A 144179-nucleotide genomic window follows, 5' to 3' on the forward strand; every position below is an offset into this window, starting at 1 on the left:
TCCTGCCTCAGCCACATTTCCACCTGGTTGGTTGGATTCAGATAAGCCATTTTAAGCCATTCTGCCTCCATAAGGGAACACTGGATCTCTTTCTTCCTTCCTTCCTTCTTTGATTTTACTCTCTGCCCAATGAAGTGGAAAGACTCTATTGGAGCTTTTATCAATATTTTAACAGTATTTCATATCCTAAGCCTTCTTCCTAATACATGGCCTTTAAATTAATTCCCGGGAGGGAGCCAGAGAGGTAAGAGTAGTTATCTTCATGAAAAAGGCCAGTGTTCCATATGAGGTTGCCTAGCAACTCACCTTCTACTCTGTTTTTGGAGTAGGGAGTGGAGTCAGTTTTCCATTTCCTATTGCTTCACTCAGTTCTCATAGAATATTTAAGTTCTTCATACCTCTAGTGGCAAAAAACAAGGGATACTCCTTTCCATTTTTAATACTTTGGATACTGGCACTGTTTTTTGGAAGGCTTTGGTGCTCTCACTGCTTTGTATTTCTAAGAGAAAAAAAATCCTTAAAGTGTTCCATTTCATCTTCAAAAAAGAAAAACTTAAATCAGATGGTTAGCAGCTAATCAAGTGCCACAATATGGATGCCTACTGAATATTACTTTGTTCAAATTAGAAACTGGATTTCAAAACATTTCACTAATAAGCTGTGATCTGGATGCAAACAAATAGAAATTAAAAGACGGGAGATAACAAAAGGGAAAGGAAACAAGCAAAATAATTCATATCTATTGAATCGGTGGTAAGTATGACGAAAGAGAGCCCAGGCAAATGGCTAGAACACTTTATTACAACAACTGAATATAACAGCAGAGACACCGACTCAAAAACTCCAGGGACTCTTGACAGCTCATATACAGGCTCCCTGAGAGAGCTGCACCAATAGCAGGGCTCCAATCTCCCGCTTTTTCTGGTGGCGCGTCTTATCCAATCAGCAATCGCCTGGCTGTTGTCAGGCGAGAAACGCGTCGTAACTCCGAGGACTTTACAATATCAATAAGGTTCATTGTCTCCACAATTTTCTGTTCTTGCAAACATTCTAACACATTCATAACTTGCTTTATGGTTGGTTATTTTTCTTTAAACTTGTCACTTCCCTCATTTTGAGAGTTTCATCAATTCCATCTAAGGAAATTTTCTTGGTTTTTTTTCCCCTTCATATTTCAACATATTATAGGTAATCCCCAACTTACAATCATTTTTTCAGTGATTGTTCGAAGCTACAATGACACTGAGAAAAAGGGACTTACGATGATATTTCACACTTAACAACCGTTGCCACATCCCCATGGTCACGTGATCAAAATTTGGACAGTGGCTCACATGATGGTTGCAATATCCCTGGGTCATGGGATCACATTTTGCAAGCTTCTGACAAGCCAGATTCACTTTACAACCGTGTCAGTAACTTAACAACTGTGGCAAGAAAGGTTGTAAAATGGGGCAAGCCTCACTTAACTGTCTCACCAGCAAAAATTTTGGGATGAATTGTGGTCGTAAGTCAAGCACTAACTGTCCTCTTTATTGATTGCCCGTTTTTTATTCAATAAACATTTAGTTCTCATTTGTTCTCAAGTCTATCTCTTGCATTATCACATGCATTTAATTACCCCGTTCCACTGCATTCAACATTCAACATTTCACCTAACATGCTTCCATATAACAAAAATTAGGCAGAAACATGCTCTTATACACAGCCATTTGGTTTCTTTCAACAGTATTCCTTGCAACAGGTTATATACTGCCTATTAAGTTTCTATCAGGATTTTCACATATTAAAATTTCATTTTTCTATTTGTATTTTCTATTTGTAACAAAACTTGCATTAAGGTATACAAGTTCAACTACAGTACTTACATAGGTTTTTGTGTAAGTTTTTTTTCAACTGCATACAAATCTAGTTAATAGTCACTGCAAATCATTTGGTTTTTATTCAGCACAACTTCACAATCTATGTTCCGTACAAACATACATACTCACATTCTAAACCAGGGCTGTCAAACTCCCAGCCCAAAGGCCAGATGTGTCACATGCTGGCCACGCCCATGCCCAGTTCAGCGAAGGGGGGAAAAGTCATGTGACGCCACCATGACAACGTAAATTTGACACCTGTTCTAAACCAATTCACCTCTAATGTCATTACAAATTTCTCTTACATAAATACATTTCATCCTTATTTTTAATAGTACCCACTAGTGGAAGGTCCTTGTTCAGCCCTTTTTATCTGCTTCTAAAATAATTTTTTTTTTTTTTTTATTCAAAAAGTTTTTATTAGTCAAAAAAGGTTTATACAAATACATATCAGGTATGGTAAATTTTCAGTTTTCTTATCTAAAATAAGAATTTTACTCAAATTTTTTAACACATACAACAGCCATATGGCAAGCAGGTGACACGAAGTAGCTAAATTTACAAATTTTAAAAACGTAATAAAGAAGAGTCAAGAATAAACAGAATATCGTACAAAAGAGAATAAGGAAAACCAACACAATCCCAAATATCTTTATCACTTCCTAGTTTTGGATCTCAGAACTCTGGGTTCAGCCTGACCCAACTCCAGGGCCGCAACAGCGGCAGCCGCTCCGCCCCATGATCTATAACCTCCCTTCTTCAATTCCTGGGTCATCTGATTCCAGGAGGCTTTGTGTTCCTCCACATAGGCCGTAGCCTCCGCAATTGTACTGATTTTTTCGTAATGCCCTCCCGGAAAATCATCAATCCTCTGGCATCAGCCATCTGAAGCCCACTCCTTCTGGTACAATTTGCTTGACAAAAATAATATTTCTTTCTTTTTCACGTACCTGTCTGGGAATCTGCCTCAGAATGGCTATCTCCTGCCCCTGTAAATCAGTGCCCCACTCCTATGTTTTCTAAGAATTTCATCTCGCCTCTTCTCACAAATTTGACATGAACCTCTCTGGGAACTGCATGCGTGCGTGCATATTGCAATTAACTCTATAAACTCGATCCACATCCCAATTCATGAAATCAACACCTCTCCCAAGAAATTCTCCCAACAATTTAGTCACAACATCTCTCAAGTCTTCTTGGTCCACTTCTTCCAAATTTTGAAACCTAAGGAAATAAGACATTTTATCCATCTGTAGTCCAAGCACAGCATTGCCTGTCGTCTCCTCTCTTTTCTGCACTGCCCGCATCTCACCCTCCAAACCTTCCACTTTCTGCTTGTTTTCTGCTGAAACTTGTTGAGTATCCTTTAAATCCTTTTGGATAGTCACAATTTCTGCTCTTATTTCATCCAATTTCTTGTCCATATTAGATAACTTTTCCAAAATTCTCTCCATCTCTCCAGCAGTTGGTCTCTGAGCTTTGCCATTAAGGAAAAAAAAATACAAAATCCTCAGGCAGGCACAGTATCCTTGTAATTTCCTCCGGATCCACCAGGGGCACTCACAGGAGCAACGAGTCCAGAGTACAGTTAGTCAACCAGGAAGTCAAGGGAAGTGATGTCATCAAAATTCTCATAGTGAAGGCGGAAGCTGGACGCCACCACTGTTCCCCAGAAGGAGGGGCCTCAAACCTTCCCTCCTAAATTTCTCCATCACCTCTTCTCTCCAGAGCTCCACAAAACCGTAATCTTCTTATTTTAAGTTCTCCTCTCTCCAGAATAACTCGTGCTCCTTCCAACCGCAGGGGAGAAAAAAACCCCCGCACCGGAGCACTCCACCACGCCACCGATATTCCCTTCCTTCTCCTCCTCAATTCTTCTCCGTTCCCTGTTCACCACCAGGCTGCTGCAGTTATAAATCCAATGCCCGGTGTCACGGGCACAGCGCCCAGGCGACCAAAATAATGGCGCGGCCTGTGGCCTCCGAACCCCGCCAAGCCTAGGACGCGCCAGCATCGGTCCCCACAGTCCTGTATGTCGGCTGGGAGACCCCTGGCGAGCCGTCCGTGCGGCAGGTGTCCTTTTCGGAACACCTGGCCCCTGAGGGCCTCGGCGGCGGCCGGATTCGGGCGCTGGAGGCAGGAGAAGCCTTCCAGACGTCCGTTGCCGCTGGACACCGGAAGTCGTCTCCGCTTCTAAAATAATTTTTATCAATATCACTCTACAGTTCCCTTGCTGTGTCCAATCTTAAATCCCTTGCTTTCTTTGACATTCTTTGCAATTATCTTTTTCTCTATATCCCCATAACAAAATAGCTTTCTCATTGTTTGCAACAATCATTCTCTACATAACTTTTGCACTTCTGAGTCTTTCACTTCATTATTCCAAGAACTTTTTTCATAATTAGTGTGACTCCATCCATGTCTGTCATTGTTATTTTCATCAAGCAGCTTTCACAGCTTCTGAGAAGTTAATCCAAGCAAGCAGAAACTTAAGAGCTCTGAATAATATTACTAATTTAAAAGAAATTTAAGTTTCCATACTCCAGCGAATATTTTACTTTGAAATGATTAAGCAATACTTTATTTTTTATTATTTATTAGATTTCTATACCGCCCTTCTCCCGAAGGACTCAGGGCGGTGTACAGCCAGAATAAAAACCCAAGCAATACAATATACAATTAAAACAAAATTAAAAAACTTATTATACAATTGGCTGAAAACTTTAAAACATTTAAAATTCTAAAAACCCATTAAAATTCATATAAAATTTAGAAATATAAAATATAGATTTAAAAATACGACAAAATTTAAGCCAGCCCCGCGTGAGTAAATAAATACATTTTCAATTCGCGGCGAAAGGTCCGAAGGTCAGATATTTGGCGTAAACCAGGGGGAAGTTCGTTCCAGAGGGTAGAAGCCCCCACAGAGAAGGACCTTCCCCTGGGGGCCGCCAGCCGACATTGTTTGGCGGACGGCACCCTGAGAAGTCCCTCTCTGTGTGAGCGTACGGGTCGGTGGGAGGCATGAGGTAACAGTAGGCGGTCCCGTAAGTACCCAGGCCCTAAGCCATGGAGCGCTTTAAAGGTAGTAACCAAAACCTTAAAGTGCACCTGAGAGACCACAGGCAGCCAGTGCAGTCTGCGCAGGAGTGGTGTTATATGGGAGCTACGTGGAGCTCCCTCTATTACCCGTGCAGCTGCATTCTGGACTAACTGAAGCCTCCGAGTGCACTTCAAGGAGAGCCCCATGTAGAGAGCATTGCAATAATCCAAGCGAAAGGTGACAAGAGCATGAGTGACTGTGCATAAGGCATCCTGATCAAGGAAGGGGCGCAACTGGCAAACCAAGTGAACCTGGTGAAAAGCCCTCCTGGAGACAGCCGTCAAATGATCTTCAAACGACAGCCGTTCATCCAGGAGAACACCCAAGTTGCGCACCCTTTCCTTTGGAGCCAATAACTCGCCTCCAACAGTCAGCCGCGGCTGCAGCTGACTGAATCGGGGTGCCGGCATCCACAGCCACTCCGTCTTGGAGGGATTGAGCTTGAGCCTGTTCCTCCCCATCCAGACCCGTACGGCTTCCAAACACCGGGACAGCACTTCAACAGCTTCGTTGGGGTGGCCCGGGGTGGAGAAGTACAGCTGAGTGTCCTCAGCGTACAGCTGGTATCTCACCCCAAAGCCACTGATGATCTCACCCAGCGACTTCATATAGATGTTGAACAGGAGGGGCGAGAGAATCGACCCCTTTGGCACCCCACAAGTGAGGCGCCTTGCGGTCGACCTCTGCCCCCCTATCAACACCGTCTTAAGCAATACATAGGCAATCTGAAGTTGTAAAACCTGTACATTTTGGTACCCTTGAGCATACTGCCTTGTGGCCTTTTATTTTGGTGAAAGCTGGACAATCTGCGTCTGTTCATTGTTCTGATAACAGTATTACTTTTATCAGTATGAGAAATAATGCTCACATTTACAACTAATGCCACCCCAATTAAACTGTTGAATTTAATTACTGTATGGAATTCAAGTGAATGGATTTCAGAGTTCTTAAGAAACAAAGATATTTTAGAATGATAAATCTGTATACAGATATTGTACACTAAGGAAAGATTTCCAGTGCCTTATAAGGCAAGGAACTGACACTGCAATAAAGTAATTTATTCGAGAAGCCCGGGAATGGGAGATTAGTACCATGGAAATTTATACTGATAAAGGAGAATATTTGTAGGTCAGGGTTGAAATGAGGATCTTTGGTGCTCTCTGATTTTGGTAGTCTGGCACTGATGATGTTACCTAGTTTGGGTAATGAAATGTCTGAAAGAAAATAACCAAGCTTAGAGATCACCATGGACCCCTCAAATTTATACTGATAGTTATTTTTCATTGTTCCTGGTTTTCAGTATTCATAATACAATAAGGAAATCACAGACATTATAGTTTCAGTCCAGCTAGTAATGGCTAAGGTTTCAAACCTGTTCACATCATTAAGAGTATGCAACATGAAACTAGTAAGAATTTATTCTGGGCAAATATGTTTTACATTTTTTGGAATGTAAATTAAATTAAGATTCCAATGACTCATTCAACTGTCAATTTCAGCAGAAAAATCATAACTAAACAAATTATGAGGTTTATAAAAAGTCCCATAGAATTTGTGCCAAGTGTCAACATGTTTAAAGGTGTTTGATTTTTAATTATGTACCATCATTTTTGGAGACCAAAATTGGATTTGAATTTTGACTCGTTTGTAAACATAAGCATGAGACATATGCCCAAGTTTTTTACCTGATTTACACATATTTATACTGACACAGCCCCTAAAGTTGCTAGGAGTAGGGTGGCATATCAATTTAGTGTTTAGCAACAACTTTTTCCTTTTTTTAAAATTTCCTTTTTAATTAAAGAACCTAATCTCCCATTAAGCATTGATAACACTTCCAGTATTTGATATCTGGACTTTTTCCAAGCCAACAAGCCTTTCTGAAGGCATCTTTAGCAATAGGCTTGACTTTTGAATTGCAGCAAACCTCACCTAGATGGGAATAGAGCAAACTAACCAAAATGGGCCATTGGACTAACTTCCAAGATCAAACCTGCAGGAAGATCCAGGATTCAGATGGCACAAATGACTGCACCAAACTAGCAATACAGTGGCCAAAATACACTTTTGGGAAAAGTGTATTTTCTAAAACGAACTAATAACACCACTTTTTTTTGGAGTAGTACCATAAAATTATATATCAATGGAAAGATAATTTATTCAAGAATGTAATGTAATAACTGGGTTAACAAATTCACAAATGAGGTGATAAGCTGCCTGGGAAAACAAAGGGCAATCATCAAAGCCATTAAAAAGCAAAACTTAGAATATTTTGGACATGCAATGCGACACCCAGAAAAATATGGCATCCTTCACTTAATCCTCCAGGAAAAGACTGAAGGCAAATGAGGTCCAGGCAGAAGAACATCATGGCTTCAAAATCTAAGGGACTGGTTTGGACAAAACTCAGCAGCACTTTTTAATGCGGCTGTTGACAAAAATAGGATTGCCAACATAATCTACAATGTCTGATGACGGATATGGCACAAGAAGAAAAAATGCAATAACTTTTATGAAGGATTTTCTTTTAGAATAGCAGTTACAGTATAAAGAAGAAAAGTGAAACACGTAGAAAAAATGAGATATACAAAAATTATCACCATAGAAAAAAAGCGATATACAAAAATTATCACCATGTCAGTTAATACTTAGTTGGGTAACCTTTAGAATGAATTCTGGCCTTACAACATCTTCCCATGGAGCGAACCAAGTCTTTTAGTTCTGCAGCGCTCATAATGTGAAACCAAGATTGAATGACTGCTTCTATTAACTGGATTTTATTGCTGGGTTGCTTCTGACTAATAATTTCTTTAGTCGGCTCCATAGATTTTCTATTAGGTTAAGGTCTGGGCTATTCCTGGACCATTCCAGCAGTGGAATATGATTATCTTGAAACTCCAAAAAGAAGTGGTGTTATTAGCCCTCAAGCCTCAAAAATACACATTCCTCAAAAGGTTTCCACAATTTTGGCCACTACTTTACCTTCCCCAAGTCCTTTTTTTTTTTTTTTTTTGCCCGGGGAGAGTTTGCAATACTGCGGGACTACAGGCTGGAGAAAAAAAAACTTAAATTGGGGCTAAAGGGTGCGCTTGCGATTGGGGAGTATTAAAAACATGCTACTACAGCCAACCTAGTCTACAGTAGTAATTGAGCAACTTCTATTTATTTATTTTATTTATTTATTTTGTCACAACAATATATGTAACTATCATACAGAAAGGTTATATAGTATATAAAGGTATAAGCATATATATATGTATATAGGAAGAAGAAAAGAAAAACAATAGGACAGGAAGATAGGCACGTTTGTGCGCTTATGCACGCCCCTTATGGTCCTCTTAGGAATGGGGTGAGGTCAATAGTAGAAAGTTTTTGGTTAAAGCTTTTAGGATTATGAGAAGAGACCACAGTGTCAGGTAAAGTATTCCAAGCACTGATGATTCTGTTACAGAAGTCATATTTTCTGCAATCTAGATTAAAGCGGTTGACATTAAATTTACATCTATTGGTTGCTCTTGTATTATTGCAATTGAAGCTGAAGTAGTCTTTAACAGGAAGGACATTACAATTGATGATTCTATGAGTTAAACTTAGGTCTTGTCGAAGGCGACGGAGTTCCAAGTTTTCCAAGCCCAGGATTTCAAGTTTAGTGGGATAAGGTATTTTGTTGTTTACAGAGGAATGGAGAACTCTTCTTGTAAAATATTTCTGGACACGTTCAATTGTATTCAATTGTGTTCAATTGTCCAATTCTATATGGTAATCACAAATGGAGCACCGCACAGGATGCAAATATCGACGAAGCGCGCGCACACACACACACTCGCGCTCCGATTTTTTCTTAAGTTCCTCGCTCTCTTTCCTCCGCCGCCCCCACCCCGCCGCCGCCACTCCCGCGGCACGTGGCCTCCTTTGCCTTCCGTTAAAAGAACGGAAGGAGGAGCTCTCGCGCTCACCTGAGCTCTTCCAAGAGAAGCCTCAGGCAAGCGCTGTCGCGTTCGGGTTGGGCGCTCACCTGGGCGCCGCGGGCGGCGGATTGTCAGCCAATCACCGCTTTCCCTAGACCGCCCATCTCGCGCGGGAGGCGTGGGGGGGGGGGAGGGAAACCAAGGAGCAAAAAAAAAAAAAAACCACCCACCCAGCAGCGAGCGCCCGAGGTTGCTTTCCTCTCCCGCTGGTGGCTGCTCGAGGCTTACAGGTGAGGAGAGGGATCCGAGGCGGGGAAGGAAGGAAGCTAGGTAGGTAGGTAGATAGGACTCTGCGGCGTCTGCCTTCGGAAGAACGGCGTAATTTATTTTATTTTATTATTTTATTTTATTTTATTTTTCTTTTCTCGCCCGCTCTCCGCACTCGCTCTCTCGAAGACTTTTTAAAGGGCTTTGGTTGTTCGCGTCGGGCGGTATCTAGTCATTCATATTCGGTAGTGGTACCGTGGTATATGCAAGGCTTTGGAGTTTGGATGGTGTGTGTGTGGGGGGGGGCATCGCGCATTGACGCTTCTCTAACCGTCGGAATGATTCCTTCATGCCACCCCAAACTACGAAAAAGGACAAAAGTCTTCTGTAATGCGGGTTACCTCGCTTGGTTGTGAGGTAAAATGTTCCAGCGTCTAGCCGTTTCCTAATGGAACAATTCAGGCACTGTCTTGTCAAAACCCATCGTGTTAAGTGTATAGATTTTTAGAATGATAAAAGAAACAGGGTTGCGGGGGAGACACAGAAGGATGGGGATCTTAACATGAAATATTGCACCAAATATTGCACGGTTTGGTCTGCAGCAACTTTGGGTTTTGAGTTAAGGTGCATTAAAAGTTGCAAGAGGGCAGGTCTAAATCTGCATTTTTATTTCCAGGAACTGCTTCCGGGAGTGATGTGGAAAGGTTGTAAGGTTGACTTAAAGAGAGCAGTAGCAGCCTGAAACTGTACTTAGGGATTATTGTGATTTAAGTAAAACACTGAAGTCTGAGGTGCAATTGCTAGATTCAGTTTACAAGAACATTTTGGAATATGTGGGATGTAATCTGAAGCAGGCTTGAGGGATGATGGCCATGAGATGTGGTTAAAAAAAAAAAAGTTTGATGCTGGCACTGAACTACTATAACTATTTCCTTTTGTTGCCTAACTGAAACTGTCTTTTTGACATACATGGCAATGCTTACTCAGAAGAAATGGTTTAATTTCATAAATCATAGAAAAATAAGCCTCTCTTGTAAAATCAGTAAATATATTGAGGACTAAATCTTAAGAATGTTTTTTTCTGGTAGTTAATAATAGATCACAACATAGAAAACAATTTTCTGTTAAAATATGAAGGTTTAGATCAGGGGTCACCAACCTTTCGGACCTCAGGGACCACCAAATTCATAATTTTAAATCCTGCAGACCACTAATATAATTTTTTAAAAAAGATAAATAGTATTTAGTGCAATATAAAAAATGCAAATAATCTTTCTTGCGCACCACCAGTGGTCCATGGACCAACAGTTGGTGACCACTGGTTTAGATAATTATTAGGAATTATCAAATGGAGAGAGGGATATTTCTATGCTTCATCCTATACTTCTGTTGCATAATAAGTCACACAATTTTCTGTACCATGGCATAGTCTTTAAATGCATTTTTGCTATTAAAGAAAAATTCTGATATGAACTTCTACAGATCTAGTAGCATTGGAAAACCATTTCTCGTGTACTTGCCAGTCCATAATTAACTTGAATGGATCCAGATCGAAAACTATATAATTTGAAATATTTTGCCACACATATGGATCCTAATCTGACGATTTTAAATAACATATCAGTAGTTATAAAATGCATTCTAATTGGGTTATTGTTATGTTCATTAAATTAGGCATCAGAGAACTGGACCACTTCCATCCCTGTCTAGTCCACTGTGGGGGGATGTTGGTGGGCCAGCAGCCCTCTATTATCCCAGTTTCTCATATGGGCCCTTGGAGAAATTGTCTACCCCTATGTTGGAGCAATACTCAGTATTCTTTTCATAAGTCAGTCTGGTCACTAAGAGTTACATGATGAGATGTAATAATTATCAGTATTCTATAACCCATATTATACCATGTAGATAGGTTTGATATTCTACTGTGCTTTCTTTTCTTTCTGTTTTCTTTTTGTGCTAACTGGAGAATGACATACCAGGCTTAACAAGATAACTCACTCATTCTCTGGCCATCTGTTGAATTCAAACAATAAATGATGTGTTTGTTTCCCAATGTAAATGAAGGCTTTTCTTGGAAAAGCAGTTATAAGCTACATTTCATGTAATTCTTATAGATGAAAACATTCACTTCTCTTCCCCAAATTTAACCAGAAGTGTAATTGGAGCAAGTTTTCTGTAAATTTTTAGAATAGTGCTACTTATTGCATGATACAAATTATGCCAATATAAAATAATAACAAAAGCTTTGGATTGAGGGAATTATGCACGTTTCATAGTCAAAATACAGGATCTCTGCATATATACTTTTATTGTTTGCCAACACTGCTTGCTCAACCATTCATATGGGCTTGCCACCTGCCTTGACCACTATATTTACTATTTATACAAATGGGATTGACATTAAAATTCATAGTAATTTGTCCTCCATTTTTGGCTTATCTACAAACAATAGGATATCTATATCCTACATTAAAATAAATATAAAACTGCTTTCTTCCAAATCACCCAGAGTTTGAGGCAATTTGGTATTTCTGCTCATTGCCTTAAGAATTTTTGTAAATGTGTATCTTGAGTATTGGTAATGTAATACTATACCTGCAGGCTGTAGCATCTGTCGTGCCACTAGATGGCATCCATTTACATCAAATTCATTTTAAAAAATGTAACATAGCTACTCTTAAAAGATTCCTGTTTTCACCTGTGGTCTCTGACATTTTTAACGTAAAGGTTTTAGCAAATTGTTCTTCTAATTGTAAATAAAATGGTGTTAGTATGGGATATCATAAAAAATCATGCAGGAAACCAGGCATCACTATACAACTGTTCTGTTAGTCTCTCATCAAAAATATGCAAATAATAGACATCTTCATTCATACAGAACAGATCCTTTCGGTTTTCTAAAAGCTAAGATGAGGCTTTCAACAAATTATTTCAGTTTTCTGTCCAGAGCTACAACCAGTCAGTCATACTTATTCCACAATTTTATTACATTCCTCTTCCTTTCTGACTTTCTGTCTATAAATCTTTCAACATTGTGTTTTTATTAAGTTTTGTTTTTAAGAATTTTTATAATTTGGGCTTGCTTTAAGTCTCGGGTCCTCTTCTGTGTGCATAGTAAGGTGCTGTTTGACTAAAAGAAAGCCAACAGTTTAAGAATTGTGGTTATTAATATGGTAACATAAAAGTAGAACCTGCAACAAACATCTAAAATGTAGTGCTATGCTCAGAATTATAGCTAATCCATGCTTTGTCCATACATTTCCCCCCCTTTTTAATATCCAATATTCTGGGATCACCGCATGAGCAGTTAAGTTCTTATATGACAGATCAGGTTACTACTGCATTTATCCCATTTTCTTGGTTCACACAATACATTGAATCACATACTAACCAATTGCACTACTGACTGCATAAAACAGTAGGCTATTAAAAAGCTATAATTGAAATTAACCAAGCTTAGTGTAATGTAATGTAATCACAATGATTTGTTTAACTGAATTGGTTAGCTTTATAAAGTTCATGTCTTAAGATCTTTCAGAGGCGTTGCTCTTTCTACTCAGCTGCTATGAAATATACTACTGGCAGATTTATGAGAATGGCCTTCTTGGTATCTGCTCTAAGTTTTAGAAGTCCCTGTGAGTAAGATCACCCTAGTTTAATATATGTTATCTTTTTGCTAGAAGCTAATTTGTTTAATTAGTCAGGCCTCGAAATTAAAACTGACTTGAAGCAGATTTTAATGATGTTATGTAATTTATTTCAGTCTTAAGCACATATTTTAAGCAGAAAAACAAAGTATTAAGCAATACCACTGCATCATATGTATGTCAGAATAATATCTCTATTAAGTAAAATGGCAGCTGTACATTTTTCCAACTTTAAACGTTGCTTTTTAGAAATTAATGGCTTAAAAAGCAGTGCAAAGTGTTTGTATGCAATTAAAGTGACTACATACATATTTGAAAGACATTTTAATTTTATTAATGAGAGGAATGAATTACAGTATTAAACATCTTTCTTCATATAAATTGTGCTTATGATTTACATGAACAGAGTAAGAGCAACTATATGAAAATCGTTGGCGGCTGGCTTCCCAGCTGTTTATGTACTGGGAAGTGTCATCTTTCTTGAATGGGAGGTGGCAGTCGTCAGGAATTTGTGGCATCCATGGCAACCAAGGGCTTGTCCCAAGTTACCATGAGGCAAACTATTGTAGTACGGCCATGATACTAGTATTCACCTTGGAGGAATTCATGATTGGAGCATCAAGGACATCTATATCAGTCTATTGTCATGGTCCAGCTGCTGGAATTCACAATCAGCACCAATCTCCATAACAGATTGATCTGCTCCAAGCACTTTCTGGATCCACTTAATTTCCAATGGGTACTTAGGGGATTTCTCAGCAATCATGCAGATAACTCTTGGATAGATTGGCTGAACTTTGGAGGATCAAGATAGGCAAGGATTTTGATGGGGTTGCTCTGAAGTGACCTGACTCTCTTGCTGATCCAAGACGGTTTTTGACTTACTGGGGAGAGCACTGGAAGAGAAGATGACTAAAATATGATCAGACATAGGCATGAGCCCACATTTGTGCCTATTCTGTGGCACTAAAAGCAGTGAAGTATGGGTACTTTTCTGAGGTTGGTTACTGCATTCTCAGAGGGCCATCTAGCAGTATTAATTACATGACTGTGGCCTTTAGTGGCTCTAGGAACTTTAGTGGCTCTAGCAGTTCCTAACCATTTTGAGGATACTATCTCTCTTCAAGTAAACTAAGCTGGGACCACCCAATAAATATTAGAATTCTATTGATATTGAATTGTGAAAGCTTGATGGCTTTTCTCTCTCCCTTTTATACTCAGAATCATCTGGATTTCTTCCTTACCCTTTCCTATCTTACTGGGCTAAGCTGGTGATTATATAATATAGTAGGTGTTGCATATTTTCTTCAAGACCTTCTCTACACTCTTATACTGGATCTGAGTTGGATGGTAAATGGGCAGACACTGATGAGATGACAGAAATAATGTTTTGCCAGGTAATTTGGGATTTTTCAAGCCTGTGATACCTGAGGAAGTTGACCGTGTCCTCTGTAGCATGAGCTCAGCCATCTACAAGTTAGATCTTTGTTCTTCTTGGATAATACAAGCAGCCATAGAGGACACAAAAATGCAAAAATCAAGGAAAACAATTTTGACATCCCCCTTTAAACAACTTTAACAACTTATACCATCTCTTAAAATATAACAATCTCTTCATCCTGCATCTCATCACATTCTCTATAAATCTTTAAAGTGTCATCCATCCTAATTAGCAAACGTCTAGTAATGGTTATCAGAAATAACAGTATATCTGTTTTTAACTAGATCTAATAAACTGATTAAATTCCTTCCTTTTATGTTTATATCTCATTTTCTATGTTTAATCAAATTCTGCAAACTTCATCATTCCACTTGAGTCAATATTCAATTTATTGTAGTCCTAGATCAGTATAAATAATAAACAAAATAACATTTAAGACATTCAGCATTTAACATGCTAACTGAGGCCTGTAGATTCTGAGACGTAATCCTTGGATTTTTTACAATCTCTCAGCATTGCATGGTCTGACCCTGGGGTGAATTTGCTGAGACATCCAGTCCTGGGAGGATTGGCAACTGTCTTGAATGTTTTCCACTTGTGAATAAATCTTCCTCACTGTAGAATGATGGACTTTAAATTGTTTGGAAATGTCCTTATAACCCTCCCCAGATTGATAGGCAGCAACAATTGCTTTTTTTAAGATCATTGCTGATATCTTTCCTCTTTGGTATTATATCAACACATACCTCAATGCTGGAAACCAGTAAACTCCTAAAACTTCAGCTTTTATAGAGGTAATCACACTCACTGTTGATCAATTGAGAAAGTTTTCTGATGGCTGGGTAACTATGTAAGCTTTCTGTGAAAGTTTTCTGGTGGTTTCTAACTATGTAAGGTAGCTGGCAGTGGTGATAGTATATCTGTTGTATACTGGTGGCAGGAAGGTTAGAGCCTTCCCTAAATCTGCATGCCTCTCTGTATGCTTTAAACTTTTCTCTAGGGTTTGTTTCACCTGATCATATTCCATTTTAAGAACTGTAGGGAAGGGTAGCCTGGATTTCAAAGATTAAATTCAACAGCCTTGATTCATTTGGGCTGAAAACTGTCCTCAAGAATTAATGGTGCTAAGCCTTGAGGATAGAAGTTGAGTTTCAACCAAAGGTTTATAAAAGCTAGGCACACTATTGACTGAAGTTTATCATATGCGTTACCACTCGTAGATGTGCATTTGAGATACAGCATGGTATCTGGAGAGCTGCTGTGATGAATTTAGATTATACCCTTTCCAGGGTACATCCTACGGGATGAGGTGGAACCAGAGTCTCATAAAGAAACTGAGCTAGCAACTCAGCCTGAAAGAGCTTAAGTGTGGCTGGAACAATGTTCTCCCTTGGATTGGAAAAAATTAAGGGTGGTATTAGCAGATTTTATCCAGGAGCAGTACCATATTCACAGTGAGCTTTCATTGAGCCAGTGGTTAGTGGATAGGGAGTCTAGAAAATCTGGAGCTTTGTTCATTTTACTGAGTCTTTATCTAAATCTAAATCTGAGTAATGAATATAAAATACTTTACTTTGCTGATATGGCTTTATACCACGCTGAACTACTTCTGAACTAGAATTTTGCTACATGTTCATAATTTTTAAAGAGATGTAATATGGAATGTAAAACTGAAAGGTAATACAGATTTTCTTTTAATTGTGCATATGGCTATTGGGCAACTCTTCAAATAATTTGATTATAGTAAATAGTATATACAGTTTGGATGGATTTTTTTGCTGTACAAAAACTAATATGTGAAGCAGATTTAAGACATAGGATTGCCAATCTTGCGTAAGACAATATGACTAAAGGGCTAGTGCACATCTGTTGTAGAGCAACATTCTTTCCAGTGCTACATGAGAGATCATCTGTAATACTTGATTGGGCAAGATGCTTATCAAATAATAAATAGCATATACTATTCTGATTTAGACATAGTTCTTGTTCTCCAAAGCAAAATGCCTAGCAGGTAGCAACACATTAAGAAGTAATGTGAGAGACATACTGGTGAGTATCCATCCATCTGGAAAATTAGAATTGCTACCATGTCAAATAAATGCATAATATTGCAATGCAGTTTAACCTCTCTGTCCTCTCAAGTGACATAGAACTGGATATAAATAATCTGTTGCTTAATACTGGTTTTTCTTTTACTGTCTGGCAATCAAAAATATAACCAGAAAGTTTCATTTGAAAAAGAAAAAATGCAATGTTTTAATTAAAGTATAACTTTTACCATTTGGATGGTACTGTTTTAATACATTTCACTGCTATTTCAATATGGATGTTTATTCAGGTAGAAATGATTCTCTGCCAATAGCGAAATTGTAAAAATGGTTTTGCTAATCTTACTTGCAAAAATCTTCAACCATTCAAAGGTGTAAAAATGGGTTTGAAACATATCTGAAAATGCATACAGAGTACCAAAAGGGAAAATGGAGATTTAACTCCATAAGGCACAAAACATTTTGTCTTTTCAATCCCCAAAATGGGCCAAGAAGTGATCAACTGAGAAACAGGCATTAACGGAAAAGGACCATTTTAAAGTTGGATCATAACCAAAGCACTCAAAACAAGAGTACCTTTACAAGGTTGGAACACTTCCAAAACACAATGACTGACTCATTTTGAAGTTTGAATCACCTGTTTCAGGGACACATAACAGAATATTGTGAACTTTCTTAAGATTCATAGCCCCAAGTGGTTGTTTATGGCTAATAATTAAAATTTTTAGACCATCTGATCTAAAAGATATAGAAGTATGTACCTCAAGGGATAAGAATAACTGCAGTTGTATCTAATAAGGATTCTTATGGGATTCAAATACTCTAATAAGTTTAGAAAATGAACATTATTTCAGTAACTTTGAAGCAACGTGTCTTTGTGAATTTATTACTGTATTAATTTAAATTGTTGCAATTATTTTTATTTAACATTTTTTAAAATCTTGCAGGTTTTCCCATTTTGTGAACTTTTTTGTATAAAAGAACATTTTTTGAAGCACTTCTATATGTCGACTCTCCATGATGACTTATATGAGAATGCTACGGCGCTTCATAATGAAACAGTTTTCCCAGAAGAAACTTTGGAAGTTTACCTTCGTTATTTTTGTCTTCTTAATATTTTTGGTTTTGTTACAACGAGAAGTAGGTGTTCAAGAATTTAATGAGGAACCAGGAATGCCATCTCATGATGAAAAGAAAACTGTATTAGATCTAGTGTTAAATGCTGTGAACAACATTAAAGCTGCAAAACCAAAAATGCAAATTAAAGCACCTCTTAGGCAGACTCATAATGCTGAACAGAAGCATTGTTTACCAGGATATTACACAGCTGCTGAACTGACTCCTTACCTTGAGCGTCCCCCTCAGGATCCTAATACTCCAGGGGCTTCTGGTAAAGCATTCAAAATGATCAGTTTAAGCCCAGATGAACAGAAAGAGAAAGAGCATGGTGAAGAAAAGCATTGTTTTAATTTATTTGCAAGTGATAGGATTTCTTTACATCGAGATCTAGGACCAGACACACGACCACCTGAGTACGTTGAAATGTATTTGGATTTAAGAGTAATATTCTAGTTTTTGGTTAAAAATATGTAAAATATTGGAAAGAGTTCTTGGGCTTCCATTTCTGTATTAAGATGTGAACTGTGACTACTGTTATTATAGCTCCCCCCCCCATGCCATATCATCCAGGTGGAAATAAGATTGGCCCATATACTGACACTCCTTCAGTTTTTCTGAAGATATTATTTTGCCAGTGAGCCTGGAGACCACAGGGTAATATGAGATCCATGATTGGTTTGATCGTTGTCATCCGGGGTATGAGGGTATATTAGCTTTTGTATTGGGATTTTATTTTTGAAAGTTGTCCAGTGTCACAGTGAGTAAGCTGTCTAATTTTTTAAAAATAAATATAAATAAATAAACAAAATAATCACTAATTCTTACATCTGTAGGTATAGCATATAGATAGCATATAGATATATACCTATATCTGAAGTAGTTGATAATAGCAAATCATACATCTAAAAAATACTAAGAAATATTGAAAAATTTATGTGGGATTAGAGTACTTCCAATACATTGATTAAACTCTTTTTAACAATTTTTCAGCAGAAGTCTTCTGTTTATTTTAAACTTGAGTAATTTGCTAATGATGAAGCTTTGTGGGCAATTAAACTAAATATTTATATGCCCTCATAATGTCAGCCTTATAATGTGGACTAGCTAGGAAATTTACCAGATGGGCTTAATTCTACTTCATTGTAGTCCATATTAATAGAATCTTGCAAGTCTGAAAGTATAGATCTCTTTCTCCAAAAAATTAGTGAAGGCTTCTTCTGTACCTCTTACCACACCCAATTTTCAACTATAGACTAAGCTGTCTCTTATTTGAGCATTCCCTAGACAGTATCTCCGGGGCCAGTCTCTCAAGGTCATTTCCACATACCATTACACACAATGTGATACATGGATTATCACTTTATTGTTAGAATGAGATTCTTAGAAAATACCTGTGCCATGCTACTTTCGTTACATGTTTTTTAAAATAATAATGAAATAGTTCTACCATACATGCAAAGCTCATTATCTGTACTATGAATATTAAGATCTAACATTTCTTATTCGTTTTTTCCCATATGGCTTTATCCCCCAGATGTATTGAACAAAAATTTAAGCGCTGTCCTCCACTGCCTACTACAAGTGTTATCATAGTGTTTCACAATGAAGCATGGTCAACTCTTCTGAGAACAGTTTATAGTGTGATGCATACTTCCCCTGCAATATTATTGAAGGAAATAATTTTGGTAGATGATGCCAGTGTAGACGGTAAGACGCTATCTATAAACTATAGATTATTTTCATATTTGGTTTTTTTCTAATTAATATATCCTAGAAATATGCACATTTTTCTTCAACAAAGAAGAGACAGCCCTTTCAAGAGATGAAATATCCACCTCCCATATACTGTGCCTACATTCACAAACAGATAGTCCTTGGTTTAGGACAGTGATGGCTAACCTTTTTGCTGTCATGTGCCAAAAGCGGGGGGAGTGCGGGGGAGTCACGTGTGCACGTGCCCACACCCATAATTCAATGTGCCCCCCCCACGCACACGTGACATCCCCCCGCGCTCCCCCCACTTTTGGCATGCGATGGCACAGTGGGCCTGGTAGGCCCGTTTTTGCCCTCCCCAGGCTTCAGATGGTTTCTTGGAGCCTGGGGAGGGGGAAAACGGCCTTCCCTACCCCCATGGAGGCTCTCCAGAGGCTGGAAACAGCCCATTTCCTGATTTCTGCTGGGACCGGAAGGCCTAAAAATCAGCATGCGCGCTGGAGCTGAGCTAGGGCAACGCTCGCGTGCCCACAGATACGGCTCTGTGTGCCACCTGTGGCACATATGCCATAGGTTCCTCATCATGGGCTTAGGACTATTCATTTAGCAACTGCTTGAAATAACAATAATGACGGAAAAAGTGACTTCACACAACCATTCCCACGGTCATGTGGTCAAAATTGGAGCGCCTGGCAACCCATGGTTTGCAGTATCATAAGTTCATAATGATCCCATTTGTAACCTCAGCCAACTATAAGCAAAATCAACGGGAGAAACTGGATTTGCTTAACAACATTGATGATTTGCTTAATGAATATGGTGATTTGCTTAACAACCTTGGCAAAAAAAGGTTGTAAAATTGGGCACAACTCACTGACCACCTCTATGGTGATTGAAGTTCCAATCCAAACTGTGGTTGTAAGTTGTGGTCTATCTGTACAATGTAGATACATCCACACATGCATTTAAGCTGAATTAGTTTGTGTTCATTTTCTTTTTGGCTCAGTTCAATCCAAGTCAGATTATGGTTAAGGTTATTTTACATCTAGATCTCAACTGAACAAGTTAGAATTGGAAATCATGTGCCAAATTGATTTAACAGTATGGTTGAACTAGTTGGTTTTATGCAATGCGTGATATGATGCCAAATCTGATAAATTACTGCCCAACTATTGCTCTTTCTTAAAGGTCTGTTATGCTATAAAGCAGGAACATTTTTTCTAATGAAGATATTTCTTGGTGATGGAAAATAAAGGAGATGGAATTCTAAATCATATGTACATAGTGTTACATTGAGAAGCTAAAGATGGATGTTTCTGAATTAAGTTACAGACTGCCTTTGCATGCTACACATATTTAGATTCATGTTAGAGAATACAGTGCATCAATTCATCTTGATGGTTCTTCCCCTACAGTGGCCATTGCTGGCTTATTTTAAGGTTTAACATATTGTTGAAATACAGATGCTCATTTTTCTATCCTCACCTAACTAGTAACTGAAGCCATTAAAGCAATTGTGGGGAGGCTCAGTACTGCAAACAAGGGAAGGGCAGGCACATGTGGGCAATAAGTTATTTATCTTGGTTCTGAGCTAATCAACATTTTTTTTTTTTACCAAAGGGAAAAAATAGCTGATATTACATGTTTAATCATATACATAGTAGAATATGGCATAGCGTGTGCCCTGGGGTGAAATGCTCCCAGTTCGGACCGGCTCGCGCGATCCGGTAGCAATGGCGGCTGCTGGTTCAGAGGACCAGTAGCAAAAATCCCTGGTTCCGCCCCCCCCGCCTCTGCTGAGCCGCACCATCAGCAGAGGTTTTTTTTTTTTTTTACTTTTAAAAGCCGTTTTTTCTTCAGCCGAAACATGCCTTTAAAAGTAAAAAAAAGCCTTTGAGGATCCCACCCCTCAGCTGAGGTCAGCAGAGCCTTTAAACTTTTTTTTTAAAAAATTAAAGTCTCCTCTGGCGATCTCGCCTGAGTTCCTCTTCAGCACAACCTTACTTGTATTCTTACTTGTAGAAAACATATTTTCTACAAGTAAGAGTAGAGATTCTAAGGCACTTACCTGATTACTGATGAATGCATGGCTTTTTCCCCAGCCCAAAATCAGTTTCACTTTCGGCCCAGACAGAATCAATTGCTTAGCTAATCTATTTCCTCAGTGATCAACTAATGCTGGCTGGCTTTGCTGGCTGAGGAACTCTGGGAATTGAAGTCCACAATAAAATAAAATAAAATAATAAAATAAAACATTTGTGCAGCTTTCTGAGATTTGGTGTGTTTCTGTAGTGTTTCACTCTAACTACACAAACACACAAAATCTCAGAAAGCTGTATGTGGCATTTTGTGTATGTATGTGAGTTATGTTGTGTGTGTGTAAAGTGTGAAAGTTGGTTTTTGAGCTTTTTGTGATTGTGTGAAATGTGAAGTGCAGCTGCTTTTACATTGTGTGTGAGTCACTTGTGTTGTGTGTGTGTGTAAAGTGTGAAAGTTGGTTTTTGGTACCTCTTATTGTTTTGTATACTTTGTTTATTATTTTTATTATTTATTGTTATTGGCCACGCCCACCCAGTCATCTGACCACCAAGCCACGCCCACCAATTAAGCCACGCCCACAGAACTGGTAGGGAAAATTTTTAGATTTCACCCCTGATGTGCCCCTTTGTCTTGTTAATCAGTAAGTATTTTCCTAGTATATAGTTGTCCATTTCCAACTTTTTCTTCTAAAAGCATTGTTCTGAATGTGTCTGTGTGTAGTCCATTGGGATCTAAGATTATCGTTTTGGATTGTGTATATGTAGGACTTGGTGGAATGTTATTGCCTTCAATTAATGATAAATGTGATACACATTTATCACACAGTAATTCATATTGAGAACATATTTCTTAAACAATATTCTCCATCAACAATTTATTCTCTTTAAAGCATTGGCCATAGTCTTTAAGTCAGTGTTGAAGCATCTGGTGGGCTTCTCATGAAAGAATGAGTCAAACACGCAGTTTTCCTCAAGATGAGAGAGCATCGAACAGAATTCTAGCCTCTCCTTTTATTAGGATTCTTATCAGAAGGCATTTACATCAAAGGCAGGCTTGCATGCATCAATCACATAGCAACATAGGCACATTCCAAAACATCAAGAGACTTGTGTAGCAAAATCACAGTAACAAACAGAAATTCATCTTGTAACATCCTAACCCTGCATGTTAATAAATCTCATATAATTGTGTGTAGGAGAAACTTCTAAGAAGCTTTGTGAAAGGAACCTTATCAGAAAAGGAATGTCCTGTGGCTATCACAAAAGTGTTGATACATTTCACACCATCGTAGAGGCAAACATCTTTGCAGCCTTGGCATAAAACAAATTTCTGCTTACATGATAAAATTAGCCAAAGTTACTTATGCTGATCTTTGCACATAAGCAATCTCTCAAAGGAGTTCATATGGCTTAATATTGCAACAAGTCAGGATGAGCTAATCTTTCATTTTTCTTTTAAAATGTAACACTTGCCTATAATAATATTCAGTTATAAAGTACTTGATTGTAAAGCCAAATTGCTTTAAATGATACAAAATAATGTTCATTTGAGTCCAACTAAATATACCAATACTTTTGTTCCAAAAGCACAAAAATTTGCCAAAGCTTAATTTTATTAGTAGGTGTTAGCAATTACAGTTTTGCTGAATTAAGATAGTGCTTATTTGGTAGTTTGTTCATTTTTTAGTAATCAGATGGTAAGGAAACTTTTACAACTGTAACCATGGTCATTTAAAAATTACATCATTTTTTATTTTCTTCACTGATGAATTGACCCTAACAAGTAAACTTTAACATTGTTTTTTGTTGAAGGTATAGCAAATGACTTGTTCTCTTTTCAGACTACTTGCAGGATAAACTGGATGATTATGTGAAACAATTCCAAATAGTTAAAGTTGTCCGACAAAAGGAAAGAAAGGGACTTATCACTGCTCGGCTGTTAGGTGCTTCAGTAGCTACTGGAGAAACCCTGACTTTTTTGGATGCACACTGTAAGTATGTCTAGATAGCTCATTGAACACTAGAGGAGCACTCAGTAATTTGAGACCATATTATCCTATTTTGTCATTGAATTAGGATGCACTGATTTAGGGAAGTTACTGTAGCTCATTTCTGGTTCACGTTGCTTATGGTAAACACTTTTCCAAATTGGAATGACTATTCTGAGGTCAAGGTGTTTTAACTGCAAAACATGCTGCATTTCTTTAAAGGAATAATAATGTGAAAAATATGCTAAAATACAATAAAATAAATCCATATAGTATGTGTGTGATTTTCTTCTGAATAATTTTTTTAAATTTAATAGGAGGATCGCAGATGATATTTTTCATCTTGTTGGGGTGGGAAATAGCTTTTTGTTTCTTAAAAGTCAAAGATAGATGCTCAAGTCAGTATTTAAATACATGGGGTTGCATCACAAAATCTGGAATGCAAATGGTTGCATAAAATATGCATAAAATGGTTGGGATTTTTATAGTGTTACAGAGGAACTGAGAAAATAGACAAGCTTTAGATTTCCATATCCCCACTGCATCATTTAACCTGCTATTTCTCAAACTTGAGAACATTGAGATGCTGCCATCATAGCTTCTTATTTAGCAATTCAGAACTTAAAAGGTACACTTCTGAACATTAATAAAGAGAGTTGAAGGCAGATCTCAGGAGTCATTATTAATAATTGAGTAATTCCAAATAAGTAAGTGAATTCTTGGCAGAGAATTGCTAAGACAGAAATAGTGATTTGATAAAAATACTTATGAGCACATGTATATTTTTTCCTTCACCCTGTCTTTATCCATTAGAATAAAACTAAAACCAGTGCCCAGTAAATGGTACTGTGTATCTCCATGATTAGAAAACCCGTGTTCTCTGCCCTTTTTCAAAACCATTCATGCTTTCCAATAACACCTAAATATGTCAAGTGCTGCTAGAAGTGATTGTTCTATCAGGTCTTCTAAAACTTCTATGAACTATGACCAGGAGTACGTTTCCAGTCTCAGGATCTTGAAATATGGAAAGAAAAACATCTCTGAACTTGCATGGAATACTTTTATTTCCTTGAATCACAACAGGCTGCCAATTCCTTGCACATTTAAAATTCAAGAACAGTTTGCTTCCAAGCACCCGCAGAGCTTAGTCTTTTCAAAATAAAGGTTAAACCAATATAATTTTATAGTTCAAAAACAAGTAAATATTGCCAGAATTTAACCAAAAACCAAAATATTCACTAGTTGTGAATATTGCCAGAATTTATTAAAGAACAAATTGAAGGCACAATTAGAAGTACACTGAGTATACTGAGATTTAAGTTGCTTTTTTTTAAAAAGTGGAAAAGAATAGGATATCTTCGCTGCCAATTCTGAATTAGCCCAGATAAGAAATAAAGTCCTGTTTTTCTTTATTATTTCTTCTTTTAAACAACATTATGTTTGAAAAGGCATTAATTTAATGTTCCTCTTAGCTAATTCAAAATTCCTTCCAGTAAACAGGAAAAATAAGAAAAAAAACCTAACTCACATTAGAAGTTTTCTTTTGAGTACTTAGACATTTGGCAAGAGAGTTGAGTGTGAGGAAGCAGAATTAGCAATTGAATATTACTACTTTGCTTTCTTACCTTTATGTACAGTAGTAGGCAGAGGTGTTGTGTTTCCATTTCTCAGGACTTAAACTTAGCTACTTGTAAAATGTATATGGCAAGAAAGATGAAAAGAAAATGCAGCTGCTTCTTTAGAATTATTTTGTGAAATTTCCCTGGGACAACTTTTTAAACTCTGAAAACATTTCTGCAGTTGATGGATGCATATGCTGCTGAAAGAACTGCAACTGAATGAGAAATTAGACTTTGCTGATTTCAGAGAAGCATCCAAGTTTATTCACAGATTTAATTCTCCATTTTCTTACATACGGTAAACTAAATTAAAGCAATGTAGAAGAATCTGGAATTCGTCTACTTCTGTCTAAATCTTTGTTCTTGCCTTTCTTTGTGCCTTTGTTAATATGTTTGCTATTATTTACCAAAATAACAGTATTGAATTAAGTTTGAAAACTGAAGAATAAATTTAATATAAAATATAATAAAACAATATTTGGCTTATTCATAGAATTAATTAAAATTTCAAGATTTTTTACAATATTTCACTCTATGGCTTCAGACACATTTAACTTTTTTTCTTTTGAATAATTTTTAGGCTAGGAAAATGATTTAAAATTAATTATATTTTCCCTTGACAATACATATTTAGTATTATTTATTGATAATTGTTTATAAACTGTTGAAGTATTTATGAAATTGATAAAAAAAGTGTCCTGCAGAACAGTTCTTAAAAATAATTTCCAGGAACTAAAATTGTATTTATAGTTGAATAAATATTTCAAATGTTCTTGTGCAGGTGGAAAAACTGTTCGCTCATTTCTGTCTTTTAGGTGAGTGCTTTTATGGATGGCTAGAACCTTTATTAGCCAGAATAGCTGAAAATTATACTTGTGTTGTAAGCCCTGATATTTCATCTATTGACCTCAATACTTTTGAATTTAATAAACCTTCTCCTTACGGTCAAAACCACAACAGAGGAAATTTTGACTGGAGTTTATCCTTTGGCTGGGAATCTCTCCCAGAACATGAAAACAAAAAAAGGAAAGATGAAACCTATCCTATTAAGTAAGTAATGAAACATGAGTTACTTGCTTTTATCGATAGTTTTGTTACGCTTGTTTTGTGAATAAAATACAAAAGAACAAAAAGTTCTATATTTTTATGTTATGTATCTGCCTATCCAGTTTTCATCTCTCGAATATATTTATTTGCACCCAAAGAGAGTCTGGTCCACTTAATGTGTGCAAACGTTAATAAAAAATAAGCTCTATCCACTCAGTGTAAAAACTGAGTTGCTTCGAAATAAGAAATGGGTGACAAATAAATTTAATAAATAAAATAAAGATGTTACATAACTGAATAACTACAACACAATCTTTGAAATAATTCCATGCTGTATGCCCAAGTGTGGAACATTTTTCCTCAGGTTTTGTGAAAGAGATGGGAGAGATGTAATGTTTATTCAGCTCTGAGAAAGTAAAAAATATAAGGAAGGAACTCATAAACAGCCTCATCATGACCTTTTTGTCTTTAAGGGGAGTGGTGAAGGTTTTGGACAAGGCTTTCTGTTAATACATCTTACAACAATAAAGTAGAATGCTGGAATCTCTTGAAAGCTCTTTCCTGACACTGCTTAAAAGGTTGGCCTATCTCAAAAGGCTGATGCCAAGGATCAATAGTTTGATTAACTGTTAATGGATTGTGCATGGGGAAGAGTTGATTTTAGAATGTTTACAATACTACAGAATATAGGCTAGATATAATTCACAAATAAAGGCAAATATACATGTCCCAGGAAAACATTGCAGGATCCAATTTGGGTCAGTCATGGGGACCAGAGGTTTAATTTTCCAAGCTTTTGGACTCATGCGGGAATCCATCCTCAGGAAACTTCTCTCTTGAGACTGCTGACTGACTGCTGTATCGACTTATATCGTTTCAAAAGAGAGAGAGAGAAATTTCATGAGGGTCGGCTCCAGTGCAAGTCTGAAAGCTTGGAAGTCTAAACCTCTGGTCCCTGTGACTGACCTAGTTTGGATCCTAGATATAATTCACTTGAAATTTACATTAGGTTTTATTTTATTTCTTTGTAATGACTGACTTTTGAAAAGTTATAGAAATGTTGACTTTTCAGTGATTTAATTTTACTGTAGCAATATTACTATGTTAGGCTGGAAGAATGTTAAATCAAATAAGATTATTTATCCTCAGATAATATCTCAGATATCAAATGTCTTCATTTTTTAACCGCAGGAAAACTCTTGTCTGTTTCTGATTTTGAAATAGATTACAGTATAAGTTCAGACAGCAGTCAGTCATTTTCATAAATATGTGTTCCACTGCTGTTGATGTGTTGCTTTCGCTTTGATATAGAATTATATTTAGTGATGTCATTTCACTGACATACGGTTCTCTTAGAATAGAATAAATCCCACTGCTCTTTCACAACACTCCAAATTTTCTTCAAGAAGCTAGGATATGACTGCAAAAGAACAGAATTAGTAAGGTATTTCATTGTATGCGGAGTTTTACACTTGTGTAGCATTGGTTGTATTTGCTTGGTGCTGGTAGTTCAATTGATCAGAATTATTTGAAGAAAGATAAGGTTAAGGTCTTATATATAAAATAAAACCAATAATATGTTTCAGTCAGATGGAGAAGTTCCTGGCTTCATAAAGCTTTCTCTCTCTTAATTTCTCTCCCGCCCTCTGGCAGAACACCAACATTTGCAGGAGGTCTTTTTTCAATATCAAAGGACTATTTTTATAAAATTGGAAGCTATGATGAAGAAATGGAAATATGGGGAGGAGAAAATCTAGAAATGTCTTTTCGAGTAAGTTAATAAAGTATTCACATGTCTTTTACTGGCAACGTGACTGTCTACATTAGGCTAAAACTTCTTAAATCTTTTACCTCCGCTCTGCAGACAGCAAATAAATTAACCTAACCATGTGATATTGATGGCCTAGAAAAATAAAATGATGTGTAGATTCTAGAAGTGGTATCCGTGGCTTGGTCAGCATATTATTAATTCATGCTTAGTTCATATTTTAAAAAACTACTTTGTTTTAGTATTATCTGTGTCACAATGCCACACTTTAAATCTTCTTAGTACGTATCTCTTCCGTAGCACATATTACAGGATAGCAGCTACTAAAGGTTTTACTGAGTACAGCTCTGTATTTTTCAGGTGTGGCAGTGTGGGGGGCAGTTGGAAATTATGCCTTGTTCAGTTGTGGGTCATGTGTTTCGCAGCAAGAGCCCCCATACCTTTCCAAAAGGGACTCAAGTGATTACCCGGAATCAAGTTCGCCTTGCAGAAGTATGGATGGATGAATATAAATATATATTTTATCGGAGAAACACAGAAGCAACAAAAATTGTTAAACAAGTAGGTGGCGATGGTGGTGGTATTAGAAATCAGTTGCTTCATTGAAATTCTTGGTGAGCAAAAATTATTATTTATTTAGGCACTATGTATGTGTATGATTTGCTTTGCTTGGCAAAATATTGAATAGAGTAATAGCCAGTTATAGTTTACTTAATATTTTTCAATCTCAGAACTTGCGTGATTGAGTCAGGCCCATCTGTCTATCCATCCGACTAGAATTGGAGGAATCTTTTGGAAGAATTTCATTAATCAAAATGAAAGAGCTGAGAAAACGTGAATATGCTTTAAATAAACTAGAGCCAATCAGTTGAATGAATATTAGAAAGCTAGTTCTAGAACTATGCTTTTTTTTCTTCCTAGCATTCTTCCCATAAGTGCGGGGTCTGCTTTTCTTGGATCAACTGAGGGTTGATCCATTGTCTGTGACAACAATTGAGTCAAGCCTGATGTCATGGGCCAAATTTACTCAGCTAGTTTTCATGCCTAAAGTGAGACTAGAACTCATAGTCTCCTGATTTCTAGCTCGGAGCCTTTAAATTTACAGCATCTGTGTCTATGTGTATGTATGCTTATGTATATTGGATAGGTACAATATTCAATGGTGCAATGTAAGTACAATATGAGTCACCATGTGTGGTGATATAAATTCAATAAATAAATAAATATTCAATATTCAATGAAATTCAGTGGTGAAAAAAGTAAGATTCTACATTTAGGCAAGAAAATTAAGGGGCGTGCATAAGAGCACAAAAGTGCCTACCGTTCCTGTCCTATTGTTCTCTTCATTATAGTATTATATGCATACTTTTACTTATACTTTTACTTATATATACTTTTTCTCTCATGATGAATTATTGTTTATGTTGATGATTGTATATACTGTTGTGACAAAATAATTTTTTAAAAAATGCACAGGTACAGTATACATGGTACCTTGCTCAATAATGGTGGGATCTTGGAATCCTAGTGGACAATCACTTAAATATGAGCCAGCAATGTGCTGCAGCTGCCAAAAAAGCCAACGCAGTTCTAGGCTGCATAAACAGAGAGATAGAATCAAGATCACATGAAGTGTTAATACCACTTTATAATGCCTTGGTAAGACTACACTTGGAATACTGCAATATTACTGCAATATTGTATTCAATATTGTATGCAGTATTGTGCAATACTGCAATACACTTGGAATACTGCATCCAATTTAGATCACCACGATATAAAAAAAATGTTGAGACTCTAGAAAGAGTGCAGAGAAGAGCAACAAAGATGATTAGGGGACTGGAGGCTAAAACATATAAAGAACGGTTGCTGGGTATGTCTAGTTTAATGAATGTGGTCATCATTAGCAACCTTCCCAACTGACTTCAGACCATCAAAAGTCAATGTGAGAGGCCAGATCTACTTAAAGACAGCATTATTCTGCAGTGATTTGCTTTACAATTTGACAGAAAAGGTGGTAAAATCAGTGGTGACTCATTTAACAGCTGCTTTGTTAGCAATGCTAATTCTGGTTGCAATGGTGGTTGCAAACCAAGGACTACCTATAAACTTATTTAGATTTTTTTAAATTGTTGCGTGAGTACTTTTTTATGAAAGCTGTGTCTTAAACAACTTAGGAAATTTTTAGAAGAAAAATTCCAGGCATTAACAACTCTGTTACTGAAGTCATATTTTCTACAATCAAGATTGGAGTGGTTCACATTAACTTTAAATCTATTGTGTGCTCGTGTATTGTTGCGATTGAAGCTGAAGTAGTCTTCGACAGGAAGGACATTGTAGCAGATGATTTTATGAGTTATACTCAGGTCATGTCGAAGGCGGCGGAGTTCTAAATTTTCTAAACCCAGGATTTCAAGTCTGGTGGCATAAGGTATTTTGCTGTGATCAGAGGAGTGGAGAACTCTTCTTGTAAAATATTTCTGGATACACTCAATTGTATTAATGTCCTAAATGAGGTGTGGGTTCCAGACAGGCGAGCTGAATTTGAGAATTGGTCTAGCAAATGTTTTGTATGCTCTGGTTAGTAGTGTAATCTTTCTGGAGAAGAAGCTACGTAAGATTAAGTTTACAACTCTTAAAGCCTTTTTGGCGATGTAGTTGCAATGGACTTTGGCATTTAGATCGTTTGATATGAAAACTCCAAGGTCTTTGACGGGGTGAGGGTCATCTACAAGGTAATGTCCATCAACCTTGTATTTAGTGTTCTGATTCTTTTTTCCAATGTGTAAGACAGAGCATTTGCTGGTTGAGATTTGGAGTTGCCAAATTTTTGACCATTCTGACACAAAGTCAAGATCTTTTTGAAGGGTAGCTGCATTGTTGGTAGTGTTAAATAGTTTAACATCATCGGCGAAGAGAACACAATTACTTATAATATGATCATTAATGTATAATATGAAGAGTGTTGGTCCAAGAACACTGCCTTGGGGAATGCCTCTATTGACAGGAACAGGATTTGATAGGGCACTGCCTATTTTGACCGCTTGTTGTCTGTTTGACAGGAATGCTGTTATCGAATTATGGAGGGGTCTGGAGATGCCGTAAGATTTTAGTTTTAGGAGAAGTTTGTCATGTACCACTGAGTCAAAAGCTTTCCAGAAGTCTATGTAAATTGCATCTATTGCTTTGCCCTGATCAAGATTTGTAGTCCATATGTTTTTGCAGTGAAGAAGTTGTAAATTACAGGATAATTTTTTTCTGAAACCAAATTGTTTATTAGAGAGTAGGTTGTTTGTTTCAAGGTGGAGGGTGATGGATTGATTGATGATTGATTCCATTACTTTGCAGGTGATGCAGCATAAAGAAATTGGTCTGTAATTTTCAACTAGGCTGGGGTCTCCTTTTTTGAAGACAGGGATGACCGTGGCTAGTGATCATAGTTTGAGAAGGGAGCTGGTCCTGAAAGATTTTTCAAAGATTATGCTTAGGGGTTTTGCTATAACAGTGGAAAGCTTTTTTAAGAAGTATGCACATAGACCATCAGGTCCAATAGATAGAGATGGTTTCAGTCTGCGAAGGGCCTTTTCAATATTATCTTCTGTGAAATCTATTTGTGTTATATCGTTGTAATCATTGTTGGTACGACTGGGGAATTTTGGGTATGAGCCATTATTGTTAACAAAGACTGAGCCGAAGAATATGTTAAAGAGGTTTGCTTTAACTGTTTCATCATTAAATTCTTTACCATTAGATACTTTTAGGGTTGGGATGGATCTCGAGTCTTTTAAGTTTGTTGTTTACAAAATTATAGAAAGCGCGATTGGATTTTATGCGCAGAAGGTTGTCTTCTTGTTTGATGTGGTAATTGGTGCATTCAGTCTTTATTTGGTGGCATATATTTTTGTAGCAGTTTTTAAAGTTGGCTACATAGCCAGATTTGTTTTTTCGCCAGAGGGATTTATTTATTTTTTGATTGGAGCTTTTTTATTGAAATGGGTAATTTGTTTTTCCTGATTTTGTTGGTGGTTTGTGGTACGTATAGTTTAATGACTCTATCGACTACTTTCCATTGTATAGTTATTTTTAGATGCTATAGTTTTTTCAGATTCTATTTCCCTACTGTCCCTCCATATTTCTGTTCTGTCCCAGGTTAAAAGTAAGAATTGTCTAAAAAAGACAATGGGCAAATTTGTGATGTAAATCAAGGTGTGATTAGGCAAGGTGTGATTGTTTCAAACAAAAGATAGTTGTAAAAGTTGGAATAGCTATTCTTAGTATATACATTATAAATCCAAAATTTCTCTTCTCCAAAATAATGAAATAAATTATTAGAAAGAAATTGATTACATTAGTTACAGTAGCACTGACTTAGGTAATAGCAATACCACAAACAAAAGATATCAGCAAAACTGGAAACTGTGAGCTTAGTACTGTATTCAGTGTAGATCAAGAATGTCTTCCTGCAAATAAGGAAATGAGTTTCTCTGAAATCTGAATTCTAAGCCGTTAATATTTTGTAATTCCTAGAACTTTTAAATATGTGGATTAGAGAAATTTTATCTTAGTTTATAAACTTATGAAGATATGTATACCATGAAGTTCTGTGTACCAGTTGTGAATGAGCTGTTATTTTTCAAATGGGAAGGGCTGTTTTCCCCCCCTCTAATTCAACTAACCACATTTGTTCATAATTTGGGATTTCCAAATTACAAGTAGTAGCAAGATATAACTTAACATGTAGGAAGTTTCTCTGGGAGAATGCTCAACAAAAAACAAATGAAAAATATTTAACTATATTTGCTATGCATGCAATATCTGAAAGTAAGTTGATAGAAACTTCATGACTCCACTGCTACATGAGCTGTATTGGTTGCAGTTTGCTTCCGAGTCCAATTCACAGTGTTGCTCATTACTTTTAAAGCTCTTTATGGTATAGATCCAGGATATCTGAGGATGGAATGGGACATTTAGGATACTTGCCTCACTCCAGCCTCTCTGCCCCAGCTGACTCACCGTGGCTGTCTCTCCCCAGTCGGTCTTCCCCAGCTGCCCCCACGGGCAGTTCACCATGGCCCAACTTATCTCAGTGGATTCACCATGTGGGACAATTAATTGTTTAAGATAACTTGCTAAATGCCAGGGGTGAGGGAGAATCTCTCTCCTCTCCTCCTTGTCCCTCTCCCTGTCTCTCTCCCTCTCTCCCTCCTTGATCCAGCTTACCATCCCCACCAATACTCCTTGAGCTCTATGCACCTCCCTCAGTGCACAAGTAGTGAAACCCAGGCATTTGAATTAAAGGCCTCTTGGGGAGGCTTCAAAGAGTCGACCTTAAAATGAATGATGCCACATTGCCTGTTACGAAAAAGTTTACCTTTGACCCTTCCTCATTAGCAATGAGGAAAGAGATGGTGTATGTATGTGTATATCTGTGTTGTTTTCCATCATTTGTTGCCCAGATGTGTACAGAAACAGAACCTTCTTCTCTAGGGGAGGGGGGTCTTTGCCCTTTTCCCTCTCCTTTTTCCTCCCTGTATCCACCAGATGTCTTCCCCAATTTTAAATTTGGCCAGCTCTTCCAAAAAGTTTATCACTGGCCCTTTTTTATTTTTAATCTTTGTATATTTGCGACAATTTTTCTTCCAATAGTCTTACAGCTGCTGGCCCTGGTTGCTCAGCCAAAGTCTGAATCCTATAGCTCGTTTGTCACCAGATGTATAAGATCGCCAACCCATAGTGGACTCCTAGTTGACCCACGTATGGATTTCTGCAAGTCACATCTCATTATATTGTTTATGGGGGAGACACGTTTCATCTAGCTCCTCTGACAGCTAGAACTGTCTAGTATGGTTGAATTATTATTGCAAATATGTTAATATCAGTTAAACTATGTGATTTTTAATCTCATTTGTTCTTTGGTTAAAGCGCCAGGCTAGAAATCACGAGACACTGAGTTCTAGTTCTATCTTAGGCATGAAAGTCGACTGGGTAACTTTGCGACAGTCATTTCCTTTCGGGCCAACTCACCTCACAGGGTTGTTGTTGTCAGGAAAATAGGAGGAGGAAGGAGTATTAGGTATGTTCACCAACCTGAATTATTTATAAAAATAATAAAGGTAGGAAATAAATAAATAAATTTCTTCTAAGAAAAACTGTAAGAGTAAGGGCCTGTTTTATGGTCCAACATGGTAAGAAGCCTGTTTTAGAAATGACTGTTTCTAGCCTTGCAACCCCTGGATCTGTGAACTGCAGTTCCCAAGATTCCATAGTTGGCATGGCCAATTGTAAAAATTCAAAGATTTCACATGACTGGCTGTTTTTTAGGGTTATTAAGTGTGATATATATAGAAAGCAGGGCTACCTCAGGCCATCAAGACCATGACTTCTTCCTTCAAATATGGTAATGGACTATTGTATTCTTCATTTATATCATTTTCTCCCTTTTGGTCTTAGAAAGTATTTTTACATTTGTTTAACCAAATTAATTTACAAATCTCTTTAAAAACGGGGAAGTATTTCTAACGAAATTCATTGTCATTTTTTTCTGTATACTAATTATTTAGCATTGTTTCAACAGAAAACATTTGGCAATCTCTCAAAAAGACATGAGTTAAGGCAACAATTACAGTGTAAAAATTTTACCTGGTACCTAAGCAATGTTTTCCCTGAAGCATATGTACCAGATTTGAATCCTACGTTACATGGATTTGTGAGTATTTATTTATTTATGCATATATTTTGTTGTTTTGTATATAGAAGGTACAGAATGATGTCTCTTTCTCTCTCCACCCCCCACCCCCCCGTGTGTGTGAGAGAGAGAACGAACTGTGGAGTTCTTGATATTCTCTGAGCTTGTTTGCTTGCAGACATTTCATTCCCTAACTAAAAAACATCATTGTGAATATAACATATGTTATCAGCATTGATGATAATTAATGAAATATCTGCAAGGAAACAGAGAGCATAAAGAATCTGAGAGTTCAACCCTGAGCTAAAGATACTCTCTTCTATTGGACAGAGAGAGATACACATACCTACCTACCTACCTACATACATACAAACACACACACATTACATATATACACGCACATATACACACACACATACATATATATATGTTTACACATACACATACAAACTGGTGTGTGTGTGTGTGTGTGTGTAATTTTTTAAGTTTAATAAGTTTGCATGAAGTGCTTATATTTGCTTTTCCTTGGCTTGTCACCACAAGTGTCACCGGATAAGCTTAGTCATGTAGCTTCTTCACAGCAGCAGGCCACCTTCAAATGATTCACTCTGGGAATGGAAGAATTCGCCCACAGAGCTCATGCTAATGGATTCTTCACTTCTCACACTAACGTCTAGCAGCATTATCAAGAAGCTTCTCCACCAAGATTGTGAAACTCCTGTATGGCTCAAACTCACTCCAATGGCTGCATGTTGCAAAGCTATGTGTGGGCTATAGGCAGCACTAGTGCCTAGCAGCACAATCAAGAGGCCCCTTCACTGAGTATATAAAAGAGTCACACACAATATATAAGCTGACATGGACCATGTGGTACAAGTGAGAAGACTGTCTTAGTCATCCGTTAAACAAATTGTTCCATAAGTGATAATCATTTGCTGTGCAGAAACCATATAGAGCCTTGTGATTAAGCTGAGACGCTAGGAGAAGAACAGGTATATTATGCAAATATTTTCTATGGGAGGAAGAGGAAAAAGGTTTTCATGGGAAGCAATGTATGATTATAGATTCTGAAATCCAATTTCTATTCATTCAAGATTTTGTTACACCGAAATGCACCACCCACAGATAAAGGAAACCATCTGTGTATTATAGTTAACCCTAGTCATATGATTCCATTTCCACTTTTTATTTAGCTAAAAAATGTTGGAAGAAGAGCATGTTTGGATGTTGGAGAAAATAATTTAGGCAGCAAGCCATTGATAATGTATACTTGTCATGGGCTTGGAGGAAACCAGGTAAAATTACTTTATATTTATATATGTATATGTGCCCACATATGTGATCCTGATAAGTATGTAACTTTATGCTCTCTGTGTGCTTTTCTAACTTGTCACTGTCTGGTTACCACAAGATCTGTAAAAACAAGTATTTTCCAGTACTGTTAATTTTCTTTTGAAACAGAACTTCACTCTAGTATTGGTCTTCAGTGCTCTTTCATGTCAAACCGATGACTATTCTGTCCAGAAGATCTTTCAAGCTATCTATTAACATAACACCCTTAGAATCTTTTGGAACACAGTAGAAAAGTTGGTGTAGAAAGGATTCTTTAGGGATAAGGAAGCATACAAAATTAATGTTTATGCTTATCATACAATTACATTTTACCTACACAATAGCATATTTGCATCCCTTACCAAGTCACCATCTACACCTTAGACCAATGTATTGCATTAACGCCAGGTCACATGGTTAGTTCCTGATTCAGTGTGAACCAGAAAATTGGGTTATTTGAACTACAGTACTTAATCATGGGTAAACTATTGTTTAGATATTGTAATTAAATAACACAATAATGCTTTTAAAATGTTTAAATAACAACAAACATGTCAAGATTCTGTTGTAGATGTTTAATGGCTATTGCTGAAGTTGTAACACTGAAATGTATGGGGAGCCCCCATTTCTTTCTTGACTAGCAAAGAAGTCAAGAGAGTTTATCACCTGGGGAGTTCTGTACACACCTCAGTTCCAGAGCCAGTGCATATCTTCTAATTAACTGACCTAATAGTTTTGATTCTGATTTCTTTAAATTTCTTTTTTGACCATGTTATACTAGTTCCTTTTGTGCTTCTGTCTCTGCTTCAGCTCTCTGGCCTTTGTCTATTCTCTCTGTCCTGTCTTGTAAACTTGATAACCTTGACTCTTCCTTCCCTGCTTTTTTTCCTTTCCTCTAGAAGTTTTTGCTGTCAAGGAGAGAGCCACTGTGTGATTGAGCAACCAGGCCCGAGTCATCTGTCCTGTCATACTTAAAACCTCATGCTGGGAGGTCAGAGAGCTCTTCCTTGTAGTAAAAACCACCTATTTTGCATTTCTAGATAGGTGAATATCTAATGAGCATTCCTGGACACAAAGCCAGCTTTTGTTAAAAGCTGAAGAGCAGTATAAGAAGTTAACATTCATGTGCTGATACGCTGCACTAATGAAAGAAATGTTTCACTACTGGAACATTGATTAGAATGTTCCTTATTATTCTATTAAAGCATTTGCTAAATATCAAAGCAAAAGAAAAACTCTTCTAGCTTTGCTATTGATCGATACTTTCATTATGGTTTGGGCAAAACTAAATCCTCCTTTTTTCGGAATTCAGTAGCAATAAATAAATCTTGGATTTTCTTCTGAAATTGCTGGAGTTTATCATTTTTAAAGGTTATTAATTATAGAATCATTAGATATTCCACTGACTTTCAGGCTAACTCTATTCTCTACAGATTAGTTTCTTGGGAATATGCCATCGATACATACACACTTCTCCATAGTTCTCTGCTTTGAAATTTATTTTTTTGTTTACATTTATATCCCGCCCTTCTCCGAAGACTCAGGGCGGCTTACATAATTACCATATTATATGGAAGAAATTACTATATTTTAGTATTAAGAGAATCTTTTTAATGTAGAGGATGCCAGCCTTTCTCAACTGGGGTTCCACAAGATTGAAAAACATTACATGATATATTTTTAAACACCAAACCACTCAGTTCTAGTGTTTACAGTGGTGAGAATTTTTACAGGCAGCAACTCAGCTGCCAGTTTGCCACTTTTTTATTATAAATGTTGTGAAGCATGGATTATATAGGTTAAAGTGAATTGTATTTTGGAAGTTTTCAGGGTAAAACGGTTGAGAAAGGCTGGATTGTGTTATGGGAAGTTACCTTTTCTATTTATCATTACTCTTTGGTGATATATATACACAACCGGCAAAATGCAATTTTGGAGTTTGATTAACATTTCTTTGGAAATTAGAGCAATGAATTTGTATCATTATTCTTTTGCGTAATGGCTGACATTTGTTTATACAGTATTTTGAATACACTGCACACCATGAAATTAGACACAATATTCAGAAGGAGCTATGCCTACATAGTTCTCAAGGAGTAATACAACTTCATGAGTGCGGTTTCAAGGGAAAGACTAGCAGGACTCCTGAAGAAGAGAAATGGGAGCTTCGAAAGGTATTTTTTTCTACAAAATATGTTTAGTGCAAAACTAGCCTTCTCGAAGTGGCTGTCCCAAAATGATAGAAATGATTTACAGTCATGGCCGAAATTGTTGGCACCCCAGAAATTTTTCCAGAAAATCAAGTATTTCTCACAGAAAAGTATTGCAGTAATACTTGTTTATATGTTTTGCTATACACATGTTTATTCCCTTTGTGTGTATTGGAACAAAACAAAGGCAGGAAAAAAAGCAAATTGGACATAATGTCACACAAAACTCCAAAAATGGGCTGGACAAAATTATTGGCACCCTTTCAAAATTGTGGATAAATAAGATTGTTTCAAGCATGTGATGCTCCTTTAAACTCACCTGGGGCAAGTAACAGGTGTGGGCAATATAAAGATCACACCTGAAAGCAGATAAAAAGGAGAGAAGTTCACTTAGTCTTTGCATTGTGTGTCTGTGTGTGCCACACTAAGTATGGACAACAGAAAGAGGAGAAAAGAACTGTCTGAGGACTTGAGAACCAAAATTGTGGAAAAATATCAACAATCTCAAGGTTACAAATCCATCTCCAGAGATCTAGATTTGCCTTTGTCCACAGTGCGCAACATTATCAAGAAGTTTGCAACCCATGGCACTGTAGCTAATCTCCCTGGGCGTGGACGGAAGAAAAAAATTGATGAAATTGACAGATGGTGGATAAGCAGCCCCAAACAAGTTCCAAAGAAATTCAAGCTGTCCTGCAGGCTCAGGGAGCATCAGTGTCAGTGCGAACTATCCGTCGACATGTAAATGAAATGAAACGCTATGGCAGGAGACCCAGGAGGACCCCACTGCTGACACAGAGACATAAAAAAGGAAGATTACAGTTTGCCAAAATGTACTGGAATAAGCCAAAATCCTTCTGGGAAAATGTCTTGTGGACAGATGAGACCAAGATAGAGCTTTTTGGTAAAGCACATCATTCTACTGTTTACCGAAAGCAGAATGAGGCCTACAAAGAAAAGAACATAGTACCTACAATGAAATATGGTGGAGGTTCAATGATGTTTTGGGGTTGTTTTGCTGCCTCTGGCACTGGGTGCCTTGACTGTGTGCAAGGCATCATGAAATCTGAAGATTACCAAAGGCTTTTGGGTCGCACTATAGAGCCCAGTGTCAAAAAGCTGGGTTTGCGTCTGAGATCTTGGGTCTTCCAGCAGGACAATGACCCCAAACATACGTCAAAAAGCACCCAGAAATGGATGGCAACAAAGCGCTGGAGAGTTCTGAAATGGCCAGCAATGAGTCCAGATCTAAATCCCATTGAACACCTGTGGAGAGATCTTAAAATTGCTGTTGGGAAAAGGCGCCCTTCCAATAAGAGAGACCTGGAGCAGCTTGCAAAGGAAGAGTGGTCCAAAATTCCGGGTGAGAGGTGTAAGAAGCTTATTGATGGTTATAGGAAGTGACTGATTTCAGTTATTTTTTCCAAAGGGTGTGCAAACAAATATTAAGTTAAGGGTGCCAATAATTTTGTCCAGCCCATTTTTGGAGTTTTGTGTGACGTTATTTCCAATTTGCTTTTTTTCCTGCCTTTTTTTGTTTTGTTCCAATACACACAAAGGGAATAAACATGTGTATAGCAAAACATGTGTTACTGCAGTACTTTTCTGTGAGAAATACTTGATTTTCTGGAAAAATTTCTGGGGTGCCAACACTTTCGGCCATGATTGTAAGTAAGGATCAAATAGTGCAGGCTTACTTTAACATGCCCCCTGCCATCAGACACAATAGACTACAGAGGTGGGCATCCTTCTTTCCCTCAAGGTTCACATCCACAACTTTCTCATTCTGGTAAGCAAAAACTGACACAACCATAATGCATTTTTTCTTCTTGCTCATGTACTTATCCTTTCCCCTCCAACCTTGTCCAAACCGAGAGTTCTAATAGTTGGTCACCTCTTCAGCTGTTTCCAAAAAAGTTAGACAATGATCCAGTGAAAGGTTGCTCACAGATCGCACAGAAGCTGCTGGGACTGTATGCAACTATGGTTTGCCCAAATATATCTTGAATATATTCATTATACCATTTCATTTAAATTTCATAATGACAACTGTTTTCATTGTCTTAAACAAAACAGACACAGAGAAATACTATTTTCATTCTGAACTCTGTGAAGTCTTCTAATTCCCATTCCCTTTTTGGCAGGTTGTTACATACAATATTTCAAATATTTCAAATATTTAGATATTTTAGGTATACATTTTTAAGTATTTTTAGGTATTTTAGTAGCTTCCTTAAATTATAAGGCCACATTTTATTTCAAATATATAAGCTGTTACATACACTGAATTTCTAGGACTTTAAATCACATGAATAAGTGTTTTAAGTTGCTTTTAGTATTACAGTATGTGTGTGGGGAGTGCCTTTTAGTGATTATTGACTCTTGACAGCTGCCTGGACTAATATCTGCACTTTTTGTGGCAACATTTTCAGAAGTGCAGTTATGATTATTTTTTTTTGCTAGAGCAGAGAGAGATTGACTGGCCTAAGATCACCCAGATGTCTTTATGCCTAAGACAGAACTAGAATTCACAGTCTCCCTGTTTCTAGCCTGTCACCTTAACCACTACACCAGACTGGCTTTCAGAGTCTGAAAGTCATTATCTTTGTCAATCTTGGTGGTCCTTTGGCACTCAAACAAGCACTAACGCTACAAAATCTTGAGCAGAGAGAATCTAGGAAGCACATTACAGATAGTCCTCAACTTATGATCCCTGTTGGGAATGAATTTCTGTTGCTAAGCAATGCGGTAGTAAGCCTGACATCATGTGACTGCATTGCACTACATAGTGACAATGGTCCCGGTTGCTGTCATAACTCCAGATGCCCAGATCATTAAGTGGAAGTAGAGGGATTCCCAGATGTGGAAGCTTTAGGTGTGTGTGCCCTGGGGAGCCTGCTGTGCAGGTTGCACACGAATTGGGTGTTGCTGCAGTGTAGTGCTTGTTCAAGGAAGCCAGGGAAGGAGAGTGCATGTGTATTAGTCCGTGTAGGTTATGGAAAGAATATGGTGCAGCTCAGGGGCTTTTTGGTCTTCTGCGGGTCTGGGTCTCTGCAAGAAGCCCCTTAGCCACAGCACAAAGCCACAGCTGCTGTCTCAGGAGGCCTCAGCTGCCACAGCCCAGCAGTGCACTGAAAGGAGTTTCTCAGTCTGTCAGAGATCTGGGGCTTCAAGAAGCCCCTGAGCCACAGCACAAAGCCCAGCCGCAGTCTAGATCATCAGCTCAGCACAAAGGGGCTTCTTTTCATCCCAGGAAGCTGCAGTTGCCCCAGTCCAGCCACGGTCTCTCTTACCAACATGCACTCCGAGGCCCCTGTGCAACCCATGCTCTACTACCCCAGCTGATATTCACTGTCTTCTTGCTCCTCCTTCTGACGAGGCATGCCTGGCTGACTCTTCACAAGGCAGCTGCTGGGCATGTGAGGCCATCTTCCCCAGGTCACATCAAAAAATCCACAACCTGGGTAAGTGTGCAGTTAGCAGCGGGAATATGCTTGGTCAGCAGCCAAAGCCAGTCAGCGAATGTCAGCTGGGGCTGGGTGGGGCAGAGACAGTAGAGGGTGCAGATGAGCGACCCAAAGGCCTGAATTTTGATCACATGAGCAGAGGATAGTGCAATGGGTGCAACTTTGGGTACCAGTTATAAATCCCTTACTTCAGTACCACTGTGACTTCAGTCAGTCAGTGAACTAATGGTCATAAGCCAAGGACTATCTGTGCAGGTATGACAATAAGTTCACATTTCTAGTTAACTAATTTCCCAAAATAGTTACTTGATATAAAAGTGAATTGTGGTGATAAACCACACATGCTTCTTTAATCTCTTCAGAGAAAATAGATTCAAATTGATATTTTTTATATTCTAGGATCAGTTGTTGTACAATGCAGCATCCAATATGTGCCTTACGGGAAACAGAGAACATGCAAGTATGGTATCATGTAATCCCTCAGACTTATTTCAGAAATGGATTTTTGGCCATCAAAATTAGGTACTGATAGTGATAATGAAATCAACAAATTAGAATTGCAGTAGTTCTTCCAAGATTTAACTGATTTAATTTATGTTTGCATAAACCTGAAGAACATGTTAGTTTCTTAACTCTTTAATATGTTTACAGAATACTGGAAATTACATTTTCAGTATACATTTGAATGAAATATCTGCCTTTAGGATGTAATTTCTTATGTTTTGATGATCAATCTGTCTGTCATATATTTTATATGGCAAAAGCCACACATACATTCTTTTTGTTAGCAACTAAACAAAATTGTCAATGAAGGTTAAACTATTTTTTTATGTAGTAGTAAAGAATGCCTAATAGAAGTTGTTTATAATTTTAAACTGTGATTATTTCCTTTAACTTTTCCTGTTCGTTGCTTTAACTATTTAGCATGTCTGTAATCTGATATATATTTGTTTAAAACATCACTTCTTCTGAAAAGATTAAGTTATTTTTGGAGCCTGAGAATGAAACAAGCTCTGAACTTCTCTGTTGCCATTTCACTGTGTCTTTGTTCACTATGTTTGTAAGGGTTACGTTCATTCCTTTAAGATTCTAAAACCGATTATAAAAAGCTTGTATTGCTGAAAAAAAAGTTTCTTTTGAAATTTATACATTACCAGTTTGATAATTATATAGAAATGCATTCTTTTTGTATTATGTATATGTACAAATTAGGTTTCTGTATTTGCAGTTTCTATTCCTACCTCTTTAATTCTCTTGTTGTATCAGATATGAACTTTATATGATAAAGGGCTAATATACGAACATTGCAAGTCAATAGTTTCTTTCATCAGAAGGATGGAGCACTTTTTATTTTAATTGAGCCATGCAATATACACTTATTTCAACATGCAAAGAATTATAGCTAAATTTTGCAGGTTGTAACATAAACAGCTGCTCAATTGTTCTGCTATATTGTGAGGAGCAAATTGCTAAGAAAAGGTCATTAAAATGAGTTATTAAAAAAAACCTGTTTGTGACTGATATCAAAAGTGTATAGAAAAAACAAGGATAAACTTAAAAGTTTGTCCCTATCCCACGTATGCTCCTCAAGGAATGCTTTTCCCAAGAACTGCAGCTTTATGTCTTCCACTCTCATTGTCCTAGTTGTCTGGGATGAGTCACAGATGCTCACTATGGAAATGAAATTAGCTGTAACCAGATTCATAGTTGGTCATTGCCAATCTTGTGTTTGTGTGAAAGCAGATAATGTGTTTATACTTCAGCCAAAACACAGTTATATTTGCAGTTTCAAAAGATAAAAATATTTTTAACTATATTTTTTAAATAGATACATGCATAATTCAAGAAAAGGTGTCTATTGCAACTCTGCAAGTACAGTAAAGAAGTTTACTGTTGAGATGTAGTTTGCAGGAATAAATTTTGCAGTTTGCCAGGCGTGTAAATGAGAGGCGTTCTTATGCCAGGCGTTCTTATTTAAAAGTGTGTTTTATGGTTTTCTATTTATATAACTTTCCTTCTTGTTTGTTGCGGGTTTAAGTCAGAAAATTAACTACTATTTTCTCTTCTTCCACATTTGAAGTTCCAGAATTTTTCAACCAAAACCATAAACTGAGGCTATCATTAGCTTTCATAGTATTTCATTGTGGCATTTTTATCACAAGAACCAGAACAAGCTTGTTCTTCCGCTCCTGCCTTCTCAGTGGTTTTGTATCTTTCTAAATGTGAATTTAGCTCCAGGTTAGGGTGTTAATTCTTTTTTTGTACTCCTAACAGTTTTTACTTCTGAGTAATATATTGTGCTGCTTTAATTCTGTTTTATAACAATAATAAAAACAACTTTAATATCAGCTAACTTTGGAATCGTGGTTTCTTGTATTTGTGCCTTTAATCTAAGCATCCCCAAAGATTGAAAACAATGTAGTGCTCAGGGCACTTGAAAAGAGCATAACAAAAACTAATTGCAAAACATTAACAACCTGTGGCATCTAGTGCCGAGACCAACTCTAAGCAAATGTTCTGCAAGGTAAATTCAGATGTAGTTGAATATTTTCACTGCATATTAAGTCAGAGAACAGCAGCAAGGAGTCTCCTGAAAGCTATTGATAGAATAGGAATTAAAACACAATACTAAACATATTAATACAATAAATCCAATAAATCAATTCTATACCAAAGGTAATAAGCTAACTTCTACTGAGTATAGCACCTCTCATTATAATTGCTTCTCAAAGGTTGAGATGTTTAAAAAAACGTTTTTACCTGCTTCCAGAAGACCAATTAGAGTGGAGACCAACCTTGCCTCCAGCAGCAAGCTCTTCCAGAGGAGGAGAATATGCTTTCTGACAGGCTCCCTTTTGTATCTCCTGGGGAACCTTAATAGGAGCAGTTTAGTTGTTTGGGTAGGATAGGGAGAAAATATTGGGCGGTCATTAAAGTAGCCAAGCCTTGAACTATATAGGGCTTCGTAAGTACCATACATCACTTTGAATTACAGGTGAAAGTCCAAAAATTAGAATATCGTGCAAAAGTTCATTTATTTCAGTAATACAACTTAAAAGGTGAAACTAATATATGAGATAGACTCATTACATGGAAAGCCAGATAGTTCACGCCTTGATTTGTCATAATTTTGATGATTATGGCTGACAGCTCACGGAAACCCCAAATTCACAATCTCAGAAAATTAGAATATTGTGAAACGGTTCAATATTCTAGGCTCAAAGTGTTCAACTCTAATCAGCTAATTAAGCCATAACACTTACAAAGTGTTCTTGAGCCTTTAAATGGTCTCCCAGTCTGGGTCAGTAGGAATCACAATCATGGGAAAGACTGCTGACCTGACAGCTGTGCAGAAACACATCACTGACACCCTCCATAAGGAGGAAAAGCCTCAAAAGGTAATTGCAAAAGAAGTTGGATGTTCCCAAAGTGCTGTATCAAAGCATATTAATAGAAAGTCATGTGGAAAGGAAAAGTGTGGAAGAAAAAGGTGCACAAGCAGCAGGGATGACCACAACCTGGAGAGGATTGTCAGAAAAAGGCCATTCAAAAGTGTTGGGGAATTTCACAAGGAGTGGACTGAGGCTGGAGTTAGTGCATCAAGAGCCACCACACAGAGACGGATTCTGGACATGGGCTTCAAATGTCGTATTCCTCTTGTCAAGCCTCTCCTGAACAACAAACAATGTCAGAAGCGTCTTACCTGGGCTAAAGAAAAAAAGAACTGGTCTGTTGCTCAGTGGTCCAAAGTCCTCTTTTCTAATGAGAGCAACTTTTGCATCTCATTTGGAAACCAAGGACCCAGAGTCTGGAGGAAGAATGGAGAGGCACACACTGCAAGATGCTTGAAGTCCAGTGTGAAGTTTCCACGGTCTGTGTTGATTTGGGGAGCCATGTCATCTGCTGGTGTTGGTCCACTGTGCTTCATTAAGTCCAGGGTCTACCAGGAGATTTTGGAGCACTTCATACTTCCTTCCGCAGACGAGCTTTATGGGGATGCTGACTTCATTTTCCAGCAGGATTTGGCACCTGCCCACACTGCCAAAAGTACCAAAACCTGGTTCAATGCCCATGGGATTATTGTGCTTGATTGGCCAGCAAACTTTCCCTGACCTGAACCCCATAGAGAATCTATGGGGCATTGCCAAGAGAAAGATGAGAGACATGAGACTGAAGAATCCAGAAGAGCTGAAGGCCGCTTTTGAAGCATGCTGGTCTTCCATAACACCTCAGCAGTGCCACAGGCTGATAGCATCCATGCCACGCCGCATTGAGGCAGTAATTGATGCAAAAGGGGCCCAAACCAAGTACTGAGTACATATGCATGCTTATACTTTTCAGAGATCCCATATTGTTCTATGTACAATCCTTGTTTTATTGATTTCATGTAATATTCTAATTTTCTGAGATTGTGAATTTGGGGTTTTCATGAGCTGTCAGCCATAATCATCAAAATTATGACAAATCAAGGCGTGAACTATCTCACTTTGCATGTAATGAGTCTATCTCATATATTAGTTTCACCTTTTAAGTTGCGTTACTGAAATAAATGAACTTTTGCATGCTATTCTAATTTTTTTGAGTTTCACCTGTATATTCAGAGCCCTACAGGTAAGTAGTACTGCTTCTGCAGTAGAGGTGTAATTAGGCAGTATCACAATGGATCATTAAGACTGCTGCATTCTATAATACCTGAATGTTCCAGGTGGTCTTCAAGGCAAGTGCCATGTAGACTAAACTACCGTGGTCTAACCTAGTGATGACAAGGTGACAAGTTCCACTTGTCAGTATGCCAAGTTCCAGCCCTCCTGGCTGTTGTCTCCGTCCACGGTTCAAGCAGGAGCTATGAGTCCAAGTGGACTTCAAGGTTCCAAGACTTGTCTTCTTTCTATTCTAGGAAGACAAGTATGGTCCTCCAATCAAATCCTATCACAGGATATTAGCGCAATTTCTGATACCCAGTGGTTAAAGCATCAGGTTAGAAACCAGGAGATTGAGTTCTATCCTTGTCTTAGGTGCAAAGCCAGCTGGCTGGGTAGTCTTGGAGACTTTCTCTCAGGCCTCAAAAGGAGGCAATGGCAAACCACTTCTGAAAAATCTTGCCAAGTAAAACTGCAGGGACATGTCAAGGCAGTCTCCGAAAGCCAGACATGATTGAGAAGAGGAAAATAAATGTAAGTGAATTGTGTAGGAAAGAAGTGAATTGTATTATGAGGTTGTTGTTTTTTTTAATGCAGGGGCTCCTTGAGACCTGAAATTATTTCAAGCATTAGGGTTATATGCGGGATAAAAGATTGAGCGGGATAAAAGATTGAGAAAAGCTAATCTGTATCCTCCAGAATCCTCTCCAACAACCACACTATTTCCTCAATAACCTTCCCCTGGAAGGGATAGTTAGAGATAGGCTGGCACTTGTCAAATGTTATGGATCAAGACTAAGCCTTGAATGAACCAGTGTTTCTGATTACGTAAATTTGCCATGCAGCAATTTATTGCTGCGTGCCTAGTTCTGGAAGAGTTTTCCCTTACCTGTTGAAATTTAGATGGGCTGGGGCTACAGTTCCTTGATTTTCTGAGTATAATGGTTCAATAGTGAATGGGGAAACCCTTCTGAAGCAAAGGCCTCCAACCTTTCTGGCTACACGGATTGACAGCAGTGGCAGCAGTGATGGTGGTGGGGAAGTAGATGGTTTCACACACACAATCCTGATTCTGCACATGTGCAAATGAAGCTTTGCCTACTTGCCCGGTGCTTGTGTGGCACGGTTCCCAAGCCAAAGACCGTTACCAGTCCACAGCCCAGAAGTTGGGGACCCTGGTGTTAAAATTATCCTGAACATGAGACACATTTTTTAGCACCCAGAAATAAATGGGCTGACTTTCTACATGATCTGAACAAATGGAAAGTTATTCTTTATTCAATACAGGTATTTCCTTTAATTCAAATAGACCAGTATGTCTAATTCACTAAAGGGAAACCTAGAACTCTTTCAGCAGTTGTGTGTTCCTTTCCTTTGCATAATTTTGAGAAAAGCATATCAGACATTAGTGCATATTAAATCTTATATAACATTTTGTTCACTATCGTTTCTCATCCACAAACTTTTATTTTAGTACTATTTTGGACTCAATCAACTTGCAAGAAAAACAATGGTTACAGGATAATTTATAAATTAGTTCTTGGAAGACAGCATCGAAGTTTTCAATTTCTTCAGTATTAAGCAGCTGCCTAGCAATATTACTGCTTCCTTTTTAAAAAGAAAAGATATCCTAAATGTTTACTCAATTAATTAGCCAGTAGAGGATGCTGTTGCAGAATTATTTTCAGCAGTGTCTGTTCATGGCTTCTAATCTGTGCATGTTGAATAATAAAATTCTGATTAGGATCTGATGTTTAAGGCAAAGGTTCCCCACGCATATACGTGCTAGTCGTTGCTGACTCTAGGGGGCGGTGCTCATCTCCATTTCAAAGCCGAAGAGCCAGCGCTGTCCAAAGACGTCTCCGTGGTCATGTGGCCGGCATGACTAAATGCCAAAGGCGCACGGAACGCTGTTACCTTCCCACCAAAGGTGGCGCCTATTTTTCTACTTGCATTTTTTACGTGCTTTCGAAACTGCTAGGTTGGCAGAAGCTGGGACAAGTAACAGGAGCTCACCCCGTTACGCGGCAGCACTAGGGATTCGAACCGCTGAACTGCCGACCTTTCGATCGACAAGCTCAACGTCCTAGCCCCTGAGCCACCACCTCCCGTTGATTATATATGTTTATATTGATGCAAAGAAGTTTTCCCCTTTTGTGAAACCAGCCCTAGTTATCTTTCTTGATGGAAATGTGGAACCACAGTTTGAACAAGATAAAGTGGAAAATAACTAGCCAAAGGCATATTGCCAGTGTGGCTTAGCCCAATGGAGTCTAGTAGAAGTACTGCAGTTTCTAGGCATGTTTCTGGGATGCCTGAGTGATAGCACATAGGCTTCCTGTTTCTAACATGGCTTCACAATAAAGTTCCCTCAGAATCCTAAACTTGCAGGTGTAAGAAAGGCGTAAAAAAATTCAGTAAAATATAACTATCTTATCTCTATGCAGAAAGGTCATGCAGGGATAAACCATCAGTCATTTATTCCGTTTCAGTTATCTCCTTCCAGCTTCTCCCCAAACAATTTTGTGAAAGAAGAGAAGCTAGGAGCCTTTTTTAGTTTCTCTCCGACTATGCTGGAATCTGTTAATTTAAGCAATGCCAGTCGCTGGCCAAGTAACATTTTTTTGCATCATCTTCAACTGAGTAATGGGGAGTCTTTGGGAGCATGATGATAGAAAATGAAGACGAGAGTAATGTGGAGTGGGAAGAAACGGGGAGACGACGACTGCTGGTGTGTGAAACTTCAAAGGGATTGAACGGAGTTTTGATTGCGTCACATCCATCAAAGATTAAAAAATCAAAGCAAGAAGCTGCTTGAAAACCATGAAATTGGAGGGTCTGCAACACTAGGGCAATTTTCAAAGCACTTCAGAGGTATAGATAGGTAGAGATAGGCATTTTCTGTCAGTGGAAGAAAATATAGTGCACTAGTTAGTGCCTGCAGACTCGGCAGGTTTAGAAGGAATTTCCTTATTTTGAAGGTAGGGAAAGGGCCCTGATTATTCCAGCAGTTAACAATGAACTAAGTTTTAATATGGCAGAAAAAATTAGCTGTATTTAGTTAATTTAAAAGAAGGCATTCATACCATCCCACATTAAGGAGTCCCAAAATCAGAGATGGAAAGGAGCATTTGGACAACCGAGTCCAAATTCCTGTTCATTAAAAGAATCCAAATCAAAGGATCCTAGACAGATGACTCTCTAGCCTCAGCTTAAACATTTTCAGCAATGGTGAATTGCTTCCACTGTTAAGGAATATGGAGGAATAGGATGGAATAATGTTTAATAGGGAGGAATAGTGTGGAATAGTATGGAAACTGATCATAGTTAGAAAAGTTATTTTCCCGTTTTAGCAATAGCACTTAGACTTATATACCGCTTCATAGTGCTTTTACAGCCCTCTCTAAGTGGTTTACAGAGTCAGTCTATTACCCCAACAATCTGGGTCCTCATTTTACCCACCTTGGAAGGATGGAAGGCTGAGTCAACCTTCAGCCAGTGAGATTCGATCTGCTGAACTGCAGCTAGCAGTCAGCTGAAGTAGCCTGCAGTACTGCATTCTAACCACTGTGGCACTTCAGCTCTAAGCTCTTTTGCTTCCTAGAATTTAAATCTATTATTCCATGTTCTACCCCCTGGAACAAGAGAGACAAAGTGCTTGAGATTGCCATCTAATCTTTCCTTGGTCCAGCAAACCACAAAGATGCGAAAGGGACACGAGTGATGAGGGAATTACATCATGCAAGTGTTGTTGTCATTTGCCCGTCTTCCATTCCCTGCAGACGTCACGCTTCATGTGACTTTTCTGAAGGCAAAATATGCTCGGTTTGTTCCATTTCTTTTCATAGGAGTTCAGCGCTGTTACTAAGAGGGCATGAAATTATAGAATATTAAATTACGAGAAAATTGATTTCAGATGGACTTCAGGAAACATTTCTGAATAGCTAAGAGCTATTCAACAAGGGAACAGAATGGCTGATTGTGAACTCCTTTATTGGATATGGTCATTTTTCAGGGAAGCTGTAGTAGCAGATGTTTGCATTGGGCAGGTTATGACGGAGGCGAGGGTCGCTTCTCATTCTTATCCTCTATGATTCCATGATAGTTGTGACTTTCTTGCTAGAAGTATGGCCTACTTGGCCACTGATTTGTCCAACGACGGACATCTTGTGTAGATTATATTTAAGAGTAGAATACTTACCAGAACCACAATAACTTAGGTTGTATATGTAAGAAATCCTGAATAAGCATGCTTGCTTTACAAATTTAAAACTAATTGGTAGCCTATATGCAGTCTAATGAAACAAAAATACATCACACAATGAGCAACTACCTTTTTCCTTTCATGGTTTCCTTTCATCTTTGCAAAGGAGGTTACTCCAGGCAGGATAAAAACATTTTCTAGATTTCAAGGCACTATTATCTATTTCAAGGCTCTATTATTTTCTATAGAAAACTGATTAGTTTTCTACCCTCAAAAACACATTAATAATTTAAAAACAGATAAAAGTTTATAACGCCCTTCTAGTACAAAAGAGACATAGCTGATGTAACGTAGAAACCTGATTTACTTTGTTGCAAACAAATGGACAATAAATATATATATTGTACAATATATAATAAAAATACAGCATAGTACGAATGCCACTAAGAAAAAAAATAACCTAATTTTAAGACTTATAAATGCTTATTTTTAATATATACATTGCAGAATAAGCCACATTAAATACATCAAATTACAGATCATTCATCATAAATACCGAAAATATAAATACAGAAGGAATACAGCATAAAATAAAGTTTGTAGCATAAGGTATAGTTTAGGGTTTTCGCCACCTACACTAACCCTTTTGTATCAGTGAAGTTGCAAATGATAATGCAAATTAAATCAGCCTGTGGAAGTTGCACTATAATGTCAATTACAGCTTGTATGTATGTTTTGGGTTTGTTCATTTTCTAGTGTCATGCTATAAATGTCTTTAGGAGTGGGAGGAATTTTGGACAGTATAACTGTTAGAACCTTTGGCAGGAAGTGAAGCTCTGAAAAGGTGACCTAGGAATACCACAATCATTCTGATCTGCTATGAAATTTATTAACTGAAAACTACTACTTATTTTTAATTTTCAAGTAAGTTTCACCCGTTTTAAAACTTCAATTCTTTCTCTTTTCTGAAAATAAAACAAAGTTCTACAGATAGTCCTCATTTAACAACTACAATTGAGACCCGCAATTTGGTTATTTAAAAAAGCAGTCACTCAATGGAACCACAACTGGCTTATGATCTCACTTCAGCTTTCCTTTGCTTTACAGACCTTAAATGTGAAGTCTGGTCACAAAATTATCTTTTTTATCACCAACAATTGCTAAACAAGGCACTCGCTAAACGAGGACTACCTCTGTTAGAGCCACAATATTATTGGACCTGCTACTGTCCTCCTTTATACTGAAAGCATTTCAAAAGAGATGAATTTTATATGTGTGCCATGCATCTGAATTAAAAAGGACCTAAAGCAAATAATCCATATCATAGGTTGCCAATAATCGATCAAGTTATTTTTATTACCAATATGATTTAGATGAACATATTCCTTAGCTTATGTATATACGGGTAGTCCTTACTCACAACCATTCATTTAGTGATTGTTTGAAGTTACAATGGCACTGAAACAAGTTATTTATGACCGTTTTTAGATACTTAAGATCATTGCAGCATCTCCATGTCACATTATCAGAATTCGGATGCTTAGCAGTTGGTTCATATTTATGACGGTTACCGTGTCCCAGGGTCATGTGATCATTGCAACCTCTGATAAGCAAAATCAAGGGGGAAGCCAGAGTCACTTAACAACTGTGTTACTAACCTAACAACTGCAGCAATTCACTTAACTCTGGCAAGAAAAGTCATAAAATGGGGTAAGGCCAGAGGTAGGCTACTGCTGGTTCAGACCGGTTCGGGTGAACTAGTAGTTGCGACCTGCAGGTGGGCCCACCGCGCCCACCCCGGCACTATCCCGTCCTATATCGCTGTGTTTTTGAAGCTGCGCACATGTGCAGAAGGCCACACGCGCTCACATTTTCGGTGCTGGCAAAACCGGTTGTTACAACCGGCAACAGTCCACCACTGGGTAACGCTCATTTAATTGTCTCAGCAACAGAAATCTTGGGCTCATTTGTGGTCGCAAGTCGAGAACTACTTGTAGAGTGATTCAGCATCAACTGTTATTTTTGCAAAGTGCCTAGTTAAATATGTGGGTTAGTTAAGAATGCCTTCCTTTTTAACAGCCATCAATGCCAAAAAACAAAAACAAATCGTAGAAGAGGAGCAAGTTGACTTCACAATAGAGAACTCTTGGCTCTTGAACGAAACTTTAATAAAAAAATAATACAGCCATCAATTATTATAAAAATTCTTGCAAAGACAGTAAACACTTCACTTGCATTTTTGTAAGCTGCATGGCATGTATGTGGCTGTAGAGACATGTGTGATTTAAGCAGCTGAATTAAGATGTAGCTGAAATTACTCTGCACAGGTAAATTAATGTGGCAGTCCTGGGAAATAGAGAGTCTGAAATAATAAAAGATTTAAATTGAAGTTCCTATGTTACTGTGACTTGTGGCTTTGAAGAAGCGAAGTTTGTGTTGCCTAGGAACTTGCCTTTAGAGAAAAAGCTGAAAACACTTGATTAAACCTACGTGCGGAGAATGCTGGATTTGCAGGGAGGAAAAATGTTTTTTTCCAGAAAGAACTGCAAAAAACCAAACAAATAGAATGTTCAGTTTTAACCTCTTAAATTAAATCCGTTGACCTTCTTTTCCAATCCTATGGTTTTCTTTGCCTGCTCGGAGCCAGGTAAATAGCTTTCACTGCAGGAGATGAAACATGGGAGGAGGAGGATTCAACTGGACGTGTTTCTTGTTGTTGGTTTTTTGCCATCAGAGCTATGCAGGATCTACCTGCATGTCCCCATTTGAGACCCAACATTTTTTAATGATAATGATAATAGCAGCTTACAAGAAAGGAGGCTGAAATTGTATTCTTCTGGCAAGGCTAACACAGAATTTTAAAAGCTATATAGCGACAAAATAACCTCTAGCAGGTACATGAAGATATATTCTTGTCGAGGAAATTTATGGAGAAGCATGGTGAACTAGCCATCCCTGAGAGGGCAGAGGCAACTGTGGAAAAGACTGAGAAACTGATGAATATACTGGTTCTATAGAACTTCTCCAGATAAGAAGAGGAAGGGAGATTACCCACATATGCTCCGGATGGCTGCTCCTCACGAGGAGACCACAGGACAGTTGTCTTCTATGGGTTTGAATGCCAGGAAATGAAGGGAATAGCCATTATTCTCACAACTGGCAGAGCCTTTTAAAAGATATTGGGTTTACTAAACTTTTGGAAATTGCCTTAAGGCTATTACAGCTTCAGAACAACAAGCTTGAAAAGCCACCTGGTGAGTTTAACTTCATTCCTGAACAAAAAACCAACAAAAAAACCCCCTACAAGTTTAAGAATTTGAAGAGCTAGAAATATTAATGGCAAAAAGCTAAACAGGATTTTGACTCAAGAAAGTTATAAATGACTTAAAGATCCAGATGAATTTAGAATATTAAAACTTTTACTAAAAGTTTTGGAAATAATTATATAAACAAACAGACTTTCATAGGAAGAAAATGTTTTGGCTATCCTAAGTCATATGAAATTTTGAAATTATTTTATGATGTCAAAAATAGGTCATCTGAGGGGACTACAGATCCCAGGCAGAAAAGTAAAAGAGGGGGGAGGGCAACCTTCCGTTTTGCTTTTGGTTAGCAAAAGAATTTACAAAATGACATAAAAAATTGGTTAACCCTCCACGAGACTTTTGAACAATGGGGTCAGAAATTAGCAGCTACAATAATAGCAACAATATTTGATTCTATGACTATACTATGTCCAAAAGATATTAATGAAGAAATGATGGATGGGAACAAATTTTCCATGATGTAGAAATATCAGATAATTTTAGAAGTGTGGATTATAAGACAGAAAAGGTAGCTAAAGCAGAAACACAAAAGGTGAGCCAAGAAAATGATCCAGATAAGAAGCTTTTACTGGATATATGAAAGAACCATAGTAAAGCTTTGAAAATTAAAGTAGAAATACAGTCAAGAAAGCAAGAGAAAAACCTTGATAATGATTTTTATTGGATTTACAAAATATCTGTTTCAAAAAATCTTTTGGATGGAGAAAAATGGAATGAAATCAAATTCTATGTCAACATCTGAATGAATTAAAAATGAAGATTGTTAATTTGTTTGACCAAGGTTACATTGATACGTTTTTATAAAGCTCTGCTAACCCTTTACAGACTTTTTGCTGACACTAAGTGAAAAAATGATAATTTACCTTGTTTATGCTTGTGATGAAGATGGGAATTCATTTCTTTAATTTCCTTTTTCATTATCTTACTTCTCTTTTTTTGCACTTTTTATTCTCTCACTTTGTGAGTTTCGTTTTTATTTGCTTTTACTATTGTAATTAAAAATTTCCATACATTTTATTTTATTCTATTTTATTTTATTCAATTATTATCTGATACCAGCCTTGTGCTATATATAAAGCCTTATGAATATATAAAAAGAAAACAAAAAACAGGCTCTCTGAAGTCATGCTTGACTCTTAGTAAATACATGGGCACCTCCAGCAATTTACTTGACAACAAATTGAAAATTTTGCTGCTTTCTTCTTCATTCTTTTACATCATCCAATTGGGACATCCATGAAACACAAAGATATTTTTGTAAAATAATAATAATAATGAGGTCAGGCCCTGGTGCTTTATTTTGCACTATACAATCTGGGTATTTTTATATTTATTAATTATTTCATTGTAAGGAAAATAAAAGACAGTTCAGTAGTCTCAAAGTTACCAAGGAAAGCACTTGGGGGATTTGTGTATATCAGGTTGCCTGACTCTGGTTTAATTCTTCATATAGGTAACAGACATGTAATTTTGTGAAGCTACATTGTTTAGCTTCATGATATATGGATGTTGGCAGTAATCATGCGAGAAACCGCTAGCAAAGTTTATGTACCATCAGACTTTGCCGTAGCACTGTTCAGATTACAAATAAGATTGTAGTTTCTAGCCACATTATTTATATTCTTTACATCACATTAAGCATCTAATGTTTCCTTCAGAAATTAACAGTGGATAAAGTCACAGTGATAAAATACAGCCAAAATGTGTTTTATCCCCGTACTAAAAACAGTGGGACTTTCCAAACATGCAGAGGTTGCTTGTGTGATTCCAGATGAACTGAGTCGGTCTCAGCCACAAAGAACAATTTGTATACAGTTCCTTTTCATTTTGAGGCCTGCTGGCAGATGGATGAATGGGAGGAAAATCAAATCCATCTCCAGTTTTCACACTTACACTTCACCCATTTATAAATGGGCCTGATGTGGAAGAGTCCTGGGTCCTACTGGATCAGAGTTCAGAAAATATTGATCATTTATTATGGTAGTAAAGTCATTGTATTATATGCCTATGTACTAAAAACAATGCCACAAAAATAGTATTTGCAACTACTGTTACCAACCTCTGATGCTTTATAGATCTTATGCTTGGGGGTAAGCAAAGTTTGTTCCAGACCATTTATCCAAGTCACTATCTTGTACTCCCAATGACTTACAAATGTATGCATTTTCCCATTTAAACAAATATAAACAATTGGCAGATGATATGGGGCATGAGAGCCGTGAACTCAACTTTGACTCTTGTCCTGTTGAATCAACAAGACAAGATAGTATCTAATGAAGCCAAATATACATCTCCCAGGTTAATGTTGCAGGATCCAATCTGGGCCAGTCACCGGGACCAGAGGTTTAATCTTCTGAACTTTTGGACTTGTCCTAGAGTCCCCTTGAAGATGGGCTCCAGCACAAGTCCGAAAGCTCAGAAGACAAAACCACTGATCCTGATGACCGGCCCAGATTGGATGCTGCAACAAGATTGCATCCTTCCTGGTGTTCCAATGTCCCCTTCAGTGAGGCTTCTCAAAATGTGGGTCCTAACCTACTGAATGGCCATCAGCAAATCAAAGGGTTACAGATTTTGCAGACTTAAACATAAAGAGGAGAGAGTCACTACTAAAACATGGGTCCACTCTGACTGGCACTTGCTCAGACAATGTGGAAGCATATCTGGCAGGATTCTGGCACAATTTTGTAGGGATCTTACTCTGGAGATCCATCTGATGCAAAAAAACACAACACAACACAACAACATGAGGCTATATCACTGGTGGGGTAGGAGAAGGCCTGAAGTATGGTCTTAAAGGGCTCCCAAACAGTCTTGCAGTGATCCAGCATTAAGTGCGTGATGAAGGCATGATTTTTACTGGAACATTTCCAGCTTTTGGTGCTGGTAGTGGAGGTAGGCCTGAATCGGGAGAATTGATTAGAAAATAGTACATTCTAGTACCCTTTATTTCTGAATCATAATCATCTGGTTTGGGTCCCATCATGGTATCTAGGTGAGTTTTAACTTGTTAGAACAGGGTTTTCAGTTGTCATCCTTCTGACTTGCAAGCCTGATTCCATGAAGTAATTTACAATGACGTGGAATTAGCTGAGTACAAAGAGTGTTTCCAGCAGCAATGATGTGCTCCAGCTAGCATCAATGACCAGCATCAAACATCTTATGCAAATTCTTCAGAATTATTGTCAGTATCGAGGCAACTTAGAGAGCCACTCCAAAAATTAAAGCACAATGTGCCAAACTAGTAATTTATTCCACCTTCCTCATTTTATATGGCCAAAGAGAAAGAATGCAAAAGTAAGATTCAAATAAGAATGGATTTTATGGATCAGAAGTCAGCAAAACTAGTCCTTTTGGGCATCCAAGCATCATCTGTTTGTTGCTATGCAGCCGGTGCTGACCAAGTGGCTGGTATGTTTAAAAATAATGAGAAAGGATACAATTAAGAAAGTAAAATACAGAAGGTAGGAATCAACATTCAAGCCCAAAGATCACCTGCAGTAAGCACATGCCAGGAATATGGAATAATGCCTAATTTTTGTAGTAAGTGAGGAAATAGAAGAGTTAAGACCCACCAAAGATTAACTTTTGAGTAACTGGAAGGTAGACTTTTGTGATCCAGGTTACATTCATAAATATTGTTTTTGAAATCTAGAAAAGAGTCACAAGTGGATATTTATCATTTAGATCTGTTTAGGACAACCAGTTCAGAGAATATCTAACAAAAGTCAATGTAGAGAAAAGTAAAGTCTTACACTTAGGCAAGAAAAACTAACAGTACATATAGACTGAGTGAAACCATAGAGAGGTGGTCAAGCTATTTTCCAAAGCAGCTGAAGGCCGGATAAGGAATAATGGATGGAAACTGAACAAGGAGAGGTTCAACTTGGAAATAAGGAAAATTTTTCTAATAGAGCAATCTCAATGCTTTTGCTAAAACAAGAGAGAACAATGGCTGAAATATGTCTACTGATTCCACTCAACCCTAAATCCTTTCCTATTTAGAGATTATTGTGAATCACATCACATTCAAATGAGAAACTCCATCTCTACAGATTCTGAGTATCTTCTCTTTTTTTTCAGAGCTCACTGAATTTCTCCACAAAGCTCACAATGCCATTCTTTTCCTAATTATTTTAATTGGCTAAAGAAATTCAGAGTAAAATTCTTTCTGAGAACTGCTGAAAATTCTTGCATGGTTTATCCATGGATTATTTTTTTAAAAAAGAAATAGATGCAACATTTAAGAACCAACAGTCTGTGGTGTCTTTAAGATTTACTCATCGCTGCTACACCAAAGTATGTTCATTTAAGAACAAAAAGATACTTACAAAAAAGCTGCCCTGGGCTGTGAGCACAAAAGCACACAGCCCATTAAAAGTTAATTGCAAGGAAGTGCCACCAAAAGCAGTGGAATGTGACATTCCACTGAAGGAATTCCCTTTTGATATCTCTGGATCGTTTCCATTAGCACTGTGCTTCCATATTCCCATGTGACTCTTCGCATGCTATTATTGTATGCAGGGGAGAGGAAATGGTTACAGGGCTAGCGGAGAGACAGAATGCCATTGAGATCTAGAGCTTGAAGGAGATGAGAAGCTACCCCACGGAAAACCCATATCGAATCCCGTATTGGTCACGAGAGCTCCAAGATAGAGATAACCTTGGTTTAGTCATTCACTCTGGATTATTTCTTAAACTGCTGTGAAGCTCACTCCGAGCACTTTATACGTCGGGATGATAATTTTAATAAATAAAAATATAGCATTCCGACTTTACATGGAGAAATAACCATGAAAGACTGCAGCAATGCTCTTATTTTGGAGCTCTTATTTGGTTGGAGCTCAACCAATCTCATTGTACATAAATTGTGCACTGACAATAAAGATTTGAATTGAATTATTTAATAGAAGGCCCAAGCCATCCTGTAGTAGAGCCACCATTTTCTGACAAGCAAAGTTCTTCACAAGTGTGAGGGGTTGCCGTTAAGGAAAAGTATGTTGGTTGAAGGAAAAATGGCCAGTGATTGTGGGGGGAGAGGGGGGGAAATGACAGCAAGATCTGAAGAAGTCTGGCTGGATATTGTCCCCATTTAATATTCTGCATTCATCTGGAAAAGTTTATAGATTGAAAAGAATGGAGAGAGACAATTGAATAAAAAAAACACAACCCAATTTCCTTATAATGCTAACGCCGCTTCTCTTGACCCCTGAAAAGCTAAGGATTGTCCTACGTTACACATTTTTAGAAATGTAGCTGCCATTAGCTGCAATTTAGAAAAATCTTATACATTGTCCTCTCCTTGAGATGGGCACAGGGCAGCAATCGCAACACAAACTCCACACCAGTGTCACCAAAATGACTAAGTGGTATGTCCTCCCTACATTCCTACATTACAAATACGAATAGTCCCTAGTGCAGATCAGAGAACAGGGTTCGTGATCAAATGCACTACCCTCACAAAGGCAATTTGCCTAACGAAATCTCATTGTGCTGTTCTGCTCCAAAGAGCAAGCGGTTCATTTTTCTCAAGTTATGAGTACTAAGCTACAATAAATAAACAAATACATTACTGAATAATTCAGGTTTGTTTGGTTTTTTTTTGTTTGCAGTCACGTTTACATTTAAAAAGTCATCACCCTCAAATAGGAGCAATATTTTAATACCCTAAATATAAAGAACCCAAAGTAACGTTTTTATTATCTTGCACAAGCCCGACAATAAAATAAGTTGTAAGTTAGAAAGCCCAGCATAAACAACACGTGGGCCATTTTCATACTATATGCACGTGGATGTGGATATATATACACACACATATATATATATACATATATATATATATGTCTGTGTGGATTATTTTAAAATCTGGGTATTTTCTATCAAAGGACCATTCTATTTTTTTTTATAAAAGTTTACTTTTTTACACAAACTGTTTTTGTGCAATGGCCACAACCAAGAGAGCTTTACTGATAAACAACAATGAAAAAGAAAATCAAAACATTAGCCACGGTCTCCCCCCTTACCTCCACTGCTGAGAGAAAAAAAAAATAAGAACGCTTCCAGGGAAATCCAATTAAAATAGAATGCATTTGAAATCTAGAGCAATTCTGTCCTAAAATAAATTTAAACAGGTACTGTTTCCATGACGGGAGATTTGATACACTCTTCGTGTAGTCTGCTCTTTTCTGAAAGGCCAAGTGAATTCTCGGTGGGACGCTCTGGGAGGTGAGCGCCACCATTCAAAGTAGATACAAATCCATCTTGCGAAGGACTTTTCAAGTATGAAGGAAAACCCACTTGGGAATGCCTTGGCCGATGTTCAGTGTATAAACTGCTACATGGAACAACGTTATCGCTTTCGGACGAAGAGCAGCAAACGATGACAGACGGGTTTGAAGAGGGATACAGGGAGCTGCTATAATTTTCCTCTGAGGGCCGTGCATAGTCCACAAACTGTTCCGAAGTTGGGTTATAAGGCACCAGAGAAAGATTCCCGTTCTTAACAGTCTCTCTTTCAGAGTAAGTCTCCCGAATCTGGTTAGGAGTGCCAGGGCCGTGATTCTCTATTTGGTAATACAAGGATGTGGAGCTCGGGTAGTACGAAAGTGCCTTTGGCTGGTTTTCATGCATGGCAGTGCTGTCTGAATAGCAGAGGACAGAAGGGAGGGCTTGACCTGCATCAGTGTGTACACCCAAGCCTTCCAGACATTCATCTAGTTTTTCTTCTTCTTCCTCCTCCTCCTCCTCTTCCTCCTCCTCGTCATCCTCCTCCTCCTCCTCCTCTTCCTCATCATCTTCGTCTGTTTCACTGGGCGCTAAACTCTGTGTGCTGGAATCGGTAACTCCACTACAAAAGCTACTTGCGTCTTCATCCTCTTCCTCCTCCTCCTCCTCCTCTTCTTCCTCCCCAGTGCAATCCAAGTCATCTGCCGACTGCAAATGCATTACCGCAGCCCTGGGTTCGGTCTCTAATTCAAAATTCTCCGGGACTGAAAATTCCAGGGGGTGGGAGGTGGGACCCATTGCACTGCTGTGAGCATTGAGCTCAGCATGGCAGCCGTTCAGTGCGGGAACTTGCTGCTCTCTGTTTTTCTCCAATTCAAGTTTCATTATAGTGTGCAAAAAGTGAGTCCGAACCCTGATGGGATTAAATTCAATTCTGCCGGCTGTATTGCTGCATCCTTCTTTAGTGCAACCACATGGGAAAGACATACGGTCCACCTTAGGGGGGGAAAAAAAGATGGATTAGCTATTTGGTTGGGCACCATCAACCCTGACATGCTGGAAACTCTTAGCCACACAAGAAACTTCATCAAAGAAAATTGCCCCGGAATCCTCATGGAGGATTGATGTATATATGAGATAAATTAATTACCTGCTTTTACAAAATTTCTTTCTGGCAGAAAAAAAAAATCCAGATAAGAGATGTTGGAAAGGGAGACCCGTCCGGCTTTGCAAACTGTACTAAGCCCTGGTTTGTTTGTTTGTTTTTTAAAATGGAGCTATATTTCATACTTCATTAGAAATTATGATTTATAAATGAGAACGGCTTGCACACATCACACTGAGCCAAAAACACACAAACCACATTATGGCTCCCTGCGGACAGTGAATCCAGTTACTGAAGACAAGGTGGCAGTGAGACAAATGACAGCTTGCTCTGGTTAAGCATTGACAAATGTGCCATGGGACCCCCTGTCCCTTTGTTCTGCTCTAGCATCATTGCGCCCCCCCCTTTATTCTGCTGGTCTAATGGCTTCTAACGGTTATACCAACATTTAGGATTAAGCCAGGTGATTGCTAAATTGCAGAAGTAGGTTCTTTTTTCAAATATTCAGGCTGGTGGGGCATTTCAGTTAACTGTCAAAAAATTATACATTCATGAGTGGGATGAAGTTATGCTCCAGAAGTTAAAGAAGTGGGAATCCCACTTGGTAATCTCCACTTTTCTCCCATTTGATTAGTGGGGGTGGAATTTGGATACTTCACTCCAATTAGATCTTGAAGCGGTATAAACAACAGCCTCATATGAAATCTCATTATGAGTGGTTGTCTTTTTTAGCGATCATGCAAAGGCAGGGAGGAAGCTGATTTTATTCCCATTTTGATGTTTTTAAGATGGACAGTCAACGTCTCTTTTAACCGTTTTTTAAACCTGGAAACAAAATGGAACCCTACTCCAGAAAGCTTATATTCCATCAGCACTTCCTGGACTGCCCATGTGATCACAGCACTTTCCAGCCATGCTGATAATAATCCAGGAAGCCGCACTGCTGAAATGTATGTCAGGAGAACCCTAACCCCTAAAGCTAACAGAAAAGGGGCTTTAAACCTTTAAGTCAGGAGCATCAAACTCAAGGTCTGAGGTCCTGATCTGGCCCCCAGGGCACTTAGATCTGGAGTCTGGGGCCATCCCAGAAACAGCAAAGGACTGGCCCACAGTGCCTCTGCCAGCAAAAACGGAGCTCGGGGGGGCTGCACGTGGCCCCCCCGAGCTCCGTTTTTGCTGGCAGAGGGCTGCAGGAGGCCAGCGTTACACGGGTGATGTCAAGGGCCTCTGTTGCTCAGACTGGTAAGACAGTCTGTTATTAAACACAGCTGCTTGCAATTACTGCAGGTTCAAGCCCCACCAGGCCCAAGGTTGACTCAGCCTTCCATCCTTTATAAGGTAGGTAAAATGAGGACCCAGATTGTTGGGGGCAATAAGTTGACTTTGTATATAATATACAAATGGATGAAGACTATTGCTTGACATAGTGTAAGCCGCCCTGAGTCTTCGGAGAAGGGCAGGATATAAATGCAAATTTAAAAAAAGCTGGCCACGTCCACCCTGGCCACGGCCAACCAGCCTCCCGAGGTCAAGCACAACCCTGATGCGGCCCTCAATGATATCGAGTTTGACACCGCTGCTTTAAATTAACCTTCTCTAACCTGCTACCCTTAAGTTGTGATGGAACATTTACTATGCTTATGGGAATTCTGAGAGTTTTAGACCCAATATATCATCCAGTTGAAGAAAACAGCTCTTATTAGGGAGGTTGAGCCAAAACCAAAACCTGGGCTATCTGTTTTATATCTTCTTTATTGTACTTTGCCATGTATAGCTGCACACAGAATCCCATGTTTCTCCAGATTATGCCAAATTACTCTTTGCATCCCTCAGTGGTCCTTCGGGAGATAGGGCGGTATACAAATACGAATAAATAAATAAATAAATAAATAAATAAATAAATAAATAAATAAATAAGTGGTGGCTGTGCTTTCAATTGTTGGGATCTGTGTTTCGGCAATACCTGGAGGGACAACTACAGCTGAAACTTCCTGTAGCTGGGGTAATAGGGCAATGCCTCTCTTCAGAGCACCTAGATGAGTGTGAATGGGCAGGATATCCTTCCTTTTTTGAAAATCAAACACTTGGAACTGCCCTTTGATGAAGAATGCCTTAAGTGAAGCCCTCTCACCTGGCATTTTATGCCTGCAAGGCAGCAAGTGCAAGTTTCCGGGTCACAGAAGATTCGACAATCGCAACCACAGTCCTCTCTTGAAAGACGGATGGCTCGCAGCTCATGTTTTTCTTCCACATCAATCTTCTTGACTCCAGAGGCTCGCAGGAGCGCCCTTCGTTTCTTTGTCGGCAGAGGTTGTAGAAAGAAGTACTCATCTACTTCGGTGTTGTCCAGATCTATATCATCATCAGAAATGTCCTCCAGCGTTAAAGTGTTTGCTTCCTCGGATTCCACCGTGCCATTATTAGTCATCTGTAGTAACATTAAAAGATGCGTCATAGCTCCACTGAACAGAATGTTCAAAGGAAACCATCTATGTAGCATAAGCTTTTGTTATGCAAGCGTGTGGAATTGATTTATGAGGACCACACTGTCTTTAAATATCTCTGCTTTGTTTTCATGGCTCTTATTATTAAGTGAACAACTGAAGATGCTTTGAAGCATTTATAAACAGCTTATACCATAGACCAAGCTTGGATAACCAAAATAAATCCTCAGCGCAACAATTCTGTTTAACAGATCCCAGATGCAATGAATAACATTTCTCTATGGACTGTATGCTCCTGTGCTTGTGCAAAATACTATTTGCCATATTGCACATACATACAATACATAGGTGTAACATCCTGTTTCTATGTTACATATGCATAGAGTATATACAATGCTGTGTGCATGCATAAAATTTCATTTGGATTGAATGAGTTCTCTGTTTTAAAGCATGCACTTTTCTCCCAGTAGTCTTTTGAATCAAGGGTTTAGGACAAAATATCTCAAACTTGGCAACTTTCAAGGTATGTGGACTTCAACTCCCAGAATTCCCCAGTCCAATATGCTGGCCGGGAAATTCTGGGGATTGAGGTTTATTTATCTTAAAGTTGCCAAGTCTGAGGAACAGTGGTTTAGGATAATACATAATCACCTTTATTTTTCTGATGCTCTTTATACTTCTGTGTCCCATCAACCTTATTCTGGGGAATGCCACTATGTTTTCTCCTGCTTCTTTTGAAGGTAGATGTACACATGGTTCAGGGCTTACACTGTGAAGCTCTACCTGCCATCTTGCTGATTTCGACCATCCCTTGCAGGTGCCATTGGAATACCGTCTAGGATTGGGAAAATGTTCAGACAGATACTCTGCAAAACCACTTAGCCTAGGGTTGTCAAACTCACGTTGTCACATCAGTGTCACGTGATCTATCAGGACTTTTTTCCCCTTTGCTAAACCGGGCGTGGCCAGCACGTGACACATCTGGCTCGCAGGCCATGAGTTTGGTAGCCCTGCTTTAGCATAAGCAGACCACATCTTTTTGCAGTTGTCCTTTTTTTGCAAAGCTTGAATAGCTGCTTTGAAGTATGTCCCTCTGCCAGTGGTGAAATGTAAAATTTGTTACTACCGGTTCTGTGGGTGTGGCTTGGTGGAGGGGTAATGTGACTGGGTGGGCGGGTTCAACTTTTTTTTTTTACTTTTAAAAGCATTTTTTCTACAAACTCTTCGACTGGAGAGGTTGTAAAACAATGCTTTTAAAAGGCTCTGACGATCCCAGCTGAGTTGCCTGATCGTCAAGAGGCTTTTGTGCTCTTTTAAAAGCATTTTTTTTTGCCTTTAAAAGAAAAAAAAAGCCTCTTATGATCAGGAAACTCAGGTGGGATCGTCAGAGCCTTTTAAAAACATTTTTTATAAACTCTTCGGTTGAAGAGGTTGTAGAAAAAATGCTTTTAAAAGGCTCTGACGATCCCAGCTGAGCCGCGCGATCATCAGAGCCTTTTTTTTTTACTTTTAAAAGCATTTTTTCCGCCGAAGAAAAAATGCTTTTAAAAGTAAAAAAAAAAAAACCCACCTCTGATGATCACGCAGTTCAGCTGGGCATGCGGGGGGCAGGGATTTTTGCTACCAGTTCTCCGAACCACCCGCTGCCATCGCTACCGGATCAGGCGATCCTGTCCAAACTGGCAGCATTTCATCCCTGTCCTCTTCCCAGCTGTTTCCCTTTGCTGATAGTCCAAGAGTAACTAGTTTTGTGCATCCCGTACTAAGGGCAATTTGGAAGCAGCTGTATCAGCATCTTAAAGGAAACACTACTCTAATACTTCAAAGAGAAATGTTTTGTCTGTGTTAATGAACTTTACAAAACACCTATTTCAAATATTTTACACAGCCCTCGTTGCTATTTGCATAGGATATCCTTTAAAAAAGGAGGAGGGGGGGAATGTATCAAGTAGCTTGCATACAGCAAAACATATCCAGGTGAACAATATCAGGCCTATCCCTGGCAGGTGTGTTCACTATAGAGAATCACTTTTTAGAGAATCAAAACAAGCTCCTGTATCAACCAAAAGATGTGGGTTTCAGTGTTTTGTGCAACTGGATATCACACAGAGTAAGCACAGTTGCTGTTGCAATTTTCCCAGCAGCCCTTCATATGATTCAAAGAGAAAACCTTCCTGAATATCTGTTCAAAATCTCTTTTGTGCAGAACAATCCACACCTAGCAGCTGGCTTAACTATATTTGCATCCCGATCAAAGCTGGAACTTTGATGGGGTGGAACGAATTGTCACCGTATCTGCATAGCAGGAAGAAAACGATCATCTTAAAGAGCCCAGGTGGAAGCCTATTTAAAAAAAAATCTGATGAGTTAATACAGAGAGACAGGGTCAATGCCAGCTTGTTGGAAGCGACTGAACTGCAGCCATTTTAAGAAGTGGAACTGCAACCTTGCCAAGGATATCAAGCGCCAATCCCACCGTTAATGTTTTGGGCCCATATGTCAGAGGCGGCGGTAAAAGGATCCTGCCCCCCCCCCTTCCCTTTTTTTTTTTACCTTGAGTTTTAAGGAGTTCAGCTTTTCCTCCCTGAGATGTTCTCTTAACATCTCTCGGTGGAGCCTTTCTTGCTCCATGGCAAACTCCCCAAGGGTGTATTGGCGTACACTGTTGTGACGAGTGGACATGCCCAAAGTGCTGCCTCCTTGGCTGGGAACGCTCGTGAAGCCTTGCCTCCTGGTGAAGTAGTATACCGTAACACAATTAAAATGAACATTTTTTGTCCTCTTCCTTTTCTCACTCTTCAGAATCGAGGATGCTGGAACGAAAACAAAGGACAAGTTTAAATCAAACCCTGCTTATCCATCTCTTCAATGCTGCCATCCCTTAATGCTGCCATCCACTAACCAGGTTAAAATGGACGGGGCAGGAAGCCTGCAATGGAGAGGTTGATTCTGCAACGCAAATTCTTGCCCCTTTTTGTACCGTGTTTCCCCGAAAATAAGACCCTGTCTTATATTTTTTTTGAACCCCGAAATAAGCCCTTGGCCTTATTTTCAGGGAGGTCTTATTATTTTGAGGAAACCAGAGGAAATGGTGGGGACCAGATGCACATGCATTTAAATATTTTTAGGGAGGCCTTATTTGGGGGGGCTTATTTTAGCGCATGCGCTCAAAAGCCTGATTGGGCTTATTATCAGGGGATGTCTTATTTTCGGGGGGGGGGAAGTGTACTCTTGACACAAAGGTGCGTGTTAAGCACCTAAGAGGTAGAACTTGTGTTGTAAGTAACATCACAACACAGAAACGGTGGCTTGCTCCAGATGCCTCGGGAAGCCTGTCTAAACGGTACAAGGAAAATGCCAGACAAAATGAAGCTCTGTGCTTGGTTACTTTCTTTAACCACTTTGTCCAGCTATCTTACTATGCCTCCTAAAAGCAGCATACTGCTTAATTCGGCATGTCAGGTTCATTTTTTTATGAGTCAAAGTATGTCAGCCTTCCTAGGTGGATCAGACAGGAAACATAACCAGATGGTGTATTTTCTACCTTATTGTAAAGCTACATAAACAGAATCTGGCAAGCTTTCTGAGCCTCTTCTGCAGTCCAACTGGGGGATACACTCTGTGTTATCTGATCTTTCCTGAAAAGTTTCCCGGGGGCCTGTTCTCCAAGATCTTTCCCAACTACCATTACTGATAGTATCAAGTCAATTAGCCAGTTAGGTTATTTATTTATTTATTTATTTATTAATCAAACTTATATACCGCACCATCTCCCGTAGGACTCAGGGCGGTTCACAGGCATATTAAAACAATATAATAAATAAACATTAAGACCCAGTTAAAACTAAATATTATCATGGCCTGATCACTAAAACAATAGAAACCAATAAAAACCCTATTAAAATATGCTAAATAGGTTAGCTGATTAAAACAGTGGTGAAGTAATTGCTCTAATCTTACATCAGACTTAACCAAGGGAATCAAGGGAAACGGAGACGTGGGGGGGGAGCAGTGGGGGGTTTCAATTTTTTTACTACCAGTTCTGTGGATGTGACTTGGTGGGCGTGGCATGGCTTGGTGGGCGTGGCAGGGGGAGGACACTGTAAAATCTCCATTCCCACCCCACTCCAGGGGAAGGTTACTGCAAAATCCCCATTTCCTCCCCACTCCAGGGGAAAGTTACTGCACAATCCCCATTTCCTCCCGATCAGCTGGGACTCAGAAGGCAGAGAATAGATGGGGTGGGGCCAGTCAGAATTTTTATTACCGGTTCTCCGAACTACTAAAAATTTTCGCTACCGGTTCTCCAGAACTGGTCAGAACCTGTTAAAACCAACCTCTGGCAGGGAGGTGTAGTTTTCCTCAGGGTCCACAGTTTCTTTTCTTCTCCCCTCCCCTCAGAGAAGTGGCAGTTAGTTTTGCAGGCCAGCCGAGGAGGAGGAGTAATTTCCAAGCTCTCTGCCAGCTTCCCATAAGTCTTGTCAACGGGGATGCTTGCAGGAAGTTGGAACTCGTCCCTGCTCTCATTGATTCCTTTATCTGCCTGCAGTCATTCCGCTTCTCCGTTTAAGTAAGCAAGTATCTTTGGAAGACTGGCCCAATGAGTCACCGTTGCCTAGTGTCTTCATAAAATTTTCACCTGCTCAATGTTTCATATAAAGTTACTTCTATGAATATGAATTAAACTTTTTGTCCGTCCTCAAATTCAGCTCTTTTATGCTTATTCTTGAAATAAGAAAGTTTCTGATTTGGCCACTTTTTAAAGGTAGGGCTGCATAAATCATCCTTATCATTAGAAAACTCAGAATTTCTTTAATCTTGTAAGATTTTGCCAATTTAATCTCTGGATCTTTTTAGATCTTATACGAGAATGAGTAAACCAGATCTTTTTTTTAGATCTTCTACTGCATCAGATTTTGGCATTTAAACTTTCTTTTTTCCGCTGCCTAGCCATGCCTTTTATAAATCCACATACCGTGTTTCCCTGAAAATAAGACATGTCTGGATAATAAACCCAATCGGGCTTTTCAGCGCATGTGATAATATAAGCCACCCCTGCAAAATAAGCTCCTCCACCAACTATTTACACGCATGTGCAGCTGATCCCCCCATTTCCTCTGGTTGCTTGCTGCGCAATCAAAATAGGTTGAGGCGGTAAGGCGGGGGGGGGGAGGAAGGCAGCGACATGCCCTCCACTCCCTGCTCTTCGTGCTGGTCGAGCGGCCCAACATGTCCCACCCCACCCCACCCCAATGGCAACAGCAGCCTGGCTGCTTCCCTTCCCTGCTGTCTCTTTATCGAGAGGGGTGGCAGGTGGAGCGGGAGAGAAGCGAGACGCATGGAGTGAGACGTGGCTCCCCTTGCTGTCTCTTCTCTCCCGCTCGCTGGGCATGACAGGGCTCCTGCCCCTCGCTTAGCCACCCGCCCCCTTTAGGGATGCAATTTGGGGGTGGCACATAGGGCGGCTGAGAAGCGAGACGCAGGTCTTACCTTTTCAGCTCCGTCGCTTTCCTCGCCGTTATATCCAGGGAAACACGCTGTAAAAGAAGACCTTCTCACGCGTCCCGCTTCTCACCCGCCCTACCTGTCCCCCCCACACTGCATCCCTAAAGGGGGCGGGTGGCTAAGCGAGGGGCAGGAGCCCTGTCATGCCTTGCGAAGGAGGGAAAAGAGACAGCAAGGGGAGCCACGTCTTGCTCCACGCGTCTTGCTTCTCCCCCGCCCCACCGCCCCTCTCAATAAAGAGACGGCAGGGAAGGGAAGCAGCTGTTGCCATTGGGGTGGAATGTATTGGGCCACTCGGCTGGCACAAAGAACATGGAAGGAAGGCGACGGCAGCGACAGGACATCCAGTCCCATGCTCACTACCTCCTGCATCCCCCAAAATAAGACCCCCCCCCATAATAAGGCCAAGCCTTTATTTGGGGGGGTCAAAACAAAATAAGACCCTGTTTTATTTTTGGAGAAACACGGTAGAAACATGAGCAGCATTTAGCTTATAATGAAAAATATGAAGTGCAGTTGCAAAAGCTGCTTAACTCTTCTGCCTCATGCACCCGGGGTGGCAAAACAACACCGGGGGCATGAGACGATAAATCATATTTATGTAATTCAGGTATGACAGTTGCACAGGTATGATGGGAAAAATGTAATAGTGAAGAGGGAGGAACTAAAAGGATCATAAAACATGCCAACAGCCTTTGTAATGTGAAGCTATATATTTTAACAACCATAGCCAGAAGCATGAAGCTAGTTAAAACAGCTTCAGGAAATTAAGTCCTTTGGCTTTGCGGTCTGTTCTTTCATCAATCAGGAACGCTACAGGACTTTTAAACTTAGGTTTCAAATGCATATTAGATCTTTATTTTCAAGGGAGGAAGAGTTTCATAACCAGAATAAAATCAAATTTATTTATTTTTTTAAATGAAAGAGAACAATGCATCAACAGTACTTTTCAAATTGTGCTCCGGTGAAGGTTTCATTCTCCAAGAAGCATTCATAACTTCTGCTATCCAGCTGACTAATCTATTTCTGAGATCCAGTGATATAGCTCTTAAGCACCAAGCTAGAAATCAGGAGACTGTGAGTTTTAGTCCTGCCTTAAGCAGAAAATACAGCTGAATGATCATCGTCCAGTCATTCTTTCTCAAGCTTAGGAAAAAGGCAGTGGCAAACCACTTCTAAAAACTGTGCCAAGGAAATTACAGGGACTACGTCAGGCAACACCAGGGATCAAGATTGAGACAAAATTGTGCACAGAAATCTGTAACACTTTTTACAAATCAGAAAAAAAAATCTAGTTTCTCTTCTTCAATCCATTTGACCCCAGCTTCGTGCTAATCAGGTTAAAATGAAGCTATCAAAACTCTTTGTTTTGATTTCAAGGTGAAGTAGTTTCAAGTGATTTGATCAATAAAATCGATCAGAGAAAGATCCTGACAACATAAGGAAGAATACTACTTCTCTAGAAAATTAATATCAAAAAGGAGAGCTTGTCCTGTTACTTTTAGCCTTTCAATATAGCTAAAGCTCTGACATTTTCTAAAGAAACCCAAAATACTTTCCCGAGACATCCTCCTAATGTAATATAATCTTTTCCTGCTACGGTAAAAGTAGTGAAGAAAACGGAGCTCTCGTATTACTTTTTAATCTTATTGAAGCTAAAGCTCTGGTCTTTTGTGAACTAAAATACTTTCCTAAGCCATACGCTTCTTACAGTACAATCTTTTCCTACTCCAGGAAATAAGATTTTTGTTTTCAATACATAGGTTTCATTTATATCTCCAAATAGCATATCCCATTAGCTTCATAAATAATTCAGTCCAATGTGACAGAGGTTCTATATTATTTTACAATTATCGTTGCAATGCTTCTGCTCTGAATTGTAACCTTGAACACTGTGTTGCATTTTCACCCCAACTCAGCAAGGTCAGTCATGGGTAAAAGGTGGACTTCTGTATATATACAATGTTTTGAAATATATGCATTGCTTTGAAACATGAGAGTATGAAAAAAGGGCTTTTTGGCAAGCCCTGCTTATTCTCTTATAATATAAAAACTTTGTATGTACTGAAACAGCGACCCGCCCAATCTTATGGGTACTTGGGACCGGTTCTACGGAGAGAGGTTTTTCTCTGGGCCAGAGGGGGTGTGGTTTCTTGTGCTGCCTGCATCACCCGAATAGGGCCTCACTTGTTTGTGCGGCCCCGTTTCTGGCATGCCATGGACAGGAGGTTGGGGACCCCTATACTAGAACACGTTCAGCTTGAAATTCTTGCAAATTACAAAACTTGGTGGAAGGGGCAAGATTCACACATTCATGTAGTGACATATAGCATACGACCACAATAATGTTAGGTGGCTAGATGCAAATGTGAATGGAATTCCTAGAGCATTAACATTTGTGCCTCAGCAGGAAATGCAACAAGTATTCCCTGTCATGGAAAGCAACATCAGCTGTAACCTCTTTCACACAGCTGTCAAAATCCCAGAAGTTCTGTCTTGTTTTGCAACACTCTTTGCAAAGTTGATCATAGAAAGAAGCACTCTCTGTCTTAACAAGTTGGATAATGGAACCCAAATCCATCACTGAGCACACTTGCCAATATATATACACACACACATACACACAAAAGATGTGCCAGCTTTCAATTTCCCTGAAACACTTCATTAAGTTAAGGAGCCAGAGGTGGTGTTGTGACCTCACTTAGACATAAAAGACACACTTAGTCTTAAACAAAGCTATTTTATTATAACAGCCGGGAATTACTTCATTCCCAGCTTAGTCCAAATTAATTCCAAAACAAGTCCTTCAGAAAAAGTCCTTCGGCCTTATCACAAACTTTTATCTTCTTTGGCACCCTGCCAAAGGCTTTTCTTGACAAAGCCCCACAAAGTTCAGAAACAAGAGACATGAATAGAAACAGATGTAACAACGTTGCTTTCCTACAAAGAGTCCAAGAGCCATTGCTGCTCTTTTAAGCCTTATGGGAGGGGCCAATCATCTCCTGGCCTTACTCCCGAGTCATCCTTTTTGCTTTAGCTGCTCTTGCCTTCTGGCAGCTCTTCGCATGCATGCACTAGGAACAGGCTCCTCCTGTTCCTCTGCCTCTCTGCTGTCCGCCTCTGGAGGCTCCGGAGTCCGTGCATTGTTCCCAGATGGCCCTGGCCCCATCTCTGCCTCTGATGCAGAACCCTCGTCTGGGCCTTCCCCTGAGTCCAGGACTGGCCCATTGTCCTCCCCAGCCTCCTCACTGTCAGACTCTGCTGCTACTTCTGTGGGCTGCTGGCAGATCACAACAGGTGGCACACATATAATGTAGGAGTCAGTCTGAAAATGGGAGACTGCAAATGGAAGTCTATTAATGTTTATTGTAAAAATATTGAGACAAAATAGAGATGAAGATCTTTACAAAATTTCCTTCCCAAATCATTGCATACTTTACATTTGTCACAGATGAGCCAACAACCTTGCTTTGCAGCAAGAACAATCTGGAACTTTTTTGGGGTGGGGCTGGGTGGGGGGTTGGTTGGCTAGTGAAAAGTCTCCTTTGCAAGTGTGAAACTACCCTTCTATCTCATCCATTGAAAATGAGGTGCCTCTGCATATCATCATCTCTGTAACAAGATGCTCACTGACTTTCAATGTTTTTAAACAAAAAGGAAAAAAACTTTAATTAAGAATGCGCAAAATTACAAAATCTGCAAAATTTGTGAATATTTTTCTGAGATTGATTAAATCAGGGATGTCAAACTCAGGGTCCTGCCCATGGGGTGCTTAGTCCTGGCATGCTGTGCCACCCTGGAAACAGTGAGGGATCAACCCGCTGTGCCTCTACTAGCAAAACTGGAGCTCTGGAGGGCCACACGCGGCCATCGCAAGCTCAGTTTTCACTGGCAGAGGGTTGCAGGAGGATGTTGCAGCAGGAAACAGAGCTCGGGAGCATGTTTTTGCTGGCAGAGCACTCTGGTCACCACAAGCGCCCCCGACATGAGTGACACCGAGCTGGCCACACACCCCCAGCCCCCTGAGGTCAAACACAGCCCTAAAGCAGCCCTCAATGAAATTGAGTTTGACATCCCTGCACTAACTGTTGAAACGGAATGAAAATTTTAATCCTTTCTTACAGATTCAGTTTTAGCACTTTTTATTTATTTATGCGGGAATGGTTATGACTAGGTGAAAAATGGAGTTTGCTCCCTAAAAAAATATGGCTGATTCATGCTGATCTTATGTTTTACGTATGATGTGTTAATTTTGAGCTCACTGAGATCTTCCAGTGATCTCCCATCAAAACACTTCTCTGGGGGTTCATACGTGATTAGTTTCAGCACCTGGCACTTTTAGCACATCCACTGGAACCAACTGTGTTATGTATTTAGTTGTCAAATTTATATGGCTACTCATCTCATACCAAGTGACTCTGGGCAGTATACAATAAAACCGGTGATTAAAACATTGCATAAAAATCAACGAAGCAAAAGCAAGATCACAAGAGGGAAGATAGGTGGTCCTCGACTTACGACCACAACTGAACCCCAAATTTCTGTGGCTAAGTGAGACATTTGTTAAGTGAGTTTTGCTCCATTTTACGACTTTTCTTGCCCGGGGATCACTGCAGTTGTTAAATTAGTGACACACTTGCTAAGTGAATCTGGCTTCCCTATTGACTTTGCTTGTCAGAAAGTCACAAAAGGGGATCACATGATCCCAGGACACTGCAACCCATAAATATGAACCAAGCTCCTGAATTTTGATCATGTGACCATGGCGGATGCTGCAATGGTCATAAGCGTGAAAAATGGTCATAAGTCACTTTATTCAGTGTTGTAACTTTGAACGGTCGCTAAACGAACTGTTGTACGTTACTTGTATAATACAGCCAGCTCCCAGGGCTTCCCATTACCAGGGGATCCCTAGACTTGCTGGAAAAAAATCCCAATTTTAAGGGCTTTTCAGAAGGTCACAAAGGGTATTTCTGGAGAAAAGTATCTCTCTAACATTTCAGGAATCAGACTTTCAGCTGCTCTTATATTAAGAAGTTCTTTATTGCATCTTTGGCAGGTAAATTCTATCAAGAGTTCCAAAAATAGCCCAGGGAATTCCAGAGACAGGAGAGGGTGCTGGAAAGTGGGTGGGGAGGAGGGAGAAATCTGTGTGTGTGTGTGTGTGTGTGTATGCGCGCATGTGTATCTGTGTGTAAGGCTAGTTAAAAATAAACCTGCGGTAGGAAAGGAAAGCCTGTATTGCAGTGATGTCTAACCTTTTTGTCATCACGTGCCAAAAGCGGGGGTTGCACGGGGTGGGTCACACGTGCACGTGCCCACACCCATAATTCAATGCGCCCCCCCCGCGAATGTGCCCCCCTGCTTTTGGCATGCGATGGTATAGTGGGCCCGGAAGGCCCATTTTTTGCCCTCCCCATGCTCCAGGGGCTTTCTAGGAGCCTGGGGAAGGTGAAAATGGCCTTCCCCACCCCCCCAGAGCCTTCGAGGGGTGGGGAAGCCATTTTCACCCTTCCCAGGCACCTAGAAAGCCCCTGGAGCATGGGGAGGGCAAAAATGGGCCTTCCCCACCCCCTGGCGGCCTTCCAGAGAACAGAAACAGCCTGTTTCACGACTTCCAGTGGGCCCAGAAGGCCAAAAAAATCAGCTGGCCGGCGTGCGCATGCACGCTGGAGCTGAGCTAGGGCAATGCTCCCGTGCCCACTGATATGGCTCCGTGTGCACCTGTGACATGCGTGCCATAGGTTCGCCATCACGGCTGTATTGCCTCATTTGTGCAAATCTTAGTGTGAATGACTGTCAAACCTTTTGAACATTTTCAAGTACCTTTTTTTAACTGTAAAAAAAAGCTACTCAGTTACTAAGCATAAATAAATTGAGGTCTGCCTGGCTGAGATCCAAAGTGTGAACACTTCCCTCCCCCAATTCCAGCTATTTTCTTGATGTCAAAAGCAAGTTATAATAAATGTAAACTGTAGGGCTCCTTGACGAAGTATGGCAGGTTTTCAACCTGAGGGTGATGTAACACATTTACCACCCTCACAAAAACAATTTAAGCAGAAATATAATCCTTGCCATACAACCACAATTAAATCCAAAATTTATGTTGCTAAGTGAGACAGTTGTTAAGTGAGTTTTCCCCCATTTTACAATCTTTCTTGCCAGAGCTGTTAACTGAATCACTACAGTTGTTAAATTATTAACACAACTGTTAAGTGAATCTGCCTTCCCCATTGACATTGCTGGTCAGACGGTCAAAAAGTGATTATGTGACCCCGAGGTGCTGCAACCCATCATAAATATGAGCCAGTTGTCAAGCATCCAAATTTTGATCATATGCAACAGTTGTAAGTGTGAAAAAATAGTCATAAGTCATTTTTTTCAGTGCCGTTGTAACTTGGAATAATCACTGAACGAATGGTTGTAAGTCAAATACTATGTGTATAATTTTTTTAAATTTCATTTTGTCACAACAGTATACACAAATATTGTCATAAAAAAACATATCATGAAGAAAATATATATATATATAAGTAAAGAATATGCATCAGCTATATTAATTTGATACTTACGGGACCGTCTACTGCCGGCCTCTATCTCCGAGCGTCCGGTGCGTTCCCACAGAGAGGGACTCCTCAGGGTGCCGTCAGCCAAACAATGTCGACTGGCGGTCCCCAGGGGGAGGACCTTCTCTGTGGGGGCTCCTACCCTGTGGAACGAGCTTCCCCCCGGGCTTCGACAACTACCTGACCTCGGGACCTTTCGCCGCGAACTTAAAACTTATTTATTCCGTTTGGCTGGATTGGCTTGATTTTAAATTCTAAATTTTAAATTTTAATTGTGGGTTTTAAATTCTGTAATTTTATGGGGTGTAAGGTTATTTTAAATTTTCTGGCTAATTTGAATCAGTTTTTTAAGGGTTGTTTTAATTATGGTGTATGTTTCTGTTTATATTTTATTTGCCTGTTCACCGCCCTGAGTCCTTCGGGAGAAGGGTGGTATACAAATTAAAACATTATTATTATTATTTATATAATGAAGGGAACAATAGGACAGGAACGGTAGGCACTTTTGTGCTCTTATGCACACCCCTTATAGTCCTCTTAGGAATGGGGTGAGGTCAATAGAAATGGGGTGAGGTTGAAATGTGAACAGAAAAAACAAAAAAAATTGTGTTTAGTTGGATCATGGATGAAATTCTCAAAATGAGGGAAGCGACAGATTTAAAGAAAAATAACCAACCATAAAGCAAGTTATATGAATGTGGTAGAAGAAAGAACGTTTTCAAGAACAGAAAGATATGAAGATATACAGTGTGAAAAATGGTTGTAAGTCACTTTTTAAAATGCTGTTCTGACTTCGAAGAGTCACTAAATGGGACTGTTATAAGTCGAGGACTACCTGTATTTTGTAATTTATATCTATTTAAAATAGATTGTTTTACAAAGTGCAAACCCGTAGAAGGTAATTCACAGATAGAATAATAAAAACAGTTTCTAAAAAAGCAGAAAAAAAATAATAAAATTAATAAAAGCCAGTAACAAGAACAAAACTGACATTTCATTCAGTTCAAGTCAGAAAAAGGTACAGTCGCATAAAATACAAGTCAAACCACGGTCATGAGAAAAGGAGAGATTTTGAGAGCTTTCCCACATATTCATACTTTCCCCACAATAACAATCACGTGAGATGAGTTGGGCTGGGATGACTTTGGATCAGTCAGTCTCTCTCAGTCCAACCAACCTCATAGGGTTGCTGTTGTGGGAAAAATAGGAAGAGGGAGGAGTATTAGGTATGTTTGTTGCCTTGAGTTACTTATAAAGTGATAAAAGGTGGGATAAAAATCTAATAACAAACTTCGTAACTTCCATGAAGAAAGTGTTCTCAGGCTATTTAAGAGAAGTTCCTCTTTATTCTACTCAGTAACTTGTCTATCCTATAAGTCAAGCAAGGAGGAGGTAAAATCCATTAAAGATCTTAAAGGCCACACGGGTTGAATCTCATTTTTCGCATAACTTAGCTCAAAGAGGCATAAAGTTTTAAAGATTAAAACTAAGGTTTTAAATTTGGTTGCAAATGATCCAGCAAGCAGCACAGCTGGCACAATAAAAGTGTCACAGCCAATTTAATGAGATGAAATTTTCCAGTGAGAATCTCACCTTTTCAAAAGGGCCTTCGTGATAACAATCCCAGGAACATTTCCCTGGATAAAAGATTACCATCATCTTAAACACATATAGTTTTAAAAAATCAAATCTAACAATGGCAAACTTCTACCAAATTCAGACGTGGACTTAAATCTTATTCCAAATATGATTTTTCTCTTTTTTATGTAAGAGATGCTTCAATAGACAGCTATGATTGATTGATGGAAAGTCTGTAAGAGCTCAGGAAAAGGAATTGGGTCCCTCAAGACCCCTAATTCAAAATCACAAGGAGCTGAATGTGTGTTTTTATATCTGCATAACAAGGTCAATATTATTGAACTGAACTGTATGTGGACAGCAGACCTTCTATGCTGATATCTGCAAACTCAAATCCGAATATCCCAAAGGTTTTGCTTCTCATCCAAGAAGCTTCTTCAGCTCTGACAGGATAGCGAGGAATGGAAGGATTTATATTCCTTGCAGACAGTTGGTAATCTGCATTCTTTTAGAGGGTCTTTGAAGGACTTGGAGGTTTATCTGTGTCCTCAGGGTCACCTGAGTAGTTCTCCTGGTTCCTCCAGAATTGAAGAAGCTTCTTGGATAAAAAACAAAAGAAAGAAACAAAAGAAAAAACAAGGAAGTCCAGTTGCCTCCAGAAAACAGCACCTTTGGGACAAACATGACTTGGATGACTGAGAATCTCTACAGACTCAAATCTGAATGGATTTCAAATACTCATTTAACTACAGTGTTATCCTTTTGCAAAGATATGTTCACGTATTCCATGAATAATAACTCTTTTGACTCAATAGTACCTTGTTTCCCTAAAATAAGACATCCCCTGATAATTTATTTATTTATTTTATTTTATTAGATTTTTATACCGCCCTTCTCCCAAGGGACTCAGGGCGGTTTACAGCCAAATAAAAACAAGCGACAATATAAATACAAGATAAAAATACTGTTTAAAAAACTTATTCCATTTGGCTCTAATTAAGATAAAACAATAAAACCCATTAAAAATAAAAATATAAAATATAAAATCCTATGCCAGTCCTGCACGAATGAACAAATATGTTTTCAGCTCGCGGCGAAAGGTTCGAAGGTCAGGAAGTTGGCGAAGTCCTGTGGGAAGTTCGTTCCAGAGGGTAGGAGCCCCCACAGAGAAAGCCCATCCCCTGGGGGCCGCCAGCCGACACTGTTTGGTGGACGGCACCCTGAGGAGTCCCTCCCTGTGAGAGCGCATGGGTCGGTGGGAGGCACTCGGTAACAGTAGGCGGTCCCACAGATAACCCGGCCCTAAGCCATGTAGCGCTTTAAAGGTAGTAACCAGCACCTTGAAGTGCACCCTAAAGACCACAGGTAGCCAGTGCAGTCTGCGCAGGAGTGGTGTCACATGGGAGCAGCGAGCGGCTCCCTCTATCACCCGCGCAGCTGCATTCTGAACCAATGAAGAGCCTCCGGGTGCTCTTCAAGGGGAGCCCCATGTAGAGAGCATTGCAGTAGTCCAGGCGAGAGGTAACAAGAGCATGAGTGACCGTGCATAGGGCATCCCGGTCCAGGAAGGGGCGCAACTGGCGAATCAGGCAAACATGATGAAAAGCTCTCCTGGAGACGGTCATCAAGTGATTTTCAAAAGACAACCGTCCATCCAGGAGAATGCCCAAGTTGCGCACCCTTTCCATCGGGGCCAACGACTCGCCCCCAACAGTCAGCTGCGGCTGCAGCTGACTGTACCGGGGTGCCGGCATCCACAGCCACTCCGTCTTGGAGGGATTGAGCTTGAGCCTGTTTCTCCCCATCCAGACCCGTACGGCTTCCAGACACCGGGACAGGACTTTGACGGCTTCGTTGGGATGGCCTAGGGTGGAAATGTACAGCTGCGTATCATCAGCGTACAGTTGGTACCTCACCCCAAAGCCACTGATGATCTCACCCAGCGGCTTCATATAGATGTTGAACAGGAGAGGCGAGAGAATCGACCCCTGCGGCACCCCACACATGAGGCACCTCGGGGTCGATCTCTGCCCCCCTGCCAACACCGTCTGCGTCTGGCCAGAGAGATAGGAGGAGAACCACCGATAAACGGTGCCTCCCACTCCCAAACCCCCTAGCCAGCGCAGCAAGATACCATGGTCGATGGTATCAAAAGGTAATAAGCCCAATCAGGCTTTTGAGCACATGCACTAAAATAACCTCCCCCCCAAAAATACCATATTTTTTGAAGTATAAGACGCACCTTAGTTTTTGGGGAGAAAAATAAGAAAAAAGCTGATTGGCAGATGGATAAGCCTCCTGGAATACCCCCAATCAGCTGTTCCCAGAGGTGAATTTTAGCATCAGGTTCCTTGGTTGTGAGCTCTGTGCCTTGCTTTTTTTTGCTTTTTTTTTTCTGCCTCTGAAACTCTGTTTCAGAAAAAACATTTTTCTGCCTCTGAAAGCCTCCAAAACAGAACTTCAGAAAAAAAGCCTCTGAAGCTCTGTTTGGGAGCTTCTTTTCTGAAGCTCTATTTGGGGGTTTCTTTTCTGAAGCTCTGTTTTGGGGATTCTTTTCTGAAGCTTCTTTCAACCTTTGAAGCCTCCATTTGAGAAGCTGGGTGGGGCTACATTCAGAGTATAAGACACACCCAGATTTTCACCCACTTTTTTGGGGGGAAAAGGTGTGTCTTATACTCCAAAAAATATGGTAAGCGCTCCCTGAAAATATTTAAACACATGTGCAGCTGGTCCCCACCATTTCCTCTGGTTAGGGAGACAGAGCTGGAAATCAGGTAAGACGGCAAGAGAAGCCCCATCTTGCTCCACGCGCCCCAAAGTAATAAGACATCCCCAAAAATAAGGCCAAGCACTTATTTTGGGGTTAAAAAAAATAAGACAGGGTCTTATTTTCGGGGAAACATGGTAGGTATCAGTCAAGCCTTCCTCAACTTGCTACACTCCAGAAGAAATGAAACATAAAGGGCCTTCCATCAGTATTTTGTGTGTGCCAGTTCTAGAACAGGAAGCTTTGCATTCAGTCACACATGCTCTTATCACCCTTGGATAGACTACTATAACTCTACATGGGCCAGTCCTTGAAGACCTTTTGGATGCTTCATTTGGCTTAGCATTTAATTATTAGAGTGCCTATAACTGCCTATATAATACCACTAATGCAGATGCTGCATTGACTATCAGTCACCTTCCAGTGCAATTCAAGGTGCTGGTTATGTTTAATGCAGGTTATACAGGTAATATAGACTTACAACTACATTTGGGAAAGCAGTTATTAAATGAATTTTTATGACCTTTTTGTCATGGTTCTTAAGCAAACCACTGCGGTTATTAAGTGAATCTTGCAGTCATTAAATGACTCCAGCTTCCTCCATTGACTTTTCTTCTCAGAAGCCAGCTGGGAAGGTTTCAAACGGCGACCCCATGACCCTGGGATTTTGCAACTGCCCATAAATCAGAGGTGGGTTTCAGCAGGTTCTGACCAGTTCTGGAGAACCAGTAGCAGAAATTTTGAGTAGTTCAGAGATCGGCAGTAAAAATTCTGACTGGCCCCACTCTCATCTATTCTCTGCCTCCCGAGTCCCAGCTGATCGGGAGGAAATGGGGATTTTGCAGTAACCTTCCCCTGGAGTGGGGTGGGAATGGAGATTTTATAGTAACCTTCCCCTGCCATGCCCACCAAGCCATATCCACCAAGACATGCCATGCCCACCAAGCCACACCCACAGAACTGGTAGTAAAAAAATTTAAAACACTGCCATAAATATATGCTGGTTGCCAAAGCAACTGAACTTTGATCCCATGATCACAGGGATGCTGGGATGGTCATAAATGTGAGGACTGGTTTTAAATCACTTTTTTCAATGTGTTGTAATTTCAAATGGTCAGTAAACAAATGGTTGTAAGTTGAAGACTATCAGCATGCCTTAGGACTTAGATATCTATAAGGCTCCTTTCGCCCAGCTGGCTGGGGAATTCTGGGAATTGAAGTCCTCCAAGCTTAAAGTTGCCAAGGTTGGAGACCCCTGAAGTACAGGGATCTAGTGATTGAGTGTTCTGAATTATGATACCCCCCCCACTTCAGCAAACATCTAGATATTTGAAACATCTCATGTTGTATTTGCAAAATGTTCTTTAAAAAATGGTTCTCTGGAGAGGCATTTGGGAACAAAATCTATGCCTGAATTGTGACCCATCTGTTGTTGTTTATGTTATTAATTTTTCATACTTTAATTTATACAGCTTTGTAGTTTGCAAGCCACTCAAAGAATGGTTTAGGGCAAAATGTTAAAACATGCACACAAATAAATAATAAATTCCCAGAATTCCCAGTCAACAGAGTAGCAAAGAATTTTTAAAGTCATAATCTCAACGTATCTTGCAGGAGAGCAGGGCAAAACAGATGGTAATAAAAAAAGAAAAAGCAAATATAACAAAAGTATTTGTTGCCACCTAGATCCTCTCAGTTTTTGTAGCCCAGATATGTAGCCTTAATTAAACATTTTTATCATTAGATATCAGTGGTACCTTGATACTCAACTGCTTTGAAACTCATCAAATTTGGTACTCAACATATTTTGATGCGAGAATTTTGTCAGGGTGCTCATTGTCAACGCATAAACTACAAGTTGTCAGTGTCAGCTGCCTTGTGACTTACTACATTATTCCTTATGGAAAACATTTGTTTGGTACTCATCATTTTTGGTACTCATTGCACCTCCCACAATCCATTAATGATAAGTATCGAGGTACCACTATAAATATATTCCTAATATTTACAGTGGTATCTTGGTACTCATCGTTAATTCTAGTTGTTTCACAATTGTAGCCATCTATTTATCTATGCTTCTGAGGAAGCCCAAGCATTTACATTTTATTCAGAAACTATACTGCATCCTAGAGGCTTATTCCCAAAAGTAATCCTAGCTGGATTGATTTTATTTCTATAGATATTATTTCCTCCACAGCGAGCTTTGTAATCTGTATCTCAATCGATTTCATATTCCCTCACCCTAAATGTGTTCATTTCATATGCTAGAGGGGGTCATTTCTTAAGATGAAGTGCATTTTTGGATTTGGTTAACATGCAAGATTCATAAACAACATCGGATTTAAATAAGATTCATAGGTCTTATGTAAACAAACACTGTATGCAATACAAATCAAGGAGAAGCAGAGGAGAAGGCTGTCCAACTGTCTGAATGGCATCTAATATCCCTGATTACAGGATTCTGCTGGTTTGTCTATCCAGACAAGGGATATACAACCATTTTTTACAATAGTGACATTCTTGCTTAGTTGAGAGATTCCAACAGATGACGCAGGGGAATGTATTCAAATAGGAAGGCGTTTGTCCCCTTATCTTATTTATATACCTGCATGGAATTATTAGCTGCCATTCAGAATGCCGATATACAATGGCATCAGAATTCTCATGACAGCCAGCTCTTTTTCTCCGCGACAGCAAATGGGCAGCCTTAAAATCAAATGAAGAAATAAATAAATCCCGAACGGATGCTCGGAATCACCAATAAGCTTGAGGCGGATAAAGTGAAATCTCGTTCAGAGATAGGACAAATTTTAGTAGTTGGCAATTCAGCATTTGGGGATATTTAGAGACGACTTGGTTTCCCCTTGAACAAACATGATAGATTGTGCATAACTTACACTAAAATCTTATTTTAGATTCTCAAATGGTAAATATGGCAGCAAATCAGTCTAGAATGGTAAAGAAGCTATTTGTAGACATAATTTGCTGTAGCAATTCATGCTCATATAAAATCCAGATTAAATTAGAAGACAGTACTTTGTAATTTGTAGCAATGGGGTTATATTTTAATCTGATGGGTCGTAGGGTCACATGAGACATAACTGGGGATGTTATGATATCAAAGAATGGACAGAGGTGCGTTTTTTTTTTGAGGGATCAGATTTGGACGGAAAATTTTAAATTTAAAATCAGTAAAATTCAGAGGTTCAGATACTCTTCCTTCCTTCCTTCCTTCCTTCCTTCCTTCCTTCCTTCCTTCCTTCCTTCCTTCCTTCCTTCCTTCCTAGTCAGAGGTTTTTAAGTAGTGAAATGAGATGTAAGAGAATTTCAGCAAGAGGGAATTTATGCAGGTACACAGACACTACAAGTCCTAGACAGTTCCTTGAAATATCTAGATTGGAACCCAATCTAAACAAATTTTCTTGCCATTTTTTTTAAAAAACAGCATAATCATGACAAATGATTGCCTCCCCACTAAGAAACAACCATAGGAAATTTTGACGATGTCTAAATGCTGACATCTATGCACAAATGACATGTTTATGAAGCAAGCATGTAAGCTTTACCAAACATGTCATGACATTTTGATGCACAAATCATTGCTGGGCCCTCCTTGTCTCCTCTGAATCACCATGTATGTATGCAGAGCTGTGTAAGAACAATGAGAACCAAGATATCACTGTAAATATCAGGAATATAATATTTGCAGTGGTACCTCAGTACTCATCGTTTGATATTTAAAAAGATTTAGAAAAGCAGCCACAGTTAGCTACATATAATAGCAAGCAGAAGTGTCTGAATTTGGCTTTCTTTCTTTTTTGACTTTTCTTTTAGAACTGTAATTATATGTCCACATGACTCAGTGGGGTTTACTTATGAAGGACTTCACTTCTGAAGGGCATCAGTGACCTTATATATTTACTTGTTTGACAGACAAAAACAACAATAATAAAGAAAAAAAATATATAATGAGATGTTAACTATCACTGAGGACATGCATTGACTTGAACTGTGATGGCGAACCTATGGCACATGTGCCAGAGGTGGCACACAGTGTCCTCTCTGATGGTGCGCGAGCCATCGCCCCAGTTCAGCTCTGCTGTGCATGCTAAGACGCCTCCCACTGGCCAGCTGGTCTTTGAGTCTCTGCTGTGCATGTGCGGGGGTTGAGGTGCATGCTGTCGTGTCCCACTCCTCCGCTGACGGCCGGGTCAGGGAAATCCGAATCAGGTGTGCCTCTGCAGCTCTGCCAAAGTCCTAGCAAAGTCCTCAGGGCAGGCAGGAGACCAGAAAGTGACTTCAGCAAGATATGTTTAGACTTTGCCTGACTCAGAGACTGCCAGAAAGCAGATCCTTTATATAGGCCATGGGGTGTGGCTCCATGACTCAGCACTTATCCAGGCCTGCCCCTCTCTTCCTTCTGACGCCGCCGCCTATCAATTCTTCTGAAGCGAGGGTCACTCCAATCGGCAGCTGTTGGTAATAAACCTTCCTCAGGCTCACATGCTGTGGAGGAGGGGGAGGGGTCTAGTTGCTCCGTTTGCCTGGGCATGGAGCCAGAGCTGGGGGCTGGAGATACTTGCTCTTCTTCAGCCTGTCTGGGCATGGAGCCAGGGCTGGGGCCGGGAGATGCCCCCTCCTCAGCCTGTCTGGGCATGGAGCCACGGCTGGGGCCGGGAGGCATGCTAGGACATTCTTTAGCGTTCGGAAGCAGATAAGCAGACCCCGGCTGTGGTGGTGAGATCGGACGAGACACAACACATGCGGGGGCCTGCACACGCATGAGCGGAGTGCATTCTTGGGGAGTGCATTGCATTTTGGGGGTTCGGATGCATGCGCGTGCCTTCGCACACGTGTGTGCGTGCTTTGGGCACTCGGTCAAGAAAAGGTTAGCCATCACTGAACTAGAAGGAACTTTACTGGTTAACTTCTGAAAATGATGCAGAGTCTGAAATAGAGGGATGACTTCCACTTGTAAAATGTCTCTTTTTTCTGGTTAATTAACAGGTAGATCTCATTAGTTAGCAACTAACTTAGTAACATTACCACAGTGGTCTCTTAATGAGATGCCTGTGACATGAGGAAGGGGGAAGAACATTGTATAATATTTGCTTTTAAAATATGTCTGGGTGCATGTGTTGTGTGAGAAAGAAAGGCAGAGAAATGCCCATTTATGTATGAGTCAAAACGATTAGGTTCAATGCATGTAACTGTAAAATGTAAAACAGACTTTTCAGACAATTAAATTAATCACGTTACAGCTGGCCTTCATGCTACTGAAATACTACCTCATACAGCCATAATTTAGCACCATCATGATAACATGTCCCAAGGAGGTTAAGTTGGCAAGATATCAAGCAACTGTCAATGCACACCAGGGACAGCACCATTTATAATATACCATAATTTCAATACAAACCTCAATGGAACCTTATGTGGCAGCTTACCTCCAAATAGTGCTATTTACTGTTAAAGTTGCCAAGTTAAGATTCTTCTGCAACTCAACTCAGCTAAATGCAACTCAACAACTTAACTCAGCTGCAGCCCCAATTCAAATGACATTGTCGTAATCTATAGCTAGACATAGCTAAATATGTTTATAAGTTCTGTTCCTCCTTTTATAACTCATCACATTGTGTTTTTCCTTTTTACTTCACGGTAGTTTGGCCAGCACACTGCACAGCTTCTTACCAAAAATACCCCACTTATCCCTACCTTTACATGGATAGTTATCGTCTTGCCACTCCTTTCTATCCCCAATCAAAAGAACAGAAGAAATAATCATATAACAAATCAGACCATTGGTTCCTCGTCTTCAATACTGCTTAGGCAAGAAGTAGTTACACTGTATCTCAAACATAACCACCTTACTCAACATAGTAGATGGCCATGGACAACAGAATGTAAATTATAACAATATTTGGAAGGCCAGAGAGACTCTAACTTACTTTCAGACAGGGCTCTATTCCTGCCTTGCCAGGAAGTAAGAGGAAGTTCCACACAAAATAACTGCTCTAGCATTGTCTCCCTCTCCTCATTTTCTCCTTTATATTCACACACTAGAATTATTTCGTCATTTTCTTTTCCTGCCAGGAAGCCATCAGAATTGACATTTGGTCTTCAATACTTTCATACTTAAGCGTATCTCCGGTTCGATCAATCTTTAATTATTAGGTTAATCTCATAAGCGGAAACCATAAACATGATTTACGGAGATGAGACCACATGAGTAGGATTCAGATGACAGGACTAAGTTGCCTTCCCTTAGATTTTGCAGAGCCAAATTCATTTGTATGAACTTTGTGCTTCGCATTTGATTACTCACAATTTATAATGCAAAGGCTATAGAACGACAGACCTCTCGCCCTCACTCAATCCATTAAACTGCCATACAATAATAATAACAACTTATTAAAGTTATTATTTAAATTATAAACACTGATGAAAATAGTGAATAAGCAAATTAAATATTTTACCATAAACTAATATAGATACATTATTGCTAGGTTGGTACACTTGGGTCCAAGGTCTTCTACTAACCATACTTAAATTATTTAAAGTTCCATGAATTCTGCCCCTTTTTCTAATCAGAATACAGTATTCACATCAGCCAGTCAGGCAAAAAATCTAAAATACAAATGATTTAAACTAACAATATCCATGAGATTACAGCATACGTAAGACTTTAAGAAGAGCATCCTACAACATTCTTTGCAGATCTGTGGCTTTCTGTGGCTCAGACAATCAAATGACAAATGAAATAGCTGAACAATCATCTGAAAGGCAAGCTTTGACGCAACTTGACAAAAACCATCTTGGAGGCTGTTTTATATTCTAGAGTCTAAACCTTGTTTCACCAGTTTTGACATCTATGGACATCAATATGCCTGCCATCATCTTCCTTCGTGTCTGCTGAACTCCCTGACCAAGTAATTTTTTTTTAATGGAAATAAACATGTTGCAAATGAAAGCAACAATCTCAGTACCTAAACTGTATATCCAACAATGACTGCTGGTGCTACACAGATCTTAGAAGCATTCTTTGTAAATAAAAATAGTAGCTGGATGGAAGCTAGTGTCTTATCTGAAGATGCACCCACTTGCCCAGATAAAAGACAAGGTCAGCTGAAGTTTTGGGAACATGCTAGGATGGATGTTAGATGTATTGTGTGGAACACTTTTACCAATTTGCCTTCTGGAAATGGGTGTTTTGAGACTGGCTATGTCCACCATGGCAAACATTTAAAGAGAGCCCATTACATCACTTCAAAATTCCAAATACAGGCATAAGTCTAAACTTATAAAACAACCTTGCTGCTCATGTCTGCCTGTCACAAATTTGATAGATAGCATACCTCCTTGATGATCTGAGGAGTTCACTTCTTCACATGTATGGCTCTGACTCTTGCAATTTAAAAATCCCAATATAAAACCCAGTTCACACCAACCATCTGCTCCATATGATGGAAAGCACCTCCCAACTGCTCCAGTTGTGTGAGCTGTCAGCTCTGGTGCTCAATCTATTTCCAGCAGAGTAGAAAACCAGGTGACTATGGAGGAAACCGTAGGCACTGACTTTCATTGTCTATAATGAGGAAAGACCCCTTGCAATGTAACTGTAGTACTTACGGGTAAAATGGTTTGAAGTGGAAGGGTTGACACTATCCCCACTCTCAGCGCTTTCGCTGCTAGAGATGTCATCATCTGATTCCCGCACGGAAGAACAGGGTGAGGAGCCATCAACTTCTTCAAACTTCCTCTTTAAAATTCCACTCATAGCTGCACTACTGTCACATGTACCTGCAATAGGAAGAGACACAATGAAAGCCAAGGAACTTTTGGCTGAAGACTAAGCAATTAAGATCTTGAGATTTATCCTCGATGAATTAATTGTCAGTAGCATTAAGGTATGTGGACCAAGGACGCTTACTATGCTTCCCTCCTCTCTCCTTTTATTTTATTTTTTTAAAAACCCTAAGCACTAATATTTGGACCAAGAAAACTTACTGCAATTTTCCCTCCTTTCAATTGAAAAAAATGTAAACTCTGACTACTGAAATAATTGCTGTAAAAGCTATATTTTAAACATATATCTAAATTAAAATACCTCATGCCATTCACATGGCGGTTCACTAAGAGTAGTTTCATCAGTGAATCAATGTTGATGTTTGTGTGTGTTATGTCCCAATAGTTTAAATTTGAAACGCTTTGGTTTGAGTTCCGATCATTTTTTTTTTCATTTACAAAGGAGGCTTTGTTGATTATTTCAAAGAGTTCAAAGGTTCTGAAATGAAATACTTCTGAATTATCAAAACAGCCTATTGCAGTGTAGAAAAGAAAGAGCTGCATTCTTGTTGTTCAGTTAGTCCTTGACTTATAACAGTTCATTTCGTGACCATTATAAGTTACAATGGCACTGAAAAAAGTGACTTATGACAATTTTTCATACTTTTCATACTGGCCGTTGCAGCATCCCCATGGTCATGTGATTTACATTTGGATATTTGACAACTGGTTCAAATTTATGACGGTTGCAATGTCCTGGGGTCATGTTTTTTGCAACCTTCTGACAAGCAGTCAATGGGGAAGCCTGATTCACTTAACAATTGTGTTAGTAATTTAACAATTGCAGTGATTCACTTAACAGCTGTGGCAAGAAACATTGTAAAATGGGGAAAAATTCACTTAATAAATGTTTCACTTAGCAATATAAATTCTGGGCTCAGTTGTGGTTGTAGGTTGAGGAGTACCTACACTCTGGGGTTTTTTTTCATAAAAGAAAAAAAACCACATTCTGTCACAATGGGAGGCAATTAATTTAATTCTGTTTAATAGGGTTGTAAAATATTCCAGATTTTCTCAATATTGGAAAGAGCCAGTTTTGGGAACTGAAACCCAACTGAGTAGTGAACATTCATGTCAGATTTCTCACTAAATTCCAAGCCTTCTTTCAGACTTTAGAGGAGCAAAATATCATCCTCCCGAGACTGATTCAGTTCCATGCAATTGTTTCTCTCGTGTGGTTAAAATACTCTCTCTCTCTGTGTGTGTACATACATACATTTTATATATATTTTATACACACACACAACAAAACTGCAATATGGAAATTATTTTTTAAAATGCTTTAACTTAAAATCTTGACAATGCTTTAGCAAACATTCCTAATATTTTCATTCAGAATATTTTAAATTCTCTTAAGATAGGGGTGTCAAACTTGATTTCATTGAGGGCTGTATTAGGGTTGTGTTTGACTTCAAGGGGATATGGCCATGGGGTGTGGCCAGCTCGACGTCACTCATGTCAGGGGTGCCTGTGGCGGCCCGAGCACTCTGCTGGAGAAAACAGGCTCCTGAGCTCCATTTTTGGCTGCAACGGCCTCCTGCAACCCTCTGCCAGTGAAAACAGAGCTCGGTAGTGCCCTCTTCACTGGCAGAGGATTGCAGGAGGCCGTTGCAGCCAAAAATGGAGCTCAGGAGTCCCTTTTTGCTGGCAAAAATGCCACAGGCTGGTCCTTCACTTTTTCCAGGGCAGCTCCATGGGCCAGATCTAAGCACCCTACGGGCTGGATCCGGCCCCCTGGCCTTGAGTTTGACACCCCTGCTCAAAGAGCAATTAAGCATCTGTTTTGACTTTGCTTTCTTTTGTGTTTCATTTTTGGAAGAGACTTGTATTATCAGAAGGGGCAGGCAATTTTAATGATTGTTCCCTGCCACTCTTTCTGCACTGTATCTCTGGCCTCATCTCTCCCCCACCCCACCCTCTCTCTCTGCAGAAATTTATGGCAGTAAATTTGCTCTCCTGCTCTACATTTCCCAGCCCACATTTCTCTGTGTTTACACATTACTGTGTTCATTGTGGGAAGCTGACCTTCTACTTGTGATGAATTAAACTACAGTTCTTGCTATCTGGGTTGGTACCTCTATGTTTAGAAGTAAAACAGTTATAAATATTCATGAAATTGTCTTTTTTTTTTTCAATCCAGTGAGAAACAATCAAATCAATCTGTTCATGCCATAGGCACCAAACATGTCTCGAAAGGCAACTGCAGGTTTTTTCCCCAAGGTCAAATCAAATCAAATCAGTGACAGAACAGGAATTTGAATTCAATAATTGCTGAGGGAGTAAGGAACAATAAAAAAAATGCTGAAGAGGGCAGAGGCTAGTGCGTATTATCTTTGTTGTTGTTGTTGTTGTTGTTTGATGGAGATGATCAAACAGCCGCTTGGGGGAAAAAAACCTTGTGAGTAACAGCGAATACTACAGTACAAAGGCAAGTCATTTTCAGAAATAAAAAACCCTCATTCATGAATGAATATTTTCGGCAAGGGAATGCCTCTTATTCAGCCTTAACGATTCCGATAGAACCCCGTTTTATAAAAGCCACTTCTGCTTTATTGATTTATTGTCATTGCTATGAACCCCTTTTTATGCCTTCCAGCATGCAGGTTTGGGAATCCCTTGCTCCATTCCCTTACTTTGCTTGTCCCAATTATATAGCCTTACCCATGATGCTCCTGCATGTATGCTCAATATTATACTCCACAGGCAAAGTCTGAGGACAAAAGTGAAAAATGAGCCCCATCAATTGCAGGTAACATTATGATGTCACAAGAAGATGGCTCAGGTCATAACTGGGTGAGCATATTTATTCTCAAGCAGGAGCTTTTCCATTCTTACATCCATTTCAATTAAACCATTTATAAACAATGTGACTATGAAAGCAAAGTAATAATACTTTTTTCTGAGAGAAGAATCCTTGACTACTACCTCATCTGAACTTGGAAACTAAGGTGCCTGTTTCTGGGGTTAGGTTTATTCAGGGTTAGGTTTATTCAGTGGCAATTTGACTACACTTAAAGTGGCTTAAACGTTGCATAAACATGCAGTAATGTGCCAGATGAAAATAGATTGCCACACAAATTTTATTTTACTTGTCTATATAATTTTTCCTGGGGGAAAATCCTCTGCTATATGGTGAAGACTGAAATTTTGAACAAATAATAATGTCCAATAAAACTAAGATCTTTCTTAATTTACTCACATAGAAAGTTGAAATCAGCCTGCCCCCAAGAGCCAAGAAAGACATGAGGAGTTACTTCTGAGTAGTTTCTTTTATTGTTCCTTACCTGTGGACAGAATCTTGCCAAAGTAAAGGAACTATTTGCACAACTATGGATATGCTCTGGGAATTGTTAGAGAGGAGACTCTTACTATGTTTCCTCAAATATATATATATATATATAACAAATATATATATATTTGTTTTCTGAGGTTTTCGCGGGTGTTTGTATGTAGATCTTTGGTTATTCGGGTTTTCTCCCGCGTAAAATTGGAAGTGTCTTGGCGACGTTTCGACGAAGTCTCATTCGTCATCTTCAGGCTTCAGCTTCGTGCTTCTGGGAGCAATGTGTGACTGCAGCTGTTTCTTCTTTTGTTGGATATATATATCCAACAAAAAAGGCACCGGGTCTTATTTTCGGGGGGGGGGGATGTTGTCCACTGAATCACCTCACTTGCTCATGTCACCCCCAGCCTCTTTTTCGCTATCAGAGGCCTTCAGGAACTTCTTCATCCAGCAAGGCCAGCAAGACTTTCCTGAAGGCTTCTGTAGCCAATAACAGAGCTCTGAATTGATCTGGAGTTTTGTTATCAGCTACTGAGGCCTTCAGGAAACAAAAGAAATGGGCTGCAAAAGAAATGGGCTGAGGTGTGCGAGGTCTGGCTGCAACTGTCTGAAGCTAAGTAGTAGGGCAGCTCCAACCCCCACCATCCCCACCCTAGCTTAATTTTTATTTGTGCACCCTGGAGTGGGCGGGGTCTTAATTAGGGCTTATTTTGGGGGTAGGGCTTATATTGGGCACACTGTAAAAATCAAGCTAGGACTTACTTTCTGAGTAGGTTGTATTTTCGGGAAAACACAGTAATTCTCTTTTTTGCAGCTAAACTATCTAAACCTTGCTGCTTGTTTGCCATCTGGAATGCAGCCCCTCCCTCCTGGGAATAAAGACTACATTCCACCACAATCGATCAGTCCTCAAAACCTATATTCCATAGGTATTTGAAAGGCATTAAAACCACAGAAAAGACAGTAACAAAATGGAGCACACTGTTACTAGCGCAGGAGACTTTCTGCACATCGACCATTCATAATCAAAATGTTATGGGCAATGTGCAAAGTAGAAGTAAATTAGGGATGATGTACAGGAAGCGTATAGACAACATGCAGCCTAAGTAACATCTAGATTCTTTAGTTGTTTGAGAATGAAATAAAAATGATAGTGCCTTAAAATAGGCATTCATGGTCATGTATTCAAAAGTAAGAACTGCAAATAGTAGCACCTTCGCTGATGTTCAGAGCTGGATACAGGAATTGCTATATTTTTGTTACAGGTAGACAAGGGAGAAATGGACTTAATGAAAATTCTATGCTATGTCCAAGTGAGTTTTCCCTAGATCCCTCCCCTCTTTATATTTAGAAGAGAAGAGAAACTGTGAACTAGCTAGCCAGCTAGCTCTCAGGAACAGTCTATAGACCAGCTGCTTGCTAGCAGTTTGATTTAATGATACCTACAGAGAGCCTGGCTGTATGTAGAGGATCTTGAAGTTGTAAAAGGACTAGTGAGTTCCCAGCAGAACATCCTTAGAAACCAGCCATCTGTGCCATCATCTTGTCAGGCAGCCTACTGTACAGATATCCTTCACTTTATATTCAGTGAGTTCATCCACAAGCCCAGAAAAAAGGATTAAATTGGCCATGTTAGATTAATGATTATAAGCAAACGCAGTCTCTCCTTCCAAAACAGCCAAAAAACCACCACCCCCAATAATTAATTATAGAGAGCAGGTGAAATATCTTAAAAATTAAAGGATCCCAGCCCTAAAATCTCCATAACAAAGAAACAAACTGGATGATGAACCCATTCAGAGTTCCAAATTTTGGGACTGCACATTATGCTTTTCTTTTCATTGCCTTCAGTTTCAAAATGCTAGTGGATCAAGCCTTCCACTGACCATATGTATAAGCAGGATAGTTTGCTTTTTATAGCTTTTATAGTTAACCTCAAGCATTTTGAATTGTATCTGGAAATGAACTGGTAGCAACTACATTCTTGGCACTGCTTTGCATTCAAAGTTAATCCAGATGGTTCTGTAAGGTAATTTTACCCAGAATGCAATACATAGATCACAATGTCCTTAAATTGCATATTTGACCATGACCAGATCAGCTTCCTCAGAAAAAAATAAGGAAATCAGTATTCACTTCCATAGAGGTAAAATATAACCGGTGGATTGCTGGAAAGATAAAAAACTGTTTGGGCATGATATGATAAGAGCCATATCTTGGCTGGTTAGAATGGTTAGAATGCAATATTGCAGGCTAATTCTGCCGACTGCCAGCAGTTCAATTCTCACTGGTTCAAGGTTGACTCAGCTTTCCATCATTCTGAGGTCGGTAAAATAAGGATTCTGTAAACCACATGGAGAGAGCAATTAAGTAGTATGGGGCAGTATGTAAGTCTACGTGCTATTGCTATTGTTATATCTGCAGATTCTTGTCTTTCTCTTACAAACTCATATGATCTAATAAACTACACAGAAGGCAAAATTCCATGCTGTTGCCAAAAAACTGCATGAATATGTCTGTGCCATCATAGAAATATTATCTTTATCATATATGTCAATAAATATGAATATAATTGTTATACCACAATCCAAATTATTGTCTGGACCACGGTTGGAACGGCCATGTTTCCACATGAAAAATTGTTACTGTACTTGATACGGGATGTCAGGCTTCTAATTTAAAGAAAGCAATGCAATATGGCAAAATTGCAGCTATTTTAATACATTGTGTATAAATCATGAGTGGCCAATTCATTACTAACATGAATGCGCAATTTATGTGGATAACATCTTCCCGCATATCTATTAGGTGGCATTGAACTCTGTTGTGACTGAGTGAAATAAGTGTTCTCTCCTCTACCTCTCTCTCCTCTCTTTCTCCTCTCTTCCTCCTCCTCCTCCTTCTTCCCCCCTCCCTCTACCCCCCCCCTCTCTCTCTCTCTCTCTCTCTCTCGTTCATGACTGAATTTTAAGTCTTCTATATTTGAATTCTAACAATACTGGGTTTTGTCAGGTATGGAAGATCAAATCACACATGAAAATCCAATTAAACTGATTTATTGCTATTCAGCCTATGCACAGGAATATTCTAAACTAACAATTAGCACCTGTTAGGCATTAGATATGGGTCAATGGAATTCAAGGAGGCATGGACTTAATTTCCTTGTGGCTATGTATATATTCTAGGCTGATCCCTCTTTTAATTCCATCCCCAGATTCTGCTACTCCTTCCCCTATAGTTGCCTCATAAATATAATAACTATAACTATAACTGTAGGTAACATTTTCATTTTATTTCTGATGATGAATGTTCTGTAATAACGAATTTGGAATAATCTAATCCTTTCCAGTCAAATATTGAGAGGAAATCTTCATGTAGTAAATTATAAACAGAAGGATGAGAGACGAGAGGACATTTTAAAGTCATTAGCTGCTTTATATCTGGATTTCAGAGAATTAAAAGAATTCTTCATTATCCTATTACAGCATATTCAGTATTACTATTAGCATTATTAGCTGCTAAAATTCTACAGAAAAAAAGTGAAAAGATTATTTTGTTAGTTCATCTTTTGTTCTGGTATTTTGCAGAAGGTATAAAATATATTATAAGCTGAGGATGCTCTACGTTAAACACTAGATGAGCACTGTCATTTAAAAATCCATTTCACATTTAAAAGATAAGAGCTCAAAAATCTATTCATCCATGTAATAGTCAATACCATCCAGGAACATCAAAACCCGGTAGATCCAAATCAAAACATGGCATGGAAGTTTTAAAATATAGGATTCTGTGTCTAGGGCTAAAATTATTTGTAAGAGGAAAAGCAATGTTTTTGACTGCATTTTTCTTCTGACATTACATATTTATTTATTTGTAAAATGTATTTGCTGCCTCTCTTACCACAGGGTAATTCTGGGTGGCTTACAATCTTAAAAAGATAAAAACTATACAAAACCTAAAAGACATAAATAAAATATTGTAAAGATCCAAATACTGAGCCTCAATTAAGCGATGGTGAGGGAAGGAAGAAGACGGAGGGGGATAATGGGATCTGTTAAACAATCAACACATATATACTATTTGGATTATTATATATTGATAATATCTAAAACCATTATTTTTATTATCAGCAATGATTACTTTGAAAAACAGTAACAATCGTAAAGTTTGTTTAAATTAAAATCTCTGCTTGCTTCATCTTTTCTAGCACCTGTTTCCTTTCACAACATTTGCTGTTCCAAATTCTGTACTCAGCAATCCACTGGGAGTCCACAGTGGCCAGGATTTCATCCAAGTGATGAAATGCCTATTGTGAACATCGTGACACAAGCTCCATCTCATATGTGCATGCAATAAAGCACAAAACAGCACAGAATTGCATTGCAATGTGATTGCACATTTTATCACTGGTCTTCCTCACCCTCATCACCATCATCTATAGATCATTATGGCAAGGCAATGCTTCCCTGTAGAGGCGTAACACTCAAGATTCCTTGTGCATAAGTCAAGGTGGCCTTCCAAATCAATATCCACAAACCTCAATCCACAGTCAAGCATTAAACACTACTTTGACCATGAACCCTAGTATTCTTTCTGACTTCCTGCAAATATAAAAACATATCCTCCTGATAGAATGGAGTGGTGCTGAGGGATACAATGGGACAGGTAAACTATGAGGAGAGAGTGACAGAGAGAAGAAACATTTTACTGTGATTTATAAAGGTAAAGGATAATTTTTTTCCCCTGTCTAGTTATTTCCAACTCTAGGGGACAGTGTTCATCTTAGTTTCTTAGCCAAGGGAGCCAGTCTTGTCCAAAGACATTTTCCATGGTGCGTTATACACCAAGGCGCATGGAATGCTGTTATCTTCCTACCAAATAGTACCTATTTATCTACTCGCATTTGCATGCTTTCGAACTGCTAGATGGGTAGGAGCTGGGGCAAGTAACAGGAGCTCAACCCGTCACGCAGCACTCAGGTCTTAAACCCAGGCAACCTGATAAGCTCGGTGTCTTTAACCACTGAGTCATAATGCACCTGTGATTCATAGCACAGTACAGCACAGCACAGACAAAAAAAGACAAAGAAGTGTTCACACGTCAAGGCTGCACCTGAATGAATTAAATTTCCAGACTTCCGTTGGCTTTTCTAAGCTCAGACTTTTTAAAGAATTGCTTTCTCCTTTGTTTTTCCAAGGCCCTGCCAATCAATCAGTATCGCTATTAATATATCCCCTATATTAACATTTATTAGTTTAAAGAAGCATGCAGATATGAGCTTCCCCAGGGATGGTAAAATTATTTATGTAAAATTATTCAACAAAGGATGGCAGTGAGGGATGATGACAGGGTCAGAAATCCTCTGCTCAGACTACTGCAAGGAGACACAGGCTGCTTTTCAGGTTACACTCAGGAGGGAGGAGTGCTTAAATACAGGCTTTTTTCCTATTTTGCACACGTACTATTATGCAACTTCAGGTTGGTCCGCATTAAGCACTTATAATGGCAACCACTGGAGCTGAACACCATTCCAAAATTTTCAGCTTCCTTATTTGCAAGGCTGCCTCTCTAAACACTTCACCGCTTGAAAGGTAGAGCAAAATGCAGTCTCGCGTCAGAACGTGATGAGACTGCCAACTGATTCTACTTCACATTTGCTAGCGGCTTCCATCATTCCTGGGAGCCACCCCGTTCATTTAAGAGATACAAGACAGACACATGTCATTCAACTATTAATGGAAGGAACGCTAGGACGAACAACTGAGAGCTCGGCTTCCGGCCTTCATTCTTTGCTGTCTGAGGTGGCTACCTTAATTCAACTAACTACAGGACTGGTTCTACCCTGTTGCACCCTGGTGCAGGGGTCTCCAACCTTGACAACTTTACGACTTGTGGACTTCAACTCCCAGAATTCCTCAATGGCTGAGGAATTCTGGGAGTTGAAGTCCACAATTCGTAAAGTTGTCAAGGTTGGAGACCCCTGCCCTGGTGGACCAGCAACCATCTGGTATGTTTTCTAAATAGCAGAATGATGCTCATTTACAAAACAGACATTACAAGCACCTTCTATTCAACTCTATATTTTAAGAAATATTGTTTGATTTCTAACACTTATATGTTCATTTACAGTTCAATTATGTCAATAATTTTAGCTTACTTGCAATCATATATGTTAAATATGTTGAAACAAAACCTCTTTAATAACTTAATGAAGTCTTATATTTAGCAGCTTCTCAAATAAAGAGGTATTTAATAGGCATTATTCCTGGGCAACTTATAGCCATCATTGGATGTTATTTGACCAATGGGAAAATTAAAACAAGACCCAGAAATAAAGCAAAACCCTAAGATATTTGTAAACAGGAATGAACTGAATTTGGTGAGCTAAAGGACTGAGAAGTTATCCCGACATGTTCCCACAAAGTTGAACTGAATAGTTTAAATTAATATTGTATCTGGTAAAAGTCTATTAGTACTGGAAAATTTGACCTTCGCTGTCTGTTTCCCTTCCAGTTTATCTGAAGTTTCCCATTATGCTCAACTCTGTTTTACTCTAAATCTTTACCCAGTAGAAAAATTAATTGCAATGAGAAAAACATTTTATATAATAATTATATGTTGCAACTTCCTGGTAGAACACCAACATTTTATGTACAATTCCTCAAGCTCCCACCAACCTTTACTGGACCCTTTATTACAACAGGATAAATCTATAATAGTGCTGGAAGATAGCTTGGCCTTGAGACTGAATTAACTGCATACACTCCAAAATCTTAAGGCAGCATCAAATATGGCAGCAGGAGTCATCTTCAATGTTCCTTCATAATTGAAAATGCCTTTCAGGCTAAGATATGTCAGATTCTCCAGAGGAGTATCTGAAACAGGATGTTTTTTCAATGACCAATTGACATAGGAATTTCTACGGTATGTATTTATACCTGGATCCAACGAAGAACTATCATGGAATACAACTGGTTTATTTAATCATCTCCTCATGACTGACAACTAATTCTTCAATTTGATTACATTACAACTCCATCTTCTCTGAATCTGAGCACCCATGTTCATTTGAAAATTTGATCTCTTTTGATTCCCAGTGGTGCAGATCCTTATCCAGAGTCATGGATTATGATAATTATACTGATAGTTCTGAAAACTTAGGGGCTTTTCCTAATATTAATTACTTGGTAAAGCAGGTGCCTCAGACAGCAGAAACTAAAGAGCACAGATAATAAATAGCCATTCCCCTGCTCCTAAACTGGCTCTTTACTGGATAACAAAGCAGAGACTATTTCATAATATAACCTGAACCACCTAGATTAACTTGCCAATTCAGAATTTTTTTGTGCACATAGGGGACAAGGCAGTAAATTGTATAGTGCCTAATTTTTTTTATTCTATTTTTTTGTTGTTGTTTACATTTATATCCCGCCCTTCTCCGAAGACTCAGGGCGGCTTACAGTGTATAAGGCAATAGTCTCATTCTATTTGTATATTTTTTACAAAGTCAATTTATTGGCCCCCCAACAATCTGGGTCCTCATTTTACCTACCTTATAAAGGGTGGAAGGCCGAGTCAACCTTGGGCCGGGCTTGAACCTGCAGTAATTGCAGGCTTCTGTGTTCTAATAACAGGCTTCTTAACAGCCTGAGCTATCACGGCCCCTATTGAATCATATCTGATTTTCAGAAAATACCCAGACAAGATACAAAATACAAAAAAAAAAAAAAAAAAGACAAAATACAACAAAATACCTTATGCCACCAGACTTGAAATCCTGGGTTTAGAAAATTTAGAACTACGCCGCCTTCGACATGACCTGACTTTAACTCATAGGATCATCTATTACAATGTCCTTCCTGTCGAAGACTACTTCAGCTTCAATCGCAACAATACACGAGCACGCAATAGATTTAATGTTAACCACTCCAATCTTGACTGCAGAAAATATGACTTCAGTAACAGAGTTGTTAATACTTGGAATATACTACCTGACTCTGTGGTCTCTTCCCAAAATCCCCAAAGCTTCAACCAAAAACTGTCTACTATTGACCTCCCCCCATTCCTAAGAGGTCTGTAAGGGGCGTGCATAACAGCACCAGCGTGCCTACCGTTCTGTCCTATTGGTTCTTTTCATTATATCCAATTAATATAGTTATTACCTATTTATGCTTATATATATGCTTATATATTGTATAGTTATTTCATGCTTATGCTTATATATACTGTGTGACAAAATAAATAAATAAAAATAAATAAGTCCATGTAGTTTTCTTGGCAGAGTTTTTCAGGAGTAGTGTACCATTGCTTCTTTCTCAGGGCTGAGAAAAAGGGATTGGCCCAAAGTCAACCAGCTGGCTTTGTGCCCTAGATGGGACTAGAACTCACTGCCTCCCAATTTCCAGCCTAATGCCTTAACCACTACACCAAACTGGCTCTCATGTCTGGTTATATTGAGAAAAGAAGGGTTATATTGAGAAAAGAAGGGAAATTATTACGTTTTTTGTTCTATTTTACTTATTTATAGAGTTCCATTTTTTTTAAAAAAAATGGAGCAAATCAACAAAACAAAAACAAAATGGTTAAGAATATAAAAATATCATGGAACATACATTAAAAGCCAAAATTTTTTAAAAATGATTTAAAAAATTAATATAAAAAATTATCAACATAATTAATAGACTGCAGCTATATTCAGTTAGGGTCAGCAAAACAAATGTCAGAATATTACAATCAGGTTAAATTGCAAGGACAGTATATAGTGGCTAACAAAAAAGGAAATTATTATTTTGTTGATAAATAATGGTTCTATATCTTAGAACCAATCAGGGTTCCCAGATATCTTTAAAAAACTAAGCCACCTATACAAGAAATGCTAAACAACCTTTATGAAATATATGTATTTCCTCACCCCGTTTTAGTATCATCCTTATAATGTAATTTGCCTCTGCTCTATAATTGAGTTTGAGCAAATACAAAGAGTGACAGCCGACAAACAGCAAACAAATCTCTTTTTCCAGAGACCTGTCTTGATCTCCAAAGAGATTACACCTGTCTCATGAACTACATGCAGCCATCTGCTCCCTCCTTGGGAAGAAAAGTCTTCAAAAGATCTGGCTCCTCGAAGTATCTATTGAGAGCAGAGTGTTGTTATTGTCAGCAAATAAATGTGTCCCTGAATCAGAATGAATCTTTTCATTTTACCCGGATAGCCTATTGCATTCATTTGGCAACTAGATGAACATTAAAAGGAAAGGCAGAATTAATATTGCAATCTGTTTTGCATTAGCCATTCTTCCCCATTTCGCCAAATATCTTGCAACTTTTCCCTTATGGATTCTACAAGAAATCTGTGGAAATCTGTGGAAACCTGCATATCTTTTAGTCATTTTTCTACCGCAGCCTATCATCCGCTCCCACAACCCCTACGCTTTTGAGTCTGCTTCTTAATATGATACAGGGATAGCAACAACATCTAGCTTTTGTAGTGTAATGCTCCTCTTCTAACAGTAGGACCACTTTAGTATGCTTTTATTATGAGAATTTAACAAGCTAATATATATTTTAGGCTGAAATCTACAATCTTTCTTTTACATACATACATACATACATACATACATACATACATACATACATACATACATACATACATATATATATATATATATATATATATATATATATATAGCTAATTAAATAAGTACTACCGGTAGCTATGCAGAGGCTTGCCTTTTGTGATTTTAATTCAAGATTTTTTCCCCTTTAAAATTGTTTTCTTATCATCTAGGCCAGAAGATTCAAAACTGGTGGAGTCATAATTTCATGAATCTATGACCTTGTAAATATTTCACACATCTCTTCCTCATTCTATATGCATGTTTACTGAAAACACAGGGCAACTATTTCTGGATACTAAAGTTGATTCTAACAATAGGTCACAAAAAACTTGTTTGAACTGCTAGGACAATGGCCTTTAAAGACTTTCAATCAAGATCTTCTATGATGTTAGAGATTAAATTATTGGATTAGGTCTGGAAATACTCAAATTCAAGTCTATTCTGAGCCTCAAGAAATTACTGGGTGACTTGAGCCAACCTATCACACAGCATTGTTAAGATAAAATGAAAAGGGATTTCATGACAATCACTCTGAGCACCTGGACAAAAGGGAGAATATAATTTTACTCAACAATAGTCAGGAAATTGAGGTATTCTTCCCAGATCAAATATGAAATAAAATTCATAATTTCGCTGGCTTACAAATTACTGCAAAAATCACAGCTACACTTTCTAGGCTGCAAAACTCCATATATCCACTAGATGGCAGCAAACTTGGGCAACCTTTGATATTTGTATTATCGACTGGTGCTCCAGATTTCTCATCACAGATATAGGGTAAGTTTAACAAAAATATAAAATGTAAATGAGAAATCACAGTTTAGCAGCAAAATCCATACACTGAATTATTTAATATATAGGTATTTTTACTTCTGTTTTAAATGCAGCTGATTTAACCAATTATTACCTCCTGTATTCAAACATATCAAACATATGTAAATATGTTTGTGGATTTCTTGGAAAATTACAGAATACATAGTTTTAGAACCAGCTTCTGTACACAATACTAACAGCTGTTCCATATAACAGGTGTAACAGATTTTAAAGGACCCAATGCAGGTTCATGGAGATTGCATTATAGGTGGGATCACTTTACAAGCCCAAATATCCTAGCAGGATATTTCAGAGACAAGGAAAATTCCAGATTGGAAAGAGGAAGAGAAACCAGGTCGTTGGCTTAGAGAAATCTTCTAGCATGAATGGCCCAATCTACTTCACTTTCTTGATTCCAAAAGCATCTTGCAAATCAAACCTACATTTCACAGCTGGTTCTCCTGCGTACAAAAATAGCAGCACTGATGCCTCTCAGAGTTTCACTACAGAGATTAGAGCCAGTTAAACACAAGAAGGTGAAGTACAGAGAAAATGTTTCTGAAGAAAAGACTGGATGAAATATGGGCTTCTACCAGCTCCCCAGACTCACATAAACTAAAGTTTCCCTTGTTGAAAATGTTAAGAACCGCAATCATCATCAGAATGGGTATGGCTATCTTTCTTTTATCCCTCTAGGCATGAGTGCTGTCTGAATTACCAGATAAAACCAGACTATATCTTTTATAGTAGTGTACTCAGAATTCAAACTGAGAAGCAATTTACCACACTAGATAAAACATATTTATTTGTAAGAAATCATATGGAATAGAAAAGGTAACAGGAAAAATAAATTCCTTCATCTAATTAACAAATAACAATTTCTTTTTTGCCCCGTGGTTGTGCAAAGATGGAACTATCTGCTTTATTGATCCATTTGCTGAAACTTCTTGTTCCTATCCTTCCAGTTTCCAAGATGGCTATGGTTTAAGATCAGCACCAATCTGGAGTTAACCCAAACTGGCATTAAAAAAAAAACCAAAAGAGGGAAGATATATTGGAAACATCCTCCAATCCTCCTTCCTTGTTTTCAAAAATTGAACATCAGGAATTGAGTAAACTGTTCAGGTGGTCCTTGACTGAAGACCAGAATTGAGCCCAAAACTTCTGTTGCTAAGTGAGACATTTGTTAAGTGAGGTTTTTCCCCATTTTACAACTTTTCTTGCCAGAGTTGTTAAGTGAATCACTGCAGTTAATAAATTGAGTGGCCTGGTTGTTAAGTGAATCTGGCTTCCCCATTGACTTTGCTTGTCAGAAAGGTTGCAAAAGGTGACCCCATGGTCCTAGGACACAGCAAAGGTCATAATTACAAACCAGTCACCTAGCATCTGAGTTTTGATCACATGATCATGAGGATGCTACAAAGGTCGTAACTGTAAAAACGGTCGTAAGTCACATGTTTCAGTGCCATTGTAACTTTGAACGGTCACTAACTGAACTGTTGTAAGTCGAGGACTACCTGTATCTATTCCCTCCCTCTTGATATAGTCAGATCGTCTTACAGAAACAGGATTCAATGCAGAAATCATGAAAAAGCCAATCATAAAAACGTATTCTGAGATTACTGCTCCTAATTGCAATGAAGCTTTCCTGGGATTAAACATAAATTAATCCTTTTGTTAGGAGAGGCAGGAACTGGGAATACTATTGAAATATGGTGGATCATTTGCAATTCAAAGTCATGGAGTCCCTTGCTGACCTCCTTAATGATTGGCGGATCAATGCGATTTGCTTGCCAGGAAAAAAGACATCAGTTTTTGGCTGCTAATAGGTGCACGAAAATAGCATCTGCAGAGGAGTCCCTGTGAAACAGAAGGAAGCTACCTTGCTTCCCTCTTACCCTCAATGTCTACAAACTCTTGGTTACCCATTCCTAATGGCTCTATGAAACCAGTCATCAGCCCATATCAGGTCTAGAAGGAACGGATGGGTCCACATTATGATCAAGATCCCTGAATTCCCACCACCGTTACCTGTGATACTCAACAATACAGAGCAGAATTGCTAGGGAAGGATAGTGTGCAATATGTTTGAGTCCGAATGTATATGTAGTGTATTCACAAGGGTACCTATATATGTGTAACACATGTGTCATCCTTGGCATGTAACCAAGCAACTAAAGAGCCCTTGACGCCAGAAAACTTGTCCAACCCCTGCTAAAATCTTTTTGAGACTCTAATTATTAGCTAAACATTAACTAGACTAGATGAAAGTGTAGGAAGTCTGCCAGTTTTTGTCACTTGGATGGCAGGCAGGAAAAAGAAAGATCCATTTAGTGAATGGAAAATTAGCTTTATTGACTTTCGAAATGATTTTTTTTCCAGTTTAAAATGGAGGCACTAATGTACAGCTAATCATTATAAGTGGGGTTCATCACATACCCTTTAGAGGCTTTGACTGTTATTTATGTGGGGGTGAATGGATATTCATGAAAAACATGAAAAAGAGGGTAGAAATCTGTACCAAATGGCTACTAAACTTTAAAAATGGATTTGTACGTTCCTAAGTTATCAGTCTTTGTCATACTAATTTCCTTTCCCCTAGACTGGATGTCTTTATTTATGGTCTCAAACCAGTAAACATAAGTACTTGTACAAGGTTTAAAATAAAGAGAATCCAATGAAGAGACAATGAATAATAAGGAAAGGACATTCTCCTACAATATTCTAACAATTTTATCCACCATTCCCGTGCTTTTCAATTCTTCTTTTATAGTCTCCAACAGCATGGTTATCAAAATGGGTAATGGAATGCTAAGCATTCTCTATATAGTACTTTGCAAAATTATTATATAATTCTCATATTTGATTCAAAACATAAATTTTCTAGAGACATAGTCCTTGTTAGCCCCTTTCCCCAGAGAAGTTCCAATGGAAATAATGTGAATAACTTCCTATGTAAATGACTTGGAATATTTCAGGCAATTTGCCTGAACTATTTCTCTGAAGTTATAACTGCATCATACTACTACTTTCAACTGTATGGAAAGGCTCAGGATGCAAATGTAATCACCCAGTAAGACTAGATAGTCTATAATTGAATGTTGTTTATTTATATCTCTATTCTTTATCTCAAAACAATTTGCCACAAGGAATACAATTAATGTATAATCTAATCTACAGCACATCATGGTACCTCTACAGATAACTACACTGTATCCCAGAATTTGCAAATCTGTTCAAAACATTTGGTAGATGACTACTGACAGCTGATCAAATTTTTAGTACAAATATTTGGCTCCTATTATAAAGGGTTGCATAAAGGTATCGTTACTTTAATTATATTCTGGATTTCTAGTTCCAATTTCTGATCTCTGATTTTGAGGGATGAATATAGGAGTTACTCCATGAATCTCAGCAAATTAGTTTTTATGGAAGTAAAAACTTTCAATAGACAAATAACTTATGCACTTCTAAATTATTCTTGTGAACCCATCATAGTATTTTTAAATATTTTCAGATTCAATGGAAGACTTTAATGCTGAAATATTCTCAGTGAGATTTAATTTTTTACTAGAAGATATTGACGATTTTGAATTTCTACATTTTTATCTTTATTTTTACATCACATACTCAGAGTGCTATTAAATATATTGAAGTAATATGAAAAGGTATATCAATGCCAAAAGAACAACCTAAATGCATAATTTCAATAATATGCCAGTTAAAATACTTTTATATTTTTTTAAAAAAAAACCTACTTAATCAGAGCAACATACAATACCACAAAGAAGGGAGAACAAATTTTTACTCCTAGTTTCCCTATTTCAATGCTGTGATGTGACAAACATTGAAAACGCTTTTGAGATTATTAGAAAGTGTCAATGCCAAACAGAAATGTAACAATAAGAGACTGATTTATGTATTACTCTCAATTATTACTTAAGATTGTAACCATGCAAAAAGCTAGAACAAAGCTTACAAAGTAACCCGATTCGTTCTGGATGCTGCTGGGTTTTCATTTTAAAAAGGATAATGTGGATAATACAAGGTTACACAGTTAGCCTGCAAGAACAGAAATGAATCTGAACGGGTTTGTATAGTTCACGTGTACATTTTACCTCTTACAATAGAAGCGGACAGGTGACCGCTCCTGTAAAAACCTGTCCACGATGCAGTTTACATACTAATATTCAAACACATTTCAACGGAGTTTACATCTCAAGCCCAATGCTGCACGGGAAGGCTTGCAAGGCGCAGGCGACAATCTGTACCAAAGTCAGCTCCGACGCACTCCTATATTAATGTCTGTTGATCTTTTTTTTAAAAAAATAAAAAAAATCCACTGCTTCCTCCATAAGCCACCCATCCCGCCTCTCCAAACGCAGCGCCAACCCTTTCATCATTACACGTTTAAAACCTTCCTGTGACATTTGGCAAAAGGAAAAAGAAAGCCACCCACTAAGAGAAGACCGAAGAAAAAAACTCAGCCTCCCCGTTGCAAAGAACTAACCGCGCGGCTGCAATTCGCAAAAAAAAAAAAGGAACCGTGCGTCGACTGGAATAAGGACACACGGCACACACACACACAAATATGTATAGACCACCCTGCATTTTCTGCAACCAAGCACAGTCGGTCCCTGGCACCTCATACCTATGATAAGAGTCCTGCTCCGTCTTGCTGCACGCTCTTCCCACAATAGGAAACAACACCGCGTCGTACTCACTGCAGCAGCCTGGGTGTATTCTCCCCCCCCTCCTTCTCTTCACACCCCCCCCAACTCAACTCTCACAGCCTCCCACTAGCTGGGTGACCTTTGAACTGGTTTCTCCTCTCCTCGCTGTCCCTCTGCAGGCAAAGCTGCTCTGCCCGTCTTTATTTGCATAAGGCTGGCGAAGGCCTGTCAGCCGCGCCGGGCGAGGGAGTTGGGAGGGGGGGGGGAGGAGGAGGAGGAGGAGGAGAAGAAAAGCCGAGGCGCGCTACGATTTCCTTCGGAATCCGCGGATCTCCCGCGAGGCGAAGGAGCCGCAGGCCCCGCAGGGGCGGGAAAGGCCCGCGGACTCCCCGCAGTCCAACAACCTACCCCAACTCGGGTTTCTCGTGGGCGGTTGCCAAGGTGACCATCCAACTAAGTCAAACCTTCTATTCACACATCCAGGGAGAGCCAGAGATGCGCGGGGGCGGAGGTGGGGGGCGCTAGCCGCCTCGAACCCTCGGTCTGGGGCTGGTGTAAATGCAAAGCAGCTAAGCTAAGAGTCTTTTTTTCCAAAGGAACCTCGTTTCGTTTTCAAAAACCGCCTTTGCCTTTTGTAGGATCCCCTGGCATGAGCCGGAGGGCTTGAGGGAAGGAGTTGAAAGAGGTCTCTAAACGAAAAGGAAAACGCGTGTCTCTTTATTTTCACGTTCAGGGAATACAGACCTTAATAACACAGCAAACCTTCTGTGAACCTGCGTGGTATGCAACAGGATGCCCGGGAGAGGAAGAAGGACCAAATGTGTTTCTGATTAATAGTGTCAAATGTTGCATTTGGAGTTGGGTGCTTTATTTTTATTTTTTTGTGGGGTGGGGGTGGGGGGGGAGGTAATAAGGTTGTTGATTCCCTGCTTTCTCCCATTTTGCTTCTGGCAAAAAATATCAGCCCTGTTCAAAGATTCTGCTCATCTACCTACCATAGCAGATACTAAAAATTAACCATTTTTCGTCCATCAAAATTGGAAATGATATTCAGAAGAGACCAGGTGCCTGAGTCTTTAATCTGCTGAACTTTCAATGATACATACATACATACATATATAAAAAGCTAAAACACAGATGTGTGTGTGTGTGATTAAGCAGAAGAAAAATTTGAAGGAGAAAATAGATATGGGGGTTCTTTTGAAAGGCCTCTGGGATGTGTTGAATACAGTTTCATTATCTCAATGTATCTTATCTTTCCATCATCTCTTGTGAAATATTTCACAAAAGATGGGTGTTTTAGAAAAATTCTGGGCCACCTAATTAACATTCCAGGGTATTCCATTTCTCATGTAAAACAGAAACAAAAAAAAAAGAACATCCACTCATTGAAACCACATGGCACCCACTCAAAATAATGAGGCTGACAAGACACTAGCATGTTAAAATAATTGGGTATTTCAGATTGGCTACGGATCACTGTTAAAAGATTTATTATAATGAAGAATTGTAGATTTGTAATTGTCCTGGCCGCAGGAGTGTTTTATGTTTTTTTAATATTCCCCCTATTAAGTCATTGCTACACTTACCACAATTTATTTGGCTAGCAGTTCAACTCCAAAAAGCCACACCTTGCTGAATTCAGAAAATGCTAACAGCTCATAATGCTACAAACCCAAATCCCGAATTACAGTCCAAACATTCACATCCCCGAATAATTGGAAAAAGATTTTTAAAAGAGAGGGAGAGAGGAGAGAGAGAGAGAGACTGACCTGTTCAAGTGGTTGCGTTTCCAATCCATGCACTTTTTGGCTAATAATTATGCACCCCAATGAGCTGTCATGTTGCAAGGGCGTGACGTGTTACCTGCTCTCCTGGTTCCAGTGGAATCTTCTTAAATTTCCCAGTCTGGCGTTTTATTGCTGGTACCATATGCTTTATTGTTCAGCGACAAGAGCTACCGCTTTGCACAAAGCCTCATTAGCTAGTGCTTGCCTCCCAGCTTCAGCCTCTCTGACGCTGCTGGTCTGATCACATGGGAGTTTTGCCTGATAAATCGGGGCCATACAACTGAATCCCCTACTCTCTTCCCCCCCTCCTCTAATCAGCTAAGGTCTTCTAGGAGGAAAGAACAACAAATGATACAGCTGCTGGAAGACATTTAAAGCCTCACAAATGAGGGAAATTCTTTCCCAACGACTGTCCCTGCCCATTTCAACCCCCCTTCACAACATCCCTTACAAAGCACAGATTCATTAGAGATTTGAGAATGTGATTAATGCTTGCTTTGTGAAGACTAATGACCGTATCACACAGTATACTATCTTTATGCCAGAGGAAATCTCCAATTGTTTTTGCTATTCAGGAAGAGAAAATCAGGTGCCTGACCAATGAACTTCTTACGGTACACATTTAAGTTGCTGATATTGGAAAAAGATTCAGGATGCAGCCTTTTCTCAGAAGTAACCAGAAGGACTTAATGCTGCGTAAACATAATTAGAAAAAAACATTAAGGGAAACCTTATTTCCTTTCCCCACTTTTTTTGTTATGGTAATTCTTTGGATGAACTAAATCCCAGTACTCAACTTTACAAAAAATATTAAAAGTAAAATTTGATTTGCTTATCTAGCAGTCATACATCAATAAGTATTTTCCTACTGTATATATGAATGATAGAAATGAAGGTTCTGTAAGATTTTTAAGATTCAGAAGTAAAGGAGTATCTTCTTTTACCTTATGATATATTTGTTACTTGTTTGGAAGACCATAACTGATAAACACTCCTCAGAAGGAAATGTGGCAGAGAAACTTTGGAAATAGACATCATCTTGAGGAAAATAAAAAAAAACCATGTAATCAGAGAAAATCCAAAACCCCCAATTCTTTACAGTACTTAGGGGAATTATAAATATCAACATGCTGCCAACACAATGTACTTTCCTATCTGCCAAATTGGATTGGTTTGTCTTCAGTTATTTAGAATAACTGAAAATAATTGTATTTTAAAAGCAGATAAAAGACCTATGCTTATGTCATTTACTTATTAACGTTCTGAAAAAACTTTTCTTGTACCTTTCAATGGTTTACCTATTAGCATAAATAATTGACAGCATATTGCTGATTATGTATATAAGCAAGCTTTTGTAAGTGTACTTGATAGAAAGGATGCTACTGACCTCAATTCATTCAAGATTGGACTTTAATAAAGGTGGCTATTAGAAATGCAGTTTTGAAGTCCATCATGGCACAACTCCATCATAGTTAACTGAATTATGTGAGCAGGCTGCCATGAGGTAAATAAACTTATACTAAGGATTGTGTTCATGTTTAGATTATAAATATGTAAAAGACTATCATTAAAAAAGATTCTCCCTTTTAGTAATTATATGTCACAAAATGTCTTACTAAATCCGATCTGAGAAAATAACTGAGTTCCCTAATTCTCTAAGTAACAGAAGAAAATCAATCTGTTGACAAATTTCCTCTAGATTCAAATTCTAATTAGCATTTATTTTATACTTCTTTTATTTTAGTTACTAATTGGTTTAATTTCTACCCTACTGATGAATATATACAGTACCATGACTCTGAGCAGCTGGTTCATGGTGAATGTCTATAAGGGCAGAGATTAATGAAGCTTTCTATATTAATGAAGAAAACTAAGATACATTTTACTTGTTTATGAAGATCTTCTTTAGCTGCCATTAATATTTTTAAACATGGATGATGTCATTAGATATTAGATACAGAAGTAGCTGCAAAACAAATGTGTAGCCATGGAGAAAGATGCGAAAAATGAGAATGGGAAGTGAACATATCGTCTCAGCATCCTGGGTAAAAAAGAATTGAGTATTAGATGGGTGGATGGATAGGTAGGTAGGTCCCTCAAGTAACTTAATAAAACTTAAGTTCTAATATAAGTTTTCTATTTATAAAAGTTTAAGTTTTAAATCAAGAAAACTTAAATGAGCTAGCAATGAAGGAAAATGTATACAGTGCTATGGTACAACTTACATAGGATCATCATTCTTGTCAGACAAGCCCTTCCCTAGTTCACATGAAGATAAACAGAAAGATAGGGAAGTACATTCAGACGTGCAAGATGCTGTTTATTTACTTGTTTGGTTCCCCCTCCCCATCCAACCCTTATTACTTTATACGTAACTCCGGGAAGTGAAGACCTTACATAATGCTCATTCCTGCTCCTGTTTTCCTCACAACAACCACCATGTGAGGTGGATTCAGCTGAGAGGGGCATGCCCAAAGTCACCCAGCTAGCTTTTATGCCTAAAGCAGGACTAGAACTCCCAATCTCCTGGTTTCTAAACTGACATTGGTTTCCTAGGATGCTCTATTTGGATAGGCTAGCACAAACTCTTTCAAGATAAACTAAACAATCATAAGATATGTATCTTGAGTCAGAAATTGGCTAAAAAGAAGTAAGAAAATATGGATATTGGATTTTATAATGAGGGAAAGTAAGTGGGATTACTCTAAGAGTCTATTTTGGGAGTAGTGTAAGCAAATTACTAAGTGATCCCCAGTCAAGGATAGGCAAAAAAAAAAAAGGTACATTAAAACAACAACCCGCACATAGAAACAAGTAGAATATGAAGAGGAATGTGAAGATATTCTAAAGCAATGTTTCTCAAACATGGAATTTAAGATGTATGGACTTCGACTCCCAGAATTCCCCAGCCAGCTGTTCCAAGATTGAGAAACACTGTTCTAAAGGATAAGTCCAAGTGGGCAAACAGGAAGCAAAAAGGTGAACGAAAGTCAGACAAGGGACTCTTTCCTTCTTCTAGCAGTAGCATCCCCTGAGTGCAGTTCTCCTCAGTAGCTTCCTGCCAATGGAAAGGGGGCACGGCAGAGACCATTTCTGTCCATTGACCCATCTCCTGAAACCCCCTAGGACCAGCTCTGCTAGATCTGAGTGTTCTTAGAGCCAGAAACAAAACAACTGAGGTGGGAAGATGTTTTCAGAATGATGGACTAGTTGGATAAAGGATAGAGAATTTTTTATTTCTCCCTCATAAAGCTCAAGGTCAACAAACCTGCTTCTACACAGAAACACTTCAAGTTATCAGTCAAAAGTTCTTGTGCAGCTGTTCTGTATTTCTCTCTTTGACATATAATGTTTGGGAAAATGGAGGAGGAGGAGGAAGAGAAGGAAGATGGAGGAAGGGGTAAAAAAAATCAAGAGTTACAAATAGAAGACAACAATACATTCTTCTTCACAGCCAATTTAATTACAATCTACCAGTTCTTCATTTGCTGTCCCTGCTGGCACTCCCTCCCTCCCCACTCCTCCCCCCTCCCTCCTTCTCTCTCTCTGGTGGCAGCAGTGCCTCAGATACAAATCCATACAGAGAGTGGTAAGGACAGCAGAGAAGGTGCTTAGAGCTCAAAGCATTGTTAGAGACCCCACACAGCCACTTCACGATCTGTTTCTGTTGCTTCTCTCTGGATTTTGAAATACTTCTATCAGGACTACCAGATTCTGTAACAGCTTTGTTCCTTATGCCATCCGTCTTGTAATTTCTCAGGATTCTTTCCCCCCCGCCATGTATATGTATATATTCGAACTAGACTGTGATGTTTCTCTGTGTCATATATGTATGTGCATGTGGTTATATCCTTTGAGAGCTGAATACAACGAAATTTCATTTTAATGTATGCTGATTAGTGTACCTTTAAAGTGACAATAAAATTCTATTCTATTCTATTCTATTCTATTCTATTCTATTCTATTCTATTCTATTCTATTCTATTCTATTCTTCTATTCTATTCTATTCTATTCTATGTATGTATGTATGGATGGGGAGAAACAGGCTCAAGCTTAATCCCTCCAAGACGGAGTGGCTGTGGATGCCGGCATCCCGATTCAGTCAGCTGCAGCCGCAGCTGGCTGTTGGAGGCGAATTATTGGCCCCAAAGGATAGGGTGCGCAACTTAGGTGTCCTCCTGGATGATCGGCTGTCGTTTGAAGATCATCTGACGGCCGTCTCCAGGAGGGCCTTCCACCAGGTTCGCCTGGTTCGGCAGTTGCGCCCCTTCCTTGATCGAGATGCCTTATGCACAGTCACTCATGCGCTCGTTACCTCTCGCTTGGATTACTGTAATGCTCTCACATGGGGCTCTTGAAGTGCACTCGGAGGCTCCAGTTGGTCCAGAATGCAGCTGCGCGGGTGATAGAGGGAGCTACTCGTAGCTCCCATGTAACACCGCTCCTGCGCAGACTGCACTGGCTGCCTGTGGCCTTCCGAGTGCACTTTAAGGTGTTGGTTACGACCTTTAAAGCGCTCCATGGCTTAGGACCTGGGTACTTACGGGACCGCCTGCTGTTACCACATGCCTCCCACCGACCCGTACGCTCCCATAGAGAGGGACTTCTCAGGGTGCCGTCCGCCAAACAATGTCGGCTGGCGGCCCCCCGGGGGAGGGCCGTCTCTGTGGGGCTCCACACTCTGAACGAGCTTCCCCAGGTCTACGTCAAATACGTGACCTTCGGACATTCCGTCGCGAACTAAAGACACATCTCTTTATTCGCGCGGGGCTGGCCTAAATTGGATTTTTAATGGGAAATTTTATTAATTTTTAAACGGGGTTTTTAGTTTATGGTAAATTTAATTTCAGGCTAATTTTAAATAAGTTTTTTAAATGATATTTTAACTTGTATATTTGTATTGCTGGTTTTATCTTGCCTGTACACCGCCCTGAGTCCTTCGGGAGAAGGGCGGTATAAAAATCAAATAAAATAAATAAATAAATAAATATGTATGTATGTATGTATGTATGTTTTCGTAGGTTTTCATGGGTATAGGTATGTAGGTCTTGGAATATTCGGGTCTTAACCCGTGTAAGGTTGAGAGTATCTTGGTGAAGTTTTGACGAGGTCCCACTCATCATCTTCAGGCTGGTGCTCGCACAAGCACGAAGCCGAAAGCACCAGCCTGAAGATGATGAGTGAGACCTCGTTGAAACGTCACCAAGATACTCTCAACCTTACACGGGAAAAGACCTGAATATGCCAAGACCTACATATGTATAGTATATATAGATATGTATATATGTGCATGTGTATGTTTGTGTGTATATATGTATGTGTGTGTGTATATAGTTTGGTGCCTTTTATAATTTTAAAGATTTTAATAGTAATATTAATACTTGTCAGGATATAATTGTTTTTATCTTTGTTGTACCCTGTCCAGAGTGTACACTGTCAGTGAGATGGGCAACTATATAAATAGGACAAAATAAATAAATAGTTTTCTGGAGACATTAGAAATCATGTTGGTGAATTCCCCCAGCATAGTTTCTTTCATTCTTCCATCCAATATCATTAAACACTGGAAGAACATCCTCCAATCATGCTCCTTAACTTGGAAGGATGCTGGGATTGGAGGAAAGGGCAGGTTTTGAAAGATAGCTATATTAATAAATTTAGTGTAAGGGTTCTACATTGGTGAATTCAAAGAGGTAGCAGTAAACCTATGACTCAGAAAAGTCTGGGAATCAATTTTAGTTTGGCATACATGTTTAACCCGCTTATATTCAAGGGAAGCCTGACCACCTTCTATGTCCAAAAGAATATCAATTCTAGATATACATTCCAGAAGAGCACTGAAATCACATTCAAAAACTATACGTTGATACTGGTGTCCATAATGGATATGGGAGAGGAGCCAGTTTGGGGAGGAGGGGAAACTTTTCCAGTGTCCAAGGAGAGAAGGGGTCATGTGCATCCCAGCATAAAGTGACAAATAATTGCTAGGCTGATATCACTCCTTAAGAGTATAGTGACCAGACGTCCTGCTTTTGGCGGGACAGTCCCGCTTTTTAATAATTTCGCGTCAATTCCAAAAAATCCCGATTTTTTTTTGTTTCACTCCCATTCTGAAAATGGGAGGCGGCAACGCAAGAAGAGGAGGCGGAGAAGGGGGAGTGGCAGAGAAGGGGGCGCGAGAGGGAGGAGAGACGCCACTTGACTTCACCCAAGAGGAAGAGAAGAGCCGAGAGAGAGCCGAGCCTGCCTGGAAGAGCAGAGAAGCAGCAGCTGCTCCTCCTCCTTCAGGCAGATGGCAAAACTCAGCACGCATGCGCAGCCCCCCCTCCCCCCCATCAATGGTGTCCCGCTTTGCCATCGCTGAAATCTGGTCACTTTACTTAAGAGTCACCTGACTGTGATATTAATCAAATGGACCGTGAAACATATCAGATTGCATCCATAGAGAAAACCGCCACACATTTTTGCTAGCATAAAGTAGAACATTGTATTTGTATTTGTACTTTAACAATGGAACACCTAGATATGATTTTGTGTGTGTATATGGATTGTGAGTGAATTGTAGGGAATGCCATGAGTCTACGGCAGGAAATTGGTTGCCTGGGATGCTTGTGCCATGTTCAAATGCAAGAGGGAAAGAGGCCTGGGCTTTATGTACAATTCTGTGAATTAGGCACATAACAACTGCACAATAAAAGCATTATTTGAAGGTACCCCAATAAAGGTACATAAAAAAGTGAAGATCAGCATTTTTTAAATGTATGAAATTTGCTGCTTTAAAGATGAAAGTGGGTGGAAGCTAAAAAGGTTGGGAGACATCAGCTGAAAGATTAAAGGAAAGAAAATGTGAATAAATTTTCAAGTAGATTTATTATTTTCCTCCTTATTTGGAATGTGTTTCATGAATGCATTTCTCCTCCAGTAACGATTTACAGATATATGTAAAACGTGTAAACCAATGTGTTGAAATATTCTTCTGTCCCACTCTACATGCTCCTACCATCCATCCATCTGCAAAAGAAATTCAATATATGAATGGTCATTGCTTAGATCTGTTCTGGAATGAATGTCTTATGAGCCTCTTCTGGCCACCTTGTATCTATCAAAAAACAACACTGTGGATGGTCAGGTTTTCTGAAGTGTCAGGCTGGGAAGGGAGCCAGTTAATAAAAAATTGTGAGTTACTTGTCGGAAGGCCCCAGTAAACTCACCTTGATTGCCAATTCACTCAGCTTCCTCCATCCAGCTGCCCAGCAAATCTTATTAATTGAGGGAAAGCCTTCACAGCCTCCCATAGTTGTGATAGCCAAGAATAGTTTCATTCCCTCCAACCAGAAAAAGGTGGAAAGGGGTGGACAAATTTGGAAGCCAAAGCATTATTCAATAATAGGCTGGCCATTAAACAAGGGCAAGTTTGTCCCGATTTCTTCAAAAAGCAATCCACAAAGACCAATGCTAAAACAGAAATGGGGGCCTTTGTAAATCTCCAAATAACCCTGAAGTAAAATGCCCAGAACTCACTAACATTTGCCCCAATTATCTTAACTGGGGCTGCTAGGAGTTGTCATTTAGTAGCTAGAGAATCACAACTCAAGGGCCAAACAGGATCCTCATTGTAAAAAGTTAGCACCGACCCATCGTAGAAGAATGAAATATTTTGAGAAATATTAAAAAGGCAGAATTTTATATTTCCCTGAATAAGAAATTGAGAAACATGCTCTTGGAGACAGAAAGCAGCCCCCACCTTTCTTGGTGGCCCTCAGCAGATGTCAGCACTTAAGAGAGAAAGAACTTATTGAGATCTAGGTAGGTCTATTCCTAAGCAAATTCACTGCAGCAAGGTCTGAACAAAGGTAGGGTTAGCCCTCAGCCACAATAGGAATTGCCCAACAAGCCCCTTCCTTGCCCCAGCAGACCAAGCTTCAAACAAGGTTGGCTCAGACAACTTACAGACCCAGCTATGACCCCTACAACTGCCAGTAGAATACATGTTCTTGCACAGGAACAGGAAGCTCAAGTTCAAAGCCCAAGAGAAGTTATCAATACCCCCCACTCTCAACTCCATGTGGTCAGCTGCCCAGAACCCATGCGGTTCTGCTTCATCATTAAACCATCTTTCCAATCAGCCTCCATATTTCCAGTGTCTTTCTCCAGGTTTGGAACTGAACCAGACGGATATTTCTTCCAATATCATCCTTTGCAAGGAGGAAAGCCCAGCTTCAATACCTGGTAACCCTAGTAACACTGGGGACACTCCAGTCTGATAACACGATTGCTGTTGGGATAGTAGGATAAATGATCAGACTTAATGTACGGCAGCTTCCTATGTCTGCATGGTCTTATAGTAAGTACTAGGATGATATTCCTACAGACATCTGCCACTAGTAATCCCAGTCAACGTAAATGCACTATTTGGGAGAAGTATCGCAATACAAAAATTGAGCTACAAAGCATTGTCCTAAAATGCAGGTAAAATTCAATTAGATTGTCATAAATACTCAGCTTTGTGCACGGCACACGTGAAAGTCCAATAAATTCAGTGTGATGAAATCTGGAAAGACTTCTCTATATTGCTATGCAAGTCTTTCTAACTTGGGCTGTTCCTTATCATTTAATTTTAGATAGGTAATTTTAGACAAGAAAACAATGTGCAACAACCGAAGACACGGACACTGCATAGCGGCAATAATAAATTTCGCCAGGTAGCAAGAATAGTTGCAGATACTGTTTATGAAGTCACAGCTGATTCATTGTTTTAGCTGTGTCACTACTGTGCAAAATAATTAGGGCATAATGCCCCCATCTGCTGTTTACCGTCTTTCATCCTGGCATGTTGGCACTTACGTTCTTCTCTTGCATCAAATTGCTGCAAAGGATATCACTTAAGGAATTGGCTTCTCCTTGCCACGATGCACAAGTGATAAGGTAACTTCAAGAGGAACTGTTTTGTTGATAAGGCAATAGCAAAAGGCTCTGACTCTCAGCATTTATCAATTTACAGGACATACCCATTTGTAACATTCAGTGACAAAACTGCATATTCCTTTACATATTTCACATTTTTTTATGCCTTCTCTTTCAGGCTATGTTTTCAAGAGGGGTTGTCCTAAGGGAATGCAGTTAAGTTGCTAAGGAAGAAATTAGCTTCTTACCATCTTTATGCTAGCCCAGCTTTATGTGCCTTGATTGAAAAAGAAGGCAGCGTGCCAGCCTCTCACCGCTGGTACAATGCAGAAAGTGGAATGCTATTCCCTTTATTCCATTAAGCAACTGGACTTGGCAACAAAACACCTCCTTTGTTTGGATGTGTCTTGCTTCTCAGGGGCCTCCTCAAGAGGACAGCTGAATGTTTCCACCTCCCGCAACACACCATTAAGGATTCCTTTTGAATATTAAAGCCATCCTTGCTTTGGCTATAATGTTCAAGCGCTGTTTATCTTGGAGCTCTTATACTGTAATATCAACCTTTTTTAACCGTGTGTATGGCACATTGATATCATCTTTAGAATCCAGGGACATGGTTCCCATTGGTTTCTGCCTGCCCAGAGAGTGAGTACAGAACTAATCTCCAGTCAGAAGAAGGGGATTCCAGTCCTGATCTGAGATCAGAGTTTCTGAGCTATGTGAAAGGGAGTATCCAGAGACTGGAGGGTTCTTCCAGATATGTAGCCTGTCTGGTTGGCCAAGAATATCCACTGCTGTTTACACCAAGTCAATCTAAAAACATTGACTAGACTACAGTGGGGTAAAATCCTGCAAACACTTCTACTGGTAGTGGGAAGGAATCTACTTAGAGGTATCAGATTTCTCCTCTGGGGTTTGAGTTTTCCAAGGGTTATAGGGATGCAGCTTGCATTGAAAATCAATTGTCCAATTGAATAAACTTATATATTTGTCCCAGGGAAGGAAGGAAGGGAGGGAGGGAGGGAGGAAGGGAGGAAGGGAGGAAAGAGGGAGGGAGGAAGGAGGCAAGGAAGGAATGAGGGAGGGAGGGAGGAAGGAAGGAAGGAAGGGAGGAGGGAAGTAAGTAAGTTTTCTTGGCTACCTACCTAGCTTTGGAGAAGAAGAAAAAAACAGATTGGAAACAACCATGGTTGAAAACCGATTAAATACAGTTCAGGACTTAAAAGGGCAGTTAATACATATATATATTGCTATAACAATAAAAGATGTTACAAATAGCATTATAAAATCATTTAATAAAGTAGTTTAAATCCTAATCCGGATAGAATACCTCATCAGAGCGTTTATGTCTTTTTCATGTCTTGAATCAAGAACGACATTGTATTTCCTGTCAACATTTCACAATCCCATTTCTAATCATGGGCCCCAGGCAATGGCACAAGAGAAATAACACCTTCGTAAGCTTTGCCCAGGTTTATAGGCCTCTTCCCCCCACTATAAAACTGCTTCCCCCTCAATATTAGAGTTGACATTAGATTTTTTTTAATGTAATTGTAAGTCTTTCGCCTGCAATGAAACCACCGAGGAATTGCAACAGATGTTTCAAAATCATGAGCAACACTCTTCAGGCGATTCCTGGATCTTTCCAACAATTGCTTAAATGTATTTTCAGAAATGCTAACAGGCTTATGGGAGTTTGTTTTGCTTCTGAGAAGTATACATACAGTGTGAATGAAGTAATAATTCACTTTGATTACATCCTGAATGTCCTAATCCTAATTTAAACAAGTATATAAAAAAGCTGCCTGTTAATATATCTGACATTGACCTCCGCAAAACATACATAATAACATAATGTCTTCTTTTAGATAAGCTGTCAGGTTCATTTTACCTCAGTCTGCTAAGGAATCCTTCACAGCTTGGTATAAAACATCATAAAATGCTGAAATTATTTCAGAAGCACTCTTGGGCAGTTTTCTTATACTGGTACTCCTCAATTTACAACAGTTCTTTTAGTGACTGTTCGAAGTTACAACAGCACTGAAAAAAGTGACTTGTGATTTTCACACTTATGACCGTTGCAGCTTCCCCATGGTCATGCGGTAAAAATTGGCAATTGACTCATATTTCTGACGGTTGCAGTTTCCCCGGATCATGCAATCCTCTTTTGCAACTTTCTGATAAGCAAAGTCAATGGGGAAGCCAGATACACTTAACAACCAGGTTACTATCAATTCCAGTCATCAAACTGTGGCAAGAAAAGACGTAAAATGGGGCAAAACTCACATAACAATCTAGTAGTCCTGCTATAAATACTTTAAAACCTCCTCCCAGACGGGAGCAACAGAAACTGACTATGAAGTGGGTGTGTGGGGTCTCTAACAATGCTTTGAGCTCTAAGCACATAGCACTTATAAGCAGTATCCTGAATAATGGGAAGTGAGCTTCCTATAATCTTCTCAGCTGTCCTTACCACTCTCTGTATGGACTTTCTATCTGAGCCATTGCTGCCACCAACCAAACAAATGATGAAGTTTGTTAAAACGCTGTCAATCTGTAAAAAGTGGCCAGGAAGGAGAAAGATGTGTTCTCCTCATCTAATGCAGGAAATGCAAATGCTGGTTTGCATAGATAGATAGATAGATAGATAGATAGATAGATAGATAGATAGATAGATAGATAGATAGACAGACAGACAGACAGACAGACAGACAGACAGACAGACAGACAGACAGACAGACAGACAGACAGACAGACAGACAGACAGATTCTCTGTAAGGGTTTCACTATCATCCACACTCGAGAGGAAAAATAAGGTATTCCCCCAGTCATCTACCTTTCTTTGAATAAAGCAAAACTAAAGCTAAATTTTCTCTTAAGACTATAAATAAATAAATAAATAAATTTTCTAATCTTTTATTATGAAGAAATGCCATCCAGTTCAAAGGGAATTCTTTATGTATAAGGGTTTTCTTCCCCCCCCCTGTCAGTCTTACACTCCAAAACCTCTAGAGGATTTCAACATAATCTTGCTTGAATTGTATTATTTAGAACGGATTCCTAAGTTTCTGATTTCAAAGTAATGAGAAAGGACAGTTGCATCTGATATTTTAGTGTTCATGGCATAGCAAAGTTTGTGGATGCTTGATTTCTTGATGTTCCGAGTCACTTCATTTTTAAACATTGTGGAAATAGTATACCTTTTTAGCATGCATTGGCATGCCTTGCGCATTAATTGCATTAATCTTTCTAATTTTGAAAGGCTAACATGAGATATTATTGCCAGAATTGGTCGTTGCCTAATTTGTATTTATTTATTTAATTCCTATAGCTGTCCATTTCAAGCCAGTGACTCTGAGCAATTCTAGAGACAATTAAAAACAGTACAAAAATAAATATATACAGCAACCAAGAAAATTATTATAATTGTTAGTATAGCCAGTACATAGGGTCCATTCAGGGCCCCAGCCAGGGCACATGCCCCACGTTTTAAAATCCTTACAAAAGCTTTAAAAAGACTTACACAAACAGATCAGGGCCATCCTAATCTCTGAAGGAACTTCTGGTCCCTGCCAACTGACATTCCTTGGTTGATGGACTTGCAGCATGCTCAATCTACCAGACCAAATAAATTAGTTTTAACCTCCTTAACTGTCATCTGTATGGAAGTAGGGAAGTTTTTCAAACAAACCCAGAATCATAGATATCCTGCTTCACTTGTGGTTTGAGCCTGTGTGTCTGTCTGATACATTATTCAGGTTACTCTGAGCAGGAGCTGATCACAGATAACATACAAACTGCATAAAAGTCCGTGTACACCTTGTGGGCTTTCACGAAGAGGTTTTAAAAAGTTGAATTCTTTAATGCTGCAGGGACATAATAATAATAGAATAGGTAGAAATACTGGGACATAATAATAACTTGCTATTTTGCTTCTGTAAGAATTGCTTTGCTAAGAATTAGAATTGCATCTGCCATTTGCTTCTATCAATGATATCTTGTTTTTTTGTATCACTCGGTGCCTGGAACGGAATATGTCATAGTTTGGCAGGGTTACACCGGGCAAATACCTCTGTTGCTAAGCACCCAGCCCCTCTGTTGCTAAGCACTCAGCCCCCTGCTCCTTGCTGCACAGCCAATGCAGGGCTACAAGGAAGGCATGGGGCTAGGGGGCCAGAAGTGGGTACTAAACTAATGCCTCTTAAGGTATAAAAGGACACCATACTTTCCCCAAGGTGTGGCCTTTCACTGCATGTTTTTTGTCTGTATGTAGTAGTATGGTCTACCCAGCTCTTCTTTGTACAAATTAAAGCTAATATTTTTCCAAGCCTCTTCTTGAGTCTCTCTCTTCGGCATTCTGGTGACTCAAGTACATTTTGGGACCTTACAATGATTTACTTCTATAAATAAAATGAGCACACAAAATTACAGGTACTAGTTTGCTTCACTCTTTCCTTATCTGATACACTTCCAGTTTCCTGTACACTGGCATGAGAGGTAAGGAGATGCCTTTTAAGGAGCAAAGAGGGCTGTAACTGTGGGACCATTTGGGATGTTCTCATTCCTTGGACATTGGGAAAGTACTTTCCATTGCCCCTTTTCAATCAAGCCCTGCCCATCCTTGGCATGGGGAGTAGCAATAGCATTTAGACTTATATACGCCCCATAATGCTTTACAGCGCTCTCTGAGTGGGTTTACAATATGAGAAGCATTATTTGCATATTGCTCCTCACGATTCTCATTTTATTGCCTTCGGAAAGATGGAAGGCTGAGTCAACCTTCAGCCTTGTCAGAATCAAACTCCAGGTTGTGGGCAGAGTTTTGCTTGCCATACTGCACTTTAATCAGTGCACCACCAAGGCTCCTTGTGAAGCCCTGTCTTTAATAACAGGCTTCTTGTCATCCACTAAACCAGCATCAGTGTGAGGATATTTATTTCTTTGTTTGTTTGTTTTTAGGGGGGACCATTCTTGAGAGCAAATGCCTTCCCCCCCACAATTGGAAAGCCTTACCAGCATCACTGGACTAAAAGGGATAGTAGACAATGCTAATTACATTGGAACCTTTTTTTTTACATGAAAAAATAGTATATGACCTTTACACTTTTAGGGAAGTTTTCCAAACAGTTCACAGCACGCTTATTTATTGCAAAGGCTGTTGTAAGGACTGTTTTCTGTGGGAAAGAATAATGATGGTTATCTATCACGTTAGGCCATTATTTTGTTACTCAATGAAAGCCCTCTCTTATCAGCCCAGATGCCTATCAAGCTATTGCTGGCATCACTCTGCATGCTGAATACCAACCTACGAGAGAGAAAAATGAATGTCAAATCCATTCTGACCTGATTTGCTAACTGATGTTGACCTTCCAAAACTCACTAGACTAATGCACTTGAGGATAGATTGAAAAAAGCAAGAATTTGCCAAACTGGGATATTGAATTTCTGAGTTTTTCATCAGGTAATCCGAGAGATTATAATACTTCCCTGTTCAAGGGTACAGAGAACTGAAGGACAAAGAAGGCTCAAATGTTTTAACCCTGAACTAATCCACTGGACGTGTCTATTGAGATTCTCAGTCATCCAGGTCATGGTTGTCCCAAAGGTGCTTTCTCAAGAGGCAACTGGACTTTCTGATTTTTTTCTTTGAATATGTTTAGCTTCTCATCCAAGTAGCAAAACAACTTCAAAGAAAAAACCAGAAAATCCAGTTGCCTCTTTAAAAAGCACCTTTGGGACAATTCACTGGGCATTCCACCACAATACTTGAATTGTGGGTAGCTAAAAAGCAGTAGTGATAGCACTTACTTATATACCACTTCATAGTGTTTTACAGCCCTCTCTAAGCAGTTTACAGAGTCAGCCTATTGCCCCCAACAACCTGGGTCCTCATTTTACTGACCTCGGAAGGATGGAAGACTGAGCCAACCTTGAGCTGGTCAGACTTGAACTTCTGGCAGTTGGCAGAATTAGCCTGCAATACTGCCTTCTAACCACTGCGCCACTACAGTATCACTGAGATTCACAATGAAATCAAATGAATAAAAATCAGGCAAGGGCTGATCTCAAGATATGTGTAAGTAAAAGCCAGGGTGACATCACAATTCTTCCTGTATTGATTTTGATGAAAGAGAACCTGCTTTCAACATTTCTTAGAAAATCAAAAAGGATACTGGCACAATTCTTGTGGGTGGCTGGACACATGTTGAAAAGGGGTGGGGCTTTTGTTGTGAAGGTGCAATTCAGTGGTGGGTTGCCCCCGGTTCAGACCGGTTCTGTAGAACCGGTAGTAAAACCGGCGGGAGGCTCTGCACACTGACCTGAACATCATCAAAAGTGCTCTGTGCATGCACGGGCATGATGCAAACTGGTAGTAAAGGTAAGTAGAACCCACCCCTGGTGCAATTCTATTGGCATCACTCTACCCCCTTGACCCTCCAACACACACCCTCTTGTAAATCCAAGCTCTTTCAATAGTGGCTAAGTGTGGAGTAAACCCAATATTTCAAAACAGGGTGACCTATTTTGTTTGTGATTCATCATGTTTTTGATTCTGTACAAAAAAAAAAAGGAAACCAAAGAGGTAAAACAAGGAGCCATGTTGCTGGCCAACCCCACTTCTCTGCAAGGTGAATCTTGTTTGATTTCGAGGGCTTCACATTTCCAGTTCCTTTTGTTTCTGCCACCTGTTCTGTTTCTAAGATCCTGAAGCAAAATGACAAGCCATTTTGGCCTCTCTGGGCAGCATAAAGGTCTAGCGAAGCCCATCCCTGCTTATTGTTTGAGTTGTGGGCCCATCCCAGAAACCTTTTGCATTGTCGAGGTAGAGTAGTGTTAGCCTTGCCAGCTGCAAGGTCAAGGAACTTAAGGAAGTTCCCATTCAGCCCTCTCCACCAGCAAAGCAGGATTAAATGACATGGTGGTGGCAAACAGCTGAGGCCCATCTTGAGTCCACTGTGGAAGAAGACCTGGGTTGGCCATATGCACTCCAGCTGCTTGAAAGAATCAGATGGGGAGCATGGACCTTCGTCCCCTCTGCCCTTCTATCTTGATTTTGAAATTCATTTGTTTTTCTTTTTCTTTTTTTTGAAAGCTTGCCAAGCCTGAAGGAGAAATGCTTCTTTTACTCCATGACTGGGAAAGGGGGAGAGAGGGGGGGACTGTGTGAGGAGAAGGAGAATTTTAATCACCTAGTAATTACTCCCTTTTATGTGGAGCAGAAGCAGCACCTGTATAATTATCCGTACTGCGTATCTTTCAACGACCTGAGCTTGGCTGCCAATCCCAGAATGTGATGCTGGAGGAAGTAAAAATAAAAAGAGAAGGAAATCAAGGCGCATAGGTTTCAGTTTGAGGGAAGGGAGTGTGTGTATCAAAAGTAATCTCCGTACATCGGAGAATAGCTCTGATTGCCCTTAACTCTCTGATTAACATACCATTAAATCAGTGATTGGTGTTGACAGTTCTGCAGAAGGCCAATCCACCAGGGAGAAGAAAACAGAATTTACCACACACCATTATATCTGGGACAAGAGGTGGGTTTCAGCAGGTTCTGACCAGTTCTGAAAAACCGGTTGCGGAAATTTTGAGTAGTTCAGAGAACCGGTAGTAAAAATTCTGACTGGCTCCGCCCCCATCTATTCTCTGCCTCCCGAGTACCAGCTGATCGGGAGGAAATGGGGATTTTGCAATAACCTTCCCCTGGAGTGGGGAGGGAATGGAGATTTTACAGTATCCTTCCCCTGCCGTGCCCACCAAGCCACTCCCACCAAGCCACACCACAGAACCGGTAGTAAAAATATTTGAACCCACCACTGGACAAGAGTTTGCCATGACATATGGGGAACAGGGTGCGGATGCTGAAGGAGAAGCTATCTGACAAGGAAAACGTAACACTTAATACTAGCACTGATGCTGCTACCTAGCTTGGTTAATGAAACGTCTGCAGGAAAACAACTAAGCTCAGAGAGCATCAAGGATCCCAAATATCAACCCAAATATCAACCCAAATTTCAGCTACAAACCCAGGTAGTCCTTGACTTAGAACAGTTCATTGAGTGAACCGTTCGAAGTTACAAGGACACTCAAAAAAGTGACTTACGACCATTTTTCACACTTATAGCCATTGCAGCATCTCCAGGGTCACATGACTTACATTGGGATGCTTGACAACTGGTTGCAATGTCCCGGGGTCATGTGGTCACCTTTTGCGACCTTCTGACAGGCAAAGTCAATGGGGAAGCCAGATTCACCTAACAACCATGTTACTAATTTAACAACTGCAGTGATGCAACTTAACAACTGTAGCAAGAATATTTGTAAAATGGGGCAAAACTCACTTGACAAATTTCTCACTCAGCAACATAAATTCTGGGCTCCATTGTGGTCATAAGTCAAGGACTATCTGTATTCTCCTTTATTGGTAACACCATTCTATTTGTCTAGTCCTTCAGAGATTGTTTCTTTTTCTCCCTTCAGCCCGTCCTTTTGAGTCCCATGCAAAGGTTTCCTGGTGTTTCAATCCCCTCCAGCCATTTTCCTTTATCTGATGGAAAAGAAATTGCTTTTATTTATTTCTTTTAAGGGGAAGAAGGAAAGTTCAAGGGTAAGATGTGAGATTTTTATATCTCAGCTCTAAGATGATATCAGCATCCTGACTTTCAAAGGGATTTCTTCTACAGTAATCCAGAATGAGATTCCCACCTTTCCATGTATTTCCATAAGAAGAAATAGTGAAGGAGCTCCTCCTGAAAGTTGTTTTAATTTGGTTTCTGTTTGAATTGGGAAGTATGGGAAGTTGAACAGATATGTAACAAGAAGAAACAAAACTCCACACTCCTTACATCTTGCAACAATGAATACGTTTAAAGAGCATTAAGTTGCTCTTTACCTATTGTGTCCTGAAAAATATACTGTAGTTTCTATCGTAGAAACCTACGGGCAAAAGTTGACATGGAAGTTGACATGGAATTTAGGCAAACTATTTCGATTGAAAGAATCTGGAAGCCCACTACAAATTCTATACAAATATGATAAATAAATTCAGAAAATTCCTGCTTTGCTGTAGTTCGGTAATTGGCTGAATTTTGGCCGTCCAGATATTCCAACACAATTTTCACTGGGTTACTAGTGGCTTGATTTATATACATCTTTTGCAAGCAAAAAGAGAGCCAGCCTAGAACTAAAGAGAAATTTCCAGCTTGTGTAGGTGCTCTGCTACACCACAGGAGGTTTTTAAGAAGAGATTGGACAGCCATTTGTCCAGAATCATTTCGGGTCTCCTGCTTGAACAGTGGGTTGGACTAGAAAACCTCCAAGGTCCTTTCCAACTCTGTTATTTCTTTATTCCCTTCCCAGCATTATCCTCAAAGAAATCTTGTAAATTAAGTTAGATGGGGGAAAGAGACCCCACCCCAATTCCCTCACGTTAACGATTTAAACCTCCTCACCTTATTCCAATACTTGGCAAAGCCACACTAGTAGTTTATGAGAAGGCTACGACTCATCAGGTTTCCTGAGCAGAGTAAAACCATTTCTGAGAAGATCTGGAGGGGCCTTCATAGGCTGAGTCACATTTTTCAAAGCGGCACTGATGAACTACTCAACTTTTCAAAAGATAGCATGAGGATATGGTCTGAATACCATGGTTACGAACGGCACATGACTGAGCCTTCATCTCTTCAGAGAATGCAGGCAGCATAATATGAGGGGAATTGTGCTCTTTTTCAATATTGAGCCAACCATTCCAATAACAAGAAAGAAAGGTGGCTGTAAAATTAAGAATAGCAGACCTGGGCTGCACACGCACACAAACACACACACGTGTCACAATGATGGCCCAGCTGATAACCAGGCAAGAGCAAGAGCAAGTTGCAAAAGACAGGACCCAGGCCAGCTGATATGTGATGCCCAAGATGGCAGTGCAGCATTTTGGGAACAAGCAAAGAGGCAGGGTGGTTAGGATACATTTTTGGCCCTTTCCTCTTTCCCTGTTGCTAGCTGAGGAATCTAAATGGGCTTCAAATTTTCTCACTCAGTCTTTAAACATGTCCCTATGTTTAAATCAAGAACCTAGATTGTGAAACTCTCCAGCGGAAGAGTCTTACATATTCGGGGGCTTATTTAGCAATCAATTACAATTTGTCCCACGTCACAGTTCCTGATTTGTTCAGGCAGTCCTCGACTTACAACCACAATTGAAAACCAAAATGTCTGTTGCTATGCAACACACTTGTTAAGTGAGTTCTGCCCCATTTTATGACTTTTCTTGCCACCATTGTTAAATGAATCACTGCCGTTGTTAAATTAGTAACATTGCTAAGTGAATCTGACATCCCGGTTGATTTTGCTAGTCAGAAGGTCACAAAAGGGGATCACTGAACTGACTAGATGGCTCAATGGCTAAGACACTGAGCTTGTCAATCAGAAAGGTCAGCAGTTCGGCGGTTCGAATCCCTAGTACAGGTCTCCTGTGTGAGCAGGGGGTTGGACTAGATGACCTCCAAGGTACCTTCCAACTCTGTCACTGTTACTGCAACTGTCATAAATATGACCTAGTTGCTAAGTGTCTGAATTTTGATCACGTGACCATGGGGATGCTGCAATGGTCATTGGTGTGAAAAAAACTCATAAATAACTTTTTTTTCAGTTATTTGGTATTTCCAAATTTCAGTACCATTGTAACTTCGAACAGTTACTAAATGAACTGTGTAAGTAGAGGACTACCTGCATGTAATGGGAAGCTAAGATATAAGCAGTGCAAATCTTTGTTTATTACTCCTCCCAGCTGAATGAGAGGAAAAGAAAAATTGTGAAAGAGACAAGACTTTATTAGGGATTATAAATTATATAGGCAAATCACTTAAACCATGGTTTAATATTACATGTGAATACCAGGAATATGTAAATTGTTTACAAACGCAATTACACCATAGCATGTTGGTTGCAAGAAGAAAAGAATATGAGAGAACAGGATCCTTCTTTGAGTAAGGCAGCTAGAGACATTCTTTTAGATCCATTCATTCTCCCAGGCTTTACAATTCCTGAAGCAAAGCTGTTTGTTCTCAGTTTAGCATGTGAGCAGTTCTAGCATTCAAAAGCAAATAAACTCAACTCACTGGAAGATTTCTTGGGATTTCTGCCTGTTGGAAATTCTAGAAAACTGCTCATCAGTCTATTTTTCATTTGCCAATATTAATCTAGGTTAAACAAAACTCAAATCTCCCACCCCCCGCTAAACAATTTCTGAAAATTGGAAGTCTCATGCTAATTATTTGCTTAGGTACAACATGGATATCAATGTAATTCATTTAATACTGAATAATAAACTATCTGAATATCAAAACTGTATAAGAAGTCCTTTAATTTAATATGGATAGATCAGTGCGGGATAAAACAGGGGTCGCCAACCCACCAGTGGGCAGCAGCGCAATTCAGAAATGCAGAAATGGGGGGTGAGCACACAAGCGCAGCTCCAGTTGTGCGAGCAGTGGGTGTGCATGCCTGTCATTTGCACAAATATACATACATATACATATGTATAAAAGTACTTTTCAAAAGAAAACTGGACTTCGTCTTAGTTTTTTTCTTGAAAACATTTTGTTTCTCATCCAAGAAACTTCCTCAGAACTGAAGAAGCTTCTTGGATGAGAAGCGAAACATTTTCAAGAAAAAAAAACCTAAGAAAGTCCAGTTGCCTTTTGGAAAAAAGCCGCTTTGGGACAACCATTACCTGAATGATTGAGAATCTCCGTAGACATTTAGGTTATATATACAGTATCTAGTGCTTACAGTGCTACTGATGGTATAGGGATATCTATATATTACGGCATAGAAACAAATATAGAAAATAAAAATAGAATAGAATAGAATAGAATAGAATTTTATTGGCCAAGTGTGATTGGACACACAAGGAATTTGTCTTGGTGCATATGCTCTCAGTGTACATAAAAGAAAAGATACGTTCATCAAGGTACAACATTTACAACACAATTGATGATCAATATATCAATATAAATCATAAGGATTGCCAGCAACAAGTTATAGTCATACAGTCATAAGTGGAAAGAGATCGGTGATGGGAACTATGAAACGATTAATAGTAGTGCAGATTCAGTAAATAGTCTGACAGTGTTGAGGGAATTATTTGTTTAGCAGAGTGATGGCCTTTGGGAAAAAACTGTTCTTGTGTCTAGTTGTTCTGGTGTGCAGTGCTCTATAGCGTCGTTTTGAGGGTAGGAGTTGAAACAGTTTATGTCCAGGATGCGAGGGATCTGCAAATATTTTCACGGCCCTCTTCTTGATTCGTGCAGTATACAGGTCCTCAATGGAAGGCAGGTTGGTAGCAAATTATTTTTCTGCAGTTCTAATTATCCTCTGAAGTCTGTGTTTTTCTTGTTGGGTTGCAGAACCGAACCAGACAGTTATAGAGGTGCAAATGACAGACTCAATAATTCCTCTGTAGAATTGGATCAGCAGCTCCTTGGGCAGTTTGAGCTTACTGAGTTGGCGCAGAAAGAACATTCTTTGTTGTCCTTTTTTAATGATGTTTTTGATGTTAGCTGTCCATTTGAGATCTTGCGATATGATAGAACCCAGAAATTTGAAGGTTTCTACTGTTGCTACTGTGTTGTCAAGTATTGTGAGAGGTGGAAGTATGGAAGGGTTTTTCCTAAAGTCTACCACCATTTCTACGGTTTTGAGTGTGTTCAGTTCCAGATTGTTTTGGTTGCACCACAAGGCTAGTCGTTCGACCTCTCGTCTATATGTGGATTCGTCATTGTCTCGAATGAGACCAATCACTGTTGTGTCATCTGCGAACTTCAGTAGCTTAACAGATGGATCATTGGAGATGCAGTCATTGGTATACAGAGAGAAGAGAAGTGGGGAGAGCACACAGCCTTGGGGGCCCCTGTGCTAATTGTACAGGTATTTGATGTGATCTTGCTTAGCTTCACCTGCTGCTTCCTGTTTGTTAGGAATGGCTAACGAACATAAGTTTAGGACAACCACAGACTAGCAATATGATTCTGATCATAAATGTAAACATTACACCTCAATTCCATGGGACTTACTCCTTGCAAAGTGGACCCAGTACAGATTAATATACATGAAATAGCAAACTTAATTTCTGCCAATCCAATGAGTTCTTCGTTGCTAACACAATCTTCAAACAACCCCAACTATGCTTATATACATGGATATCACCAGATGGAATACACCAGATGGAATACATGGTGTTTGTGGAGCAGATTACAAACTGCTCAAGAGCAAGTTCCAAGTTAAGCAGAATTGGAAGAAAAAAAAGTCAACCCAGTTTCCTCAACATGAATGTGACCAGATACTGACCATTTTCAAGGCAGACATCATTATTTTGAAGTCCTGAATCTCATTAATAGGGAATCAGAGGAACTAAGGAATGTAATGTAAGGAATCAGAGGAACTAAGGAATGTAATGAAATCGCTTGTTATGGATGAACAAGACTGCTAAAGAAGAAGAAGCAGAAGAAAGCAAATGATATGAACATTTGGTAGAACAAATGTTCTACCAAATGGTAGAAATTGATTTATATATATATAAATTATATATATTATATATATATATATATTAAATATATATTTAATATATGTTAAAAGGAAGAAACAGCTGCGATCACACATTGCTCCCAGAAGCACGAAGCTGAAGCCTGAAGATGACGAATGAGACTTCGTCGAAACGTCGCCAAGACACTTCTAATTTTACACGGGAGAAAACCCGAACAACCAAAGACCTATATACAAACACCCGTGAAAACCTCAGAAAACAAATATATATATATATATATATATATGATTTATATGTGTGTGTGTGATTTATATATATGATTTATATCTATATCCATAGATAGATAGATAATTTCCAAACAAGTATATTTATCATTTTAAATATGTATAAAAGTATATATAAATCATATATATATATATGATTTATTTCCAAATGTGTGTGTATGTATAAATTCATAAATGTGTAGATATGATGTAGGATTTGTCATGAAGTAACAAACAGAATTTATATTTGATATGATATCTTTAGTTATCTATTTGTATACAAAAAGGTACATAAATCCTTATTGATTATCTGTGTTCTAGCACATAATCAGTGTATGAATATTGATTTATTACAAACAGACTGGAATTGCATTTTGTGCATTTTTAATAATATACATACTTGCTTGTCAAGTATAGGAAGTGTCTTGCTGAAGTTTAGCTATATTCTTATCTAAAGCCATTTCATAGGAGCCCCTTGCCCATAATTTCTACTGTCTTCTGCAGAGCCTACTCCAAGTCTCTCACCTGACCCCCAGCTGAATTTGGAATTGTATTTGGTTACAAACATTACAGAAATATAAGTGGTAGTCGCTCCTGATACTAGATAGGAGAACTCCAAAGAAGACTTCATAACTACAAGTTCTCCTAAATTTGTTTCTTGAATGTGGTACAAGAAACTTCCAGTAGTAAACACTTCTTCCTACTGATACTTAGTATCATGTAAGTAAGTAAGTAAGTAAGTAAGTAAGTAAGTAAGTAAGTAAGTAAGTAAGTAAGTAAGTAAGTAAGTAAGTAAGTAAGTAAGAAAGAAAGATACTTAGACCAATATCAGTTTCTCAGCTGTCCCTAAATCTTTCTCAAGCCCTCCTAGTCCTTATATTTACAGCAAGGTATCTTTTGTGCTATAATTTCATTACTACTTGCAGTAGCAACTAGGCACAGCAGGAGTTGAATGCCGGCTAATGATGTTGCTATTGTACGCAGGCTTCCCGTATTTTCAAGTTTTTCTGTGGAGCCTAGAAAATTAGAAGACATTGCTTGCTGTCTGCCGTCAATAGGAATTCATATTTATCCTGCGTTCTTGCAATTATGGTACTGATTAATGGTAAGTGCCCTGCTGTCTGCAATCTAGTCCATTGAGGGAACTACACTTTAGGTTCCAAAAATGTTTTCTACCTCTTAGTGATGCATTATTATTCTTTTTTGCAGATCAAAGATCATGGTTGTCATGGAAACAGCAAAAAGTGGAAAGCCAGTCATGACATAGCAGTGGCATAATGGGGAAGATCTGCTGGGAAATCACTCACTAGCTGGGGGTTTTGTGTCAAAATTGCTTGGGTAAATTTGAGTGGAAAGCCAAGTCACTCTGAGATCTAAAAGCACTGTGCTACTAAAGGCATAATATCAGTCACTTATTATAAAGAACATGCTTAGCAGTATATAACATTGAAGTCCTGATTTCCATCCCCTCTCAACAACAACAACAACAACAAAGAATTATAGGCTCTTTTTGATATTCTGCAAATAAAATAATAATTACATAGACTTCAAAACCTTCCTGCCCCAAATAGGGGAACAAGAGTATCATCATCAGTCATGCAATCATCTGGTCCATATCAGCAGAAAAATTGATCAGGAATAACCATGATGGCCAATAGCAGTTCAGCAGGTTACCTTTGCACTATCTCTGTAGGGACAAAAAAAGTGAGTTTTAATCGGGAGAAGAATCTTGACAAGTTTGGAAGAACTAAGCGACAGAATATTTGAAGAGGCTGAGCCTAAACTCTGCTAACTGTAGTGATTATTTACTCTGTTTTGATATTACGGGTTTCTTCACTGAGAAAGGATATTTGAAATAATAGGTGTTCCTTTTATATTAATAAAACTTTGCCCATTAGTAAACCGCGCTGCTTGATTTAACTTAAAAAACCCTTATTAGATGCTATTAAAAAGTGCACATATTGACCTGGGTTGAGACTGTTTATATTAACTGCCTAATTAATTAAGTAGCTAAAAGCAAGACAAATAGGTAATCATTCCCAACATGACATATTGACAAACTCAACCAAGGCTGATATTTTGTCATTGACATATCAACAAAATAGATGATTCAGAATCTGATTAGGGCTGGAAGGGACCCTGGAGGTCTTCTAGTCAAACCCTCTGTACAAGCAGCAGACCCTATACAAGTGATGGCTAATCTTTTCTGGACCGAGTGCCCAAAGTGCATGGCTGGATCCCCAAAATGCAATGTGCACACAGCCCCCCCCCTGCATGCACCCCCCTGAGCATGTGCACGTGCCCCCCACATGCGCCCCTCCCCCTCATGCACATGCGCCTCCGCGCACACATCCCACACCCTGTGCATGTGTGCACCCCCACACGTGCCCCATCCCCATACATATGTGAGTGGCCCCCCTGCATGCGCCCCACCCCCCTGCATGCACAGCAGACACTCAACAACCATATGCCTGGCGGGAGGCACACGCACATGTGCGGCGAAGCTGAACTGGGGCAATGGCTCATGTGCCCATAGGGAGGGCACCATAGGTTGGCCATCACGTCCATATACCATTTCAAACAAGTGGCTGTACAGTCTCTTGCTAAAGACCTCCAGTGATGAAGCACCTACAATTTCTGGAGTTAAGCTGTTCCACTGGTTAATTGTTCTGACTGTTAGGAATTTTCTCCTTAATTCCAGACTGCTTCTCTCCTTCATTAGTTTCCATCCATCGGTTCTTATTTCAGTCGCAGCAGGAAGTCCTTAAAAGCCTTCTGGTGCTTTGGAAAATAAGTTGACCCCCTTCTTTGTGGCAGCCCTCAAATATTGGAATATCGCTATCATGTCAACTCTGGTCCTTGTTTTTTTTAGACTAGCCAAACTCAAATCCTGCAGCCATTCTTCATGTTTTAGTCTCCAGGCCTTTAATCATTTTAGTTGCTCTTCACTGCACTTTCCCCAAAGTCTCAACATCTTGTAATGTGGTAACCCAAACCGGATGCATTGAATCTGTATTCAATCGGCATGTAAAAACTGGGTCAAAGGAAAACAATATCCACTTGTATTGGGTTTGTTTGGACTTCTCTTTTTGGGGTTGTTCCAATTATGGAAAGATCCTCATTATTATTTTTTTAAAAATGAAGGTTGTTTGTCCTACCTGAGTTTTCAAAAGCTCGCATATAACCAAAATGAAAACATTACACAGTACCAGAAATATCTCTTTGCTAAGGCTATACAGTAAGTCCGCCATTCTTATCACCTGTGGCTGGGCTTCTTATGAATCAAATGTTTGGAAGTGGGCAGATTAATATTCTCCCCCTCATCAGCTCTTTTGCCACTGGATGCTTCATCATCTGATTCCCACACAGAGGAGAGGGGTGGAGATGCTGAGACTCCCTCATTAAGATTCTTCTCACGGCTTCAGTATTATCACATGTAGCTGTCAGAGGGATGGGAGAAATGAAGCTAAAACATTTGTCTGTCGAAGTTGCTGAAGTCACTGCTGCTGGGCTTTCACTTTTTGCTTTTTATAAATACAACTTGCTGGGTTGTTTTTTTTTAGCTAGTTAATGGTATTTTTGCAGCTCAGCAATCGAACTTGAATTAAAAACGAAGCTTGGCTTTTTAAAAAAAAAATGCATGTCTTTAATACCGTGTTTCCCCCAAAATAAGACCCTGTCTTATATTTTTTGTACCCTGAAATAAGTGCTTGGCTTTATTGCCATGCACTCAAAAGCCCGATTGGGCTTATTATCAGGGGATGTCTTATTTGGGGGGAAACAGTATATTGAATGAATGTTTAAATATGTGCTGCTTTAGATACACATTATATATATATATATATATATATACACGGCTAAAGCCCACCCATGAAGAACAACTGTGTAATAGACAATTATTAGGAATAAATGACAGTAACAGTCAAAAGGCAGGATGGTTAATTTGTTGGCTCTTGGCTGAAAAGAGATTGAATAACATCCCCCATCCAACACCCAACATAGACTTGGGTAATCCTGGAAACAATCACCGTTTAGATTCAGCAGGCCTATTGCATGCCTATTGCAAATTTGGAATGTGTATTGTAGGGGCAACTTCAACCCAGTATGACATCCTGAGGTCACTAGGAAAGGAGGACTATCAATGAAAAACAAAATAGCAGAATTTACAGCTTGTACTTTCTGGTATCCTTTAAGACAGGGCTCTCCAACCTTGGTCGCTTTAAGACTTGTGGACTTCAACTCCCAGAACTCTGGGAGTTGAAGTCCACAAGTCTTAAAGCGACCAAGGTTGGAGACCCCTGCTTTAAGATATCTACAGGCATGCTGTTTGGAGCACCACATTCTTCCTATAACAGGTTAAAAAATAATGCATCGTGTACCTCATGATCCTGATGAGGTACACGATGCATTATTTTTTAACCAGTTATAGGAAGAATGTGGTGCTCCAAAGAAGCATGTCTGTAGCTATCTTAAAGGATATCAGAAAGTACAATACAATAAATAAATCTGGTACAGGTAGTCCTCGACTTACAACCACAATTGAGCCCAAAATATATGTTGCTAAGTGAGACATTTGTTAAGTGAGTTTTGCTCCATTTTACAATCTTTCTTGCCATAATTATTAAGTGAAACATTGAGGTTGTTTTAATAACACACTTGTTAAGAGAATCTGACTTCTCCATTGATTTTGCTTGTCAGAAGGTTGCAAGAGCTGGTCACATGAGTCCGGGACCCTGCAACCGTCATAAATACATGCTGGTTGCCAAACATCTGGATTTTGATCACATGACCATGGGGGATGCTGTAGCAGTCGCAAGTGTGAAAAACGGTCATAAGTCACTTTTTTCAGCGCTGTTGTAACTTTGAACAGTCACTAAATGAAGTGTTGTAAGTCGAGGACTACCTGTAGCATTTAAAACATTGAAAACCATTTTCAACCAGTGGCAAAATCAGTTTAGAAACATCTACGTTCTTTCTACAAAGAAGCACAGAAATGTACAGCTGTAAAGAATGAGTTTAAAAATCCAAATTGAGAACACCATATATCAGGAGTGTCAAACTCAAGGCCCAGGGGCCAGATCCAGCCTACAGAGTGCTTAGATCTGGCCCACAGAGTCGCCCTGGAAACCTAGAGAAGATCCAGCCTGTGGTGCCTCTGCCAGCAAAAATGGAGCTCGTGAGGGCCACGGGCGGTCCTTCTGAGCTCCATTTTCACTGGCAGAGGGTTGCAGGGGGCCATCGCAAGTGAAAACGGACCTCGGGATCCAGTTTTCGCTGGCAGAGCACTTGGGTCACCACCGGTGCCCCCAACACGAGTGCTGGCCACACCCTCCCTGGCCACACACAACCCAGTCCCCTGAGGTCACACACAACCCCAATGTGGCCCTCAATGAAATTGAGTTTGATACCCCTGCCATACCTATTAAGTTGGATTGAATTCTATATTTGATGGATAGGCACATCTAGAACAGGGGTCTCCAACCTTGGCAACTTTAAGACTTGTGGACTTCAACTCTCAGAATTCCTCAGCCAGATTCTGGGAGTTGAAGTCCACAAGTCTTAAAGTTGCCAAGGTTGGAGACCCCTGATCTAGAATGTCCTCACCTTTTGCACTGGCCAATCTTATGATTCTTACCAGAGAGTGTGGATACAAGCAGAACTTCCAAAACTGATCTCCAAAATGCCTACCAACATATGTCCTCAACACATACCGCACATAAATTCATAAACACACAGAATTATGTATCATCTAATTTAGTTTTCCTCATGCTCTATTTTTAGTCCCTGCTATAACACAGAAACCAGTCTTATGCTTTAGAGCTGATTCCCTCCCCTCTGAATTTCGAAAGCTTGGCTCCCATAATATTTATTTTAACTAAGTCTGTTGTTCCCACCAGCTTCCCACTTCTGGTTGTGAATTTCTTGTTGTAATAATGTTCACATCCGTCATGCGGAAACAGGGTATAGACGCATGGATGGTATAAGACAAATGCATTACAGATTTTAAACAACGCTACTGACCTCAAGGGTGATGGTCATCTAGATCAGTGGTGTCAAACTCACATCATCATGGCGTCATCATATGACGTATCGTGACTTTCCCCCCTTTTGCTAAATGTGTGGAAGTGGCCAGCACATGACGCATCTGGCCCGCGGACTATGACTTTCATACCCCTGATCTAGATGCTTGTTCTGACCCAGCCTTAGCAGAACCAAGAAATTCTCCTTGCCCGAAAAACCCCTCTTTATTTAGCTACAGTGAATTCAAGGCATTCACACACAGAAAAGTCCAGGCAATAATCCTTCCAAGGGTTAATTGCAGTAACAGACCTTAACATTCCTTGGATAATTGCCAGGCTGAGAGCTTCCAGTCACAAAGCTGTCAATTAATTCCTGGCAAGCAGCCTCTGAAGCACGATCCACGATAAGCAAATCTTCCTGAAAGAAATACGAACGGTTGTCTCCTGCAACCACCACTCCCCTTTTGCTTCTATTTATTCCCCAGCCAGGGAGGAGCCATTCAGCGTCCATGTGTGCCTTTCTTCCCGAGTCGGCCCCTGTTCCACAGTTGTTCTCCTCTCCTGAGAGCTCTGCGCATATGCGCATCTGGAACAGGCCCCAGCTGTTCTTCTTCCCCACTTATCTCCAACTCCGAAGGCAGCTGGGAAATGTCAGGCGGCCCTGGCTCTATCTCTGCTTCCGAAGCAAAGCATCCATCAAAGCCTTCCCCAGATTCCAGGACTGGCCCAACCTCCTCATTGTCCAAGTCTGGCGGGCCACAACAATACTCAGCCGTGGGGTTCTGCAGCACATTTCTGAAACTTAGGAGATACTTTTCCCTGCTGCCCCATCCACAGCAGAGAATCTCAGGTATCACTCTTTTTATTCCTTCTTCAGGAACCCTCCACTCTAGTCTGAATCTCCCTCTCTGGCTATTCAAGCCTCAATTCACTCCTAGGCAAAGCTACAGAACAATTCTCTCATTAGCTTCCAGCTTTTCATCGGCCACTTGTGTCAAGCTGCCCACGGATATACTACTAGAATTTTTTCCATCTTCTGCAGCCTGTCCTCTCTCTTTGGCTTACTCATAAGTAATCTGTCAGCAGCGGGAGACACCCTTTCTCTACTAGTTCCAAATACCTACCTTTGTTTTGATTAGCTAGACCCAAAATTGTTTCTCCTACCTCTCCCATTAATATTTTTCTCCTCCATTATTTAGAGCAGGGTGTCAAACTTACGGCCTGCAGGCTGGATGCATCATGCACTGGCCACACCCATGCCCAGTTTAGCGAAGGGGAAAAAAGTTGCGATACATCACGTGACGACGTGAGTTTGACACCGCTGATTTAGAGGGTCTGGTTAAATTATAATCTGGAACAAGCAGGTATTTCAGGAGAGGTCCTCTTAATTAATTTCCCCTAGGGTAGGGGTTCCCAACCCTCGGGTTGCAGCCCACTACCGGGCTATGGCCTATTCAGAACCGGGCCACACGAGAGGTGGGCCAGTGCGTGCGTGCATCTCCACTTGCATGAGCGGCACCACAAAGTCTTCTCTGTCTTGCGTGAGTGGAGCTATGCACACATGTATGCATGCTGGCCCACCACTCATGCGACCTGGTTCCCCTCTCCCTCCCACAAGTTGGGTTGCCAAGCTACCTGCTCTGAATGCTCCAAAAGCAGAGTGGTTAGAGCAGAGGCTGAGTAGGATGAGCGTGCCCTGCTCAGCTTCGCTGACTCACCAAGGCTGCCTGTGTAGGATACCCAATCCCGATTGGAGTGTTCCAGAGGTGGGTTTCAGCAGGTTCTGACCAGTTCTGGAGAACCGGTAGCGGAAATTTTGAGTGGTTCGGAGAACCGGTAGTAAAAATTCTGACTGGCCCCACCCCCATCTATTCTCTGCCTCCCAAGTCCCAGCTGATCAGGAGGGAATGGGGATTTTGCAGTAACCTCCCCCTGGATTGGGGAGGGAATGGAGATTTTACAGTATCCTTCCCCTGCCACGCCCACCAAGACACGCCCACCAAGCTATGCCACACCCACCAAGTCACACCCACAGAACCAGTAGTAAATTTTTTTTTTTTCAGGGCAAAGTTTTTATTTTCCATAATAATTCCCACAATTTGACCAGTATACAATACAATCACTTATCCAACAATTGATCCTATACTCAAATTATACTCCATCAGGGCTGCTCTAGAAACTCTAGACTCTAGAAAGAGTGCAGAGAAGAGCAACAAAGATGATTAGGGGACTGGAGGATAAAACATATGAAGAACGGTTGCAGGAACTGGGTATGTCTAGTTTAACAAAAAGAAGGACTAGGGGAGACATGATAGCAGTGTTCCAATATCTCTGGGGCTGCCACAAAGAAGAGGGAATCGGGCTGTTCACCAAAGCACCTGAGGGTAGAACAAGAAGCAATGGGTGGAAACTGATCAAGGAAAGAAGCAACTTAGAACTAAGGAGAAATTTCCTGACAGTTAGAACAATTAATAAGTGGAACGACTTGCCTTCAGAAGTTGTGAATGCTCCAACACTGGAAATTTTTAAGAAAATGTTGGATAACCATCTGACTGAGATGGTGTAGGGTTTCCTGCCTGGGCAGGGGTTGACCAGAAGGCCTCAAGGTCCCTTCCAACTCTGATGTTATGTTATGTTATGTTATGTTATGTTATGTTATGTTATGTTATGTTATGTTATGTTATGTTATGTTATGTTATGTTATGTTATGTTATGCTCGACCGCCACTCCCTCCCTTAATCCTTTCTTCCCTTCTCATCCTTCTTCGACTTTCCCCACCATCCTTCTCCTCGCTTTCCTACTTCCCCTCCTCTTCCCCACTTCTCACTACCATCCTTTCTAACCCTCTATCTTCTCCTCCTTCTTCTCCTCCTATCCTTTCTTCTCCCTCCCTTCTTTCCTACCTACCCACCTGCCTACCTACTTTCTTCCTTCTTTACTCCTCTTTCCTTACCCTTTCCCTTCGAGAGTGGTTACCGAGCAGTCCTGACTTTACACCATTCCAACTTGTTTAATTCTACCATTATTCCTATACAATGGCAATCAATCAATTTATAATCTTCCCCTTCCCCCCTGCCATTTCCCCCCATCTCCCCCCCCCCGAGACTTCCCAGAACAGAATACAGGGTATTGAGAACCAGTAGTAAAAATTTTTGAAACCTACCACTGGAGTGTTGGGCAGCCTCAGTGAGTCCGAAAGCGCATGAGACCACGCCCCCAAAGGCTTCTCTTCTCAGCGCCAAAACTTTTGCAAACGGACGGAGAGAGCGATCTCTCACTGCAGAAGCTTCCGTCCCTTTGCAAAAGTTTTGGCATGGAGAAGGAGCATGAAACTGTGCCCCAAAGGCTTCTTTTCTCTCTTGAATGAGTGGAGGTGTGTGCACATGTGCACCAGGCCCACTGCTTACATAGCTGGTTCCCCTCTCCCCACTCTCCCCAGTTTGCACCAAGCTGCAAAGGTTGGGGACCGATGACCTAGTCCTAGGGCCTGTAATTAGCTATTTAATTTTACAACTTTAATGTATCCTGCCTTGCACCAGCTTTATAGCAACCACTGAGTTGCCAATTTCTACAGCAGGCCTTAGGCTGCCTTGGCACCTGCGTTCTCTTTGACTGCTTTAAGCCTGGCCCTTGGCAACAGCAAAAGCACAGAAGGCCAGTCAGGGAATTCATGCGCCATCAGTTCCTGCTGCAGACTATAATGTAGGTGGGTGAAAGTACACGCAAGCGCGGATCTGTGTCTTTCTTTTTTGGGGAAAGCGGGATTTTGAGAATGCTTGTCAGGAATTGATATTCCGCTACATAGCAACAGTATAGAATCCTGTATGGGCTGAATTAGAGCCAACAGAATCCAACAATCAATCAACTACTGAAATTCTAGCACTCTAAATTAGGTAATTGCTTTAATTACTGATCTGACAGCTTCAAAGAGGTCTTGCAACACACAATGCCTCTAATTGTTACCTGAATATATATATTTGAATATAGAACATTTGCAAACATTTGCCTCTTGAGACTCTTTTGCTCTTAATGCCTCGTTTTAAGGTTCTTGGTAGGGGTAAAAGAGAGAGAAGACAGATTTTGCATCATTCTACTATTAAAGCAAAAAATCTCATCACCGCAGTTGTGCAGTGGGGTGTAGCTGCTCCATTTACAGGATATGTTTACTCAAAAAAAAACAAAACCCTCACTATATTCAGAGGCATGTACTCCCAGGAAAGTGTGCATAAGAGATTGTGGCCTCACACTGCAAACCACAGTCCAATAAAGCTGCCATCTTTCTACTTCAACACTGATTTAAGCATCTTATAGTATAGTAACAGAGTACCCAAGTACTTATCACGTATTAATAAGATCAGCCACAGTTATTGAATCCTTTGAGATGGTTTGCCTTTAATACAAAAGCCTCGATGGAACATATACTTTAGGGGGGGGGGGAAAAGACATAACCTATAACGGTAAAGGTAAAGGTTCCCCTCGTACATACGTGCTAGTCGTTCCCGACTCTAGGGGGCAATGCTCACCTCCGTTTCGAAGCCGAAGAGCCAGCGCTGTCCGAAGACGTCTCTGTGGTCATGTGGCCGGCATGACTCAACACCAAAGGCGCACAGAAAACTGTTACCTTCCCACCAAAGGTGGTCCCTATTTTTTCTACTTGCATTTTTATGTGCTTTCGAAACTGCTAGGTTGGCAGAAGCTGGGACAAGTAACGGGAGCTCACCCCGTTATGCGGCACTAGGTAGTCGAACCGCTGAACTGCTGACCTTTCGATTGACAAGCTCAGCGTCTTCAACACTAAGCCCCGCGTCCCTGTTACATAACCCATAGAAGCATACAAATAACCCCTACACATAAGGAAATAAATACTTTCATTTTGAACAAAGCTAAGCAATGCTTCTGAATGCAAATTATTGATTTCCAGCTGTGCTCAAGGCCACTTGTTCTATGGAGTGGAGTCAAGATTGCTAATATCACAATAATGGTTATTTCTCCCCACCCCACCCCTGCCCTTTATTCATATAAAGTCAAGGGATCAACCAGAATCTTTCTATGAGCCATTCCCAGCAGTAGCTTATTCCTTCACTGCTTTCCGGTGTACAGGAAGACATTATTTTACACCTACTCTGAGCGCCACTTGTCAGTACCGTAGCTTTTGAGCACTGCCGACACAAAGCTAATTATAACCCAGCTGATGTCTCTCGGCACCACATTCCCCAGATAAAATAATTGTACAGCACAGATGCAAGAGGAAAATGCTAATGGAGATGGCAAGCAAAAAAAGAAAAAAGAAAAAAAACCCACTCTGCCTGTTTATACTGGAGGTAGCAAGGAAAGAAACGGCGTGAATTTTGTCTGAACCACTGAAGCAGCCACGAAGCATCAACTGGCCTTGTATTGGCTATAGGAGTTGCTATGGTCACAGCACAGAGCCAAAAACAGTGGAAGAAGAGAAAGAGACTTAAGAGGAGGACAGACAATGAATGTCTGGTAGGGGATCCCCAAGGTTGAGAGAGAAAGCCTATTCAGGATTTTCTTCTATGCCATCATTAAAAATATCCCACAGAAACAGGGCTCCTACTCTGAACGGTCAGTGGATGTAACGCACATTTGCAAAAATCCCCATTATTTCCATGGCAACCACTTGCGATCTCACCAAACCAAAGAATGGAGGAATGAAGCATCCCCCCCCCCACAATAGAAGCATCTAAAATAATAAAGCAACGTCAAACCAGGGAAATAGGAAAGCCCATGATCAAATATTATCAAATAGGAAAGCCTACTATCAAACGAGAATAGGTTTTGTCTCTGTACCTATGGGAGGGTGCCTTTGTTAAAAAACGACCAGCAAACGTGTTTTCATGGAATACAGATGAGACTAGTCCACCAGTACAAAAGCTGCCTTCACACGTATCTGACCTCAGGAGGAAGAGATAATAACAGTAAAAGTAAAAAGAGGAAAATGCATGATGATTGCCCTTCCTGATGCCAGTCCTCCAATATAGACCAGACTAGGAAACCAAAGTTACACATACTAGTACTGCTGTAAATTACAAGTGTCAAGTCTGAATGTGATTGGGGTGTGGGATTGTTTGGGTACTCGGACATGAATTCAGTTTGACACAGTTTGGAGCTGAAGGGGGGGAAACCCGAGGAGTATAGAGCCTTCAGCTAAAACAACATAGCTAGCTGATGAGTCAACTCCACTCCAACAGCTGGCTGACCAGAGGAGAAGGAGAGAAGTCGCCAAGCAACCAGGTCTCATCTTGGTTGGACAATGTGACAGATTGTTTTGGAAAATTGAGAAACTATTGCTTATACTGGGGTGGAAAGCACGGGAACTTTCAGTACTGGCTTTCCATCAGTTGTGCCAAGATGATGTGTCTAAATAAGTTTGTTCTTTGAGGAAACGGAATGCCTCGGAGTTCGATTTGTAATAGGTGCATTACTTGGAACCTGACAGCAAGGTTATAGTAACAGAGTTTTGTAAGTCTGAAGGCACTTCGGACCCTCCCTAACCTCCTGGAAAGGAAAAGCAAAGAGAGATGCATTTTCAGACCTGCAGGATTCTGTGACTATAACCTAACAATAAAGGTAGTGTTAGAACAGGTAGTCCTCAATTTATGACCATAATTGAGCCCCAAATTTATGTTGTTAAGTGAGAAATTTGTTAAGTGAGTTTTGCCTCATTTTACAGCTTTCCTTGCCACATTTGTTAAGTGAATCACTGCAGTTATTAAGTTAGTGACACGGTTGTTAAGTGAATCTGGCTTCCCCACTGACTTTGCTTGTCAGAAGGTCACAAAAGAGGATCACATGACCCCAGGACACTGCAACCGTCATACATGTGAGTCAGTTGTCGAGCATCCGAATGTAAATCACGTGACCATGAGGATGCAACAATGGTCATAATTAGGAAAAACGGTCATCAGTCACTTTTTTCAACGCCCTTTCAACTTTGAATGCTCACTAAATAAACTGTTGTAAATCAAAGACTCCCTGTATTCATTGTATTGATTTCTTGCTTGGATTATCCTGAAGGGCTGACAAAAACAGAGATTATTTCTCTGGAGCTTCTAAATTGGGATACAAAAATCATAAAATTATTTGCATATTCCTATGATGTTTAGATGCTGCTTTTTCTGAAGAAAACAATAGCCAAGCTATTGTACGTACTGACTTTTTCCAATAACATATAACTAAACAGTAACATGGCTACTGCCCAGAAAGAAATCTTCATTCCACCAGATAATTCTAGAAATCTCTTTTCTTTTCAAGGAGATCCCTTGCCATTCATCCTTTGATTATTCATAGACTAATTTTTTTTTAATCTTTATTGCTCAGGAAAGGTGAACAAACGTGAAGCCATGCATCGCTACAGGGATCACCACCGATATTATACACCCATACAATGTCTACTATTAAAGCACAACAGCTAGTATTCATATGCTTTCCCCACCCCAACTCCCCCATTTCCCCAGGATAAATTAGGATGAGTTTGAATGTCATTTCTCCACATCCTTCTCTCCCTTGTGGAACGGATTTTCTCAGTGGTGCTGGGAAAGGTAATTTCCAATCCATCTCTTATGTCTCCCGAGGCACCTTTGAAATGTGCTGTGGAAGGCTAGAGGACTTTCTAGGGCAGATGGAAACAGCTGATTGTGGTGGGCTGAAAACTCCGTCTCTCGATTTCTGTAACGCGGAGTGAATCACAGTGTGAGATTTCAGCACGTCCTCAGATGCACCCACGAATAAAATCTTTAGAAACAGAACGTCTTTGGTTTGGAACATCATAGAATGTAGGGCT

At 39.5% G+C, this 144179-nt stretch overlaps 2 protein-coding genes across 11 annotated transcripts; one reads left to right on the forward strand and one right to left on the reverse strand.

Moving 5' to 3' along the window:
* The first annotated feature begins 9075 nt into the window (after positions 1–9075).
* Positions 9076–43605, forward strand: GALNT3 (polypeptide N-acetylgalactosaminyltransferase 3). Of its 6 annotated transcripts, none has more exons than XR_009156153.1 (11): positions 9076–9163; positions 17224–17808; positions 18930–19102; positions 22989–23138; positions 25570–25804; positions 27455–27572; positions 27930–28130; positions 34144–34275; positions 35448–35549; positions 36486–36577; positions 37608–37745. XR_009156153.1 is itself a non-coding variant. In XM_058191411.1 (11 exons), the coding sequence occupies exons 2-11, from the start codon at positions 17294–17296 to the stop codon at positions 41783–41785; spliced, it is 1902 nt and encodes a 633-aa protein (XP_058047394.1). In that variant the 5' UTR covers positions 9076–9163; positions 17224–17293; the 3' UTR covers positions 41786–43605. The 6 variants fall into 6 exon arrangements, 5 of the variants coding, with proteins under 5 accessions (XP_058047394.1, XP_058047431.1, XP_058047414.1 ...); XM_058191411.1 differs by lacking the exon at positions 36486–36577 and adding an exon at positions 41663–43605 and having other exon boundaries at positions 37608–37760; XM_058191431.1 differs by lacking the exons at positions 9076–9163; positions 36486–36577 and adding exons at positions 9183–9203; positions 41663–43605 and having other exon boundaries at positions 37608–37760.
* A 6865-nt stretch (positions 43606–50470) lies between these two features.
* On the reverse strand, positions 50471–107978 carry CSRNP3 (cysteine and serine rich nuclear protein 3). 5 transcript variants are annotated; one of them, XR_009156154.1, is made up of 6 exons: positions 92198–92396; positions 87253–87423; positions 65761–66020; positions 62895–63191; positions 59457–60654; positions 50471–55375 (listed from the first exon to the last, which is right to left on the reverse strand). XR_009156154.1 is itself a non-coding variant. In XM_058191495.1 (5 exons), exons 2-5 carry the CDS (start codon positions 87398–87400, stop codon positions 59557–59559), a joined length of 1803 nt encoding a protein of 600 aa, XP_058047478.1. In that variant the 5' UTR covers positions 87401–87423; positions 107721–107978; the 3' UTR covers positions 50471–59556. The 5 variants fall into 5 exon arrangements, 4 of the variants coding, with proteins under 4 accessions (XP_058047478.1, XP_058047462.1, XP_058047471.1 ...); XM_058191495.1 differs by lacking the exon at positions 92198–92396 and adding an exon at positions 107721–107978 and having other exon boundaries at positions 50471–60654; XM_058191479.1 differs by lacking the exon at positions 92198–92396 and adding an exon at positions 107627–107978 and having other exon boundaries at positions 50471–60654.
* Positions 107979–144179: the final 36201 nt, after the last annotated feature.

This window comes from Ahaetulla prasina, chromosome 1 (assembly GCF_028640845.1).
Source record: "Ahaetulla prasina isolate Xishuangbanna chromosome 1, ASM2864084v1, whole genome shotgun sequence".
In the NCBI taxonomy this organism is placed as follows: Eukaryota; Metazoa; Chordata; class Lepidosauria; order Squamata; family Colubridae; genus Ahaetulla; species Ahaetulla prasina.

Bases quoted from the DNA above. Each gene is read 5' to 3' on its own strand.
- GALNT3 (XM_058191411.1), top strand. From the start codon at position 17,294: ATGATGACTTATATGAGAATGCTACGGCGCTTCATAATGAAACAGTTT. The intron at 25,805-27,454 runs GTAAGTAATGAA...GCCCTCTGGCAG, and splicing joins GATGAAACCTATCCTATTAA to AACACCAACATTTGCAGGAG. The intron at 35,550-37,607 runs GTAAAATTACTT...TTGTTTATACAG, and splicing joins ATGGGCTTGGAGGAAACCAG to TATTTTGAATACACTGCACA.
- CSRNP3 (XM_058191466.1), bottom strand. From the start codon at position 92,264: ATGTTCTGCTGGGAACTCACTAGTCCTTTTACAACTTCAAGATCCTCT. The intron at 66,021-87,252 runs GTAAGTACTACA...TTTTCGTTCCAG, and splicing joins CACTTCAAACCATTTTACCC to CATCCTCGATTCTGAAGAGT. The intron at 63,192-65,760 runs GTAAAAAAAAAA...ATGTTACTACAG, and splicing joins TGAACTCCTTAAAACTCAAG to ATGACTAATAATGGCACGGT.